Source organism: Eretmochelys imbricata, chromosome 8 (assembly GCF_965152235.1).
Source record: "Eretmochelys imbricata isolate rEreImb1 chromosome 8, rEreImb1.hap1, whole genome shotgun sequence".
Classification (NCBI taxonomy): Eukaryota; Metazoa; Chordata; order Testudines; family Cheloniidae; genus Eretmochelys; species Eretmochelys imbricata.
This window is the reverse complement of record NC_135579.1, coordinates 48,001,579-48,145,757: the sequence shown is the minus strand read 5'-3', so window position 1 is coordinate 48,145,757 and position 144,179 is coordinate 48,001,579.

Sequence of the window (144,179 nt, the reverse complement as noted above, 5' to 3'; positions counted from 1 at the left end):
CCCCACCCTGCCTCTTCCTACCCCCGAGCATGCCCCACGCTTGCTCTGCCTCTTCCCACCTCTGCTCTGCCCCCTCCCCCCAGCGCCTCCTAACCATGGCCGAACAGCTGATCAGCAGGTGGCTGATGGGTGCTCCAGCCCCTGAGCACCCACGGAGCTGGTACCTATGCACCCCACTATGACTGTGCATCACAGTTAGGGTTGCCAACCCTCCACAATTGTTCTGGAGTTTCCAGGAATTAAAGATTAATCTTTAATTAAATATTAGGTCATGTGATGAAACCTCCAGGAATATGTCCAACCAAAACTGGAAACCCCAATCACAATGAGGAGGAAGGGGTGGCCAGCGCCGGTGCCTCTGTTTTCCCTGAAGAAGCAGCACATGCCATGCCCAGGAGGTGGCTATGGTCTGAGGGAGACAGGGCCAGAAGGGTGGCAGAGAAAGGCGTGAGCAAGAGGCAGGAGCTTTGCAAGGACCAGTGACAAAAGAAGGGGTTGAGGGAAGGACCAAGTGGGAGCAAAGAGACATAGGATCGTTAAGAAAAATGGATGGGAGAGAGCTTGATAGTAAGAAAGGCAAAGGGAGGAAAGAACACAGAGCAGGGGCAAATAGGAGAAGGACGATCTTATGGCTAAAGCACAGGATTGGGAGGCAGGACGCCTGGGTTCCCTTTCCAGCTGTGCCACTGCTTTGCTGCCTGTTCCTGTTGCCTCCCTTTGCCTGAGTTGGTCACCTGTAAAATCAGGGTAATAATATTGACTTGGCTTCCAGGTAGGTGAAAGCTCCTTAAGATCTTGAGACGGACATATCAGCATAAATGGATTATTATTACATAGGGAGAGAGGCAAAAGCAGAAGAAAATTGCTCACTTCAGGTGCTCACATCTGCCAAAAATGTCGCCTGAGGAACTACTGAGAAGTTGATAACTGGGTGGCCACATGACAAACAAGTGCCAGATGCAGAGGTCAAACTTACTTGTGCCCAGGGTCCTTGCAGCCTTTCTTTCCATGCCAGTCCTAGAAAACAAGACTCTTGTTCTTAAAAGAAATGTGTGTGAGCATCTAATGGCGCCCCACCATAGGCTAGCATCTGTAGAGCCCAGGGTTCAGAGCACCTACAGGGCTTGCCTCTGAGTCAGTGGTACACAGAATATGCTACCAAACAGATGTCAGAGTGCTCGCAGGCCCAGCTGGCATGGGGTTCCTTAGAATACTTTTCACCTCCATCAGGATCCTTCCTTTGTAGAGCTCTGAGGCTTGCTCGAGGTGAGGAAACTCCTGTATGACAGGTGGCACCAAAGCCAAGAACTTCTCCTTGGAGATAGAGATCTGTCCTATACACAGAGAGATCTCTCATGCAGAAATGGGTGAGGCCACTGCACCATCCAAAGGTGGGTACAGAACCCAGGGACTCATGGCTAGCAATGCTGTGCCCATAGCCGTACACAAAGGGCCTTTGGATAGCAGCAATGCAAGGAGCTGGCCTTTTACCAAGCCTGACGTTTCTGAGGAATATTTGGATGGGGTGATGTAGCTAAGTTAGTCCGACAGCACAGCCCCCCTCCATTCTGAACACTACTAACAAATCCAACCAAATGTATCGGGAATGCTGGAAAGGCATTTTTCAAAGGTTCATAATTCAGCAAATCAAAAGCAAACATATTGAAATCTCTAAGATTCTTATATGGGCCCCACTATTGTAGTACATGAGCACTTTTCAATTGTTCCTGCATTTGTCCTCCCAACACCCCTGTGTGGATAGGCAGGGCTATTGGGGAACTGCCCAAGGTCACACAGAACATCTGTGGCAGAAAAGGGAATCGAACATGGGTCTCAGCCTAGTTCTGTAGTCCTTCTCCTCTATGTGTGGGTGCGTGAAGCTAGGCTCCTCAATCCATTTTAGACTTCCAAGGAAGTGAGCTAGTGTTCAAAAGTAAGCGCATCAATGGAAGTTGTTGGGTGCTTGGCACTTTTAAAAGCAAGCACCTTATTTAGGTACCTAAATGTGGTCTGAGGCTGTTCAGTGTTCAAGCGTAGAAAGAGAGAGAGACAAGACAGTGTAACAATCGGGATTTTTTTTCCTTTTTCCATGTCTGGTGTCCTATCAAGCATGTCCATTCCGAAAGCAGAGTTCTAAGATCCTAGACATTACCCTATACATAAGCATACTGTCATACCATACTGCCCCATATAGGGAAGCTAGTTATCAGAACAGAGGAGACTTAATTTTAGGTTCTTATTTTTTAAAATTTTGGCCTGGTTTTTACTTAAACACTCAAAGCACTTCTCTTAATGAGTGCTAGTTCTCTGCCAATTTTCCCATTTGTCCCTCATCAGTTTTAACACCAGATCTGTTCAAGAAATGTTGCAAGAATTTGTTTTTATAATGAAGAAAGTGCCTCTTCCCCCAACTGTCCTTGTGTTAAAAAAAGGCTGAACTGTTTCTATTCAAATGTTTTTTTAAAATCACCTGGAAAATTTCAGCCAAAATGGGGAAAGTTTTTTAAAATTAATGAGCAATTGAAAATATGTCTAGCCACTATGGTTCAAAAATTACCATTCCATTCGTGAACTGAATGTAAACCGAAGCAGCAATGTATTCCTGAGCCTGTAGACTGCTCTAGCACTTCTGCTGATGCTCAAAGCTTTTACAAGCTGCAGCAGAGTGAAAATTGACCTTGTCTTGTCAGATTAACTGCTGCTATTCAGAACTAAAGCTGTGTATCGAATGGATTTTACAATTTGCTGGTAATTCCAAAAAATGAGAAAAAAACAAATTGGGGTTAATCAGAAAACATAATTTTTCATTTTTTTCAGGATTTAAAAAGTTGAATAAAAATTTGGAGTTGAATGAAATGTTTTGTTCATCCTGAAACAAGCCATTTTGGCTTTGAGCATTTTTTTCAACTTTTTAAAATAAAATTAAAAGGAAATTTCAAAATGAAAAGTCATTTCCAAACGAATTGAAATGTATCATTTGGAAAATGTCAAGATGAAATATTTCCATTTTGTGGGGAGGGAGGCAGATTTTTAAAGTTTTGTTTCTTATTGAAACAGTTTGGTAAAATTGACACTAATTTGTTAAATGTTTTGGTGTCACCAAATATGTATTTTTCACTGAAAAACATATTAATCAAAATTTCACTCCTCTCTGTTCAGAACCCTGTAGGCAGCAGTGAAAGTGGGAAAACTGAGCTGGCATTGGAGTGTCTTGCAGTTTAGGAAGATTCAAAGGATGGGTAAAGTAGGGGAGACTCCCTGGTGACAGCTAAAAACTTGCAGGAAGGGCAGAAACACAACTCTGAGGCTGATGACATTAACAGAGAACCCCCTTCCCAGCTCCCAGATGTTGTGGATAGCAGGAGTGGCTTCAGATTTACCAGACTGGGGCTGGGCTACAATGAAAAGTTAGGTGGACCCAGCTTTGTGGCTCAGGGGGTGAAAAATCCTCACCTGGGAGTGACATAGTTAAGACGACCTAACCTCTCTTATACACAGCGTTAGGGCAATAGAAGAATTCTTCCATTGACCTAGCTCCCGCCTCTCGGGGAGGTGAATTTCCTACAGCAATGGGAGAACCCCCCTGTTGCTGTATTGAGAGTTTACACTGAAGCGCTGTGCCACTGTAGCAAGTTAAGTGTAGACATAGCCCTGCTAGTTAGAGACTGATCTGCAAGATGGAGCCCTGAGCAAACTATGCTATATCTATATATATATATATGGGATATATACTAGAAAAATTGTGTGTGTATTTCTGTCTGGAGTGTGTGCATGTGTATCTTCATGGCTCTAAAATATTTCTAAAACAATTTTGGTAACATACAGGAGACATGAGGGGCCAGATTGATACAAAGGTTTCCTTAGCTCTTATTTGGGATGACCTGTGTAACTTCATACTTGTGCATAATGGAACCATCCCAAACTCATTAACCCTCTACACCACATTACCCCTTTGGGTATTCTGGTTCTCGCTATACATTTTTTTCAAAGCACTTCTGATTGAAAGGGGTTATAGAAACGCAGCGTTGGGTCACACACCCTGCCATCTTTCTTGTTCTGCAGTTCCTCTCTTTGAAATAAACAACTCCTACAGCACTGGCATAGGGGGAAAGTGCACACGCGTGTATGGGTGTGCCCTTCCTCCCCAAAACTAATGCAAATCTCACTTCTTTAAAAATCACTTGTCAAATTTCCACAGTGCTCTCTAGCTGTCCATAAAGCATGAAGAAAGAAAGGGTTTGTTTTTTTAAAAACGGAGAGAGGAAGAAAGTGATCTTGAGCAGAGAGGTGGAGAGTGAGTGTACACTGAGTGCATCCAGCAATTTATAGAGATCTTCAATGTGCATACATCAAAGGAAGGATGTATGCCCACTGGCATTCTCAAAGTTCAAATAGTTAGAATAATTTATGCCTGACCTCGTCCCTCTTTCTCTCTCTTTCTGTTTCCTTCTCCCTTTTGCCAGTTTCCAGTAACCCAATTCCAATAATCTGGTTGTAATAAAATGTGACTGCTGGGGCTATTTTTACGGAGCTGGCATTCATTTGCATGCTGGCTCTGTGTGGGGCCCAGGGCAATCCCTTATCCACCCCCCGCCTCCTCCACCACCACCGCCACTTCTCCCTGCTCCCCCGCTGGCATTGCCCTGATCAGAAGTGACAACACAAACACAGCCGTATTTCCTGGAGATTTACTGAGTTAGATGATAAAAGCTCAGAGGAATGGTAACAATAGAATAAGAGACTTAAAGGAAAGGAGGGGGGGGGAAAGTTCCTAAACTGATCATTTTCAAATGTCAGCTTGGTCCTCGGGGGGCTCCCAGAGCAAACCCATTGCTAACAAATACGCTGAGAGTCATTTGAATCAGAGAAGCCCGAGATGGAAAAGGCCGATTTGGTCACATCTAGTCCATTTCCCGGGGGGGCTAAGCAGGATTGCTCCCTACGGTGGTCTGTTCTACAGGGTTTTGTCCAGCCTAATGTAAAATGAACCAGGCAACTGGGCTTGGGAGGCTATTCTACAGACTAACATATCTTCCTGCCAGGGAGCACTTCTTGACATTCAGCCTACATTCTGTGCTCTGTAATCCTACTGATATGCTCTCCCCTCTCCCTGTGGAGAGCCCTAAAAAACTTCTCTGCTTCCTGAAGGGCCCACTGTTTTTGTTGCTTACACTGGTTTGTAGTCCGGGAGTTATGCACAAGAAGCCATTCCTCACAAGGTCGTGCCCCCACCCCCATGCAAACGTTTTTCATCTTAGAGATCCTCCTCTGTAAACATAACAAATGCATCCAGAAGGAGGAAAAGGATGGAGATGAGGAAGCTCATTATCCCTGCTTTGGTTTCGACAGTGAGGGAATCATCATGTGTGGCTGGTGTAGCTGGTTGAAAGTTTTGCTAAAATTTTGAATTTCCACGAAAAAAAACCCCTCATTAAAACTTATTTGCAATACATTTAAATTTGGGGGTGTTTTTCCAGCAGTCCTAATGTCCACCAAAATGTTTTGACTTTTGAGAAGCAGCTTTCAGGCTACCCCAAAAACGTAGGTGACATTTTCAGAATTCTTTTTTCCCTCCTTTTTTCAACCTGCTCTTGTGTCTGGTGAGGCCCAGAAGCAATGGGAGTGGAGGGCAGACACAGAGGAAAAGAAAGTCTGAGGGACAAAATAAAATATTCTCTGGTAAGTGGTCAGTGCTCTGTGAGGTTTAATGGGCATGTGCCACAGAATGTCATGTTGGCACTTTCCAGTTGCCAAGGAAACCAGTAGGATGCACATTCTAGAAGTTTTCCTATAGAGTAAAGAATATTCCACTTGTTCAATGGTTGGCGCCATTGCTTGGAGTGGAAGCAAAGTCCTAGGTTCATTTGGTGATTCTGTTCTATGACATATAATGGTGTCCCTCCCAGGGAGTGAATAGCACAGCTAGTGGTGGGGTTGGATTTCTGATGCTACAGAGCGGTAGCATCGCCAATCTCAAAATGGAGATTGAGGGTATGAGAAATCTATTGTATGATTATTTTTTAGCTTGGAACATGGTTATTGTTAGAATCAAAGCCCTGTGTCCTATGTGGCATATTAGAAGTAAATCATCTGGCATCTTTGGTCCCTCTATGCCTTACTAATCTGCTGCCCTCTGCCAACCATTTTCCCCACCCACTCACAAAGGTACACTCGGAAGCAAACTCAGTCAAAAATCTGTGGTGAAATCCTGTGGTTTCCACACCCTGTTGGTGTGGCAAAGTGGGAAGCTCATGAACGGAGGGTTTTAGTGAAGTACTCGTGAAAATAGAGAATACAATCAATGCATTGTCAATTGTGTTATATGTTCTGGCATTATACCTGACTGCTCTGACTCTTTTGAGGCACTCTGTGAAGCGGCCATGACCCAATTCCTTTAAGGCTGACTAGATTAGGACCAATATTCCCAATTCTATTCTGAAATGAATGAGGAGCTTGGGGAACTGACAAAGGCTGAATGTAATGTGTTGTGGTAGCTTGTGTTACTGTTGTGTGGTGCATCTACTTCAGCCTACTTGTGGCGACGGCATTCAGCCTCAGGCAGGGAGAGTTAGAGTAGTTTGACCTGGAGGTGGCAAAAGGATGGGTCACAATGGGTACGTTTTTGCCCATATGGGATTTGGTGTCAAAGAGGGATATAAATAAGAATGGCAGCCAAGAGAGCCGAGCCACACTGAAGGCTTGTTTACATGGGGAAGTTATACTGGTATAAGGTAAAGTGTGAATTTAAACTGAAATAGTTAGATCAGGATAACATCCTATGTGGGTGTGATGGCTGCCATCATGGCTGACACACTGGGGATTGATCCGGGGTCCTTCAGAACTAAAAGCCTGCACTATTGTTCTGTAGCTGTGGATCAAGGACTTTTAACAAAAATTCAATGTAGTTCACTCAGGAAGCCTGGAAGGCCCCAGGACTATACTAGTCGATAGATGCTTAGAGGCCTAGGTCAGTGGCTTTCAACCTTGTTTCATTTGTGGACCCCTAAACAATTTCAAATGGAGATGCAGACCCCTTTGAAAATCTTAGACATAATCTGTGGACCCTCAAGTTGAAAATCGCTATTCTATGGTAATGACAACCTATTGTGGACCCCTTAGACAGTCTGCGGACCCCAGGGGTCCATGGACCACAGGTTGAAAACCACTGGCCTAGGTAAACTGAGCTTCTGATCTCTGTCTGGATCTCGTCAGGCAGGAGCCAGAAATGATTACTAACTGGCCCTCTCATTGGTGAGCTCAGCAGAGAGGCCATGGTCTGAATGGGCTGTGGAGGTGAAGCTCCCCTACAGATGAGTTGTCTAGGTCAGAATGAAGGCCCTTTGTGCGTAAGCTTGCCATGGCTGAACCTGTTCCACAGATCAGGGGAGGACCTCAGTCTCCAGGTGCTGTCAATCTGGCAGCTTCCACCCCCCTCCAATCCATTTCGAAGGATGATTTTAATGTTATTAAACACTAAATCAAGTCCCCTCTGTTGTTTTATGTATCAAATACTCAGTGCTAATTACATCCCCTCCAAACCCCATTTCCTCTTTATTCAGGAGAACAGGCACTAAGTGCCAGTGAAATACTCCTGTCTGTGTCTCTCAAGGTACCTGGACAGCTGTGAACTCATGACCTGATTGTTCTAATGGCTTTCCCAAGCTCCCCTGCTCAAGGCTACAGGAATCAGAGCCCTCTGAACCACAAGCCTGTAATTCATGGTACTTAGTCAAACTCCCCCCCACCCCCCCGCCACCACCAATGCTCCCCCCACCCCTCCTCAACACCAGTCTCAAGCAGCTTGATCACCTGCCAGCCAGTATTGATTTTTGCTTCCCAATCTCCAAGCTGGATGGAAGGAAAAGATTAAAAACAGTTTGTCAGTTTGAAGTTGAATAAGAATTCAGCACAGGGGACATCTTAGAAATGTGAGAGTGCTGGGGGAAGGAGGGGGTCAAGGCCAAAGTCAATGTCTGGGAGTTTAACCCTTTTGCTCCATGATCTGCATTGGTGACACAACAGTAGCCCCTTACCAGCCCAGAGCTAGAGGAGGAAAGTAGGAAGGTGCAGAGGGGAAATGGCAATGGGGTCTGGGAGTAGGCAAACCCTGGTTGCTAAGGCGAGGGCCCCTGTGTTGGAGCCTCTAGTAGTGGGCAGGCCTGGGTTCCCCTACAGGCCACTGTGGAAAGTGGCATGTTATTGAATTAGAGGATGGCCTGGAAAGGTGACCAGCCAGTCAATCTGGAGAGACTTGGATACCCCCTGGAAAGGGAAAACACACAGTGACCTGGCTGGAGGGCCAAGCCACGAAGAGGGAGCGTACTAAGTCGCAGAGAGCGAGAGAGGCCCAGGCAGAGCAACTGACAAGAAGAAGGCATCAGACTAGGATGGAGCTAATCCGCTGAGCGGCCAGGAGGAGTCACTCCTAGCGGTGATTTTACCCTGTGACAAGCAGTCCTGTCCCCCGCCCCCCATTATTCCAGTCACACAGCTCTCCTCACACAGCTCTCCTGAGTCCTGACCTGCAGCACGCTCTTTTATACTAACCTGGAGCTCCCCAAACGCATCCCAGCCTTGACCAGGTTATTGGGCTCAGTACGAGGCACCAGGGTGGGGTTTGGTAGACTGCGATGCGAGGAGATCAGAGTTGATGACCTGGTGGTTTCTATGGGCCTTGAACTCTGACTCCATGTGATTCCGGAGCTAGGGTTCTCTCGCTCCTCTGCCATTGCACATCAGTCAGTGCTGACCAGCCGCAGCCCTCATATCTCTATCTGCCCTGTGGCGTCCTAGGGCTCTGCCATTAGCATGCATGTAGTGGGGCCTGCTCCTGTCCTTGTGAAGACTGAATGGGCAGATTGAGGAAATTTGCCCTTCAGAAAATGACTCATTTGACTCAAGAAAGATCTGGTTTCCTTGCCAGTTCGAGAGATGACAAATGATTTACAGTGATCCCTGCTCAATGAAAAGGACCTGAGAGTTGAGAATCAGCATGTAGGCCTCAGAACAGGGGTACCACATTCTGTTCTGTCCCAGGGAATATTGAAAAGCTAACGGGAGGCTCAGAGCTGCCCCTAACTTGCATTAAATAGAGTAAATTACACCCAATACAGATCCCACCATTCAATGCTCCAACTTGATCCACGTGGCCTGTCTGATAAGATCAAGAGGGGGTGTTGCATGCTGGCTCCTGTAGTTCCCAGAGGCCTTACTTCGGTGTGTGGGGTGAAGGTAGAACACAGTTACAGAAATCCTTCAATTGCATTTGGCCTGCGAGACACATTTGACCCTGAGTCTGGGTTTTTGTTGCCACTGAACAGTCTGGAAGAGCAGGATGCCAGCAGAGGTTCAGTGGCTGAGCTGTGAGCTGATCTCAAAACTGCATGAGCAGGGCATACCAGTGGTCAGGACGGAGAGGCACCAGCAAAGCTGTGTGAGAGGCACAGGAGTGAAAGAATGAGGGGTCCTGTAGGTCAGGACTGAGTGCGATTAGAAGAGCTGTATGAGCTTGCCAACTCCCTGACACCACTGCTTCTGAGTGCTCATTTCTCCCACAAACTCAAATCATTGGAGCAATGTAAATGAACGCCACACAGATAGATCAATTTTGAGGCTGCATCCTATTCCAGAGTGGGGATTTTCTTCCAGGCTCACCTCATCTTCCTCCTGTCATAAATATAAAGGGAAGGGTAAACACCTTTAAAATCCCTCCTGGCCAGAGGAAAAACCCTTTCACCTGTAAGGGGTTAAGAAGCTAGGATAACCTCGCTGGCACCTGACCAAAAGGACCAATGAGGAGACATGATACTTTCAAAAGTTGGACGGGGGGAGAAACAAAGGCTCTCTCTGTCTGTGGGATGCTTTTGCCGGGGACAGATCAGGAATGGAGTCTTAGAACCTAGTAAGTAATCTAGCTAGATATGCGTTAGATTCTGATTCCTTTAAATGGCTGAGAAAATAAGCTGTGCTGAATGGAATGTAGATTCCTGTTTTTGTGTCTTTTTGTAACTTAAGGTTTTGCCTAGAGGGATTCTCTATGTTTTGAATCTAATTACCCTGCAGGGTATTTACCATTGTGATTTTACAGAGGTGATTCTTTTTACTTTTTCTTCTATTAAAATTCTTCTTTTAAGAATCTGATTGCTTTTTCATTGTTCTTAAGATCCAAGGGTTTGGGTCTGTGTTCACATATGCAAAGTGGTAAGGATTTTTATCAAGCCTTCCCCAGGAAAGGGGGTGTAAGGGTTGGGAGGATTTTGGGGGGGAAAGACATTTCCAAACGGATTCTTTCCCAGTAATATACCGGTTAGACGTTTGGTGGTGGCAGCAATAAAGTACAAGGGAAAAAGGTAAAATTGTTTGTACCTTGGGGAAGTTTTAACCTAAGCTGATAAAAGTAAGCTTAGGAGGTTTTCATGCAGGTCCCCACATCTGTACCCTAGAGTTCAGAGTGGGGAAGGAACCTTGACACCTCCCTACTGGGGTGACCACACATTTGGATTTTTCCCTTCCCTGGTATTAATGTCCATGGTCCATATCCAGTAAGGAGCTACTAAAATGCACTTGTCTACCTAAAAAGGATGTAGATATATGGGGGGAGCCAGCAATGCACTGTCTCATTGGCCGGTTGGGGAAGGAGAGGGAGTCAGTTTCCCCCCCCACCCCAAGCTTTTAAAGAGACACGATCGTCTTCACTCTGTAACGAATCAATAAACATGAGAAGAGGAGTAAAAGCAGAGGCAGCTTGTTGGATGCAGAGACAAGCCCACTGTGGTGTAGACTTCCCCCAGTTTATAATGTAACCCTTCTGCCAGGTGGAGCCAGCAGCAACAAGGTTCAGTATCTAGGGGTTCCTTTTCAACAATACAACACAAAACTGGCTCAAGCCCCCACCCAGTGACCTGGGACAATTACACACCACCCCCTGGGTGCCTCTGAGAGGCAATACTTCCCCTCTTGCAAGCACCGAGTCTGAGAGTAGCAAAAACTTTTAATAAAAGGAGGGCATTAACTCAGCGTTAATTTGGGACAACACCGCAACTAGGGTTCATAAACACAAAGCATGAGCAAAAGACCCACCCCCAAATAAGTTGGGCAGTGTCTTTTTCCCCTCTGAGTCTTAAGTCCAGCAACCCAAAAGTCCCTTTAACATGCCCATCCCTTGTCTGTACTCCACTCACAGTTGCTGTCCTTGGCCAGTGGAGCCCTAGAGTTCAGGGGTTCATCCACAGAGTTCACCTCCCACACTGTGTGGAAGGCAGTGGCAGGGGAAGTAAGAAGGCACCTTACATGCTACACTGCTTGGGCACTCACTGATTGCCCCAATGGCCAATTACCACGATTCTGCAGGGCTCTGCTCTGGCCCTCTCCACCAGCTTCTCTGCTGGCCGCTTGCCATACTTCTCCACCAGCCCCTCTCCACTAAGCCCCCAGGTTCAAGCCTGCCTGCTAATGACCAGGGTCTGTCAGTGTTATAAGTGGGAGAGCCTCACTGCTGCTACACACTGGACAGTCTTTTTGCAATGCCTAAATAAATTTGTTGGTCTCTAACATACCACAAGCACAACTCATTGCTTTTGTCCCAAAGTAGGTCTAATATTTAGATCAGGGATTTTAGCTCTGCAACTATGTGACAAGACTCTCAATTGAGTCTAAACTAACTCTCTTTCATTACATCATAGAGAGCAAACAGGTCAAATACTGCCTAAAACAGAGCCCACCATCTCTGAACTCACTGGGCTTTGGAACCCAAGTCCCCTGCCTAGTTAGCACTATTCAGTTGAGGGTGAGTCCCTCCATTGGGGTATGCCAGGTACATTTCTGCTGCCCTCAGTTCACACAACAAAGATAACAATTTTTTATTACCCCTGCCCCAATAACACGGAGACTGGGGTTCCAATACCAGTCACAAGGAATCATTTGGGCAAGCAATCCTATCATGCTAAGCACCTAGGCAGGGTGGGTGTGTCCATGCAAACGAGATCAGCTTCTGAAGTCTTTTTCCACAGCTCACCACTAGATGTCAGGGGAGAGCTCATTCAGACTCTGCTTACAATACTATCAACTCTTTGGGGTAGGCGGCATCTCTGATTACACACAGTGCCTAGCCCAACAGGGTTCTGATCTCAGGGTCCCACAGAGAAAGACAAATAATAAAGTTAAGATTTGTCCCATTCTAAGGATAGGCACTGTTGACACAGCACAGATAATACAGTTCAGAATTCCATGCCCCCGTCCCCAGCACAGATATGCTTGGATCCAGGGTTCACTTCGGGTCCAGCTTTAGTTCTGCACTCGCAGTTCTGCCCTGAAACACATACATGCTGAACCCAAAGAGATCAGAGCTCACTGAGCCCTGTGACACGTCGTTTGCTGCTAGAGGGCTGTTTGCATTTCGAGTTTGGGCCGCTTGGTAACATGGCCCCAAATCCTCCCCCGACGACACACACCTAGCTAGGGTTGGCTGAGCACAGCCACTCATGCAGAGCAAGGTTTGTTCTAATGGCTGTGGTATGACGGCTGCTGCTATTGCTGTTGCTGTCTGGGATGGCAGTGTCCCCAGGTGAAGAGTCTTAACTAATGCACTCTGACAGGTAGAGGAATCCCTCAGTCCGCTGACTTGCCTGGAATAATTAATTAGCTAATGGTGCTCTCGTGTGATGAGACGCAGGCAAATCCCACAGCCCTTGGCCACCTCTTCTCTGTTTCACCTGCACAGAACAGAGCCTGGGAAGGCTGCCGAGACGGTTAGGCCAGTTGGCAACTGGAAATGACCACCTGCTGAAGATCAACCCCTGGGTTTGGGGTCAGGAGAGCCTGCTTTATAATAATGCTTCCCCTCCAGGGATTGGAAAGTGCTTGGCAAGCATTAAATAAGACTCTCCACCACACCCCTGTGAGTTACAGAAATGTTGACTTCCACAGATTGAGCAACTGAGGTGCAGAAAGAGGTTAAGGGATCTGCCTATGGATACACAGCAGGTCAGTGGCAGAGGCAGAAAAAGAACCTAAATTCCGTGGCACCCCAATCCATGACTCTTGATCTGAGGATCTCAAAGTGCTTTGCCAGCGTTATGATCCAAACTGTGCCCTGAGACGCATGCATGGAGCAATGGGAGCTTTGGGTGTGTGGCCAGGGGCAGCACTCCTGTGCACTAGGGAAATGCACATAAATTATAATGAGTCTGATATCATATTATGTTCTGTCTAGTGAGTCTCACAACTCCACTGTGTGGAAAGGAAAGGTTATTGTCCCTGTTTTACCAATGGGAAACAGAAGAGCAAATAGGTTAAGGCCCAGGTCTTTAAAGGTATTTAGATACTGCTGCACTCAGCATTGCAACATCTGAGTTAGAAGCCTAAATCCCCTTTTCAAAAGGGATTTAGGCACTTACCAACCAAAATCCCATTAACTATCGATGAGATTTTGGGTCCTAAATGCCTAAATCTCTTTTGAAAATGAGATCTAGGCTTTTAGATCAGTAGCAGATTTATGCAGAACTCAGCAATGCATTAATCCCATTCCAATCTAGGCCTATGTGATTGTCCAAGGTTATACAGTGAGTCGGCGAGAAAATAGGGAATAGAACCCAGGAGTCCTGGCCCTCAGCCCACTCCTCCTAAACGTACGCAGCATTCCTTCAAATAATAATATATCTAGACAGCCATTTTCATCCTGGAGAGTCCCAAAACACTTCACAAACTACATATAGCAGCAGTGCTCAAACTGTGGGCTGGTGGGCCAGAGAGACTGGCTGTTCACATGGTGCCAGCTCCTCCTCCTTGTTCCCAACTGTTACATCACCATAACCACTCCTGTAAACACACAAGACATATGTCCTTGGCACCACTTCCCTGAGCCAAGAATTGCTGAAGCTGCCCAAGGGTGCTGAATTATGAGGGAGGGGACAAGGCCCATGTGATCTTGAATAGGAGAGGAAGTGTTCAGGAGACATCTCTGGACCAAAATGTGGACCATGCCAGGGAAAAGTTTGAGAAGCCCAGATGCCTGTGTAGAGTAATCACATCAATAGAGTGGAGCATAGGGCTCAGACCCTCAGCAGGTACTAGTGAGACAGGCATGGAGGTATGCTGATTTACACCAGCTAAGGCAGTGGCTCTCAAACTTTTTTACTGGTGACCCCTTTCACATAGCAAGCCTCTGAGTGTGACCCCCCTTATAAATTTAAAACACTTTTTAATATATTTAACACCATTATAAATGCTGGAGGCAAAGTGGGGTTTGGGGTGGAGGTTGACAGCTCGCGACCCACCATGTAATAACCTTGCGACCCCCTGAGGGGTCCCGACCCCCAGTTTGAGAACCCCTGAGCTAAGGGGTTGGCCCTGTATGTCCTAACCCCATAATCACTGCCATCTGATAACCCACCAACCAACATGTGCTCTGGCAAGGTACTCCCTCTTCCCTCCAGCCCCCACCCCCGATCTGATATGAGCCCAGAAAAGCTATAGTCCTTTGGATCTGACTGACGGGATGCGGCTGTGTCTTGGTCACGTGACCTCTCTCTCTCTCTCTCTCTCTCTCTAGCTAGTATAAAGGCAAGGTGCTCTCTCGGGGGAGAAAAGAGAAAACGACAGAACAAGTGAAGCAAAAACGGCTCAAATGGAAAGGTCATAAGGAGTTTTAAGTAGAAATGTCATTGTTATTCTGTCAAAAGAATAATAGAGCTAAACTGCATGCAGCAGAGGTGAAGTCTACCGTCTAGGACGGGGAAGAGGGGATAAGCAGAACCCATTTATCCTTGAACTTTGGCTCGTTTTTCAGTCCTTTGGCTTTTTGGGGAAGATCGCTGTTTACCTGTGGTCTTGTCCCCTCTCTGCTCGGGAATGGAAGGGTACATGGTTAGTTGGCTTTACCCGTGTACTTAGTGGGCTGCTCTGACTGCCCCATGAGGTAGAGATGTTGTAGGAAGTCTTTCACATGTTTTGGATTTTCTCTACTTTGGGCTATTAGACTCTGTTATTGACTTGTGAGTAATGGGTCTGATTGGCTACCAGAGAGGAAAGGACAGAGCCTGTGAGCCAGAGGAGCATTAAGCATGTAGGCTGTGCTTCCCCTGCTGCCAGACTTGACATTTCCCAGCCTTGTCTATTAGCATATCTGTGTGTGTGTGTATGTATGTGAGTCAACCAGTCTCACTATCATCCCCTGGTTCTTTCTCGCTCTGTTTCTAGTGTCTCTCACAATCTCTCTTTTCCAATGTCTGTCTTTGAACCAGATCTTCAGCTGGCATCAATCAGAGTAGCTCTGTCAAACACTGCTTTGCACCAGCAGGATCTGCCCCCCGACCACCCCCATTCTCACTCTCTCTGTCTTTTGAGGAAGGATGGTGCTGTGATTAGGGTGCTAGTCTTGTGTTCAGACCTGGGTACCATTCCTTGGTCTGCCACCGATTTTCTGTGTGATCTTTGGCAAATCACTTAAGCCTAGATCCTCAAAGGTATGTCTGTAGCATGATTGCAATGGAAGCTAGTAGCCTAAACACCTTTGTGCATCTGGGCCTTAGTCTCTCTGTGTCTGTTCTCTATCTGTACAATGGGGACAATAGCACTGCCCTACCTTTTAGCATATTTATTCCCACGACACTCCTAAACATTGTGAGGTGCACAGATACTGTGGTTACTGAGAGCCAGACAAGTACAATAGATCTCTACAGAGGGCCTGGCTTGTGTGAAAGAAGGGGCTCGATCTTCTAAGGATTCAAAAGGGCTTAATGCTGCACAAATTGCATGCAGAAGGAGGTGTGCACAGTGTACACCATCCTTCCCTTCACCTGGTAGAAATGAACAGTGAAGCCCCGGGGACCTGTTCCACTTACTAGGAGATATAGCAAGCTAGTGGAGTGAGAATTGGGCCCAAGAGGGAGATCAGTGAAATCCACTGAAGTGTGTGATCAAGGGAAAGGGTTAGAAATACAGTCCCACTGGTTACAGCAGTTAGCAACTGAGCATGGACACAAGGGGCCTGATTCTCCACTGCCTTGCATGGCATAAACAGCTACCAGATTAGAGCCTCCACTCACTCCCATTGGCAGCATTTTACACCCACTTTGCACTAGATAACCACATCAGGGGCAAGGCAGCTTTCATAGCGTGTGGCCCCAGAATGGCCAATATGGTGGTGAGGTTGGAATATGGCCTGTCAGTGAGAGGCTATAGCACAGAGGTGGGCAAACTACGGCCCGCGGGCCACATCCAGCCCATGGGACCGTCCTGCCCGGGCCCTGAGCTCCCCGCCAGGGAGGCTAGTCCCGGCCCTCCAGCCGCGCTGTCCCTCCTCCTCCACAGCCTCAGCGCGCTGCCAGTGCTCTGGGCGGTGGGGCTGCACGCTTCTTCCGGGCAGGGAAGTGGTGTGTCTAGCTCTGCCCTGCAGGAGCGTGCGGCTGCCAGACATGCTGCTCTGAGCAGCATGGTAAGAGGACCGGGGCCGGGGTGTTGGATAAGGGGCAGGGGGTCCTTGGGGGCAGTCAGGCGACAGGGAGCAGGGGGCGGTTGGATGAGGCAGAAGTCCTGGGGGGGGGCAGGGGACAGGGAGCAAGGGGGGTTTAGATAAGGGGTGGGGTCCCGGGGGGTGGTCAGGGGACAAGGAGCAGGGCAGGGGGGTTGGATGGGTGGGGGGGTTCTGAGATGGGCAGTCTGAGGGTGGGAAGTGGGAGGGGTCAGATAGGGGTGGGGGCCAGGCTGTTTGGAGAGGCACAGCCTTCCCTACCCGGCCCTCCATACAGTTTCGCACCCCGATGTGGCCCTCGGGTCAAAAAGTTTGCCCACCCTTGCTGTAGTAACTACCTGTCATGCTGTCTACAGTAGCTCACAACTGTGAGTGTCAATCTCTGGGCAGACTGTCAGAAACCAGAAACTGATGGTGTAGGGGAAGAATTTCTGTATTTCTGTTTTGGCATTAATACCCACACGCCATCTTGAATTCCTGACAACAACAACTAGGAATCCCTCTTGGCTGCTCTTCTTCCCCCTCCTTAGGTATAGTTTCCTGCCCTTTGTACGGAAAGGTGGGAAATCAGGCAACCATGTGACATGTGATCTGCCCAGTAACAGCAGGGCATATAAGGGTTAGCACATCAGAAGGAAGGGGCTGGCCATCTGAGTGGCAGAGTGCTGGATCACAGCACTGTATTCTACCCAGGTGCATAAACCAGAGCACTGTGCCTTAGGGTTGTGGGATGGTTAAACACACTTGCACTCAAGAGTGTGCTGCTAGCTTCCACCCTCTCATCTGGATCTTACTTGCACCCACGATGACGCAGGGGAGGAGAAAGAAGGATCACCAGCATCAATCAGAATTACCACCTACCTGTTGCCTGAGGTCCACTCCTCACCATGCTGAGTCACCTGGTCGGTTCCGGACCCGATCTGCGTCATGAGGGCAGGAGGCTCCAGACACAAGCTGCAAGAAATGGTAGAGACCTTTCAAGTCCTCCATACCCCTTACCTGAGACCCGTCTTGGGAAGGGAGTAAACCACCAAAGAACGCTGGCAGCCAATTACTCTGGTAAACTAACTAAAGGTTTATTAGCTAAGAAAAGGAAATGAGAATTATTGAGAAGTTAAAGCAGGTAAAATACATTAACAGGTGAGTCAAAGTTTGTAACTCCAAAATGTTAGCAGAGTTGTAGTAATCTGCTAACATCCAAAACAGTTCAGAAATACAGGATCGTTCCCTGGATTCATTCTTATAGCTGTCTTGCACGGAAAGAAATCATTATCTGCACAAGTGTTTCCATCACAAATGGACTTTTCCTTTGTTGACTAAACGCAGACAGGATCTGTGGATTTCCCATTCATACTTTGATGTTAGCATGCGTCTTCATTTACAGTTCTAAGGCTCTGGTCCTGTTTTATGGGCAGTCAAATTACAGATACATACACAATGCATTTATTTACAGCAATCTAAACAATCTTTCATTAGTTCTGATGAAGTAAATTCTCAGTAAAACACACTTTTGATCCAGGGTTAAGTACAAGGATATACATAATGTTAGGCAATAACAACCAACAGGTAAATGTAGTGTGAATGTAATTACTGGAGCATATGCCATGTAAATGTAATATGATAACATTTCCCTTTGTTCTATTCTAACAAGTGAATTGGCCTATGCCTATTAGCCCATTTAACATTTCTTTGATATTCATACACAAGTGAACTGGCCTATGGCTTTGATTTGAGCTGGTCTGTCAGCGTCACATGACCCACAGGTGATAACAATAGTGCTACATGGGGCAGCAGGAATACGAGCAACAAGCTGAATAATTTATCTCCAGCAGAACATTAACTGTAACAGGACAGGTGAATTCAAGCCAGTCTGTGACCTAAACAATGGGTCAGATCCAAAGCACAGACAACTCAGAGGGCATAGATCCCCACTGTGCATGAGAGGAGAGCACCACTGACTGATGTCTCTACACTCGAGATGTGGACATGAGTATGGGCCAGTGTTTTGTTACATCCAATCAAGCCACTGACCACTAATTACAGTGATGCCTTCCTTTCTGTGCTGCTCATTTTATGACCTTGCCAGCCTCCCTTCCCTTTTGATGGCATTGCTATCTCTTGAACAGGTTTCTTCAGCCTCTGGCATTTCATTTAAGGATGGATTGCAGCTGCTTTAACTTGTGCATTGGGATATGGGGGAGGGTTTCTTGATGGAGAGGGGTATGCCCTGTTTGGGCATATGCTCCTGGAAGAGGGAACACATGGCACAGCTGTTAAAATTGCAGCCACTCCATAAGTGCATATTCCTCTCCCCTTCCCTCTTTACCCAGGTTCTTTGTGCAGCAGCCAATCAGCCACTATCTGATAGCAGTGTGCCAGGGGCCCATCACAGCACTAATCCTTTTTGGAGGACATGCCTTTTTGATGGACCTTTCCTACCTCCTGCATGGGTAATGCTGTATCTACTTGCAGTATATTATTCAGCCACTAGATGTCTCTGTGCTCTGCATTCAGACAGGAAATGAGTGAGGGTACCATATTCAAAGGAAGTGGTGGGTGAAATTTAAGGAATCAGAATGCAATGGCCTAAACTGGAATGTGGCTGGGAATCTAGGCTGCACCGACAATGACCCACCAGGAGCTCAGATGACACCTCATTTGAGATGAGCGCCCCCTAGCACCATGTTGAGGCTCTGCCTTGACTCAGATGGCAGGGCCTTGTCACTTCTAAAGCATTTTATGTTTCCTTTGGAGGCCTCCTAGCCGAGCACGGACTCAGGCCAGTCCTATTTACCTTGTAAGAGCCAACAGGATTACAGCACCTGGTGCCAAGGCCGCAGGCCGTTTTAGCTGCCATCCAGCAAAAACAACATAACCAGCCCCCACATGAAAGCGTGCCTGTGATTTTTCTAGCCTTAATTACAGAATTTCCATATCATCAACTCCCCCACGAGTCCGTGCTGACAAGGAAAGCTGGGGCTACAGCCCCGACTGCTGCCATCCAAGAAAATCTGCTCTGTCCAGGGGACAGCTCTCAAAACGTTATTTTTAACTCCATCTCATAAAGCCTGTTCTGTATAAATATATTTTAATTAATTAATAAACGGGATGTAATGAATTCTGGCAGGGTGACATTTGAGCACAAAGTGAGGCTTAAACAGATCCTGACATGCATTAGCCGGGAAAACACAACACACGCACGCACACCTCTTCGCTCATTAGAGATGTTACGTAACATGGAGGGGTGTCCTTGGGTTGGAGGAGAGAGGTCATTTTTCATAAGGCTGGGGTGAAAAGCAGGTGCATGAGCTTCATAGAAGAGCCAGTTGGTCAACTACTCATGAGTTATTGCATCCCTACCCTGTTACAGAAAGGAGAGGATTGCTCACTTTAAGAGAGAGAGCTTGAGAATAGAATGCCATCCATAGATACTCTCCCAGTGAATGCAATTCTCTGGAAAGTGCCACAGAAGCCATGCTGAGGAAGCCATGGGAGTTCCTGCAAACAGCCACGGGTCAGAGCCAAGGGCACTTCGTCGGCAGCTCTCTAAAGTTTATGATTTCTTGCAAACTTATGCTTCCATTTTCAGTTCATGCCCTGGCAATTTCACATTCCGTTTCAGTTACGAATGAAGCCCATAGCTCAAAGCCAAGCTCAGCAATAAGGTGCCAAGTTGGCCTGGTGGTGTGAAGACACCACTGAGTTTTGCATGGTTTCTACCTGAAATAATACATCTGAGCACTTTTGCTAAAAATTAGCCCAGGTTTTGTGCCCTTTGACAAGCCAGGTTGGTGTTTTAAGTCTACAACAAAACATGAAATCAGGCAAGACTCCTGAGGTCTGTTCTCCACCCTGCCACTCCCTTGGGCAAGTCACTTTAGCGCTCTGAGACCCAGCAATGTAGAATTCTGTATTCTTAGGGGATTAATACCAGACTCCCAGCAACCTGGAGCACAACAAGAATATGGGCAGACTAGAGACCCCCTTTCTGGCAGCTCTTAGCTAATGTCCCCCAAGGCCGTGAAGGAGGAAGTGTCAGATAGGGACATCTCCCAATTGATCTAAATGGCAGTTTAAGAGCCTTCACTCTTTCTACTAGGAGAGAATAGCAAGTAAGCCTGGTTAAAATACAGAACCCAACACCCAAAAATGAGGGTAGTTTCTAACTGGATGGCTTTACATTTGTTTCCTCCTGCCCTTTTTGGTCCTGTTAGTGATTGTCAGTGGCAAAAATTTCAGGAGAGAGTTTGATCTGACAGCGGGTCCTGGTGCAACCAGAAGCAGGAGTGTGGTGGAACACCCTGTTCGTATGAGATTTCCAGCTAGTTCCCAGAAGCACCTCTGAATGTTTTGAGGTTCTCTCCTCCCAGCTCAGAATTAGAGATGGGCCTAAGCATGTATAATTTGGATTCAGGTTCTGGACCAGATTTTTGAACCCCCATCCAAAGTACAAGACTGTCTAAATATTGGGGTTACTAAAGCCCATTGTAGGGAGAGGAGCCACCAATAACCCTCCTGGCACAGATAGATCCCAGCTATGCTTCTTGCCCCCTTGGGAGAATGATGTGATATGAGCCACTCTGTCCCCATGCTGGAGAATACTCAAGGATCTGAGTTTGCTCATCTTAAATCTGCTCTATATCCATCAGGTTTGGAGCAATTTATTGATCGTGGGGGATTTTCTTGTCAAGTCTCCTTTGCTGAAGGTCTGTTTAGATCATAAATTGAGATGAGAAATACGAGCCTTATCCGCTCTATTACAGTAGCATCTTGAAGTCTCAAAGCAAGATCAGGGCCCGGTTGCACTAGGTGCTGTACATAATCTTAGTGAGAGACTCTCCCTGCTCCAAAGAGCTTACAGTTTAGCAGATCATCAGCACAGAAGCGTTGGCTGTTTGTAAGACCAGCTGCAGATAAATTCCCTCTGGTGCAAAGCAACTTTAAACAGAGCTTCCCAAGCCTCTTTTCCCGGAATGAAGAGGAGGGAGGTGGAAATAGATTTCACTCTCTCCCTAGATGGAATGGCTTGATAGTCCCAGCCTGCCCCTGGGGTGGCCATGGTTTTGCCCTCCTTCACCCAGCAGGGTTATTGTCATCCTTGCTAAGGTTTGACATTTTACACTTTAACTAAGCACAGCCTTAGGCAAGAAGCTGCTGAGAGACAGATTTCCTTATTAAAAGAAGATGTCACCAAAAGAGCAAGCCAACAAATATGCCACTGCTCAGAAACAGCCCTTAGACTGGGAGAAAGGAGGCAAGAAGACGGGGAAGTGAGGAAGAGTCAAAGCTGGAGTGGGTGGTGGGGTGGGGCAAGGCAGACAGGCAGACAGTTCTGTCTGTACAACTTGAGGACACATAGGATGATGCACTCCAGTGTATAGGGCTCCATAATGAGCAACAATCAGAGGGCTGGGTCCTATTTGGTTTTCTAGGATGGTGATATCAGGTGTCAGAATCGGACTCAATATTTGTGACACTTGCTGGCCATCCTCAGTCAATTATCTACAGCTTGTTGGTGTTGGCGTGATGGGCTCTGCGCTCTTGTGTAGACCAGCCACACACAAACAGTGGGGAGGAGCCGCTCACAGTCTGCGCTTGGCTAGCATGACAGCCATAATGCATAAAAAGGCATGTGCTTGACACCCGCCCACCGCAGATACCTGCCCACTTCAGAGGCTGCCGCTGCTGCTTCTTCTACCTTTAGTTCTCCCTCAGGGCAGTTTTGACCCAAAAAGCCAGTGGGATGCAGTGGACTTGGATTCAGGAGAGCTAGGTGCTATTCCTGGCTCTGCTGTTGACCAGTTGCATGACCTTGGGCCAGTCTCTTCATCTCTTTTTGCCTTTGTTTCTCCTTTCACCCCTTGTCTTGTCTACTTAGCTTGTAAGATCTCTGGGGCAGGGACTGTTTCTTATGACGTACAGTGTCTAGCACAGTGGGGCCCTGATCTCAATTGGGGCCTTTCAGCACTGCTGAATCAGTAGCGATGACTCACACCTTTCAGTCACTGACGGGGAACTAGGCCTGTGATGGGTGGAGGATTTGAAAGTACTATTTACCAGACTCAGACAGAAAGCTGCGGGCAGCCGCTCTCTTTTATTGGAGTGAGTTCGATAATGTGCCTTTTCCCCATGTTGCTGACAATGGTATTTTGCTCCCCTTTATGGAGTTTAAGTGTAATACACTTAATAGCAGTTAGTGATGTCAGTGCTCTTTGGTATAGCAAATCTCTGGTGTGAGATAATCCTAGTTAATGATCAGCATAAAACGGATAGAGGTCAGTATTTTAACGTTGCTATAAATTTCACATTCACTGTGATACTGTTGGAAGGAGGTGATCCCATTAGCCTTTTCATTGTATTGATAGTGTGTACCGTACCCCAAGGTCAGTCTCCAATTCGAGAGCTCCTGACACTGCCCTTCTTACCTGGCACATGCGGACCTGCAAAGAGCAGGTTTAACTCCATGGGGAGAGGGTGAACTAACTTCTCAGCACATAGGTCCTGCTCCCATCCCATACTGCAGCCTCACTCAGGCTGATACCCAGTAATGGAAGTGAAAGTTTTGCAAGGCAAGAAGAGAGATGGAAAGATACTGTTGGCTTTCTCCCCACTGCAGTTTACACCTTGTAAAGGCCAGTGCAATATACATGTCACCAGGCACCTTGACCATTGAGTCAACAATGTGATGCATTTGTGAAAGAGGTCAATATAATTCTGGGGTGTATTAACAGGAGACACGGGAGGTAATTGTTCAACTATGCTCAGCGCTGGTGAGGCCTCATCTGGAATATTGAGGGACCACACTCTAGGAAAGATATGGACAAATTGGAGAGAGTCCAGAGGAGAGCAACAAAAATGATCAAAGTTTTAGAATCCCAGCCCCAACGAGGAAGGAGTTAGAAAGTGCCTCTGGGGAGAATTGCCAAACCTGGAGATGGACAGGTCCTGGAGAGGGGGGATAACTCTGAAGGAGCAGGACTTCAGTGCAGAGCTCCCTGGCCATGGGAAGCCGGAGTTCCTGACCAGGGAAATGGCTAGAAAGCCTTGCTCACCCTGGCCCTTTCAGAAAGGAGAAGGGTTGGTACTTTTCCCTTTGGCTTCCTGAAGACCTAACACTCCGCTTTTCATAGGCTGTGGAAACATATTGACTCTCTCTTTGGACTACTTAAACTCCCCGTGTGAGGGAGCAGACCTCCGGCTGTGCTGTTCAGGTTGACTGGGCCCTAGCATCTGAGGGTACGTCTACACTGGAGTAAAAGACCCGGGGCTTGGCCTCAGCTGGCCTTGGTCAGCTGACTCAGGCTCGTGGGGGCCAGTCCGCCCTACCCTCTCGCGGGGCCTCAGACCTGGGCTCCAGCCTGAGCCCAAATGTCTACACTGCACTTTTAAGCTCTGCAGCTGGAGCCCTGCAAGCCTGACTCAATTGAACTGGGCTGTGATACTCAGGGCCATGGGGTTTTTACTGCAGTGTAGATGTAGCCTGAGACAGGAGCAGCACCTGCCCTCTCCCCAAGGGGCATAGCCTGCTACAATGACCTGTGAGGAAAGGTTAAAAACTGACCATGTTTAGTCTTGAGAAAAGACGACTGTGGGGGGACCTGTTACCAGTCTTCATATATGTGAAGGGCTGTTAGACAGAGGATGGGGATCAATTGTTCTCCATGTCCACTGAAGGTAGGACATGAAGTTATGAGCTTGATCTGCAGCAAGGGAGACTTAGCTTAAATATTAGGAAACGCTCTCTAACACTAAGGGTAGTTAAGCTCTGGAACAGGCTTCCAAGGGAAGTTGTGAAATCCCCATCACTGGCAGTTTTTAAGAGCAGGTTGGACAAATCCTGGCAGGGATGGTCTAGGTTTACTTGGCCCTGCCTCAGTGCAGGGGGCTGGATTAGATGACCTTTCAAGGTCCCTTCCAGCCCTACATTTCTATGATTCTGTGATCCTGTTAAATATATACTGTTCTTTTAATATCTACAGTATGAGCAATGTAGCTGTAGTCTGCTCTCTCCTATACCACTGCAAATGTGGAGTAAGTCTGAATTTATCTCAGTGTAGCTGAGAGAACTAGTTCCACCCCCACCCCCAGCCACCAGCCTGTTGTGCAAACGTCAACCTTTGGATTATTGGGGCTGGAGGAGGAGATGGTGCCTTTAGTCGAGTGGTTGGGATGCTCACCTGGGAGGGAGAGACTTGTGTTCAGATCCTTCTTCCCGAGCTAGGATTCAAACCTGGTGCTTCTATATCACAGATGAGTGTCCCAGCCACTGCACTAAACATTATAGAGGATATGTGTGTGATACAGAGACCCCTTGGCAAAGGGTCCCCTGTACTTTGCAAACAACTCTTACCTCAGACATGACAAACTCACTATACCAAAAACCTGTCTTACAGGCTGTTTCTCCATAAAGAGTAATGTGTGTGGTATCTACCAAAAGCTCATAACTTGTCAAGACTCATAGTCATTGCTAGATATACATCCGGCTAAAAGTTAAGGAAGAGTGTATTTATACTGAAAGCATGCTTGATTGACTTGGAGTAGGAACTGGCCACCAGGAGGTAATTGTCTCAGTGATGACCCATTCAAGCGAGAGGGAGTCATCACCCCACCTTAGCCAGCTGGCAAGGCAATGCAAGGTTCTGTTGCTTACCCTGACCACATCCCAGAACAGTCAATGGAAAACCATGAAAGACAATTGCAAATGGTCAAAGCAACTTTGAGGTGGACAGGACCCTTCCAGCAGGCAGGAGATGATCCTGGCTGGGAATAAAGACAGAAGATCATTTCAGAAGAACAGAGTGAAGGCAAAGGCACTGTGTATTTGTTTAGCCATTCACTCAGGAAACCTCTTAAGGAACAAGGGGTTTTCATGAACACAGACTGAATTTTGGGGGAGGGGGGAAACCGACTGTATTAGGTAGGACAGGTACCTATTGATCAGTGTAGAGCCAGGTTTGCATGTTAGGATTTTGTTTTATGTTATAACCAGTTGTTTCCATCACTTTCTCTCACTTATAGTTCAAGCTTTCTTCTCGTTTCCTTTGTTTTATCCGAAGTGCTCAGTAATGCTGTCTGCTTTGCAGGAGTGGTAGTTTAAGATCTGCAGATTTATCTGGGGTACATTGCACCTTTGGGTGCAGAGGGCCTGGAATTTTGGTGAGTGTCAGGCTGGCTATCACAGGGGAGCGATTCCTGGGGACCCGGGGATTGGAGTGCACCGATCGTAAACCTGCAAGGTGAAATTAGGGCTGGCATTGCCCCAAGAAAAGTGCTGGAGCAGCTGAAGGGTTCATGATGTCAGGGTGGGAGCTGACCTCCAGTTTCCACCAGAAAGACTCCTGGACACAGGAGCTGATTAGGTGACTCACAGTCCTGGGTACCCCAAGAACCATCACAGGGGGCTTCTGCTCCAGCCGTTTTGTGAATCTCGCCCTGAAAAAGTGCCTGGAAACAGAAGGTTTTGGGTTGAACAACATGTTTTGTTCAAGCCAAAATGTATTATTTTTTTCACTTACCAAAGTTTTTTGGATTTGGTGCCACCCGAACCAGCCCCCCCCCCCCCCCCAGTTTTTCAGGATGACCAGTGAACCAAAAAAATCAGTTATTCACCCAGCTCTATTTGTAATGCTTCTTTGGGGACTAACACCATCATTCCTATGATGTTTTAGCCCTTAAATTACTGATATGTACTCAACGTCTTCTCCAGTTTAACATGGGTTTTATCTGGGAATAGCAATGAGGATTAAAACCCCAAGAGTTTTGGAAGGGGTATAAACCCTCAGGCTTCAGGGCACAAACCAGCCTTTAACTAGTGAGGATCAGAAAGAAGATTGCCTTAGGGACAGGCTAACTCATCACTGCCACTGCAGGGCTCCTTGCACCTTACCCCAAAGCAGCTGGTCCTGGCCACTGCTAGAGACAGGACACTGGATTAGATGGATCTCGTCTGATCCAGGCGGGCGATTCCTATGTATATATGACAGTTCCTCATTGTACAGATTATAGATGGAACTGATCGTGATGCCTAAAGCTAAGGTTGTCTAACGCTTGATAAGTCCCTGTTTTCAGTGGCTTATAAACTTTGCCAAGCAAAACACCAAGCTACTTGGGCTGGATTTTTCCATATTGGGTGTCTGCTTCAGATTGACATTTGTGTGTGAAGGTTTCCTCAAGAAATGGTTTAGCCATTTGGGAGAATGAAGCAAAGGAAAAAAGGTAGTTTGGTCAATGTTAATAATGTTCCCAACTACTTCTTTGAAGAGCTGTAGTACCTCCTGAATTTGAAGCAGGAAACTGACATTTTGAGAGAGGCCTTTTTGACATGGAGGTGCCTTTCTACTGTCTCCATGAAAATCCAGTCAGATTTAGCCTCTGAAAAATTACCATAGTCACACAGATATTTGTAAAGGCTTGCTGCTAAAATCTCTGAACATTCTATCTGTCTTGTGTATGCGCCAGACCTACTGGCCTCCCTGCATCTCCACAGAGCATGTCCTCAGCCCAACTGACCTCGCAGTGTTACCAGCCCCAAGTGTTCAAAAAAGATCATGAGAAGTTAACAGCCAACTATTGCTGCCCTTAGCTCAAGGGGCAGAGTGCTGTGCTAGGGTACTAAAGATCCTGGTTTCCAACCCTGCTGATGACTTATCAAGTTCTTTTGGTTGCTCTCTCTTTTTCCACCTTTCCTTTTGGGGGAAAAAAGCTAGGAAATTCCATACAAAATAAGTGTGATAGAAAAGATAAAAGCTGCAAATTCATGCACTGAAATGTAAGAAAAGGCAGCATTAACTCCGCCCCATTGTGCGTCTGCATTATGGTATAGTCTTTAATTACATGATTATGTGCTATTTTTACACATCTATTTTTACCCTCCATGCTGCAATGCTTTACACAGAGGGTATCGGGGAGACAGTTCTGAGAGATTCTATACTATGGATAATTTAACACCCCGACAATTCTTCCAGTGTAGTTACCAACTCTACTGCATTAAAAGCCCATCTGGGCACTGAGAAGGCTGGTGATGGGTTACTAGCTTTTGAGAGGACTTTTCCGTAGCCCATCTCTCAGGGGGTAGCACAGAGTTGATTTCGCTGGCAAAGTGAACCTCAGCTCAGGCTGGCCAATCAAAAGGAAGGGGACTCTTTGCGGCATTCCCAGAGGAAGTGAGACAGGTTCAGCCACTGGTGGGGAAGAAGGGGATGTTTGTTATTGTTTGGTTGATGTCATCCTCAACATGGCCTCTGGTCTCCTGCATTCTTATCCCTGATGTCACCGCTTTTTCCAGGCACTCGCACCTCTGAGGAGAGATGGCCTCATACCAACCTTCCTCCCACGGAGGACAAGGGATCCAGCTTGATGGCCTGTGCAAGTGTTCTGGGCAGCAGGTGGGTTCACTGGAGAGGTTCTCCTCCTCCCCCAGAAGGGGTCATGTGCTCTTCATTCATGAGGCCGACCTGGAGCTACTAACTCCCTGTGCATGGCCTGGGGGAATGGAGAGGGCAAACAGAAGGAGTCAGAGCAAGCAGCTCCAACAGAAGAAGGTGCTTCTTCTTTCTCTCATAGGGCCAGCTTTGAGTGAGGTGATGAAGCCTTTTACACGTTATTCTTCTCTTCTCTTCCTTCCACGGCTATGCAAAGCCTCTCTCTCCCTCTTAATTCTCAGCTTCAGTCCCAACCCATCATTAGTATTAGTAGTAAATATTTATATTCTGGTAGCAACCAAAGGGCTAGGGCCGCATTGTGCCAGACACTGTACCAAGCCCACTGATGGGGGGAGGGGAGTGAGGGAGGCAAAGGGGACAAATTGCCCAAGGGCCCGGGCGATTTAAAAGGGAATGGGGGCCCCCAGTTGCTGCCATGAGCCCCGGGCCCTTTTAAATTGCCTGGGCAGGCTGCAGGGCTCCTAGGTGCATGCAGGGTGGTACCGGCAACGGCAAAGGCAGCTGGGAAGGCATGTGGAAGCCCTGGCTATGCCAGTAGAGCGTGCCCAGCAGCACAGCCGGCAGCAAGCTTGCTGGGCCCCAGCAGCGCAGCCGGCAGCAAGTTCGCTGGATACCAGCCAGAGCAGGTGCAGAACCTGCCCTGGGGCCCGGAATTGCTGTCGGCGGGCCTGCACTGTATAAACACACCTTGCCTTGAAATGTCACTTTGGCTGTATGGTATAGCTCCAAAGAACTTGGCTTTAGAAATCATTGTGCTACAGAATTCTTTTTTGTTTTCCTCTCAGCTGGCTGGATAGACAGAGCCGAAATAAAGGCTCCCTCCGGTTCTCATTCACATGTCACAAGAAAATGTATTAATGAACCGTAATCCCAGAGCATGTTTGTTGCTTGTTACCAGCAGTTAATCTTCTACTGTGACCTGTTTGCTACTTGACTGCCCAAGAACAGGGAGACACAAGCCATTGCTAGGCTGTGTTTAGGGTCAAGTGGTGTGGAATGAGGAAGGGGACTGCTTGTTGTGAGCAACTGAACGGGTTTGATTTGCCCCTGCAACCACAGGGGGTACAAATAGCACCTCCTGCACTGATGGGGCAGCTGCACCAGAGAGGGGGCATTAGCTTTTGGGGAAGGCAGCACTGAACCCTGACCCCAAGAATGTTCTCCAGGGGAGGGCTGCTTTAGGTTGTGGCTGGGCACAGGCTGCATGGGAGATAGGCTTATTCAGGGCACCAGCTGGGCACCCTGGCTGTTCTTCCTGCCCAGCATACCACATTCATTTTCTGGGCTGTACCATCCACTCCAAGAGAGGTGGGGTTTGCAGGTGACTTGTGCTGCACCTTGAGCCTGGGTTCTTCCACTAGCAGTGAATCAAGCACAAAGGGCTCAGGCCCCCTAAGCCTCAGTGAAGAGAGCAAGAGGGATGCACAGAGAGAGAGAGGGGGATCTCAGGACAGGACATGCTTGCCAGATCCCTCCCCAGCCCTGATTAGATCTTTGCAATTGCAGTGCAGTTCTGTCTGGCTTACTCAGGTCCTAACAAGGTCACTTGCGCAGTGAAGGCAGACAGGGCGGGAGGGGGGGAATAAAAATGATAAATCTAAGCTATAATAAGCAAGAGGGGGGAAAAAACAAGGGCAGATGCACATCACTGAAACAGAGAGGAAAGAAAAGGTCAAACGTACCTTTTGAAACAGCAAAGGAGTATTCTGACCTTCCAGGCTGGGTGAATGACCAAGGCTGAATCCCAATAAAGTCAGGGCTGTCTGTGTGTGATGCATGTGTCCTTTGCTTTCATTACTTGAGAGGGTAGTGACCTGCCTGTTAAAACCAAAGTAAATATCATCCCCTGCTGGCCCACTCCCTGGTATGAGGGCAATGAACAATAGCACTGCAGAGCTCTTTATACACCGAACGGTGGTCATGTCTTGTCTTAACTCCCAGTGCATATGTTGAGAGAAGTAAAGTCCTATCACTTTTTCAGTCTCTCTCCCTTTAATTCAAAAGCATAATCCCATCCAAGGATCCCTCTCATACCAATATTCCCTTTCTTCATGTAGCTTCTCTCCAACACCTACACACATCCCCAGCCTTGATGGGAGTTTTGGCTGTATCACAATGAGCCTCTTGTTGTAGGTATTTATATGTAACAGTCATCACCATCTCTCGCTGTCTGATAATGGAGCTGTACTGGGACAAACATCTGTCTTCTACTGGTGGTCATCTACTTGGTCATTCCTCTGACCTGGCTGCTAGTGGAGTTCTCCCTTTCTGGTGTCCTTCAGAATCTTCTGTCTGATGGTCAATGAGCCTCTTCTCCTTTTCACAATGTACTTCTTCATACGGTGATGATACATTTCATCTGGCTACTTTGGGTCACTCCATAAGACTGATGGGGATTGGCCCTGATGGCTCCTTTTTGGGTTGTGATGTGTTCGCTTCATTCCAAAGAGCCAGTTTCTAATCCCAGGCAGATTAAGTGGTGGTCCCAGAAGAGAAGCCACCTGGATTGGCAATATTTTATGTGCCCTCCTTCCTTGTTGTGAACTCAAGGACTTTTGCCTGCAGTCTTATTTTGAGGGGAAGGATGGTCTCATGATTAAGGTACTGGACTGGAACTCAGGAGAACTGAAGTCATTCCCAGCTCTGCCACAGACTGTGTGTGACCTGAGTGAGTCACTTAATCACTTTGTCTCCGTTCCCCATCTGCAACATAGAGATAAGAACACATCCTCTCTCCCACCCTTAGTCTGGGCTATTAGACGGTAAGACCTTCAGGACAGAGCTGGTCTGTGACTTTGTGTATGGCACCGTCAAGCCCAATTGGGCCTTGCAGATGCAACTGCTATACAATAATAAGTCCCTGCTGGTGGAAGGGAGTGTGCATTCAGTGCTATGGATTTGCACTTGTACGTATAGTGAAGATAATGAACATCTTACAGGGCTTTTAGTAAGACACAAGTGGAATGATGCAGAGGAGATGCAAGGTGTTAAATGCAGAGGCTCAGAGTTTGGCATGTGAATTCATGTTTTATGAGCATTTTCTCCATGCGGACCATTTCAATAGCAATGACTGTACAGTCCAAAAAAGTCATTAGAATCCAGCAAATACAGGCCCCCTTATTTATTGGAAAGTTTCTCTGTATTAATTTCTCATGGAAGAGGGTTTCATTAGGCCCTCTAGGCTGGTATAAAGAGGGGGGAGTCCTCCCCTCGAAAGTTAATTTCTTACCCTGTTGTTTTGTTCCTGTTGCTCAGACACAGGGGCTGCTTATTGCAGCGAGAGAGAAGCCTGTACTCAAGTCAGATTTTTTTTTTTATTTCCTGCATTTGAGCAGGCCAGAATTTATATCACTCGGGTCTCCTTAAATTAGTCCAAGAGGATTTCATTTTACAGGCTTGCTTGACTGGGATCCTTTTGGCACGATGGGCTCAGCTTTGTATACAACTGAGATTCATATTTTATGTGTGTATAAAAATCCCGGTCATGAATCTAGCAGCTTAAAGCTTCACCTTCCTTCTGTATGGCTCAATCAGAGCTCACCATGCGTTTCCAAAGGGGGGTTCTCACAGGCAGCTGAGCTTCCAGGGAAAACAGCAGGAAAGAAGGGAATGACTATCAAGGGCTACTTAGCTCTTCCTGTCATCCACAGGTGGCTTTTGAGGCCCACAAAAACTGGCTAGTGGAGTACCTTGATTCATGATGGGCCATATTTTGGAACCTGTCCTGAATCTAACAGAAGGGTGTTACTGATGGGGGTTGTGGCTACCGCACTAGAATAGGGATCTGCATTCAATTTCCAGCTCTTCCACAGATTCCCTTGTGCCCTTGGGTGAGTCTCTTAATTTTCCTGGCCCTCAGTTTTCCATCTATAGAAGGTAACACCTCCTCTGTCTGACCTGTCTATTGCGGCTAAGCTCTTTGGGGCAGGGAATATCTCTTGATATTCAGTCTTGATCAGCACCTCACGCAACAGTGCCGTTAAGCACTACCAAGATACAAATCCTAATGAATAATGCCAAACAGCAGTGACCAGGGAGGGTATGGAAACAGATTAAAGAGTTAAATGGAAGTAAAGACATTAGAGACCCTCTCAGTGCTGGCCTCACCGGGCTCCCCAAGAATTCTAGCCCTGCCTTTACCACCCAACACCCCAAAACATAACTCAGGTCATTTTAGTTCACAGAGCTTACAAGGAGAAATGAGAGCCCTGCTTGCCCCTCTGCTTTGGTGCCAGTTAACGTCTGGTCAGAGTGGACAGACACCACAAAGGCTCCCCTGATTATCCGGGACTGTTGCTGTTCTTCTAGGAAAGTCTATTTAGATGAAAATGTAGGGCATTTATTACTGCAGTATAACCAAGTTGGACACATGGGTGCCTAGCAAGATGCTCAATGATTCCCCATGAATGTTGGGTATCAGAGTCTCTGGTCAGCTGTTTACTGGAAATGGAATTGATTCATTTACCAGTCTCTCTTGAATAGTTTTTTTATGACTTACATCCTGAATCAATGTCAGACATGGAGACACCCTCATCTTCTCCCATCACTGTCAGAAGTCTGTCCTTTTTCTAAACAGCTCAGTATGTCCAGGAGCACTGATTGTTTCAAGGAGCCTGCATCCAAGGTGAAGTGATGGTTCTTTCCAAGTTGAGAAATCATGCCTGCTAGCTGCATCACTGCTTGCCTGTGCGCTTTTCCCAAATCCAGAATGAATGAGCCTGCTGCCCTTCTATACCTTTCACAGACATATCCATCCACTTCCAAAACCATCACATCTTAACATGATGAACGTGAGTGACACTGACAGCATTTACCCTAACTTCCCCTTGCACCACACCAGGAATAGACGGAGAACTTTATGGTTCAATGTTCTCAGCTGAGGTTTCTAGCAAACCTGTTCCCATGGACCGTTTCCTATCAAAACTAGAGATGGGCCAGAACCGCAAAGTTTAGATCTGGATTCCAAATGTCCCCAGAGTTTGAGGGTGATTTTGGTTTGGCCCATTGGAGAGCTAAGGGCCAGCCACAAAATTCAGATATGGCTCCACATTGGAATCCAGACCTCACAGTTGGATTTGGTTTGGGTCCCTCTCTAATAAGACACAGGTGTGACTCATGGCTTTACATAGACTTCAAGATGAAAGTTTGGTGGCTCAGTTTGATTTTTCACTTTGAGGTTTTTCTAATTCTTGAAGTTCAGCTAAAAGGGATCTGAATTACAGAAAGGGTTCATATGAACCCCTCCGTCCAGAGCAATGTCACAGAGACCCAGTAATAACTGTGGGCATGTGTGTGCAAAATACTAGAAATGTTATATCCTGGGACAGCATTCAGGATCTGGGATCCGTTCCTCTACCATTCTGGGGTGGGAGGAGAATACTGACAAGCACAGCAGGTGGAATTGAGTGAAATTGTGTACAATATGGGACAAAGAGCACAGGGAGTCAATCAACACTGTCACAGTTTCTGAGCAGTCAGGAATAGAAGGACACGGATGTGGGATGCGAGAGGAATGAGTAGACACAGACGCAGAATGCTGGATTCCTGGGCTGGTTTTTCCCTCCATTAATTATGCTGTCAACTGGGGGATTTTGATGGCAAAATAGCAGCAAAGATTGGGATCCCAGGTGCAAGCCCCACAGCCAGCAGCAGTTTCTCTCTGATGTTCCTCCGCAGACTGCAGGGTCTGTCCTCTATGTGAGGGATTTCACTCCAGCTTTGACTGCATTGGGGATTTGCCCCAGTTCCAGCTGCTCTGGCACAAACCCCAATTCAACTACACAGGACTTGCCATACTGGATCAGACCTGTGGTCCATCTAGCTCAGTATCCTGTGTCTGACCCTCACAGCATCCCAATGCACGAGGGCCTAGGGCTCACTGGGATCTGGTAGTGAGTTTCAGCTAGCCTGACTGACTAAGTGTACCTCAACTCACTAATGTCATAACCTGTATCTAGAAGGTGTCACGTAAGATATCAATAGAAAGCTAATATCATTCTGATCATTAATATTAGTGCGTGATGTATGTATGGAGGGGAAACTCAAACTTGCAACCATATTGGGGTTTACGTTATCGAAGTGTGACTACCAAGCAGGGCTAAAGTTACCCCATCCTAGGCAAAGAAATATGGTTCTACCATCTTGAAGGTAAGAGACATGGGAACGTAATTTACACAGAAGGTAAACAGGGCCAACAAGGGGAGAAGACAACCACTCAGAATCACAGCAGGGGAAGAGATTGAGGGAACTGATCAATTTGCATTTTAGCAAAGACCAGCATGGAACTGCCTTCACCAGGAGACTCCATATCACCTTCCTCACTGCTAGAATGAACTTTACTTCACTTCAGAAGACTGGACTATAGAAGAAAGGGGCAAAGAATCCCAAGTTATCTTTCACCCACGGCAAAGGAACTGAGCACTTTGGACTTTGTGGGAGGGCCTGACCACAGGGCGGTCAGACATCTTGCTGGAAGGTAGATTGGTAAGGAAACTACCTTGAACAAAGGCTGTCGCTTGTTGTGTTGTCCTAGCCATGGACAGCATTATTTGCTTGCAACCATTTTTAATTCTATCCTTCATACTTGAACTCACTTAGAATTCTATTAGAGAGACAAGATGGATGAGGTAATATCTTCTTTAGCTTTGCGTAAGCTCAAAAACTTGTCATTCTCATCAACAGAAGTTAGCCCAAAAAAAGATATGACCTTCCCCACCTTGTCTCTCTAATATCCTGGGACAGACACAGCTACAACAACCGTGCCTAGAATTAGAATTCTATCTCCCTTTGTTAACACACTTGTGATACTTTTCATCTGAACCCATCCACCGCTGTGTTTGAATTGAAGTGCTAGCTAACTCCAGTTCCAGTGATGAGCTGTGCGCTTGGTCTCTGGAGGAGCACATGAACCTTAGTATTCCTCCGTATGGTCCAGGAGAGGGCTGGCCATCACAGAGCACACCGTTTGGGGAAGGTTTGGGACAGGGGTGTTATAACCTGTTATACCCCTGCATAAGGTAACTGGAGACTAGAGTGGGGCTGTTGTATTATAGGCAGGCTGCTGGAATCAGAGCTGCTTAATACACAGCCGCTCAGTGCGGGCTTGTCTGCAGACTGTGAACCACAGGTGCCCAGGTTTACAGGTCAGGTGGTGACACAGCCCCTTGCTGGTTTGGATTGCACCCCAGCATATGACACTGTCTGTGTGTGGGCGGGGGGGAAACAATGTGATCATGTCATCAAAGGCATTGTTATGCATACGCACAAAGGAGCCAAATTAAGCTCGCACAGCCCCAGTCTCCTTGTCCAATGAGTCCCAGCCACACCCATCTCCCACTCACTCAGCACAGGATGTTTCAACCCAAACAACTGAAGTTCATCAAAGTGATAAGCAACTGAAAACAGGGTCTGATAATTGTTAGCATCAGGCTACCTTAATAATAAGCAGTACTGCTGGGCCCCCCATAACAACTCGGGATATTCTTGCTATCCATATTAACCATCCAATCCCTCTTTGAATCTTACTAAATTCTTGGCCTCAACAACAAAGGCAAAGCTGCTATTTACGTACATGCAGCTTAGACCTGATTCAAGCAGGGCATAGCTCTTTTGGGGAACATCATGGGTTGTCTTGCTTATACTGGTCCAGCTGCTGTAAGCAAGGCAAACCATCAGTGCAGACAAGCCCTCACTCACCATGGCCCCAAACCAAATCCACACGTTGCCTCCTTGGCCCGCGTTTGATTTTCTAGTAGTGGGGTTTACAGAGCAGTGCTCTGCTGGATTTATCATGCCAGTTGTTAAAGCTTCCAGCTGCTTAAATTTACTTTCTTGTTTTCTCATTTTCTCATCTGTCTTTTCAGTGTTCTTTACAACAAAATCCACACGGTCCTCTATATCATTAACTCTACGGGTGAGTTAATCAAATTTAGTGTCAGGCCCAGCTATCGCTGTTTGAATGTTTCTAATCCCTTTGGAGGGGGATACAGGCCAGGTGCATACTCAGCCAGTCCTTCCACTTGTGTTTTGGTGGTAGGCCCTGGTGTGACTGGGATTCTGAGAGTCAGCGCTATTGGTTATGGACTTGTTTGGGAAGCTGGCTTCACTTAAGAGAAAAGTTGTTCCATTCTCTACCTGTTTTTTATCCATTTCTGTTCAGGTCTTAGTTTGTTTCTATCACTGTCTGAACAGTTACGGACTTGGGAGGCCAAATGGTCTAGTGAGTAGAGTACTGATCCAGGAGTCAGGACACCTGCCTTCTATTCCCAACTCTGCTGAGTGACTTTGAACATGTCCTCCTGCCCTGTGCCTCTATTTTCCCTCTTACTCTTTGTCTTGTCTATTTAGATTGTAAACTCTTAGTAGCATGTCCTGTTTCTTGCTGTATATACAGCACCTAGCACAACTGAGCCCTTACCTCCGTTGGGACCTCTAGGTGTAATACAAATAATTACAGAGAGGACTACAGTAAGTGATGAAGATTTTTAACTCTTTCTTCCAAGGATCTCACCATGCTTTGCAAGTATTTGTTAATCCTGCAAAGTACGGAAAAGATCTCAGAGGCAATTCACCCAGGAATGAAATGCAGCCCACTGTGAGGTAGAGCACAACTACATATAACAGCACACAGCAATTTTATAAAGATTTAGGACAGGAAGTGTTGCACTGAACCTGGAAGGTTATAACTTAATGGTTCAGCTTTAGTGGCCGAAAGAAGTGAAGACAGGTGGCCGTAGATTTGTTCTGATCTTGTAAGATAGCAAAATCTGTCACTTCTGTTACCACCAGGGGATAAATTCTTTGGAATATCTCAACCACCTTTCTAACTCTGGATGTCTTTGGTGGTGGAGGGTTGTCATCTCACCAGACTTCCACATTCGTTTGTATTGGGTGTTGCTGGCAATGTCCCGATACATGGTGGGATGTGACCACATGAGACAACATCATATGGCCATGACTAAGAACTCCCCCACATCAGAAACCATCACAGAGTGACACTGCGTTTGATGGCTGAACAGGTGGAACTCTCACTGGTCCAGACGTTCTCAGCAAATGATCACTCAAGTGTGTCTGAGGCCCTTGGCTTGCGGCACCCTTAATTTTTTAAACACCAGCCTTTCCCCTGCAGCTCTCAGCCTTTCTTCCTGGCTGCTCCAAGCAGAAAAAGGCTCCCCTGGCCAAACTACCTGGGAGTCATGTGTGAATTGCATTCTCTTGTTCTTCAGCAGAGTCATGTCACTAAAGTTACTTGCTTCCCACAACAGTCAGCTGCTGAGGCAGCTTGGCCCTCTAACTGAGCCCCAAAAGTCCACCCCTTCCAGGGTAATCAGGTCCAGAGGAAAATCCCATCCTCCTGTCCCAGGCACAGAACAGTCTCTTCTTCCTCCCTTTAATATCAGGGGGTCACTGCTTCATCTCACCAGGTGGCAGTACAGGGTAATTGTTCTTTTCTATGGGCTCCTGACACAGGGAACCTGATGAGTTGGACAGTCTGCTCCAATAGCCTAACCAAGAAGAGGACTCTCTCTTTCCCAAGGGCTGTTCTCCCATCCTGCCTGGCTGGTCTCCTGCTCTTTGAAGAGGCCCAATACCACGGTTCCTCTCAATAGAGTGTCTCTGTGCTTGGCTGTTCCTCTCCAGAGACTCGCCACGCTTCCCCCCACCCTCCTTCAACAGCCTTGCAGCGTCTCTTCTCCAGCCAGCCTCCTTTCCTCTCCCAGGCCTGCTCTTTTATCCCCCAGCACACCCAGCTCCTAATCATCTGCTTCCTTGTCAGGTGACTTTGCTCATTGCCTCCACGTGGGGAGGCAGTCCAAATTTCGCACATGTGCATCTGTGCCCTTCACCCTCTGAAACGACCAGCTCACTCTGTGACAATGGCTCCAAGCCCAGGTCATGAAAATCAGATGAAGATCTCAACCTGAATCTGGGTTGTCCTGTGTTGAAGGATCGTCGTGAGCCACCAAGTTCAAATTCAGATCTGGATGTGAGCTTCCCCTGAAAATGGGGGTGGAAGGGCAGTGTCTTTTTAAACCCATCTGCTTTGCCAATAATTTTCTATTTGCTTCTCTTCTGTTATTGGTGCATATGTGTGTCTGTGCATGTAAATGATCCATACTAAAGCCAGAATTTTCAATAGGTGCTCAGATACCATGGCAATGGGCGTGGTATAAGAAACTAAATAGACAGTATCTTCCATTATAGTCACCTCTTGGGTCAGGCAGGAAATATAACCTCTTTAGTCATTCCAAGGGCTTTTGGAGCAGCTGAATTGTGTAAAGCCCTCCCAAAGTGTTGGCTGCATGATATCAAAGTGTTGTTCAAAATAATGCATTTCCTTACAGATGAATCATCTAATAACCGACTTTGCAGGTATGTTGTGGAATCCCCTAGATTGCAAAGATGGGGACTGTGTGTTTCATAGACTTGAATAGAATAGACTTGACTGGTGCATGCACAAATCTCTGTCTTGCTGGGTATGTGTTGTGCAGATGCACTTTTGCACATGGAGCTAGAAAATGTGAGCCTTTAGCCATTGCCGCAGTTTCCCTTTCTGAATAATACGGATATTAATACCTTCTTCATAGGGGTGTTGTGAGACTTAGATTGTGTTTGGAGATCCTTGGATGAAAAGCAATATGTGCTTGCAAAATAATACCTCATGCTTTTCAAGGGCAAATTGCTTGGTGAATGCTATACAGTTAATTCTCATGACGTCGCTGTGAGCTAGGCCGTAGTATTGCCTCCATGCAGTAGCTGGGGCAAAGACGTAGGGGGGCTGCCCATGAGATGCAGCACGCCAGGAGTCAATGGCACAACAGGGACTAAACCTGAAGCTGCTGTTCCAACAGCTTGTCTGTGCCTCCCTCTATAAGTAGCTGTGTCCTGTAGCAGGATCTCCAAGGTTCCAGTCATTTGACAGTGTATGGGGTGAGCTAAGGTCCTGTCTGCTCTGCAAGTATGATGATGCAGATGTCACTGGTAAGGGGGGTGTGTGAAGCTTGGAAATCAAAGTTGGAGACACATGCTGTAGGGAGACGTTCGAGGGACCAGGGATCGAAATTGGGGTCACAGGGGTTCCAGAGTCATTAGAGTTGGGATAGAGGTGACATCCAGGATGTTCACCCTTATTTTGCTATAGGGCAGTAGACCAGTTATTCAGCTGGTGTAGATCAGAGTAGATCTGTTGGCTTCAGTGGAAACGCACTGATTCACACCAGCTGAAGATCTGGTCCCTGATGGGAGATTGTGGAGCATATGGAGCAGGGACTGTACCCTTGGCCTAAACTCCAGCCAGTGCAGAAGTTTCCCCTTCTCTTGCCCCAAATTTGTCTCCTAATCAAAGGATCATATGGTGTCCCCACTGAAGAGCATCTCAATTATTGAGAAGCACAGCCTGTCACCTTGTGCATTAGATTTTGTGCATCCCCATTCCTAAAAGAGACTGGAGCTCAGTAATCTGCCTTATGGGGTGAAACATGCAGGTAGGGGCTTATGGGGGCTTTTGTTTGGTTGCTGCTATTATGAGGCATTATAAATTGAGGGGCTTAGCAGCATTACAGGGGTGCTGCTCTGACACAGAGCCCTGCAGCTCAGAGCCAAGGGAACAGGGTCGTGTAATAAGGTGTGTGTGAGAGAGAGAGAGAGTAGATGTTTGAGGTGTGAGATTTTTTGTGTGTCTGATGTTCTGTGTGTATGTGTGAATGCGAGGTGTGAGATGGTGTGTGTGTGTATTAAAGAAATGATGCTGCAGGCTTTGATTCTGGATAACTGCCTGCAGGTGAGTGAAGAGAGAGAATGGAAGAAAATGGGGAAGCGACTGGAGGGAATAGCAGCAGCAGCAGAAAATGGGGAGAGGGACAGAGGAAAAATAAGACTGGGTGAAAGAATTGGAGGGAGGGGGGAGAGAGAGCAGGACGGGGAGTAAGTGAGAGAGAGAATGGGAGGGGGAAGGAAGAGAGGTAAACAGGGGTGAAATTGCAGGTAAAAATAAAGCCGAAGAAGCCCAGGTGGAATTCAGGCAAACTCTTCTCATCAACACCGCTCCCCCCGCCTGTCATGGGAACTGTCACACGGGCTCGGCTCATAATGAAAGGAAAAATATTTTATTCAGATTTATTAATTTGAAAATGAAGCCCGCCTGTCGAGAGGGGGGCAGTTCTTCTCAATCTGTCATCGTTGAACCACACGCTCCTGACACCGGGATTCATTTGTCTTGTCGGCTCTGACAGTCGGATTCTCCCAGAGCTCTTCCTGGTGGAGCGCCCTGGGATTTTAAACGGGATGAAACACATTCCGACAAGGAACAGCCTCTTTATTAATGCAAATTACACGGCGAGGCAAGAGAGAGGGAGGGAGGGAGGGCGAGTGACGCCAGCCGACCCTCTGGTACCTCTCCTTGTAGCAGTCATTTGTTATTTACATTTATTCACGTTTTTCAGTTTTAATAAAAGAAGACCTGGATTTTCAGTGACATTTATGGACAGTTTATTTCCAAAAAAATGATGCTATCACCGCAAATGTATGCAACAATATCTGTCTGTCTCCGGGCCCGCCCTCCTGCCGGCGCTGGAAAAAGCCAGCTAGCAAATGGGCTTTAAACGGCACATGGGGGCTAGGACACGCACTTGGCAGCACAATGGGTAGGGGTGAGAGGTGGATGTTTTATCTCTTGGCAGGAGCTGGCCTATGAGAGCCTCAAGCACCTATGTGAGGTCCCAGCCGAGGCTCAGCAACGGGCAGCCTAATGCCCTCCTCTGGCAATGGGGTAGACCATGGGTCTGCGTGCCTTCTGGCAGCAGGCCAGACCAGAGAGTAGAAGGCAAATCCCAGCCACATCCCCCGCTGGCTCTAGGAGCAACTCCAAGTGGAAAGGTTGCTCCCAGGCCAGTCTCCCCAGCCCAGCAGCTGGACTGGCTGAAGGAGGAGTGTCTTTTCTGGGCCATCTCTCCTGATCAAAGAGCGGAGGCTGACTCAAGGCCAGAGTCCCCTAGTGGCAGCTTGAGACCCAGAAATGGGCCTGGCGAGCAGGGAGTACCGTCTGGGAGCTGGAAAAGGGGCAGATGAACGCTCGTCCGCCCTCTTCCCTCCATTGCACCAGCACAACGCAAGACGCTGAGGCTGTCCTGGCAGAAAGAACGATGCCCTCCCTCCATGATAAGCAGATGGCAAGGAGGGTGCTAGGGAAACACAAGGAGCTGGCAAGGGCACAGGTGGAACATGGGTAATAACCTCTGTGCAGGCACCAGCACGACCAAACCAGCCTTCGAACCAGGGCTCCATCTGCTGGTAGGGCTAGTTGGAGAATGTTTCCCTTGATTGCTAGCAGCTCCTCCTGGCTAGTGTGGTGGTTGTCAGGTCTCCCTTGGCTGGTGTTGTGTGGCACAGGACTCCCCCAGGCTGGGACTGAGCAGGCGGACGCTGCTTGGGGGGGATGCTCGCTCACTGCAGCAGCAATGTGCCTCTGCTCCCTGCAAAGTGTTGGAGAAGCCAGCATGACCCATGGCCACTCCCGCTGGAGTTCTGTCCCCCTATAGTGGTGGCTGGACCATAAATAGAGGGTGCTGAGTTTGCTCCAGCCTGGGCTAGCATTGCTGGGTTGTTTAGCTCAGCTAATAGCTGCTCAGATGTCCCTACTTCAATCCCACCTGCTAAAGGCCCAGCCAAGGAGGCAGCGTACTGCCAGCAGAGACTACGGGAAGCACCTGAGAGATGCAGGAGAGGCGCTTCTACTCATAGCAGCTTCTGTGGCTGCAGCAATGGAGAGGGAAGCCCTGGCCTTGATCTCAGCCTAGCGCAGATGATAATAGGGCAGCTGTAGTCTTAGGATTTCCAGGTGAGCCTGCAGCACCGTCTCCCCGGATCCCTGGCCCGAGCCATACCTGGTCCCTATTCCTGTAAGGATTGGTGGGACTTGGAACATGGGCCAGCAGGGTACCAGCTAGCTAACACACCCACACTGCCACCGGACGGCAGCTGCAACCTGGCTGCTCCCTGCGATCCACAATCCACAGAGGTTGCATGCCACAGGAAGTGATCTGACTGACAGTTGTCTTCAGGATCCCTGATTGGCTCCATGATCCTACATAAACCCAGGGGGCGTACCACGAAGTGTCCAGGCAACAACGTGGATCCCTAGCTAGCCTCATGACCACCCTACTTCTGAGCTCCCAGTATTGACCTCCGCTGTGCCTTGGATTCTGGTTCTTGCTCAACCCCAGAACCCCATCCCAGGCCCGGATAGCTGGTATTGTCCCTCGGCCTCATTCCTGGCTCATCTCTGACCCTCAGCTTGGCTCCTGACCCTGGCTTCATGCTCAACTTGACGCTCTGACCCCAGACTGGCTCCCAAGCTCCCCTCACTAGCCCTGCCTGCCTTCACCCAGGATCCCGACAATCCCCCATTCTCCCAGGACTAGAGCTTGGAGAAAGGTCAGTGAGGTGACTGTTTGGAATACCCCTCAGCCCAGGGCTCAGAGTGGTGATATTTCCGTGCCAGCCATGCTGCTGTGGGAGCGCTATGTACTCAAGACAGGGAGAGGAGGGCAGCTGTCTCCCCCACATCCTCCTTATTTTAAACACTGCTTCAAAGTTAACTGCTATATTGACATAATATGGGAGTGGGGAAAGTCTCTCACTGCCTCCCACTGCTAAACGGGACCCCAACTGCTTTCAACCTTAGCCATGGGGTCACACCACATTACATCTCCCAGGATATCAGCAGAAGATAATCCATTCGAGATAATGCAACTCTCACCTCTGACACAGCCTCCCTGGATGGCTTTTGGCAAGTCTCTTAATCCCTCTGTGCCTCAGTTGCCCATCTGTGTAATGAGGATAATAATACGCCCTGTCTGTTGAGACTGTAAACTCCTCAGGGCAGAGATGGTCCCCTGCTGTGTGTTTGCGCAGTGCCTAGCACTATGAGGCCTCTTGGTAGTGCTGTTAATAATGGTAAAAGGCTAGAAATGGTCTTTTTAAAAAGAATAAAAAAGCAAGCTGCAATTCCCTTCTATGGGGTCCAGAAGCCGGTTCTGTTAACAAGGGGACTGCTCAAGCTCCTGTGAGGCCCTGTTAGCTCATCAGTGCTGTGTAAAACAAATGCATATGCAGAGACTGAGCGTATGTGTCTAATGATGTCTCCACAGTGTAGAGAATGAATATTTAATAGTGCTTGTCAGCAAGATCTTATTCTGGGATTTCTTTTCTAAAATGCTTGTTAGCTCTTGTGATCTCCATGGCCACCCTGGTTTTAATATTTGAGTTTCTGGCTGCATTTTTTTCTCCCTACTAAAAGGTTGGCTTGTCTTTGTTCTTCTTGCCTTGAGATGGCCAAAGTAAGGTGTGGTGGGGATCACACAAATCCAGGGCTTCCTCTCGGTTCCCTCTGCCTCTCTCTTCTTCTCATCAAACAATAGTGGGATGAGTCCCTCAATTATAGTCATTGGCAACCCCATCGGCTGGAAAATCAGGGCAAGGAGATTTTTTCCTTGGGTTCTTTGGAGGGGCCTGATCCAAAGTGAATTGGAGATGATCCAAAGTGAATTGGAGAAAGTGGGAGTCTTTCTGTTGACTTGGATCAGGCCCCAAATGTAGAAGAAACAAGTTCTGAACTGTATTGTATGTGGGTCGCCCAAGCACCCCCTTGTGGCTCTGTTTCCCCTCACCAGGGTTTTCTGCCTCGGGGATTCACAGGGCTCAGCCCTCCAGCTGGGTCACTCTTGGACTTCAACCCCTGTTCGGGGTAACAAAAGTCCAAACAAACAACAGGGCTCTTCCCGCTTAGCCTGCCTTCTGGGCTCAGTTCTCCACCACCTTTATGTCTCTCAGCTCTGGGATACAGGCTGTTTCCCTGGTACCCTCTCCTATTTCAGGGCCTTCTGTAGAAGCGCAGCTTCCTCCCTCCCCCAACCTCTGCCCTTTTATGAGGCCCAGTTGTTTATCAGGCTGTCACCTGACTGCAATGAGTCCTGCCCTCTTAGGCTGAAGGCAGCTAATTATGGCCCAGGCAGAGCTGGCCGGATTTCTCCTTAGAAGGGCCAGTCGCCCTGTGAGGTGGACATACCAGTATGTCTATGGCATTTAGGGGCGGTGCTAACAACATTCTCGGGTTCACCCGGTTACGTGCTAAGGCACAACCCATGTAATCAACTCAGCACTGACTGGCACTCAGCTACGTCCCAGATTGAACAGCGGAGGAAATAGAGCATTTAGAAAAGGGTGGGAAGAAATTCTCTAAGGGCCTGTTTCTCTACCTGGTACAACTGCATGACTCTCATTATCTTTAGCTGATATTTCCATGCAATATTTAACCATGTGTGACTAGGCCGTGCATTGTAGAAGGGTAGCTAGCACTTCACAATCTGCCTGCAGTAGCCACTCTGTTGTTCTCCCTTTGGGCCCATGATGCCCCTATATTGTCCCTATTTTTGTCCTTTCACCCACAGATACGGTAACCCATTATTGCAATGGGTAAAGTGAGAAGTGTAGCAAAAGGGTGGAAGAGGATTGAACCAGAGTTAAGGAGTTCATCTCAGGAATCGTAGCCAATTCTAGGTTCAGGGGTGTTTGCATTGAGGGCTCAGAGTGAGCTTCGAGCTCAAACGGTCCATTGTCACCTATAGAGCACATTTGCCTTAAACGATGAGCTTAGCCCTGGTGTGAAATGCTTTGGTAACCAAGCCTCCAGCCAGATGGAAACTCTCTTGGCTTCAGCTTTCATGACAACTCCAAGCTATGGGTTGAGTTTGCTGAGGTTCACAGTCCTTGCAGTGAACCTGGGGAGGCATGGCTAGGGCCTGAATCCTGAGCAAGGCTGGTGCACTTTGTGATCCGGGGCTAAAACTAGGTCAGATGTGGTAGGTTTGGCTAAGTTTCACTCTGAGCTTTTGGGATTCCTTCAACCCGGAACCTCTTTCTAACATTTATGGGGCATGAACTCTGTGTCAGCTGAAACAAAGAAATAAAGGCTTGGTATGAATCACTCCATGTCCCTAACAAATTCCTATAATGTCCAGCTCACGTTATGCCCCAAACTAGACCATAGCTATGGTGCTGTTAAGCTAATGTTTGCAAACAGCGCTCTCCTGCACGCTATGCCCTTGGGCAATTTATGAAGTGACTGGTATATCCAGTTTATTTGCCCATTCGCTGATACCTGTGTGGAGCCATTCATCAGCTCAGAGCAACACCTTAGCCTTCTCCCTCCTCGTGAAACACCTGAGGGCATGACTTTCCTCACATATACTGATTTTTCACCAGTGAAACATCATTGGCTTCACGGGAGTTATTCCCACTATGAACTAGCTGGACTGTGGCAATCAATTCCTGCAGTAATAACATCAAACAAAAATGTGTAAGGATCTCTGTTGCATGCTTGCTTTGTCTAAAAAATTTTTTTTTACGTGTGTCGACATGCTAACCTTTCCCCTGCAATGGAGAAACCCAGACACAGCAACGTTGGGCTAGAGGTCTAGAAAATTAGTGCTGTCCCAGAAATGGGGAGGCGGAGGAATCATTTTTGAATGTTTAAGAAACTTTGCATAACAGAAGGTATGAAATAAAACCGGTTAGGTGGGTCAACTTTGACATGAAAAGGAAATACAGGATAAGTATGTAACTATAAGTATATAAATACAGAATATAAATATAAGTATATAAATAGAGATGTAAATACATATCTATATAGAAATACATGTATATAAATAAATAAATACATGTATATAAATACAGAATATGTTCTACATGCTGAAAATAAATAAAAGGCACGTAATCAGTATGTGGCTGTTTGTAACAGGCATCCAACAGTAGCAGTTGGAAATTGCTACCTGCCTGGTCTAGATTTGAACCATTGACCAAGTGGTTAAAGCTTGAAAATGTCCTTTGAAGTACAGCAGCAGTCAGGGCTCCCAAAAGTCAGTGGGAGTCTTTACGCTGACTTCGTTGGGCTTTGGATCAGGCCCTGGGGACGTTCCTAAAAAGCCACTTTTGCCCTTGAATTCCCATTTAATTGCAAAGCCATGGACAGGGCTCAGCACTGATAGACGAGGCTCACGATTCTTGATAATGTGTTTCCTGTCTGCAAGCTCCCCATCCCTAGACCTACTTATAAAATAATGTACATTGCTCCAGTTTTATCAGCTGCATGGTAAAAAAAAAAAAATCCATTACAAGAAATAAAGGCAGGTGCAGTTAGGTGCAGCGGGCACTTGCTCACTTTCTTTCATTCTCTCTCTCTCTCTCTCCTTCACTCCTGGTGTTTGCTAGTTTGTATGATTAATTTTATCAATTTTCCTGACCTGCTTTGCCACTGAAATAAATATGACAGCTGCAGTGCTGCCTCAATTCGTTCTCTTGCCAAGTGAGCTGCTGAGATGTGTTTTCTTGTTGATCTCAGACTTTGGTAAATATCAAGTAAATAGACTGAAGAGGATTCATTTCAGCAGCTTGGTGCATCAGGACTTCAGACTGAGGGCAAATCCTCCAACAGGAAAATGAAAAAAAGACAAATTTCTTGCCATCCCCCCACGCCAAAATTTCCAAAGCCAGTTATGGCCCCTGGCACTAATTAATCCCTTTGCTGGATGTCTCAGCAGAGGCTAACACCATATCTACACTACAAAATTAAGTCAAGCTAACTTATGTCGGCATGCAGCTGCCGCAGTAATTACATCGCTTGTGTGTGTTTACATTTTGTTCCTTGTGTTGGAGGTTTGCGACCTCGCCAGGAGCACTTTTATCTATTGTATTGTCGGTGTGGAGCCTTTGTGGGAAAGCCAGTAACAGTCAACATAAGCAACACAGTGTCTACACTGACAGTACAGCAACTTAACTACATCGATCTGGACTCTATGCCACTGGTGGAAGTGGAGTTTTGAAGTTGGCATAGCTGGGCAGTTACATTGGCAGGAGAGATATTTAAGTGTAGACACTTCCACAGTTAGGTTGATGGAAGCTGCCTTGCTTTGATCTAACTCTGTAGCGTAGACCAGGGCTAAAGACTTGAATGGGTCATGGAGAATGAACATCCTTATCAACCTTTGATTTGGTGCTTCCAGGTCAGAACTGGGAATCTTGCTGAAATTGCCCTTTTCCATGGACCAACAGAGGACTCCATTCAGAAGGCTGGTCAATCTGGTACCTTTCACCAGACCTTCCACCCCATCCCTCTGTTTTCATTTGTCCCTATGTAATCAGTTGGCCTCGTTTTTCTCCCCCCGCCCCTTCCAAGGGGGAAAACACTATTGCCTTGTGGTGGGACTCTTTCGGGGCAGGAGGGGGTGTCTCTCCATTACCAGCTGGGGTGGGGGTGGGGGGTCAGGCCTCTGGTACCAGAACCCAATTCACTTTAGAAAGAACCAAAACAGCTCCCAAGATGAATGTGCCTGACCACTGCAACCCTTCATCAGCACACATGATTACAGCTGGCTGATATTTTCCAGAGGATTAGTTTGCATAAAAAATGCAGTTTCAGGTCAACTGAAACTTTTGTGAATTTGGGTCAAAAAAAGGTCTAAATGTTTCTTTTCAACCTTTTCTGTACAAAACAGTTTGACTTTTGTTTTAAAACGTTGTTTTGTTTAGAAATTAGGCTAGCTTTAGTATAAAAAACAAACAAAAAAGGTTTTTTAAAAAGCCTACCCCAAAATGAAACAAACGAAAAAAACAGGAACAAATATTGTTTCAGGTTTAACAAAACATTTCAGTCTCCCTGAAGGAACTTTTTTTTTTTCATTTTTAATTCCAGGAAGAATTTATTTTTCCATTTTTCCATTTGGCCATTTGGCCATCAAACTGAAAAATCAATTATTTGCTCAGCTCTACTAATAATAATTAGCACTCAACAAACCTGGTTCTGAGACCTCACTCAGAGGAATAGCCGAGGCTAGAGATGAGTGAAAACTGGTGGTGTTTGCACAAAAACATTCATGAATCTGTTTGGGTTTATTTTTTAATTGAAATTCAACATCTTGATGAACAATTGTATTGAAACGTCAGATGTTAAAAAGTTTTGCCCAGCTGCAGCCACAAATGTTTTATCTTTTATTTCCCCTGTTGAAATTAAACGTTTTGAAGAAAAACAAGTGGCAACATTTTTCCAGAGTCTACCCGTGACTGCTTAGCCCCATTTTGAGGTTACTCCCTTAAATAAGGACTGTTCTCACGAGATGTGATCTAGTACTCTGTGTGCTTGCTTTCCATGGAAATCAGTGTGATTTAAGTATGTGCTTCAAGTTAAGAACGTGCTATAGTACTTTGCTGAATTGGAGTCTACTGAATTCTGGCTCTGTTGAAGACAATGGGAGCTTTGTCTTTGTTTTCAGCGATGCCAGGATTTTACCCTATGGGTGTGTCTTCATTGCACAGGGGACTCAGTCTCTTACCACGATGCTGCCTCTAACCCACCCTCACCTCCATCCACACACGAAACCCCGTTTCCTAGGTTTTGTGGTGTTTTCAACCTGAGCTAGCTGGCACAGCTGGGGGTTAGGGTAGAGGTTGGGTGCCACTTTCACTCGGGCTGGTAACCCGTGTACATTGCAGTGAGGATGCAGGTTAAATCACTTGAGCGCTAATAGTCCTCCAATGCCTTCCCATAATCTCCCCCCCCCCACACACACACACCCCAGGTACCCAGGACACATAAGTTCTCCCACAAGTCAGCTCAGGTTACTGCAGCACAAAGAACCACGGGGTATGCTACGACCCTAAGAGCATCCCAGTGCCAGCGTTATGATTACCGAAAAGGTGGCATGTAATATACCAGTAGAAAACTAATAACTCAGTGATCATTAATATTCTTTCATGATGTATGTAAAGCAAACCCACAAAGGATTTAATAGATATATGCTAGAAATATGTGGCTGCAATGTTTTTACACCAGGCAGGTCAGGGGAATTGTTAAACAGGTTCTCTCCAAGCAAAGGAAAGAGGCCAACACCTCAGACCAGGTGTGGCCAAATTCATTTGTATCAGGGGTTGCAGGAGGAGATCATTTACATAGTAGAAATCAGCAGCGGGGGAGATGACAGCCTGGAGTCTACACCAAACAGCAGGGCATCCCCACCCTGCAGGGAAAAGGAAACTTATCTGGGGCTATGTTTCAGAAGAATATGTTTCCAAAGTTTTCTGGAATATAAATGTGGGGGAGGATGTGAAGCCCTAAAAGTTATCCTACACCTGGGGGGACAAAGAAGCCCAGTGCTTTGAGCTCCGTGTGTTGGGTCCTGGCCAGAAGATCTGGTCAGCCAGGCTGAAAGAGACTTGGTGAGAAATACTTCTTTGAACTCTAATTTGTTAAAGCAGGTTTTAGTTTTAGACACGTATTTTGACTTCTTGATGCTTGTGACCCTTTCTCTCTTTACTCCTCATCCTTGGTATCACTTAACTCTATGGCTTTTGGTTTAGTAACCTTGCTTTCCTTTTATTATAAACCAGCTCAGTACTGTGATTGAAATAAGAATGTTTGTCAAACCTCCATTAAATTAATGAACTGCAGCTCATTGTCTCTTTAAAGCAGCACCAAACTTAATAACTTCTGTAAGTGGTCAGTGTGAGGGATGGACACTGCAGGGAGAGGGTTTGGGGGGAATTTGGGACTGGGAGGGTGTTGGAGTCAAGCTGCAAAGATAACTCAGTGGTGGAAGCCAGGGGGTGGCCTGCATGCTGGCTGTTGGTGCCATAGGTGCTGGAACTAGGGGTGCTGGGGGTGCTGCTGTACCCCCTGGCTATACAGGGTTTACAGTTTGGTTCAATGGCTCTCAGCACCCCCACTATACAAATTGTTCCAGCACCCCTGCTGTGAGCCATAGCAGTTTAGCATTTAAGGCACTCAGAGTTCCATGGCAGGCAATGACACAATCCCTTACTGGTCTGGGTGCCAGAAATCCTAGCAACACATATGAAGGAGCACAGCACCACAGAAGGCACAGCCACCTACCTATTTAGTTAGGTGCCTAAATACCTTAAAGGATCCAGGCCTAAATCATTGTGTTATGATTACTATTTATGATTAGTATTACAGCAGTTGTCAATTGCCCCAGTCAGAACCAGGCCCCATTTTACTGGGGAGATGGTTCAACTATTGCTAACCCCAAATCATGAGCCTGGTCACCAAAATCATGAGATTTAAAAAAAAATACATTTTAGATTCTTTTTATTTTCTGAGCTGTGGGGTGCACAGGCTTCACTTTTTCAAGCTTCTTTCAGTAACCACAAGGGATAGAAACTTGCTTTAAAAAAAAAGAAAAGAAAGAAAGCTGCGGTTCTCATGCAATCTCTTGATTCCTGCAGCTGGAGCTTTAAGAAAAGCTCCAGATATATAGCAAGTCACATTGCAGGAGTTGGAGAAACTTTCTGATTAATCTAATTTCAGACATGTGTTTGTATTAGTTATCTAGTTAATTAGCAAGCACTTGTGTTTAGAGTAATGCTAAGGCATAATCCTCTGTATTCCAAGATTCCTTAACAGTGAAGTTTCTGCAGAACTTGCTCTTCGCTAGAGAATGGTGCTATAGAATCTCATCTTCCATTTAAAAGAAAAACGCTTCCAGCTTCCAGATTTGCAAATAAATTTTGAAAATGTGGACCAAATGTAATTGATGTAGTGTTACCTTCTTGAGTTCGCAGACATATGAAATCACTAGCTCCAAGGGGTATGAGCTGTCCCCTTTATTGCTCCCTGTTTGAAACCAGTTTAGGGATGATCACAGATGTCTTGTTTCAGAGTAGCAGCCGTGTTAGTCTGTCTCCGCAAAAAGAAAAGGAGTACTTGTGGCACCTTAGAGACTAACAAATTTATTTGAGCATAAGCTTTCGTGAGCTACATCTCACTTCATCGGATGCATACCGTGGAAAATACAGTGGGGAGATTTTATATACACAGAGAACATGAAACAATGGGTGTTACCATACAGACTGTAACAAGAGTGATCAGGTAAGGTGAGCTATTACCAGCAGGAGAGTGGGAGGGTGTGTGTGTGTGTGAAACCTTTTGTAGTGATAATCAAGGTGGGCCATTTCCAACAGTTGACAAGAACATGTGAGGTGGGGTGGGGGAAATAACATGGGAGTCTGTTTTTGAAGTTTTTTGTTGAAGAATTGCCACTTTTAGGTCTGTAATCGAGTGACCAAAGAGACTGAAGTGTTCTCCGACTGGTTTTTGAATGTTATAATTCTCGACGTCTGATTTGTGTCCATTTATTCTTTTATGTAGAGACTGTCCAGTTTGGCCAATGTACATGACAGAGGGGCATTGCTGGCACATGATGGCATATATCACATTGGTAGATGTGCAGGTGAACGAGCCTCTGATGGTGTGGCTGATGTGATTAGGCCCTATGATGGTGTCCCCCCTGAATAGATATGTGGACACAGCTGGCAACGGGCTTTGTTGCAAGGATAGGTTCCTGGGTTAGTGTTTTTCTCGTGTGGTGTGTAGTTGATGGTGAGTATTTGCTTCAGGTTGGGGGGCTGTCTGTAAGAAAGGACTGGCCTGTCTCCCAAGATCTGTGAGAGTGATGGGTCGTCCTTCAGGATAGGTTGTAGATCCTTGATGATGCGTTGGAGAGGTTTTAGTTGGGGGCTGAAGGTGATGGCAGATGTCTTGGCAGGTCAAACCTGGTGAGCAGATGGTTGGATTGGTGACGAGAGAGGGATTAACGACTGTTGTCACTGGCCACTTGTTATGCCAAGAAGATTTCACTGTCATGTCCTGTGGTGGCACAAGTGACCATAAAAGGTGTCTAGAAGATAGGCAAACTGGGAGGTGGTTGTAGAGGTTTGAGTACAGAGGCAAGTTGCTGTTCCCTCAGATCTTGGCCAGGAGCATGGTGGAGGCTCCCTTGTGGTGAATATGGGGCAGTACTATTTTACTAAGTATTGGAAACCATGGCCTCAGAGTTGCACGTAAAGTCCCAGTAACAATGTGCATAGCTTTGTTAAGCTCTACATGGACCAGCTTCGTGTGAGATGAGTGACACCAGACAGGAGCACAGTACAATGGTGTTTAATAGCAGAGAGCAATGGCTGAAGTTCTAAGCGTCCGGGTGCTCACACCCCGCGTTGAGCCAGCCAGTTTTCTGAGCAAGTTGTTCCAAGTGCTGACTTTGGCTGCTATCTTCTTCAAGTGGTTGTGGTACATCAATGACCTATCCAATGTTACATTGAGGTAAACCAGTTTGGGTTGTGCTGCAGGCATGGGCCATTTAATAAAATATTTAATTTGTGGTGTGTGTTTGCATTATGCAGATGAAATATGCTAGAAACAGTCTTTGGAAAAGCTTGGCTGAAGACAGTAGCCTGCGATAAGCTTCATACCATCATTCAGGACCATGTCAATTTCTGAGAAGGACTGATCTTGATAGCTGCCGCATATGTTGTCGGCATAGATAAACTTGTGCGAGAGTGTTGCTGGCACGTTGATCTACACATTGAACAGTATTGGTGAAAGAAATGAACCTTGAGGAGGACCGTTAATCTGACACTTCCAGGAACTGCAATGGTCACTCATGTATATACTGAACTGCCTAGTTTGGAAGAAGAGCTCTATTATTTCGATCACCCAATGTAGGGCAACTTGAGAGAGTTTACAAAGAAGGCCTCTGTGCCAAACCATGTCATAAGCGGTGGTCAAATCCAGGAAAATGGCACCTGTCTTTAGATTTTGTTGATTTTTGATAAAGATGGTCAAAGCAAAGATTTGATCACATGTGCTAGGTCCATTCCTGAAGCCTGCCTGCTCAACCTGCAAGACATCGTTCAACTCCAGAGCAATTTGTTGGAGGAACAATCAGTCAAACACCTTAAAACACACTGACAGCAAGGATATTGGGTGGTAATTCACCACATTGTGGGGGTCCTTGCTTGACATGAGAATGGCAATAGTCTTTGCTTGATGGCAAGTGTGTGGTAGCTTCTTTGCATTAATGACCTGTAGTTGTGGTTAAGGCAGGACTTATCTACATGGGAAATTATAGTGGTGTAATTAAACAGCTATAGTTATACTGATAGAGCACCTTATTGGGACACTTACTGCGGTATAAGAGGGCCGCCTTCTGGTTTAGATTATGCTGTTTTGGAAGCATTTTAAGCTAAACCAGAAAAAGCCATTCTTTTTATAACTATAGGGGTTTAATTATATCAGTATAGCTTCCTGTGTAGACAAGCCCCTAAGCAAGGTGGATGAAGTTACTGTCCCTGCCACAGCCTCCCTGGGTGGCCTTGGGAAAGTCACTCAGAGAACATCTACACGTGGAGCTGAGGGTGGGATGCCCAGCTTGAGGATACATACCCACGCTAGCTGTCATCGAGCTTCGCTAGTGCACTAAAAATAGGGTGCAGCCCCAGCAGCGGGGGCAGTGTGAGGAGCTCACCACCTGGAGTATGTATCTATTGTCTCTGACAGGCACATACTAGGGGCAGCTTGCCCCTCCTTCTGCAGGTGCAAGCTACCTTCATGAGAACTAGTGTGGGGTGTCTCCTCAAGCTGGGGATCATGCCCTTAGCTGGACATGGAGATGTACCCTTATTCTCTCTATGCCTCAGTTCCCCATGGGATCGTAAGCTTTCATTTTCAGTCCAGATGATTTTGATTAAGTTCTTTGGGGCACGGACTGTCTCTTGCTATGTGTGTGTGTGTACAAAGCCAACCACCATCAATCTTGGTTGGGACCTCGAGGCGCTACAATCAATACATAATAAACTGGGATCTTTCTGAGGTAGGAGCTGACCCCACACCCCCCTGAGTCAATGGAAAGACTCTCATTGACATCACTGCATTTTGGCTTAGGTTCCTCAGCTTGGGTAACCTGATTATTGGTTCAATCTAAAACAGACTCTTATAATGAGAATTGTGGGCTCATCCCAGCACGGATCCATTATGCCTCCAGAATGCTATTAATTATTAGGATGATCCCTCTTATTTCGCAGGATGCATGGAGGCTGTCCTGAGAGTATCAAAATACCCAGGCCAATAAAGCAGGACTATGTTTTTCATACCAGTCAAGGTTGTCAGAAATCCCCACTCTGTTGGCTGGGCTTGTGTTGTTTTTTTTATTGACGCAAATCACCTTGGTCTGGGATGCAACAAACACGGCAGCAGATTCCCATCAATTCAGATATCCCCCTGATTTTCAAGGACTTCCGAGAGCAAAAGGCTTGTGGCTACAAAGATTTACATCCTTTTCACAAGGGTTAAACTCATCTCACGGCCACTGTTGTCTCAGGACAAGTTGTCAGTCTGGGAGAACGTGCCGTAATGGATTTGAAGAGGATTGCTCAGCCCATGGAGAGGGAGCTGCTGTATTTATTGAATAGACATTAAAAGGAACATTTCTCAGTTTCTCAGGACTGAACTCAGGGTCAATGGATCTTCTTGGCACTGACATGCTGAGTCAACTCCTAGCTTAAAGCTTTTAGAAGGCCCACAGTTAGATTAAAGGATTAGACTCTGTCGTTAACGTTTCCCTGGCAAAATCATTGCGTCTTAAATCATTTAGGTTGCCTTGCAGTGCTTTGCGTGGCATTTCCCTGCTACCTTTGAAAGCTGTGTGCATGCCTGCGTACACATACACGCACATACAAACACAGAAAAAAGGCTTCCTTCTTGTTTTTTCAGATTTAAATGACAGAAGTTCATCATTTCCACCACTCTCTGCCAAGCTGACATGGATATAAAGAGCTTTTGGACTTCTACTGCACATGCTGTGCTGGGCTTGAAAAAAATGGAAAAGTGGGAGCTAGAGAGAGTCTGCTGGTTCCCACACAAATGGAAACAGCACAACAAATATGTGACGGAATGCACCCCTGAATTCACACCCTGCACACCGTTCCTATGGGGAGGGGACCTGGGGCTAAGGTTAGGGTTCCTATGGGAAGAAACACAGAAACCCTATGGGCATTGTATCACTAGGGTGGTGTGCCCTTCCCATAGGAACCCTAACCCCAGCCCCAAGTCCCCTATCCATTGGAACCCTAACCCTAGGGCGGAGCTCCCTTCCCATTGGAACCCTAAACCTAGCCCCAAGTCCCCTCCCCTTAGGAACCCTAACCCTAGGGTGGGATGCCCTCCTCATGGGAATTCTAACCCCAGCCCCAAGTCCCCATAGAAACCCTAACCCTGGGGTGGGGCAAGAACTTTATCTAGGAGTCTCTCTCAGGAAAATGCATTTCAAAGGGTGACTGAACTATAAAAGTGAGGGGCAAAAACACCCCACATTATCTCTCCCTATCCATCTCTCTTGAACCTAAGAAAACAAAAGAATACAGCTCTTTGACTTTGGGAGGGATCCTGACCTGAAGGTTGGTCAATAATGCTGTTTGGAGCATGTGGTAAAAATTTTACCTGAACCAAGCCAAGGTTGTAAAGTTTTAATACAAGAAGCATTTTATCTTTATTTTTCTTGTAACCATTTCTTACTTTAATACTTGTACTCATGCAAAATCTATCTCTCTGTAATTAAAGAAACTTTTTTTCTTCTTTAATCAAAATTAATCCAGTGGCAAGTTGCATATTGTTCCCTTATAGGGACAACAGACCTTTAAAATCTGAACTGTCCAGGAAAAGGCTGCACAGTACAGAACACACACGTTTTGGGGGCAAAATTCAGCACTGGGAGTGTGTTGGGGTCACCCTGAAAGTAATAACCCAGGCTGGTGGGAGCCAGAGTGTAGCTGGCATTTGCTCACAGGCTTCTGGGATCAGAATTGCTGACCAGAACTGTGGACTTACACAGACACTTGGGGTGTGGATTACATGCAGGCAGGCTGTTTGTTAGGGCCCAGGTGGGTATTACAGTAACAAAGCATTAGAAGGCACCTCAGGTTGCGGGGTAGGGGTGATACAGCCCCTTAATGGTCTGGATTCCATCCTGAAAACAGACAGCAGGAGATCGTCTACTTTTGGGTTAATAAATTTGTTGTGTTTTAATAAGACAGGTGTATCATAATAAAATACCAATAGATTACAAAAATCTTGACTGAGGTTTCCAATTCTATTGTCAGTATGTGGAATTAGGCCTCAAGAAGCTGAAATACATAACTCACCATTTCATTATCTATTAGAGGGGGCTCTCTGCAACATTCCTTATTTGCTTTCAATGGGAGTTTGTCTGAGTAATGAGCACTAAATAGGGGCCATAGGTATTAAACCTCAATTAGTGTGTTGGCATCATTAATTAATAGGGGTCAAATTCTGCTCTCTGTGCTGGCATAAATCTGGAGTAACTCCATTGACTGTGGATTTATGCTGGTGTAACTGAGAGCAGATTCCCTAAGGGTATGTCAACACTACGAAATTAGGTCAAATTTATAGAAGTCGATTTTTTAGAAAGCAATTTTATACAGTCGATTGTGTGTGTCCCCACTAAGCGCATTAAGTCAGTGGAGTGCGTCCATAGTACTGAGGCTAGTGTCGACTTTCGGAGCGTTGCACTGTGGATAGCTATCCCACAGTTCCCGCAGTCTCCGCCGCCTATTGGAATTCTGGGTTGAGCTCCCAATGCCTGAAGGGGCAAAAACATTGTTGCGGGTGGTTTTGGGTACATGTCGTCAGTCACCCCTCCCTCCGTGAGAGCAACGGCAGACAATCGTTTCGCGCCTTTTTTCTGTGCAGGTGCCATACTGCTTTCAGCAGATGGTGCAGTAGGGCTGCAAACCATCATCATCAAACAACCGCTTCTGCTGCCACTCTGCTCTCCTGGTGCTATGAATCCACCTCATAGGTACTCTATATGACCGTCGTCATCCACTGCTTCCACTGCCACTCTGCTCGGCTGCTCTTGTCTTGCCATACCACGGCAAGCGTGCAGCTCGCTCAGCTATTGTGCCGTGGCAGCAGATGGTGCAGTAGGTCTGCAAAATTGGTCATCCAACCACTGCTTCCCCTGCAACTCTGCTCTCCTGCAGACGCCATACCACGGCAAGCATGGAGCCCGCTCAAAGCACCGCGGCAGTTATGAGCATTGTAAACACCTCGCGCATTATCATGCAGTATATGCAGATCCAGAACCTGAAAAAGCAGGTGAGGAGGTAACAGCAGCGTGGTGATGAGAGTGATGAGGACATGGACACAGACTTCTCTCAAAGCACGGGCCCCGGCAATTTGGCAATCCTGGTGGCAATGGGGCAGGCTCATGCCATGGAACGCCGATTCTGGGCCAGGGAAACAAGCACAGACTGGTGGGACCGCATAATGTTGCAGGTCAAGGATGATTCCCAGTGGCTGCAAAACTTTCGCATGCGTAAGGGCACTTTCATGGAACTTTGTGACTTGCTTTCCCCTGCCCTGAAGCGCAAGAATACCAAAATGAGAGCAGACCTCACAGTTCACAAGCGAGTGGTGATAGCCCTCTGGAAGCTTGCAAAGCCAGACAGCTATCAGTCAGTCGGGAATCAATTTGGAGTGGGCAAATCTACTGTGGGGGCTGCTGTGATCCAAGTAGCCAACACAATCACTGAGCTGCTGCTATCAAGGGTAGTGACTCTGGGAAATGTGCAGGTCATAGTGGATGGCTTTGCTGCAATGGGATTCCCTTAACTGTGGTGGGGCGGTAGATGGAACGCATATCCCTATCTTGGGACTGGAGCACCAAGGCAGCCAGTACATTAACCACAAGGGGTACTTTTCAATGGTGCTGCAAGCACTGGTGGATCACAAGGGACATTTCACCAACATCAACGTGGGATGGCCAGGAAAGGTACATGACGCTCGCATTTTCAGGAACTCTGGTCTGTATGAACAGCTGCAGCAAAGGACTTACTTTCCAGACCAGAAAATAACCATTGAGGATGTTGAAATGCCTATAGTTATCCTTGGGGACCCAGCCTACCCCTTAATGCCATGGCTTATGAAGCCATACACAGGCAGCCTGCACAGTAGTCAGGAGCTGTTCAACTACAGGCTGAGCAAGTGCAGAATGGTGGTAGAATGTGCATTTGGACGTTTAAAAGCATGCTGGCGCAGTTTATTGACTCGGTTAGACCTCAGCGAAACCAATATTCCCCTTGTTATTACTGCTTGCTGTGTGCTCCACAATATCTGTGAGAGTAAGGGGGAGATGTTTATGGCAGGGTGCCAAGTTGAGGCAAATCGCCTGGCAGCTGATTATGCGCAAATAGACACCAGGGCGATTAGAAGAGCACAGCATGGTGCCCTGCTCATCAGAGAAGCTTTGAAAACCAGTTTCATGGTTGACCAGGCTACGGTGTGATAGTTCTGTTTGTTTCTCCTTGATGAAAACCACCCCCCTCTCCTCCCTCCTTTGATCACTGCTTGTAGAGGCAATAAAGTCATTGTTCTTTCAAATTCATGCATTCTTTATTAATTCGTCACACAAATAGGGGGATAACTGCCAAGGTAGCCCAGGAGGGGAGGAGGGAAGGACAAGGCCCCACTGCACTTCAAAACTTATTGAATGTCAGCCTTCTGTTGCTTGGGCAGTCCTCTGGGGTGGGGTGTTTGGGTGCTCGGAGGGCCCTCCCCCCGCATTCTTGGGAGTCTGGGTGAGGAGGCTATGGAACTTGGGGAGGAGGGTGGTTGATTACACAGGGGCTGCAGTGGTGGTCTGTGCCTTTCCTGCACCTCAACCATACGCCTGAGCATATCAGTTTTATCCTCCAGCAGCCTCAGCATTGCATCCTGCCTCCTCTCATCACGCTGCCACCACCTCTCCTGTTGCTCCAGCTATCTATGCTTTCATGCGTCCCTCCTGTCCTCACGTTCATTTTGTGTTTTTCTGGACTCTGCCGTTGTCTGCCTCCACGCATTCTGCTGGGCTCTTTCACTGCGGGAGGACTGCATGAGCTCAGAGAACATTTCATCGCGAGTGCGTTTTTTTTTTCGCCTTCTTATCTGCGCTAGCCTCTGGGACAGAGATGCTAGTGGCAGTGGTGAAACATTTGCAGCTGCGGGAGGAAAAAAAGGGAGAGTAAAATTGAAAAAGACACATTGGCCATTTAAAAGGAGGGGCTGTGCAGCACAAACCAAACTAACCCCCTCCCTACCCAATTCTCTGGGATGATCACTTCACCCCTCCCCCCACTGCATGGCTAACAGCGGGGATGATTTCTTTTAAGCCACAGGCAAACAGCCCAGCAGGAACGGCCACCTCTGAATGTCCCCTTAATAAAATTCCCCTATTTCAACCAGGTGACAATGAATGATATCGCTCTCCTGAGGATAACACAGAGAGATAAAGAACAGATGTTGCTTGAATGCCAGCAAACACGGGGACCACACGCTGCCATGCTTTCTTATGCAATGATTCCAGACTACGTGCTACTGGCCTGGCATGGTAAAGTGTCCTACCATTGAGGACGCAATAAGGCTGCCCTCCCCAGAAACCTTTTGCAAAGGCTTTGGGAGTACCTCCAAGAGAGCTTGATTGAGATGCCCCTGGAGGATTTCCGTTCCATCTCCAGACACGTTAACAGACTTTTCCAGTAGTTGTACTGGTTGCGAATGCATCCCAAGTCTTCAGGGCAAATTAATCATTAAACATGCTTGCTTTTAAACCATGTATTATATTTTCAAAGGGACACTCACCAGAGGTGCCTTCTCCACCTTCAAGGTCCGGGAGCCTGGGTTGGGAGGGTATTGGCTCCAGGGTGATAAACAGTTCCTGGCTGTAGGGGAGAACGGTTTCTCCACTTGCCTGGTGTGCGCTATCATCTTCCTCGTCCCTGTTGTGTGAGACTCCCTTGCAGGAGTCCATGTACAGGTTTGGGGTAGTTGTAGGGGCACCACCTAGAATTGCATGCAGCTCATCATAGAAGTGGCATGTCTGGGGCTCTGACCCCGAGTGGGCATTTGCCTCTTTGGTTTTTTGGTAGGCTTGCCTGAGCTCCTTAAGTTTCACGCAGCACTGCTGGGGGTCCCTGTTATAGCCTCTGTCCTTCATGCCCTTGGAGATTCTTGCAAATATTTTGGCATTTTGTTTTTTGGAATGGAATTCTGATAGCACAGATTCATCTCCCCATACAGCGATCAGATCCAGTACCTCCCGTTCAGTCCATGCTGGAGCTCTTTTGCGATTCTGGGACTCCATGGTCACCTCTGCTGATGAGATCTGCGTGGTCACCTGTGCTGATCAGCTTGCCATGGTGGCCAAACAGGAAATGAAATTCAAAAGTTTGCGGGGCTTTTCCTGTCTATCTGACCAGTGCATCCGAGTTAAGAGTGCTGTCCAGAGCGGTCACAATGGAGCCCTCTGGGATAGCTCCCGGAGGCCAATACCATTGAATTGCGTCCACGCTACCCCAAATTTGACCCAGCAATGTCGATTTCAGCGCTAATCCCCTCTTCGGGGAGGAGTACAGAAATTGATTTTAAGAGCCCATTAAGTTGACAAAAATGGCTTCGTTGTGTGGACGGGTGCAGGGTTAAATCGATCTAACGCAGCTAAATTCGACCTAAACTCGTAGTGTAGATGAGGGCTAAGAGTGTATTTTTATGTGGCATCTGGCAATCCTGTAATAAGATACAGTATTTTTATGCCAGGGATTGAGTAAAACCTCGTTGATGCGGATGGGTAGAATAGCCACCCTTCGTTCTAGATAAATGTAGAAAGCACTTAAGCTCCTTCATCCAATAGATAGCTGAAACAACAGAAGTTACCACCCAAAACATAGGCCTTATGCAAGGCGGGAGTAGAAGTTAAGTCACGTGGGCTGAGGGGTATTGTCTGATGTCTGAACGCAAATGGAGGGGGAAGCATTTTTTTGGGGGGACCTGTGTGGATGTGAGAGACTAGGAACTGAAATGCCACCAAAGCACACAGAGAAGGCAGCAAGGAAGACCCAGAGAAGCACTTCTAGTGTGACCCTGAAAAAAAGCAAAGAGAGAGAACTTTTGGGTAGAGTGCTGGCTAGAAAGAGGCTTGGGATGTGAGCAAAGATGCTATCTCCTGCTGTGTTCAGGGAAGCAACACTTCATGTACATTCTGTGTAAATAAACAGAATTGCATCTAAGAAATACCAGATTCCATCACCAATTTCTTCCCCCAACAGCTCACAAGACTCCAAATAGTGGCTGACCACTCAGGTCAAAAGGGGTAACACTATTTCTGATGATAACCTATACAGCTAGATGATAACTTTGGGTCAGAAAAATTCGATCCCTTTACTCACATGTAGTACCTGACTCCTGGAGAAATCCCATTGAAAACAATGTGTTACTCAGTGTGAGTATGGGCATCACTGTCTGTCCCTTTTTTGGCAAATGTAAATCTACACAATGTGTGTTCAGGCCTGCAGTCCATACTGAGACAAAACTCTCAGTGGAGCCAGCATTTTGCCTGAGAAAGGTCTGCAGCTTCAGGCCTTCTGGCAGCAATACGACAAATAAAGTGCAATCCACACTTACCATAAAATCCAATAAGAATGAAACTGAACAACCCCTTTAAAGGCAGCAAGTACATTGTAAATTTATGAGCTCATATCTTGCGCAAGACAGAATAGTTAAGGGGTGGGGGGAATAAGGGGCTAGTGAGGAAGAGAGAGAGAGTACAAGGGATAGTAAATATGTTTTCAGTAATGAAGAGACCCGATAACCCTCGTTCCCATAAAAACATGCAGAAGAAAAAGATGCTATAAAAATTATTCTCAAATAGACTAGTGTGTCTGCCCTTTGCAGATCCATGCAAATTTGCCATCTGAGTAGCAGCCAGTGTGTTTAGGTTCAGTGAGGATGGCTGGGCTGTGTGAGTAAAAGGCAATATTTACTTATATGCTGAAAAGCACCTTCCTTTACGGCTTCCTGACCCCCAGGACACAATGGTTTGCCTGCGACCGTAGCAACCAGCTCATCGATGAAAGATCTGTATTGTGCATAGCACAGAGTCACAGGCAGCTGATGGCATCTGTGGACACAGGTAGACAGACAGTACAAGAGTGAATGATGGGTGGATAACAAGAACGTAGTCCTGAATAACTCAGAGTTACTGAGTTAAATGAAAGGTGTATGAGGAGAAATGCTCAGCTGACTGTCATGTGAATGTGCACAGCATTACAATGTACCATGTCCGCTACTGTTGCACATACAGTGTTATTCCTGCTGTACCCAGGCAGGCCTGTCTGCTCTCCTCGCTGATGCTCACATTGTTGGAGATTGGTGCATGGTTGCATTTGATAAAAAAGAAAAAGCAACAACACATTAACTAGGGCAGGGACTGCATGTAACCAGCCACCTGACCCATTCTGGTATATAAACAGAGATTGTGCCTCAGTCCAATATACCTGAATGCCAGCCAGCCCCCACTCCAATACCCACAGGTTGAATAATGCATATTGTAAGCATGCTCTCAATCTGAAAACCTTAGCAGTCCTCATTTATGGGAATCAACCTACAGAAGACCCCACACCAGCACCAGTACCCACTGCAGTCCCATGTGCAGGTTGATAAAGGTGCAGGTCCATGGCTATCTTTCTCCAATCCCATTTTTTACACGGCTCCTGAAATGCATCATTGTAACAAGGCAGCCTTTCCCTTGAAGGGCCAGGCAGCCCTGTTCAATTAGCCCCAATATGTTACACCTGTTCTGGGGATTGGACTTAAGAAGAAGGAAGCCCAGCCATGGAAAGAAAAGCAGAAGGCTGTGAAAAGTCAGACGAAACACAAGGCAGGAAGAGAGCTGAGGAAACTCCAGGTAGGCAGGCTGGGGAGTAGTTGCTAGAGGCAGATCAGGGAACCCACCCCAAAGGAGGCCGGGAGGGGAGCTATGGAAAGGAGCCTGGGAAGGGTGAAAGCGGAGCCCAAGACAGGTGTGCAGAATTAGAGGAGAGAAGACAGACCCTTTGGGAAGGAGGGGCTGGGCCCGGTTGGAGAATGGAGCAAAACCTTTGTGTTGTGTTTGCTTTGGACTTGCATACCCTGGCAGGGATGAGCTTCTGTTTGTGACCTAGCTGGATGGCCAAGACACTGCAGCAAGCCCCTTGTCAGGGATTTCCCTGCCCCATCCCCACATCCACCCATTAGTGGTCAAGTAGTTACACTGCTTTTTGGAAGGCCACGCCCACTTTCCCCAGGGTGCCACTAAAAAGTGAGAGAGCCCAGTGTACCTTCTTATGCTAGATTGACAAGCCCTCTATTATCAAACTTCTGGGTATTTATAGACTGTGATCAAGTCACCCCTTAACCTTCTCTTTGATAAGCTAAATAGATTGAGCTCCTTGAGTCTCACTATAAAGCACATCTTCCAGTCCTTCTCATGGCTCTTCTCTGGATCCTCTCCAATTTTTCAACCTCTTTCTTGAATTGTGGCAGCAGAACTAGACACAGGATTCCAGCAGTGGTCACACCAGTGCTGAATACAGAGGTAATATAACCTCTCTACTCCTACCTGATATTCCCCTGTTTACACATGGTCACTGCATTGCACTGCAAATTTGTGTTCATGACTCCAGAATCTTTTTCAGAGTCACCACTTCCCAGGATAGAGTCCCCCATCCTGTAAGTATGGCCTGCATTCTTTGTTCTTGGATGTGTGACCTTACACTTGGCCATATTGAAACACACTTACTTCAACTTAGCTTACAGAGCAATCCTGATTTCTTGGTATCAGTAACCTGTCCTCTTCATTATTTACCACTCCCCCAACCTTTTGTGTCGTTCTGTACACCAGTGCAAAGTGTCTGTAAAACACTACTGAATCAAAATGGCTATTATGTGTATTGTGATTGCAACTAGGGGACCTGGCCACATGTAACAAAGGCAGTGCCATCCCAATAGAGCTTCCAATCTGAGTACTGATTTACACCCATTGATGCTAATGACTCCTTGAGCTGCAGGGCAATGGGGAATCTGACTGGGGGTAGGGAGAAGATGATGTTTCCAAAGTTTCTTTCTTCAAGACTCCTGCTGTCACACCATCTTGTACCACCTTTATATTTAGTAGAACTAGATTGTTGGGCCAGGAGGAATGGAAGGGAGCAAATGTTTTACTGAGCATTAAAAGACGCATGAGGGGGTGATCCTGGTAAATTACAGACTAATAGGTCTTACCCCCCATAACAGAAAACTGGATGAAATGAAAGTTAAACAGATGATCATGAGATGGTAGGGGGGAAACTGGAAAAAGGAGGTAAAGTGACTTAAATTCTAAATTGGTCAGATCTAGGGAAAGTGATGAGGAAGGTCCAAGGAGCCTAACAAAACTAAACTATTGACTGGCAGGACAGCCAATGAAACTTTGGAAGGAATAATTTGAACTAGTCATACACCTTCACTGGTTTCTAAATTAACCATAATAATTCAGGGAAAAGACCTGGGCATCACTGAAGACAGCTCAGTGAAGACTTCTGCTCAACATGCAGAGAAGGTCAAGATAGCTAAGGGAATGTTAGGATGTGTATAATATTTAGTCATGGTAGAATTCAACTCTTTTTTATAAGTAATGGATAATATTGATTGTTTTAAGTGGTTTTTAAAAAAATTGTATTACAATTTTCACAGTTGCAGGAAATTACAGTGGGGTCAAACAATACAGCGGGTCAGACAATTATTATTTAAAGACAGTCGCTGTTAAGTTTCAAAAAGTTAAAACTTTATAACCATTAAAACACACATTGTCAACATCACATGTAAATTATACAAAGTAAATATCCTTAAACCAAACGCTAAGTTCTCAAGTAGTGTTTGTCTTACTTTACCTATCTGTAAATTTCAGTTATCAATGGAAATCTTTTTTTGTCCCTGTGTGTGCGTACAGTGAAATCAACACTTACTGACATTTACCAATAAAAATCTAATCCTTCCAAGCCTAATAACATTATAATGCCATTCTATAAATCAATGAGAAGGCATCACCTGGAATACTGTGTTCTTTTCTAGTCACATCGTCTCCAGGAGATAGAACAGCAATTGAAAGGGTGCAGAGATGGGCAATGAAAATGATTAGAAGCCTGGAAAGAAGAGAGACTGAAAAGGTTAGAAGAGTGTAATTTAGAGTGGAGATGAATGAAAGGGGACATGACAGAGCTACACAGATTAATGAATGGAACAGAGTAGGTAAATCAGGAGCTCCCAACTTTCTCTCTCTCTCTCTCTCTGATTACATAAGAACCGGGGGTTGCAACAGAGTTTAAAAGGTAAAATACCTAAAACTGGGGTAAGGATTTTTTTTTTTTTTTTTTTGCACAATGCATATCGAACCTGTGAAGTTCATTGATCCAAGAGCTTAGTATTCAAAACAAGGATTAGACTTTTGTAAGGATAATGAATCTGATTTTCCTCCCACATTGCCAATGTAAACCAGGAATAAATGCACTGAACTCAGTATAAAACATGAGTAGGTCAGAGAAGAATCATGCACAATGAGAAATCCACTGTTACCCTCATACTTCAGGGCAAAAACCAACTGCTAGATGATAGAGGTTGGAAGGAAACTTCCCCAGCTGGAAACCTCCCTGGCTGAAGACAGGCTACCAACCTGAATTGGCTACTGATCCAATCAGGATGACAATTCCTGTGTTCCTCTTCTGGCCCATCCAAAAGCACAAAACTCAAAATCTCCTGAAATAGCCTATTCTTGGCAGACCTAAGATACTAAAAGTTTGGCTAACCTATGGATGCACACGCTTTTGGAAATTGATTTGAACAGAGGGAAACCTCCAAGTCTTTTGGATACTCCCCTGAAGCTAATGTGCAATAAAATGAATGAGGTCTGCTGTACAATATTTACATTAATGGAATTTCTTCTGGCTCCATTGCTAAAGAGCTCCTTTTTACCACCCCTGCCCTCTTTCTTCACAGTAGCTGCAGTTGGCTCATAGCTTTTGGGAGCAGTTTGTGTTCAGTGCAACTTTATTTTCTATACCTCTTTCATAGGAATCCCCAAAATACTTCCTAGAATAATAAGAGAAACTTAGAATTAAAGGGAAGGAAGAAAATAGATGCTTTCAGATGAGACTGAAATAAGAGTGTGCTACTGAAATGCTATTCTGTAAACTTCAGAGACAGTTCTCATACTGACAAGGACCAGCCTGCATCAAGGGACAGCGAGAAAGCCAATGCTAAATGCGTGACGTTGAGAGCAGGGACAAAGCCCTGCAAGAATACCTGGGAAAAGTCCTTAATATGCTTTGAAAACAAGGAGGGAAATTCCTAGCAGGATCCTGGAAGGGGTGAATAAGTGGAGGTGACTGAAGAGGAAGGTGATATGTTCCTGTGTGTGTAGACCTCCAAGAGGGAAGCATGGCCTTGTGGTTGAAGCACTCTTGGCTGTCAGGCGGGCTGGGTTCAATTCCTTATTCTCATGCAGATTCCCTTGGTGACCTCTCCATCGGAATAATGATGCTTCCTTTAGCTATTTTGCTTGTAAATTCTTTGAAGCAAGGACTGCCTCTTGCTATGTGTCTGTACAGTACCTATCACAAGGGGGACCCGATCTCAGCTGGGGTGGGTAGATGCTAAAGAAGGAAAGAGAGCAATAGAAATCCAGCATATGTTAGCACATGGAAAACTGAGTTGTGGAGACCCTATAGAAGGCAATTTCATTCAGATGCAGCACTGTGTTGCAGGGAGAATATTTTCTTTTTTTAAAAACCTCTTAGATCAAATGCAGCTGTGGGGTGGAAAGTGTAGCCATCTCTTGCCTTGTCTAGAAGTTTGAACAGCAGAACCAATGATCACTTATTTATTTTTATATCCAGGAGGTATAAAATGGAGATAATCTACAATTCTCCCTGAATTAATTGTAACTCCCTGCACCTCAACACAATCTCCTGGCAGAAAAACTGCCTTCCATCTTTCCAGCTCTCTTCCTTTTGCTTTGAGAAGCAGCACACAGACCGGCTGCCTTCACAGCTGCCTGTTGAGTCCTGAGATTAGAGTTTTCCCTGAGGCAATAACTTAATATGGAGATATACCTATCTCATAGAACCAGAAGAGATCTTGAAAGGTCATTGAGTCCAATCCCCTGCCTTCACAGCAGAACCAAGTACCATCCCTTATTTTTGCCCCAGATCCCTAAACAGCCCCCTTAAAGATTGAACTCACAACCCTGGGGTTAGCAGGCCAATACTCAAACCACTGAGCTATCCCTCCCACCCTGTTTCCTGGGATGCTAATTGGGTTGGCCAGTATTGAAGTGGTAGAACATTCCACTGCCAACCTGGGGGGAGAAGAGAGTTCAGGCATGCTGGGACCCAGGGCCGGCCCTAGACCAAATAGTGCTCCAGGCAAGGGTGTGTGTCTTCGGTGGCCCCCTCCACTTGTTAAACTTTTGAACACCTTATTTTTTATTGCATTTGTAGCCCATTTCCTACATGATTTGCATGCAGGATTTATCCCTGTCATATAAAAAATAAATGTGCACACTAGGATCTTCAAATCTGTATTTATTCATGCCATAGATAAGAAAATAAAAATATATGTTTCCTCTAAGCTGATAGAAACTTTTTAATTTTAAGAATAACTGAAATGTACTAATATCAAGAAACTGAACTGTGCACCAACATTGGGTGGACCAGTATTAAATAGTCTTACAGTAAGTGACAGCCTTAGAATGTTAACCCTAGTCCTTTAGTTCAAAAGGTCACTTTTCTTGCCTCTGTCCTCCTGAACTGAAGCACAGTGTCAGAGAGATCCAAAGACTGGCCAATGGCATTTTCAAGTGATAAAATAGCAAGCAATATCAGTCTCTCATCAGCCATTGTTGATCAAAGATATGTTTTAATGAGCCTGAGATTTGAAAAGCTGTGCTCCCCACTCGCGACTGTGATCGGCAGCATGAGCAGAATCCTCAAAGCATCCACACATTAGGAAAAGTGTCCTTCAGCTCTGCACCATGAATGAATTGGAGAACTCGGAGTGGAGTGGAACTCGGAGTGGAGAGTGCTTCCCATGTTGCAAAATGTGACAGATGTTGTCCAATTTGACATAGAGGTCTTTATCATTGACGTCATGTGTCACCATGGTGAAGGTCCGTACAATTATTCAATGTGTTTTCCTGGCCGCCTGCAGCTTACTAAGGTCATACAAAGCCCCCTGGGTCTTTTCATGATTCTTCATTTGTCTGAACCTTTCTTCAGTGAACACTCGAGCAGTGTCAATGAGCGAGTAAAAAAACTCCCTCTTGAATTTTTCTTCCAAGCTTCCCATCACCTCATCTCTGCTCTCATAACCAAACTGTCTCTTCTTCTGAATAAGAGTTTCCTTGAGGACAGGCTCAACTCCTGAGTTTTCCTCCATTTCTTTGGCAGCAGTGATGGCATCTACAAATCCGTTGTTCCTGTAGGCCACAAAGAAATCAAGGCAGCTTCTCATCAAAGTAATAGTGGTCATGATGTCCATCGACTGAGTTTGTTTACAACATTTACTTGGAACAGGATATAATGCCAAACCAAAATTGAGACCAGAAATTTGAAGTCAGTGATCTGCTTTTCCAGGCTTTGTGCCTTATGTCAGATTCCAGCCTTGGGTTTACTTGACTGCACCAGTTCCATCAGGGCATTGTAAACTTCAGTCACTTGATACTTTACTGGCCTTATGCTGTCAGTGTGGCTCTCCCAGCGAGTGTCACTTAGCGGCTTCATGGTCAGATTTGTAACATTGTCCATGAAGATCTTTCACCTGATAGTTGATGCTGAAAACAGGATGTATTTCTCCAAAGAGAAATACTGAATCTAAAGAAGATGACACTGCATCTGACACAACCAGGTAGAGGGAATGGCAACCACAAGGCATGAAGAAAGCTTTTGGATTCAGTTCAAGGATCCTTGCCTGGACATCACTGTTTTTTCCCTTCATGTTCGCACCATTGTGGTAGCCTTGGCTGTGGCAGTCCTGAAGTTTTATCTTATTCTCATTCAAAGTGTTCATGAGCAGTTCTATTAGGCCTTTCCCAGTAGTGTCATCCATAGACCGGAAGCAGATAAAGTGTTCCTTTACTTGGAAACAGCCATCCCCGTCATCAACAAATCTCACTGTAAATGACATCTTTTCACTGTGACTAATGTCGGGAGTGCAGTCCATTATTACGGTGTAGTACTTTGCTTTGCAGAGCCATATCAATATGTTATCAAGCACTGTCTTTGCCATAAGGTCAATCAATTCCTTTTGAATTGTTTTGCTGCAGTAATGGTCCATAGCTTCTTTACGAACTACTCAACGTAGGTGTTCACACATGGCATCGTCGTATTTCCCAAGGAGCTCTACCAAATCGAGGAAATTACCATTATGTTCAGTGAACAACTTATCTAACGAGCCTGGGAAAGTCAAATTATTCTTTGCAAGAAAGAGGGTAATTGAGATCAGACGCTGGAGCACATTCCTCCAGTGTTGGGTTTCTCTATTAAAAATGCACTGGTTTTCTACATCTATGCATTTATTTAGCTTGAGCCTGGATTCGACTTCCATCCATTTGGAATAGGCCATAAAATGGCCAGCTGTCTCATTAAATATGTCCCTTATTAGTCACAACTTACACTCTTCAAGTCTTAAAACACAAGTACACTTTCACAATTACACAATAGAACAATATTCACAGTATCACAGCTGGGTTCTCACTTCACTTCAGCTAGTTCTTATATCTCACTGGTGATGCCCTGCTCTTTATATACCTGCAAGGGCATGGCTGACAACATTTTAGACGGTTTGAAGAAAATGTAGTTCTCAGACAGTGTGGAAGGTTCCACGTGATTCTACAAAGAACATTCTAGGAGGTTAGTGAAAAATGAATCCACATACAGAATACCTGAAACATTTTACTTTCAAACATTCTATTTTCCCTTTTGTCACTAATAACAATAACAGCCCAAGCCTGGGCCCCCCAAGCTAGGTACCCCAGGCAGTCACCTGGGTCGCCTGCCCCTAAATCCGGCCCTGCTGGGACTCATGTAGCCTGGCCTAAAGGAGAATGGGGATACTGCAGAGAGACAGAGGTGAGATCTAAACAGATCTAGGGATCTTGACCCAGATCCTCAAAGGTATCTGGGCATCTACCTCCAATTAACTTCAAAGTATCTTTAAGGATCTGGACCCTTGTTACCAGGAAAACTATTCTTTATTCATTTGAAAGATTGCTCTGGGGTTGCATGCTTCAAATCCAAGATGGCAGCCAATTGTTGTCTCATCAAAAAGCTTTTTATCAGCAACAGAGCTGGAGCTATGGTTGGTGGGGAAAATGGTATTTACCCCAGAAATGTTCATTTTTGTCATCAAAACAAACTTAATTTTCTTTTCAGTTTGAATCTAATTGAATTAAAAAATGTTCAGTTTTCTGGGGGGAGCTGTTTCCTTCCCACTATTCTTTTTTTCCCTACAAAATTCTCTTTTCTATTCAAAATAAAACTTTTTAAAATTAGCTTTGAGGAAAACTTGAAAATTTTCAAAAATATTTTTTATTTTGCCTAAATTTTTGATGGAAAAATTCTCGATTGGTGTAATGTGGATCATAGGCAAGGCCTCCCTCTTGAAATCATCTAGGGGAATGTTGCTCTGCTAAATTTTTTAACTTTATATGTCAATGTAAAGAATACTACAGGAAACCTGTAAATAAGGCCATATAGAAGAGCTATGCGTTTGACAAAAATGAATCAGTGCTTACAGAGCACTGTTGCGAGCACTTACAAAATACCCAAGATATAGAGAGACTAGAGATGCTTGAAATATTTCAGATGACATTTTTGATAGAAAATTGGTGTTTTATCAAACAATTTGTATGAAGATCTCATTTTCAACTTAAATATTTGAAAACTGAATTTCAAAATTTTGTTTTCCATTTTTAGCATCCTATAACCCAACGTTTTCATTTTAAAATGGAAACACTCTAATTTTCTGGGTTGTTTTCAACAAAAATACACTTTTTTGTGTACAGAAATTGTCAGTGAAAAGCTTTTTTTGTGTCAAACTTCTCGCCAAAAAATGACACTTCATTGACTTCAATGGAATTCTAGCAGAGTACCACCAGTATAACTACAGTTGAGATCCACATCAATCTGGCTATTAGAACTGGTTGGATTTTTCTTTTCTTTTTTCTTTCTGAAAAATGTTAGTGCACATAAAAAACTTCTCATTTTCAAATTTTTTCTAGGAAAAAACAATCTTGACTACCAGTAATAGCAAGATCGAGCCTCATTCAGATGTCAGTTACACCAAGTAACTCTGATGTAATGCCATTCACGTCAATGAGGTTAGCCCAGATCTGGTATAAGAAGAGAGTCAGTCCCATGGACTCCATCAGATAACACAGGGATTGACCCTGGCTGTTTGTCATGGAGACTTGGGATCACCTAAAACTTGAACCTCTGTTGACCTGTGCCACTTCCCCCACCACCTCTGTCCTCCCAGGCCTCTGACCCCACCACACACATCATTATTAGATAACTTACTGTCCTGGTAACCAAGTGATCCTCTGCACTGCTCTCTTTCTGTTAGCCACCACTTCAGGAGCTGCCAGTCAGAGCCACTGCCTCTCCTGATCCCATTAGGACAGTGGCTTTCCTGTTACAGTGGCTGTGTAACTGACCACGGGGCAACCATGCATTGATTGGGATGTCACCATAATGTTCACTGACATGTGGTTACTGGGGAACCCCAGGGAGTTCACAGTTGCACAAAGGATTCTGGGGAGCTACCTATTCGTATTCAGTAACACAGCTGTTGCAGCAGCAGCTCCCACAGTCCTTTGGAGAATGAGACCACCTCGTGACCCCCTGGGTGATCTTGCTCAACATTAGGAGAGAGAGATCATATAAATGTAATGCTGGAAGGGACCTCAAGAGGTCACCTAGTGTCCATCCCTCCAGGGAACGACTGAGATAAGAATAAATATATCTAGACCATCCCTGACAGGTATTTGTCTAACCTGTTCTTAGAAAGCACCAGTGATTGGCATTCCACAACCTCCCCAGTAACCTATTTTAGTACTTAACTTTCCAACTATAAGGATAGGTTTTTTTCCTAATATCTAGGATTGGCAGAACTAGATTTTTTTTATAATTGTGCTGATAATATCAGTGGTTATTTTTAAGCATTTTTTTCTATTTTTATCTGTTCAAATTTTCATGGTTGTGGGAAATTATGGGGGAGTCATACAATGGGTGGGGGGGTCAGACAATTATTTGACTGTAGACACTGAGATTTAAAAAATTAAACTATCAACATCACATGTCAAAATATACAAAATAGATATCCTTAAATCAAACTCTAAGTTCTCAAGCAGCATTTTTCTTACCATGGCTATTTGGAAATTTCTGTTATTATCAATGCAAATATTTTTTCATCTGTGAGTGTGGGAGGTGGGTGAAATCGACACTTACCGACATCTACAAATAAAAATCGAATCCTTCCAAGCCTCCTAATGTCCAACCTAAATCTCCCTTGCTGCTGATTAAAACTATTACTCATTGCCCTACCCTTGGTAGACATGAAGAACAATTGATCAGCATCCTCTTTATAACAGCCCTTCAGATATTTGAAGATTATCAGGTCCCCCTCAGTCTTCTGTTCTCAAGACTAAACATGCCGAGTTTTTTAACCTTTCCTCAGAGACCAGGTTTTCTAAACCTTTTATGATTTTTGTTGCTCTCTGCTGGACCCTCTCCAATTTCTCCACCTCTTTCCTCAAGGACGGCGCCCAGAATTGGACACAGTACTCCAGCTGAGGCATTATAAGAGCAAAGTAGAGCAGGACATTTACCTCTTGTGTCTTACATACGATACTGCTGTTAACACATCCCAAAGTGACACTTGCCTTTTTCCCAACTACATCACATTCATAGAATCATAGAATAAAAGAGTTGGAAGGGACCTCTGGAGGCCATCTAGTCCAACCCCCTGCCCAGAGCAGGACCAATCCCAACTAAATCATCCCAGCCAGGGCTTTGTCAAGCCTGACCTTAAAAACTTCTAAGGAAGGGGATTCCACCACCTCCCTAGCTAACGCATTCCAGTGTTTCATCACCCTCCTAGTAAAAAGTTTTTCCTAATATCCAACCTAAACCTCCTCCACTGCAACTTGAGACCATTACTCCTTGTCCTGTCATCTGCTATCACTGAGAATAGTCTAGATCCACCCTCTTTGGATCCACCTTTTAGGTAGTTAAAAGCAGCTATCAAATCCCCCCTCATTCTTCTCTTCTGTAGACTAAACAATCCCAGTTCCCTCAGCCTCTCCTCATAACTCATGTGTTCCAGTCCCCTAATCATTTTTCTTGCCCTGCGCTGGACTCTCTCCAATTTTTCCACATCCTTATTGTAGTGTGGGGCCCAAAACTGGACACAGTACTCCAGATGTGGCCTCACCAATGTCGAATAGAGGGGAATGATCACGTCCCTCGATCTGCTGGCAATGCCCCTACTTATACACCCTAAAATGCCATTGGCCTTCTTGGCAACAAGGGCACACTGTTGACTCATATTCAGCTTCTCGTCCACTGTCACCCCTAGGTCCTTCTCTGCAGAACTGCTGCCTAGCCATTCGGTCCCTAGTCTGTAGCAGTGCATGGGATTCTTCTGTCCTAAGTGCAGGACTCTGCACTTGTCCTTGTTGAACCTCATCAGATTTCTTTTGGCCCAATCCTCCAATTTGTCTAGGTCCCTCTGTATCCTAGCCCTACCCTCCAGCGTATCTACCACTCCTCCCAGTTTAGTGTCATCCACAAACTTGCTGAGGGTGCAATCCACACCATCCTCCAGATCATTAATGAAGATATTGAACAAAACCGGCCCCAGGACCGACCCTTGGGGCACTCCACTAGATACCGGCTGCCAACTAGACATGGAGCCATTGATCACTACCCGTTGAGCCCGACAGTCTAGCCAACTTTCTACCCACCTTGTAGTGCATCCATCCAGCCCATACTTCTTTAACTTGCTGACAAGAATACTGTGGGAGACCGTGTCAAAAGCTTTGCTAAAGTCGAGGAATAACACGTCCACTGCTTTCCCTTCATCCACAGAACCAGTTATCTCATCATAGAAGGCAATTAGATTAGTCAGGCATGACTTTCCCTTGGTTTGTCCATTGTCAACACATATTCAATTTCTCGTCTTTCTTTCTTTCTTTCTGCCACTTTTCCTAGTGAGGGTCATGGTGGCAGCATGGAGAGTAGGGAGGACAAGACCTTCTTTTCCTCTGCAGCAGGTTCCAGCTCCTCCTGGAGGATTCTGCAGCATTCCCAGGCCAGTTGGGAGATATAATCCCTCCAGTATGTCGCGGGTCGGCCTCGGGGCCTCTGCCCAGTGGGACATGCCTGGCAGAGTTCCAATGGAAGTGTCCCAGGGGGCATCCTTATCAGGTGCCCCGAACCACCTCACCTAGCTCCTCTCGATCTGGAGAAGAAGTGGCTCTATTCCAAGGCCCTCCCGAACAGCTGAGCTCCTCACCCTGTCTCATAGAGTAAGCCCCGCCACCCTGCGGAGAAACCTAATTTCTGCCCTTGTACCTGCGATCTCATCGTTTTGGTCATGATCATAGGTGAGGATGGTGACGCAGAGTGACCTGTAAACCAAGGGTGATCCACTATAACCCACAGATCCTCTTCTGTCCTATCTGATGTCTTCCTATAGAATCTAGAGCACTTGAGCCCCAAAAATACGGGTGGGGGGTGGGCGTGGGAGAGCTCTGGTGTCCTGGAGAGATCTCTATAAGTGAGAGGTGAGACTGTCCTAGACTAATGCTTGAATTCAGATCAGAACCAGGAAGCCTCCCTGATTTGGGGTGGGTTGTGAGCTCTATGTGAACACTTCACTAAGCTTTATCTTGAGGGAATCACAGACAACTCGTGTCAGCCGTCTGCGGGTCCCACAACACGAGCGGAACGCCTGGAGGTGCGGGGTTGCTCAATCTCCGGGATGTCAGGTAGTAGTATAGTGAGCAGAAACCTTTGGTGTGTAACAAACAAGCCTGTCAGCAAACACCAGCCATGTTCTGGCTTCCAGCAGCCTTGGTTATTACTTGTAGGGTGACCCAAATGCACTCTCAGTCCTGGATTTTCCCAAAAGAACATATTCTACACTGTCCGGCCCTCTCCTGGATAGTCCAGATATACTAGATCCATTGCCCCTCTAAGGGAATCAATATACAACAGTCTGCTCCCTTAAATGGAGTTAACCAAACAATTCAGAATACTGGATTAGTTTTCATTAAAGAATAAAACAAGTTTATTTTAACTACAAAGAGATAGGTTTTAAGTGAGTACAGGTATAAGGCATTCAAGTCAGAAATGGTTACAAGAGAAAATAAAGATAAAACACTTCCTAGTACTAAACTTAACAAATTAGACTGGGTTCACAGTGAAGTCCCTAACCACATGTTTCCAGTAACATTGCCGACCAAACTGTCAGGCCAAGATCTACTCCCAACGTTCAAATGCTGTTTTTTTTTCTTAGGTGAAAAAGAGAGAGTTATAGGGAGAGAGAACTTGAGGTATTTTTGGCCCTCACTTTTACAGTTCAGTCATCCTTTGAAGTGTATTTTCCTGAGGGCTACCCTGAGTTAAAGTTAATTTAAACAGTAAAGAAGGTGTCTGGTGGTGAAAGAAGTTGCCTGTTGTTTCTTCTCACTTCTAGAAAAGGAGTACCTGTGGCACCTTAGAGACTAACAAATTTATTTGAACGAAAGCTTATGCTCAAATAAATTTGTGAGTCTCTAAGGTGCCACAAGTACTCCTTTTCTTTTTGCGGATACAGACTAACACGGCTGCTACTCTGAAACTTCTCACTTCTGTTTGCTGAAATGCAGATTTTGCTTGTCTCTTGTCTTCCCCTTCTCCCTGTCTGAGAACCCAGTTTACAGCTTAGATGTAAATTGAGGTAAACACACATTCCTTTGTTTAAGACCTGCTTGATCAGTCCTGCCTAATCGGGGTGCATGGGTTTGAACATGTGCTACCAACATTACTTAGGGGAAATTCATAACTTTACATATAATGTTGCTACAGGCATGTCTTCATGATATTATTGACCACTGAGTTATTAGTTTTCACATGATATCTCCTAAGGCATATTTTGGGCAAAGATTATTACAGTTGTGTGTAGGGTGTGACTACAGGGGTGCATTCCATCACAAAATGATAATAAAAAAAATAACATTGCTATTCCAAAAAGTGCTATGAGATCTTGAATGTGTACAGGGGAGCCGATGTAAGGAGAGCCACCTTGTTTCACTGCTATGGGAGTGACTCTATTAGCATTGGTGCTGACTCCATGGGTGCTCCATGGCTGGAGCACCCACAGAAAAAAATTATTGGGTGCATAGCACCCACTGGCAGCCAGCTTCCCCCACCCCCCAGCACCTCCCCCACACCAGCAGCCCTGCTGATCAACTTCTCCCCCTCCCTCTCAGTGCCTCCCGCCCGCTGCAGATCAGCTGGTCCTTGGCATGCAGGAGGCGCTGGGAGGGAGTGGGAGGAGCAGGGACAGGGCGTGCTCCAGGGAGGGGTGGAAAGAGGCAGGGAAGAGGTGGGGCAGGGCAGGGCAGGCGGGCGTGCGGGCTTGGGGGAAGGGGTGGAGTGTGGGCAGGGCTTGGGGTGGAGGGGCGGTTGAGCACCCCCTGGGTAGAGAGGAAGTCAGCACCTATATCTACAAGTAACTAGCTAGGAAAGTTCAGGACCAGTCAGAGTCAGGGAGGAAACCTATGGTCTATGGGTCTATGTCACCAGCTGGCCTGGCATAAAGAAAGCAGCATGCTGCACAATCTTAACAGTGGGGTCTCAGGGGTATACTCCCCTGCTTGCCGAACTTCTTGGAGGAGAATCATGCCTTTCTGTGGCACAACCTCTTTCAGAGCCACAAGGAGGCAGCATGGCTTTGCACTGCCCCCAGAAGAAAGCTATACCCAATAGTTCTATAGGGTCTTCCCCCGCCCTTTGACAGTTTTTGAGAAAATGGTTGGTTAGTGTCACTGAGACTGTGCTTTCAGCAACGGGCCCTGAACACAGCTCGGGGCCTGGGATTTGGGAGTATCGGTAGTGAGAAAGATTGTAAGGGTTTGTCTACACCAGACAAACCGTGTACTCTGGATGAAGGAGTGCCTAGTTTTAGTTAGAAACCCTAACACTCAGATTCGCCCAAATGAAGTGTCTAACAACTAAGTTATGTGAATGCCACTCACTTAAACTGTAAGACTGTTACTAGCCATGAACGTCAACTGCACTGATTGAATTTGCTTGTTTTGCACATTCTGCCTGTGCCACTCATAAATTAGGAGGATGGGAATTGGGGAGGGGAGATGCACTCCCTTTTCCATAGGGCCTCAGGGAGAACGGGCGGTGCAGGGGTCGGGGTCATAGTTTGGGCACTGGTGCCCCCCCCCCCGGCGCTTTTAGGGAATTTACACCGCTCCTGGAGGTGGTAGTGGTGGGAGAGGTAGCATCTGAGAGCCTGCGGGGTTTAGTGGGTGGAGCACTGGGTTCTATTCTGAGCTCTACTACTAATCTGCTGGGCAAGTCACTTCATGCCTCTTTCTCTTGTCTATGTAGACTTTAAGAACTAACTTTAAATGGTAGTTAGGTGGCTAATTCCCATAGAAATCGAAGGGATATAGGGCCAGACTTTTGAGTATTTGGGTGCCTAAGTTATTTGGGGCAGGGACTGTCTCATGAGGTGTACATACAGCTTCTAGTACAATGCAGTCTGATCTCAGCAGGACAGCCACAGGAAGGGAAATCAGTAATGCTCTCCACCATGGAAATGAAGATGTTGAGATGATGAAATGGCTGGATGCTCTGGGATAGGAAATGCAGTGAGGTTGTGCTGGGCCTAGTGCGGGTTTCCCCCAGTTGAAGACAAGTTGAGGGAGATGAGGCTACATTGGTATGGACATGTCTCATGGATACCCAAGAGTTCTAGTGGTAGGATAACACCTCTAATGATCGTAGATGGAAGATGAACAAGGGGGAGACCAAAGACTCAATACGCGGCCTGGATATCAGTAGGCCTCAGACAGACCAATTTGCACAACAGCTAGGTGTTCAATCATGAGTTTTGGAAGAAGGTTAAAAAAGTCACTGACCCCAAATAGGGAAATGGCAAGAAAGAAGTGGAGATGGCATTACCAGCCCCTTCCAGGAGCAGCGTGGAGCCAGGGCAGGTAGGGAGCCTGCCTTAGCCCCTCTGTGCTGATGACCAGAAGTCGCCTGAGATAAGTCTGGTTGAGGGCGCAGTGGGGCTAAGGTAAGTACCACGCGGACGGCATGTCCGACCCCTAGGCAGAGGCACGCTCCACGCGCTGCCTCCGCCCTGAGCCAATAGGAGCTGCAAGGGTGGTGCCTGCAGGCAAGGGCGGTGAAGCACCATGTAGAGCCGGCTGCTGCGCCTCCGCCTAGGGGCCGGACATGCCGGCCTCTTCCGGGAGCAGTGCAGAGCCAGGGCAGGCACGGAGTCTGCCTTAGCCCCGTTGTGCTGCCAAGTGGGAGCCGCCTGAAGTAAGTGCCGTCCGGACAGAGCCCACATCCCGAACCCACTGCCCCAGGTCAGAATCCCCTTCCACACCCTAACTCCCTCTCAGAGCCTGCACCTTTCATGCATCCCAACCCCATACCTCCTGATCCCCCTCTCGCACTCCAAACTACTTGGCCCCAGCCCAGAGCCCCCTCCTGCACCCAAACCCCTCATCCCCGGCCCTACCCCAGAGCCCACATCCTGAGGCAGAGCCCATACCCCCTCCCACACACCTGCCCCAGACCTGAACTCACTCCTGCATTCCAAACCCCTTGGTCCCAGCCTGGAGCCCTCTCCTTCACCCCAAAACTCCCCATCCCCAGCCTCACCCCAGAGCCCACACCCACAGCTGGAGCCCTCACCCTCTCCTACACCACAGCCCCCTGCCCCAGCACAGTGAAATGAGTGAGGGTGGGGTACAGCGAGCGATGGAGGGAGGGGGGCTGGAGTGAGTGGGGGCAGGGCCTTGGTAAGGGGTGGGGCAAAGGTGTGTGGTTTTGTGCAGTTAGAAAGTTGGCAACCCTATCTAGGAATGGGGGGCAGCTAGGCTAGATTTGAGTGGCACTGCAGCCCTGTGCACCGGGGCAAGTGGCCAACTGGCAGGGCTCTGCAAAGTGAAGTGCCGGAGCATCACTCCTGGGTTTCAGGTGCTGGAGTGACACTGGCAGCACTGCACCCCGGGGTGAAATCTGGGCTAACAGGAGCTCTGTACTGACTTAGTATGGGGCAGGGAATCTTTTTATTTAAATAAGGGATGCCCCCTAACACATGACTGGCAACCATAGAGCACCGGGACTATGGATGAAGCTCACCAATCATTTTCCAGGTGAAACCTGGTCTCCAAAGCCAAGAGCCCCACCCCTCGCCCATTTCTCCCTAAATGTGGCCTTCAAATATAGCTCCCACCCAGCGACCCTCCCTCCTGCCAGCACTGCAAAGGAGCTGAACACCACTGACTGTGGTTCTAGGTGTGACTAACCCAGGACTGCCCAGAGAGTGGGAGATGGCCTATTATATGGTGTGGAAGTTCCATGGAGAGAAAGGAGACCACTCATCTTTTATTCTCTATAGGTTCTTATACCATGCTTATCACTGTAGTAACTAAGCGCCTTCCAGCTGTGCATTAAACAACGTTACCTGACGTCTCTCATGTGCCTGTTCTCTCATTCTCTCTCTAGGGAGAGTAGTGTGTGTCGTGGAGTGTCTTGTTTTGGTAGGTTTATTTTGAGGGTAAGAGTGGGTGTTTGCTTTGGGTGGTGGTTTTTAAATATGCCTGTTGCTATGTATTAGCTAGAGAAATCACAGTCAAAGAAATGTACATGGCATTTGGAGCAGAAGGTGGGGAGGTTTGTGATAGTCCTTAGCTTCTGGGGGAGTTCATTCCACAGGGTGGGGCCAGTCCCTGAGAAAGCTCTGTCTCCTGCACAGATGAGCTCTGTTGAGAGTTCCTTGGGCCAGAAGAGCGGAGTTGTTGACATCCTGGCCTTTCAGCTGTCCTTGCCCTTGCTGTACGTTTTGGAGGTAGATGTTGCTCATTCAGCTCCACGAGTAGTAGATTTAAGGCAGAGGGCACACCAGTATTCCATACCTACCACTTCTCTTCCAAAACAAACAGCTGATCCTTGCTAGCAATAGGTGATCCTGCTCCTTAGCTTTTCATCTCATCCCAAAGTCAGCACCTCCTAGTTCTCTAGGCAAGAGCATTAACGGATGGGGGAAGGAACAGATGGGATATCTTGATTTTTATTAAGGCTTTTGACAGTCCCACATGGCATCCTCCTAAGTCAACTAGGGAAATGTGGTCTACATGAAATTACTAAAGAGCAGATGCACAACTGGTTGGAAGACCGTACTCAAAGAGTAGTTAGCAATGGCTTGCTGTATCTAGTCGGGTCCAGCAGGGGTCAGTCCTGGGTCTGCTAATAGTCAATTTTTCATTAATGGCTTGGATAATGGAGTGGAGCATGCTTGTAAAATTTGTGGATGACACCATACTGAGGGAGGAGGTGTGGGTTTACAAGCACTTTGGAGGACAGGATTAGGATTCAAAAGGACCTTGATAAATTGGAAGATTGGTCTGAATTCAACAAGATGAAATTTAATACAGACAAATGCAAAGTACTTAACTTAGGAAGGAAAAATCAAACGCACAGTTACACAATGGTAAACAACTAGCTAGTTGGTAGCACTGTTGAAAAGGGTCTGAAGTGAGAGTGGATCACAAATATAAGTCAACTTGTGATGCAGTTGCGAAACAGGCTATCATCAATCTGCGGTGTATTAACAGGAGCGTCGTGTGTAAGACATGAGAGGTATTTGTCCTGCTCTACTTGGCACTGGTGAGGCCTCCGCTGCAGTACTGTGTCCAGTTCTGGGCACAGACTTTAGAAAAATGTGCACAAATTGGAAAGAGTCCAGAGGAGAGCAACAAAATGATAAAAGGTTTAGAAAACCTCACCTGTGAGGAAAAGTAAAAAAAAAAAATTGGGCATGTTTAATTTTGCAGAAAAGAAAACTGAGGGGGGGACCTGATGAGTCTTCAGATATGTGAAGGGCTGTTATAAAGAGGGCGGAGATCAATTATTCTCCATGCCCACTGAAGGTGGAACAAGAAGTAATGGGCTTAATCTGTAGCATGGGAGATTCAGGTTAGATATTAGTAAACCCCTTTGTCAGGGTTCCTTCCCCACTCTGAACTCTAGGGTACAGCTGTGGGGACCTGCATGAAAGCCCCCCTAAGCTTATTTCTATCAGCTTATGTTAAAACCTGGTACGCCGCCACCACCAAGCGATTTAACAAAGAATCTGGGAAAAGCCCACTTGGAGACGTCTTCCCCCAAAATATCCCCCCAAGCCTTACACACACCCTTTCCCGGGGAGGCTTGAGAATAAACAAGATGAGCACAAACCAGCCTTGGATTTTAAGACCCAAAAAACCCACTCAGAGTCTTAAAAAACAGAACTTTACTAGAAGAACAAAAAAAATAAGAGAACAACTCTGTAAGATCAGAATGGAAGATAATCTTACAGAGTAATCAAATTCAAAACACAGAGAATCCCTCTAGGCAAAACCTTAAGTTACAAAAAGACACCAAAACAGGAATACACATTCCCTCCAGCACAGCGAATTTCACAAGCCAAAACAAAGAAAACCTAATGCATTTTCTAGATAGATTACTTACTAACTTTACAGGAGCTGGAGGGTTGCATCCTTGATCTGTTCCCAGCAAAGGTATCACACAGACAGCCAAAAGCCTTTTCTGCCCCTCCAGATTTGAAAGTATCTTGTCCCCTCATTGGTCATTTTGGGTCAGGTGCCAGCCAGGTTACTTGAGCTTCTTAACCCTTTACAGGTGAAAGGGTTTTGCCTCTGGCCAGGAGGGATTTTATAGCACTGTATACAGAAAGGTGGTTACCTTTCCCTTTATATTTATGACACCCTTCATTTTCAGTTTAACCCAATTTTTACTGAAAAATTCCCAGGTTTTACAAAAACTATTCATTTTTTTTCCAATTTTCACCCTACTTTTGTATCATTCAAATATATAAAAATAACTTATTTTAGTAAGAAAATACAATACATTGCATGAGATATATGTACTACGATAATACATTAGTCAATGTGTATATGCAAAGCTGCCTGTTGAAGTAAGGTTATGTATCAGTCTAGAAGATTCATACAATAAACACGCATGCAAGCTCTGAAGCGTGTGTGCATCTGAACATACTGATGAATCTCACGCCACCACATACCCATTTCAAGCTGTTAGCAGATAACGGTTTAAAGATTTGACATGCTAAAATGGGAAGAAAATAAAAATCTGTTTCAGAATACATTTCAGAACACAAGGCAGTATTCCAAAGTTTTAAAAAACTAAAAACAGGAGAAAAGGATGAAGTTGAGTGTGTGCGCTGCCCAATTATTATATGTAAATATTTATAGGCTAATAGTTCTAAGTCTACAACAGCAAACTGTTTATTCAAATGAAAAGTTTTACTGGGGAATTAGAGATATGTTATTTTCTTAAACTCAGATGTGGCACTGTGTTTTGAGTTGTTTTAGTTCTGCAGCAAACCACACTGATGAACAGAATTCAAAGCTTTAATCTACTGAATACTTTTCCCCCCCATCTTTCTGTCCACCAAAATAAACCCCGATATTTACCCACAAAAATTATTAATAGTTTTTTGCACAGATTTTCACCTGTTTTTGTTGTTGTGGTAATAAACACTGATAAATTCCTGGGAAAAATCAAATAAAATAAAAACTGAAAACCAAGGGCCCTGGATATTAGGTACCAGGTTTCTGTCTCAGGGGAGTTAAGCTCTGAAACGGGCTTCCAAGGGAGGCTGTGGAATCCCCATTGCGAGAGGTTTTCAAGAGCAGATTGGACAAACACCTGTCAGGGATGGTCTAGGTTTACGTGGGCCTGCCTCAGCTCTGAAGGCTGGATTGGATGACTTCTCGATTAACACTACTTCTCCTAGCACCTAAGGGTCCGTCTACACTGCAGTTGGGAGTGAGTCTCAGCTTAGCCTGGGTAGACAGACACACACTAGCTTGGCTCAAGCTAGAGCGCTAAACGCAGCAGTGTGGCCGTTGCAGGACAAGCTGGCTGCCCGAGTACAATCCAGTCCAGCCCTCTGGCTCTGCACTCAGGTGGCTAACCCCTGTCGCTCACTGTGCTGCTAACGCCACACTGCTAGCATGCTACCTTGAGCAGAGCTCGCGTGTGTGTCTATCCCAAGCTGAGGTGTATGTTCCCAGTTGCAGTGTAAACACTCTAAGTGTTCCAGGGAGGCTTCGCTTCTCCCCTGCCCGTAGGCCGGCTGTTGCTTAGTTTGCTAAGTGATGAAATAACAGTCCTTTGGTGCAAGTTCAGTACAGGCACAGCAGTGAGGGGTTCCTTGCTGTGCGATCAGTGGGCTGCCTCCTTCTTTTCCAGCCTGTTCTCTCACATTCAGAGCCTTCTATTGCGAATGTTTGCAATGCAATTGTCACAGAAGTTTTGCTGCCGCAGCTCGGCCTGTGCTCTCATTCCTTCTGGAATGCGCCTCTGATCAAACCTTTCCCCCACGTGCTTTTGCCACCGTGTCCGTTTCCAAAGTCAGGCTGGATTGAGGCAGCTGCAGCCGCTGCTGTCCTCCCTGCAGTTTGTCCAAAATGTAAATACATTTTATTCATAGGTTTGTGCATTTCCTGGGGTTATGGATTCCTTCAGTTCTCCAGGGAGCTGCTATCTAGCCATTAATATTACACTCTGGATTGCTTTGGGCTCTGTTGTGTGGCATTACAACTTTCCCTATTGACATCTGTTTCTAAAAGGGTGGAGGAGCAGCTTCATGCTAAATGGCCCGATAAAAATTGAATTTGCCATGAACCACTCTCTGTTGGTGTGAAAAGCCAGGCAGTGCTAGAACAAAGCATGGAGCATATGCTGAGCAGAATGGTCTCGGGGAATTGACTAGATGGGATCTTTAATGTCTAGAATCTCAAACTACACTAGCGATGGGCAAAGCTGAAAAGGTGCCATCTGGGGCAAGTAAGTACCCCAGATTTGGCTGCTTAGCCAAATGTTTCCTAGACCATCTGAAAAGCCTGAACGTGCCAAATTTTCTGCTTGGGGTATCTCACAACAATAGGCTGTCTTAATATTATTTGTTAGAGCTGGTAGGAAAATGGAATTTCCAGTCTGTGTAAAATTTCAACACTTTGAAATTTGTATTTTAACCCAATATGGGGCGGGGAGACACAATTCTTGAAATATGTAAGAGGGTGACTTGCCCTTGGGTGGGAGAGCCTGCAGTGACCCCAGTGCTCAGAGGAAGCAGAGGATACAAATATAAAAGGCTGCAGGAAGGGGTAGGAGTTGAGAAAAGTGGCTGTGATTTCCAGAGGCAGAAGCTTAGTGGTGAGCTAGGGAAACCCAGAACAGGAGACTGGATGGAGCTGGGACTGATGAAAGACTTTGTGTTTGGTCTGGGACTTCTTTGAGTTGTGTTTTGGACAGGATTTGAGGATTTTGGGCTGAGAAGGCATCGGGAAACTTTGTGAGTTCTTCAAGGGGCCCTGGTGAAGGGGAAATAGAAGCAGGTGGTGGCCAGGGCACTACAAAATAGTTTACAGAGTGGAAGCTGTGAAATATTTTGACTTGGAAACACTGAAACAACGTCATTGAAATGTTCCATAATGTGGAAATGTTTCAATTTGATAATGTCCAAACATCATAATATATTTCTGTATAAATATAGTATAATACAATACAATTAAAAGTTTAAAAAATTATATCAAAACAAAGCAATGATTAAGTTGGAATAAAATGTGCCATTTTGACTTCAAATCGTTTTGAGGGTTTTTTTTTTTGACAAACTTAATCAAAATTGACACATTTAGATGAAACAGTATTTACTGATAGAAAACTCTTCCATCAAATTTGCTTGACCTGCTCTACTAAAATGCAAATAATAGTGCCTTGAGCCCCCAACCAAGATAAGCACCCTCTTGTCCAAGGTGCTGTACAAACACTCAGAAAGACACAGGCCCAGATCCGTGAAGGCACTTTAGGCTTCTAACTTCCATTGCAATCAATGGAGACACCGTTGTGGATGTAGGCCAGAGGCCCTGTTTTGAAGAGTTCCATTGCATGGCTGAGGAACTGATGCCAAGAGAGATGAAACTACTTGCTCATGGACACACAGGAGTCTGTGGCAAAGCCAGGAGTGGAACCCAGGTCTCCTTAGTCGCATTCTAGTATCTGTTTCCACAGATAAGTGTAGAGGTAACCATGTTGGTCCCAGGAAATTAGAGACACAAGGTGGGTGAGGTAATATCTTATATTGGACCAACTTCTGTTGGTGAGAGAGACAAGCTTTCGAGCCCCATGGTGCTCGTCTCTCTCATCAAAAGAAATTGGTCCAATGAAAGAGATTACCCTCACCCACCTTGTCTCCACAGATAAGGGCATTTTCAAGTGCAGTGGAGAACTCACCAAGGATCTAATCCAGCTGCCATTCAAGTCTTTAGGAGTCTTTCTTTGGCTTTCCACTGGTAATTGGATCAGGTCTCAAAAGAATTTAGAACCAGAAGCAATAAGGCAAGTTTCTGGAGAAAAAATTCTTCTTTGGGGGAGACAATCACTCCTTTTCCCTAGCAGTACACCAATGGGGAGGAAAGGTTTGGTTTCCTAAGAGAGAAAGCTGAGGCCTTAAGAAGCTCAGGAGCTGGGAAATCCCTGGCTGAGTGACGTTTCTGAGGGTACCGTTGCAGTGAAATCCCTGGCGAAGCGAATTTTAGAACTGCTAAACTTGGAAATATGCAATAACATTAACATCCTCGCAGGCCCTCACATAGCCCATCAGCAAGAGCTAGTTTGTTTCCCAATGCCTTTGTGATAGAGATATGCAGCTGGTTCTGCAGGCCTTGAGGAAATTAGGAAATGCTGAAATGAAAGATCATAAAGTTCTGCTTGTCCAGGACTGCTCTGCACATGCAATTAATAAGAGCAGTGTTCAGCAAGATATGCAGGAATGCATGAGCATTCATTATACCCAGCAATACTAAGAGTCTTCAAAGCTTAATCAAACTTTTACTGCCAGTGAGGGAGCTGAGAACTACTTGGCAGAGAACGAATCTGCGTGCTCTGTGCATTAAATCCCATAGCACTTGCCTTTTCTAACTATTCAGCCTTAGTGCAACTTTCCTAGGCTCCCAGGGCCAGGGCCTTGCCTCTTGTGTCATGCTTACTGGAGTTCAGGAGAATGTGTATGTTAAGAATGTCTCTGTTTCCTTCCCTCTCTGAGATGCTCAAAATGAATGGTATGAAATGCTCTGGCTTGGGTTAGCATGGCATGTGTTTTGCCATGGGTCAGCAAGCTTTGTTTATGAACTCATTGATTATGAAGTCCACGTGAAAGGTTAATAGTTCATGTAGAGTGAGTAGTACCTTTGGCATACATTGTGGTGCATACGCACCATCACATCCATGACAATAAACATGTTAAATCAATGCCAGACACAGAATGTGATGGTCAGGACGTGGAGGGCCAAAAAACCTAAGCTCTAAAAGAGAGAAAAGTCCATCTCCCCAGCTGCAATAAGTTTGCAGAGCTCTGGTAGCTTCAGTGAAGCTATGCTGGCTTACATCAGTGGGGGATGTGCCTCAGAAGGTTCTGCCTGTTAGGCTAGAGCATGAGTGATCTTCATTCAAGATTCCCAAGAAGAACAGGATATACTCTCACAAATAACTGACCCATCAAGGTGGTATCGGTGCCTTCCTCTGCTCCCAGGGAGTAAGGCTGCATCCCCCTTGTGCCTCATCTGCACCGTGGCCCAGCACCCATGACCCCACTGTGACGCTTCCCATGGTACCCAGGGCTGTGAGGCACCTTGCGACCACCTGACCTCAGTGTGAAGAAGCCTTGGCTGGGCCTGACGGGGTCAGCTCTCCAACTCCTCTTGCCATGGGCAACACAAGCAACCCCTTTCAGCCTACCCAGGCTCTGTTGTTACTCTGTCAGTTAGCAAAAGGCACACTCCAGCCCTCTGAGCATCTCCCTGGAGCGTCTAGCCCCTGGTCCACTGCACTCTCACAGTATTCACTGCTTCCAAAGATACAGAATACCCCAGTTTCACCTCAGATCACTGCTCGGCTTAGTACACAGCACTTAGACTCATAAGAGTTGCCATAATGGGTCAGACCAATGATCCATCTAGCCTAGTATCCTGTCTTCTGACTACGGCCAGTGCCAGATGCTTCAGAGGGAAAGAATAGACCAGGGCAATTATCAAGTGATCGAGCCCCTGTCGTCCAGTCCTAGCTTTTGGCAGTCAGAGGCTTAGAGACACCCAGAGTATGCGGTTGCATCCCTGATCACACTGGCTAGTAGTCATTGATGGACCGAACCTCCAGGAACTTATCTAGTTCTTTTTTGAACCCAGTTATACTTTCAGGCTTCACAGCATCCCCTGGCAATGATTTCCACAGGTTGACTGTGTTGTATGAAGAAAGACTTATTATTATTATTCTTATTATTTATCTGTTTTCTAATGGTTCCTAACATTGATGGCTTCTTTTTTTATTACTGCTGCTGTACATTGAGCAGATATTATTTTCAGAGAACTGTCCACAATGACTCCAATAGCTCTTTCTTGAGAGGTAACAGCTAATTTAGACCCCATCACTTTGTATGTATAGTTGGGATTATGTTTTCCAATGTGCATTACTTTGTATTTATCAACTTTAAATTTCATCTGCCATTTTGTTGTTCAGTCACCCAGTTTTGTGAGATCCCTTTGTAACTCTTCACAGTCTGCTTTGGACTTAACTATCTTGAGTAATTTAGTATCATCTGCAAACTTTGCCACCTCACTGTTTATCCCTTTTTCCAGATCACGTATGAATACATTGAACAGCACTGGTCCTTGTACAGACCCCTAGGGGACCCTGCTATTTACCTTTCTCCATTCTGAAAACTGACTATTCCTACCCTTTGTTTTCTGTCTTTTAATAAGTTACTGATCCAGGAGACGACCTTCCTTCTGATCCCATGACTGCTTATTTCACTTAAGAGCCTTTTGTGTTGGACCTTGTCAAAGGCTTTCTGAAAGTTCAGGTACACTATATCCATTGGATCCCCCTTGTCCACATGTTTGTTGACCCACTTGAAGAATTCTAATAGATTGGTGAGGCATGATTTCCCTTTACAAAAGCCATGTTGACTCTTCCCCAACACATTGTGTTCATCTATGTGTCTGATAACTTTGTTCTTTACTATAGTTTCAACCAATTCTCCTGGTACTGAAGTCAGCCTGTAATTGCTAGACTAGACTCTGGAGCCTTTTAGGAAAGCTGGCATTACATTGACCATCCTCCAGTCATCTGGTACAGCAGCTGATTTAAGTGATAAGTTAGTTCTGCAATTTCATATTTGAGTTCCTTCAGAACTCTTGGGTGAATACCATCTGATCCTAGTGACTTATTACTTTTTAATTGATCACTTTGTTTCAAAACCTCCTCTTCTGACACCTCAATCTGGGATAGTTCCTCCGATTTGTCACCTAACAAGAATGGCTCAGGTATGGGAATCTCCCCCACATCCTTTTTAGTGAAGACCGATGCAAAGAATTCATTTAGCCTCTCTGCAATGGCCTTGTCTTCTTTGAGTGCTCCTATTGCACCTTGATGTCCAATGGCCCCATGAATGTTTAGCAGGCTTCCTGCTTCTAATATACTTAAATTTTTATTTTGCTGTTAGTTTTTGTCTTTTGTTAGCTACTCTTGAAATCTTTTTTGGCCTGCCTAATTATACTTTTACACTTGACTTGCCAGAGTTTATGCTCCTTTCTATTGTCCTCTGTAAGATTTAACTTCCCATTTTTAAAGGATGACTTTTTGCCTTTAACTGCCTCTAACTCAGCTATAATGAAATCAAATAACAAAATACACCAATTCAAATAGTAGCCAGTAGAAATATTGAAAAAAATGGCTACCTATAAAATAAAATCATAACATGAGTTCTAGAACGTACATGTCATTAACAGGATACTCTCATGTCTAAAAGTATTGCTTACCCCCAGATCCCTGCAGTGCTTTGCAGCCAGGCTGGCTTTGATGATTCTTTCATGAGACATGCATGCAGTCTGTTTTTCTCCTAGGCACAGAACTCAGTGTGTCCCTTTGCACTCCAGGATATGCCAGAACAATCCTTTGACTTTATTCGTAAGCCGGACACTCCCCTGCTGTTTGTTTCGTCCTTGTAGATTTTGCAATCTCTTAATTTGCATTTGGCTCAGTGTGCAAATAGGCCTGCAATGGGAGTCGCACACAATACACAGATGGCCAGTCACGGACACAGGTGTCTGTCACCTCCTGCCTGAAAGGTACATGTTGAGGTTTGTCACCTTCTGCTGATCTGCCTTAAGAGCATAATTCTCAGGATAGATACATATCTCCTTAAATATTATCCACACATACATTTTGCAATGATTATGATGAGCGGTGGGCTACTGGCTTGTGGTAAAGACTATTGTGCAGATTGCTGTAAAACCTTGTTGAGAGTTGAGGGGTCCCTTGGCCACATCTCCCACCTTCTTTCTTCCTCTGGGGTGCCCGGGGGAGCACAGGCTCCCTCTGTTGGCCCCCAGAAGCACTCATTGCACAGTCTTGTCACCCAGAGTTAGCCACGGACAGTGCACAGAATGTAGAGAGGCTCCACCTCTGGAGCTTATGTTGCTGCTGGCATATGGGACAGGAAGGGGGATGCTTCACTTGTCCTCTTTAGCCCTTGTCCGCATGCTGGTTCAAGGACGCAGGGTGGATGGTGCTGCAGAAGCAGTGCACGCTCCTGCCACATGGCTGGAGAAGATGGATGGCTCCTGGCAGCATGGGTGGCTCCTTCTGCATGCCGCTCTATGGGACACCGCATAGCCCTTTGTCTGAGGATGTTCATTTAGACTAGGCTGAAATATCTCCAGCCCCCGAGCGTTCCTTATGAGGCCATTATTGTTATGTGCCTTGCAGCACTCGCTGGGGCTCGCAACTGAGATCAGGGCTGTATTGTGCTTGGTGCTGTATGAACACTGAGTGAGAGACAGTCCTGCCCCTGAGTTACAATCTAAATAGTCAAAGGGTGGGAGAAAGGAAGGATAATGATGGGGCGGGGCAATTGCCACAGTGCGCGGGCCCCAGAGTTCTTTAATCCAGCCCAAATGTTCAAAAATCATGAACCAGGCCCTAAAAACCTGACCTCTCAAAGTTTTCTCTGCCACCAGGAGGGCCAGAATGTATTTTATATTTTTTTAAAAAGAAAGCTAATGAAATCATTTGACTCCAGATACTGACCTTTAAGGAAAATACCAAAAATTGTGAGCATTGGCAACACTCTTTTAGGTGAAAGCTCAGTGGAGACAAGGCATTAGGGCAGCAGTTCTCAAACTGTGGGTCAGGAACCCAAAGTGGGTCGCAACCCCATTTTAATGGGGTTGCCAGGGCTGGTTGAGACTTGCTGGGGCCCATGGCCAAAGCTGAAGCCTGAGCTCCACTGCCTGGGGCCGAAGCTGAAGCCTGAATGCTCCAACCCTGGGCAGCGGAGCTCAGGTTACAGGCCTCCTGCCTGGGACGGAAGACCTTGGGCTTTGGCTTTGGCCTCCCTGCCGGAGGCAATGGGACTCAGGCTTGGGCTTTGGCCCCCCTCCTGGGGTCCATGTAGTAATTTTTGTTGTCAGAAGGGGGTTGCGGTGCAATAAAGTTTGAGAACCCCTGCCTTACAGTGTGTAAGACCGCGCCCATGGGTGTGTGTGAAAGAGTTACATTCTTAGCTGATGTAAAATGTCATAGCTCTATTGACTTCAGCTTGCCCCAGCTGGGAATCTGCTGCAGAGGTTCCAGATGCGTGTGTGTGTGTTGCTGTTTACAGTAGGGTTGCACTAGTCAAGGTTTGACTGGGCAGGTAAACCTTTCCTGATAATTTTGCAAAGCTGATTTACGTATTATTGTCATAACATAAACTCAAAGAGGAAATATAGGACAGATAACACAATATAGAGATCCATATGTTTCCCCATTGAGTAAAATATTGTGCAATTTTGTCTAGTTACTATTAAAACAGCTTATTTCTGAGGGGGAGCGGGGGGCAGCAGGTTAACCACAAGCACATTTCACTTTATTTGCTGACAGGTTAAGGAGGAAATATATATTCGTTGCACTTAATATTTCAAACCAAACATACTAAAAAGGGAAAATTAGCAATTAACTAAAAAGCCCCGCAATGTAATAGTGGCATCCCTTCCCTCTGGATTCAGCTACCATGAGCCCTTCTTACCATAGACTTACTTAATTGCAGTCATGTTAAATCCTTTTATTAATAACTTTGCAAACCTGCCAGGAGCACAGTGAAATTACTGTGTTCACCTTTCAAACCTCAGCAAACCTTTGATACAGGGCCCACATCCGAGGCAATAATTTACATTTATGCAGCACCAAAACCTGATATGCTCACCCATCATATTAAAAGTCTATTTAGAAGTATTTTGTAAAGGGTTAATGCTTGATTAGCAGATGTTTTAGCAAATGGTTAATTGATTGTTATAAAGTCCCACAGGTCAGTGGATTGCTTGTAACCATCTAGAACACCTTGAAGCCGTGTAACACAGATTGCTGATGTGTATAACATCTGTCAGTTGTCTGTTAAACCCTTTAGAAATAGAACGTTGATCTGTAGAGTGGCCCACTTCACAAACTGTGCACCAGATCCCCAGCATAGCTCTACTGATTTCGGTGGAACTATGCTGATTTGGACCAGCTGAGCATCTTGCCCATTACCAGCCTAATCTTAAAGTCCTAAAGGCAAAAATCCCATAGCCATCAAGAGAACTTTTGCCTGAATAAGGACTTCAAGGTTGGGTCCCAGACCAACAGAGCACCACTGAAAGGCAGCCAGTTCTGGGACAAGGGGCAGCAACTGCCCAGAGAACTTTAGGCCAAACCACTAGCCATAAAAATTAAAATGGGACAAACCTCTCACTCCTGCACCGTCAGCCCCCCTCCCCCCACTTGCCTGCCTAGTTACCAAGGCAAGGTGATTCATGTGCATACGCTTTGCTACTGTCACTGGTTAAAATGGGCAGTTTGGGGTCTTTTTATCATCAATGGGAAATTGTGAGAAGTTCTTGGCTTTTCACCCAAACTGGAATTCCCAAACCATTGCTGAAGAGTGCAGATCTCCAAAAACCCATCTCCAATGCCTTGAGCACAAGCCCATTCCTCTTCACATGGTGGATGCTCCTCTTTAGATTTTTAAGATGAGGGACAAGCTAAGAAAACTTGGCTCCTTCCTCACTCCTCTCACTCCCCAGCCCCTGGCACCCTCCCTGTTACCTCTCCATGCCCTTCCCAAGTGCCTGTAGAGGTGCATGTGACCCAGCCTACATGGGAAAGAAACCTCATGCTCCTCACTTACCCTACTGATGCCACTGGCTGTGTCTTTAGCATGCAGCAGCATTCTGGCTGGGTGCCATGAAATCCCTCTCTCCCAGCCACTCTCCTGGCTGCGAGCTACCCATCTTCTGCTTCATCCCTGCACCAGACAAGGGAGCAGGTGGTAAGGGGGAAGCTGGACAGTTGACATCAGCCCTGCTTGGTTAAACAGCTTATGGTTAAAGGCAGGTTAGAAAACGCATCACTGTGCAAGTGCGGGTCATTTCCCCAGGGACCGTGAATATATGCTAGTGCCCCAGCCCTGGGAAGAAGGTGTGTTTTACAGATTTTTTTTTTTTGCAGATCAAGAACCTCAGGCACTCAGGCTGAGGTCTAGGCCAAGGTTTCAGACTACATCAGTGGTGGACGCAAGACCGTGAACAAGAGCCCTAGCTCCCTCTGTGACTCCCAGAGTCCCATGTTTCTATAAATAGTTTCCCAATAAGGGGACTCTATGTATAAGGTAATATCTAGAAGTTTGGTACTCTGCTTTCAGGAAGTGCATGGTGAGAGAGGACCGTGCACGTGGAGGAACAAAAAAAAAGGCTGATTGTTGCCCTGCCTGGGCTCTCTCTCTTACTGGGCTTGAACTCTGAGTGTGCGGCATCGCTCTTTGTTCTTCTGCTGCTGCTGCTTGATCGGCCTGTTTGCTCTTGTGCTTATAGTCCACCACACCACTTTAGTGCTCTTGCCATTTGGGTAGCCCTTGTGGACAAAGCCAAAGCACATGAGGATGGTGCTCAGAAGCTGTGTTGAGAATCTAGGCCCATACTTAGGCTAGAGCATCGGGCTTCTAGCATCCAAACTGAGCCAATTAGAATCTGTCTTGAGCCACAATCCAGTCTGAACCATGCCTCGAACAGTATCTGGACTAGTGTAGACAGCTCCACCCTCCTTAACAAATAGCAGTTTCAGGCACTGTGCAATATACTTCAACACCTCAGAAACAGACAGATTTCCTTGTGCTTCTCCCCTCTGTGAACCCAGAGCCCCTAAAATTGGCATCAGTCTCCCCCGGATGCCTGTGCAATCCCCAAACTGTCTTGCTAGCTTTCAGGCCAATCTTCTAGAGCCTAGCTCATAGCAGAGATTGGAGCCATAAGCAGAGCTGGGCAAATTTTTTTGTCCAGAACATTTTTTTTGGTGAAAATGCAATTTTTGGCAACGCTGAAATGTTTTGTGATTTTGTGTCACTTTCACCGAGTTATTCGTGTTTAAAAAAAACATCAACCAAAACTTAAATTATTAAAAAACCCAGTTTTTCAATTCCAAATGACTTTATTTCAAAGATTCTTTCAATGTTATTTTTAAAGATAAAACATTTACTTTTAGATTTGAGAAAAATTTTGAGGAAAAGATTGGTTTTGGGTTGATCCAGAACTAATTTTTTTTAAGTGTAGTGACCCAAAAGAATCAGTTATTTGCACAGCTCTAGGTGTGAGGCATCTTCACTACATCGCCCATGAGGCACCATGAAACCTTACACAGATGTCGTTCATTGTCCACCTGTCTCAACATCAAAATGATTTGGTTCAGTTCAACAAACCAGAATGTTTCAATTTGGATCAAACTAACCCAAAGCGGAATATTTCCTTTTGGTTTTCATGATGAGTGGGGAGGGAATAAAAACAGTTGAGCAAAATCAAAATTTTACAAGGGAAAATTTTGATGGAAAGGGAACTCTTAATCAGCTCAATAATCCTCTATTTGATTTTTTCAGCATAGTCCAAAGCCAAGCATCAACCTGAACTTTACATTTCTTATGTTTGGTCAGCTGGTGCCACACAACTTCTCTGTTGCAGGGATTTTATGGGAGAAGGGGTTATGTGGAATATTACATACATATATGGACTAATCCAAACACCTTCAAGTCAGTGAAAGACTGTAAGGGGTGTAGATTATGTCTATGTATTTTAAACTATATACCATGGTTGATATAAAACTTAGCTATACATGCAATGCACATGTGTAGCATGTGTGTATATTTTTGCACTAGTCAGCTGCAATCTCTGCTTTCTGTGTAGAATGTCAAATTTGCTGTGAACATTTAATGGTGCAAGCTAGGAAGTACGGATGGGAGAGGGTGGGGATGAAAAATGCATTTTCCACTTCATTGGAAACTTTGAAATTTTGGGGGGGGAAAATCAGTTTGGTTTGTACCAATATTGAAAATTTTCAGCAAATTGAAAACTTGGGGAAAAAAATTGTTTCAGGCTGAACAAAATGTTTTTGTTTTGACCAAATCAAAACATTTTGCTTTGATGTTAGCTTTTTTTTTTACATGACTCTTTAAAATTAAACAATGTGTTAAAATTTTCTTTCAGATTGAACAATTGAAATGTTTTGTTTTGAAAATGTCCAAAGTGGCTGTTGCAAACTTTTTGAAATTTAAAAAAAAAAAAAGGTTTGAAGTGAACAATTTGGTGAAATAGCCCCAAATTCACAAAATGTTTGTGTTGCCAAATGTGTGTTTTTGCCAAAAAAACTTGAGCGAAAAATTTCGCCTAGCTCACCTGTGCAGAGAGCATGAAATACTCAATAGGTGTTTTGATTTCAGGTTTGACAGTGTACATCCAGATCACCCATCATTGTGCATATTAGAAAGGAAGGGAGTTTAGCAAGTACAATATGGGCTAAGATGGAGTGGGACTGTAGGTTCCCAGGGGGTGAGAATGCGGGTTCTATAAAAGGTAGCACTGGGGTCTCTCCAGAGTGAATCAGCATTCAGCTCTAACACCGCCGCCGTCTCACCGCTCTTCTCCTAGGATTCCCCTCTCAAAGCCGCCTCAACCTGCTGTGGTGCCTTCTGTCAAATGCTTCACACGTTTGTCACCAAAATGTTTTGGCAGCAGCATCATCTCTCGGTTTTGACATAATCCCGAAGAGAGACTTTCTCAATTATTACTAATGGAACATTACGCTCCTCTTTGGGAACTTCTGCATGAATAAAAAGGGTCATTAATGACATCTACTCACAGCCCGGAAATTATTAGTCAATGCTAATCCTTTTTTTTTTTTTTTTTTTTTAAAGCTCCTGGTAATTTCCCATCTCACCTCCCCACCCCCTTCTCCAAAGTCTCTAGTCAAAGTCTGCACTGAGCGGAGTTATTGTTGGCATCGCTGATTTTGTGCAAGTATATGCTATTCCCCTCTCGCCCAGGTTTCCCATTTATTCTCTCCTATATTGTTTAATAATATTGCGTGTTTCTAGAGCACCTGCCAGCCCAAAGGATCCTGTAGCACCTTCCAGTGCGGTGCAATCACACTCCCAGTGAATTTGGGACGTGGAGTCAGTGGGACCATGGGAAGGTGACAGTTACCCTTCACCTACCTGGATAGCAGTGGGGGTGAAAGCATGAAAGAAAAGGAACGGCGCCTCCATGTTCTCTCTTCCTTGGGAGCTATCAGAGCTTTCTACCCTGACATGCTGTGGGGCAGAGGCTTCAGGACTCAGGAGAAGAGATGCATGCCCTAGGCCAGAGAGGGTGGCGCTCAGAAGGATGGATACCCAGGCAGGTGTTAACTCCGCTCCACGGCTGTGCCTCTCATTAGAGGATGGGGGTATTGTGGAGGTCCTGATGGGCGAGCCGACACTATTCAGCCAGGTCCCCGAGAGGCAGATTCATCTTGGGGCTGGTGTTTCTTTGTGCTGGGGACCACCGGCGTCTGCAGTGTGGAGACCACACACACTGTGTTCATGAGACTCCCAGACCACCCTTGCCTCCCTGATCCTCCCTGAGTTTCCCAAACAGTCCTTCCCACTTCCACCAGCATTGCCCGCCCCCCCCAGGGTGTTTACTGCAAGAGGACGTATTTGGAGATTGACAGAGAAGACACAATGGGGTGAGGTGGTTTGAAGGGTTTGATCAGAATCAGAAGGGTTTGGGGTGGTCCCGTCACTTACAAGTGGCACAAAAATAAGCGAGTTACCCTGGTCATCCCAAGTGACTGCTAATAAACCCTTTATGCCATCCAGCCCTTCTCCATGTACCATGTATATTACAGGAAACTTAGGCTCAGATGGTTTGAGAGTTTTTAAAAAACAAATTAATACTGTGGTTTCCCCCATCCGTCTGCCTTGTAAAACTGAGTGTGTCAGTCCCATGAGCCCACCAGTGCAGGGCCTAGACCAGGGATGGGCAAACTTTTTGGCCCAGGGCCACATCTGGATATGGAAATTGTATGGTGGGCCATGAATGCTCATGAAATTGGGGGCTGGGGTGCAGGAGGGGGTGAGGGCTCTGGGGTGGAGCCAGAAATGAGGAGTTCAGGGTGTGGGAGGGGACTCCGGGCTGGGGCAGGGGGTTGGGGTGCAGGGGAGTGGTGAAGACTCTGGTTGGGGATACAGGCTCTGGGGTGGGCCTGGGGATGAGGGGTTGGGGTGCAGGAGGGTGCTCCGGGCTGGGACCAAGGGATTTGGAGGGCGGGAGGGGGCATGGGAGGGGGCCAGGGGTACAGGCTCCTGGTAGGGCTTTCCTCAAGGAGCTCCCAGAAACAGCGGCATGTCCCCCCCTCCGGCTCCTACATGGAGGCACAGCCAGGCGGCTCGGCATGTTGCCCCATCCACAGGCACTGCCATGGCATGGTTCCCAGCCAATAGGAGTTGCGGGGGTGGCACTTGGGGCGGGGGCAGCATGTGGAGCCCCCTGGTGGCCCCTTCTTGTAGGAGCCAGACATGCCGCTGCTTCCAGGAGCCACGTGGAGCGGGGCAAGCCCTGGACCCCACTCCCCAGTGGGAGCTTAAGGGCCGGATTCAAACATCTGAAGGGCTGGATGCGGCCCCCCAGACCATAGTTTGCCCACCTCTGACCTAGAAGGAGAGGGAAATTCTAATAAGAAACCTCTACAGATGGCCTAACGTTGGTTTTCTTTGCATAATAATGCAGTATTTTAGAGTCTGAGATGCCTTGCAACCTCCCAGGATTAAGGAGAATATCCTTATCCTGCTGGAAAGGGGGTTTCCTGAGAAGACTGCTGTTTCCTCTAATGCTATGTTGTGCTGTCAGCTGTTTAACTCTCTACTCTGATTGCAGACTTGGCTCTGGGAGTCTGTGAGCAGCGGAGGTTCATTGGGATTGGTCAGACAAGCCCACATCTGGACTAGTTTCCGTTCCCTGGCTGGAGGAGTGGAGACCCTATGGTGGAAAAGTGACTGAAAACTCGCTTTCAAAGGTGAGTGAAGATTCCCAGGAAGGAAATGTTTTGCACTCTCCGCCCAACGTTTCTAACTTCTTAGCTCCGATGGCGGTCAGGTGGGTCTCCCTCTGACATTGGCCACATGGTCAAAATGTAATTCTAAAATGTACAAGCTGATTTACTAATTATGATTGCAGTAGCGCTTAAAGGCCACAAACAGGGAGGGGGGCACCATTGTGCTGGCACTGTACAGCCCCCAACAAGAAAACAGTTACTGCTCCGAAGGGCTTACAATGGATTTGAGAGGCCTCATTCTTTCCTCTGTAGCGATGACATCAACAAATGGAAAAGGACATGCTCTAATACAGGCCGGCTGTGATACGGTTTTTGTCATGGATGGTGAGAATAATTCCTTCAGCCAGGAACCAGATCTTAAATGTGGTGCCTTTGGCTGCTAGGTGGCACCTGTGGGCCTGTCAGGCCCTGCGCTTGGGCCAGGTATAGGCGGGGAGGGGGGTTAGGTGGCCTCCATTGCACTTCCCATGGCCCTGTTGGGAAGAAGAGAAGCGTTGTCGTAAGATGCCCTCTGGCCATGCCCTGACATGCCACCAGTGCCAGTGTTGAAGCATTAGCCCAGCTCGACCCTGCTCAGGGTAACCCCTTACCCAGAGGCTAGTCTGAGGGTCCATTTCTACTCCTTTTAAGGCCGTTTTATGCTGCCAGAGTGACCTAAAGGGGTCTTAGGACAACTGAGAATCAGGCCCTTTGTTTTGATTAACCAAAAGGGCTCTAGCTCCCAGACACCTCAACAGCTGTATGGCTACATAGCACACTACAGATGTGTGGCAATATACATCTCCCTCCCCCTCCCCCACCCCCCGTTTCTTCTCTGGTCTTTTTCTATCTCTCTACATCCTAGCTCAATTTTCACTTGTCCCAGCTCCATTTCTGGCTTCATTTTCACCTGTCCTTTTTAAATAATCCAAATCCTCACCTCTCTTTCTCTTTAAAAACATTTTATTCCTGGCTGGAGTCCTGCCTGTGTGTGAAAATTACAATATAGAAGTGCGGTAAGAGCCAGGGAAAGGTGACACTGACGTTGGGGTGTGCTCACCAACTTAGTTCAATTTCCTTGGTAGGAGACATACTCACATTGGGCCCCAGTCATAAGAGGGATGCTGTATAAATACTCCACTGAGCTTACATAGTTATTCTCTCTCAGTGAATTCCGATCCAGATCGCTCCATTTACAAGTCAAAACATGATTTGTTCTAATGGGGAGCTGATCTGAAAAGCAGCCATACGTTTTCTGCCTTTGCATATGGTTAGTTGTTGTTATATTACTGTAGCGCTCTAGAGGCCACATACTGAGATCAGGAACCTGTTGTGCATGGTGCTGTACATATACAGTGAGATGATTCCTCCCCAAAGAGCCTACAACCTGACTAGACAAGAGCAATGGGGAGGGGGGGAATGAACACAGAGAGGGGAAGTGACTGGCCCAAGGTTATACAGCAAGTCAGTAGCAGATATAGGAACAGAATGTAGCTCTCCTAACACCCAGACCGTTCCCCTATCTACTAGGCAATACTTTCTCCCAATATGTGATTGACAGAGAGGGGAAAAATAGATTCAGCATTTGGGTTTTAGCTGATAATGCACCTGGCAGAATAATATCCAAATGCCTCTCCTGCCTCTGTGTCAGCAGATGTGACTCAGACACATGGGTCAAAATTTCTGAAAGCAGCCAGTGATTTTTGGGGTGCTCAACACAAGGCATTTAAAGGTGTTTCCAGTTGGACACCCAGAAATGGAGACCCCTGAAATCACTGGCCACTTGGGAAAACTTTCACCCAGGGGTCTCACTGCACGGGGCTCAGAACAAGAGAACTTAAAAGTAATCACAAATAAAACTCCTGCAAACCTCACTTAAAATAGCTTTTTCTAAATCTAAAAATGTTGCCAGTTGGGGGCAGAAATGAGAGCAGCAAAGGAAAGGAGGTAGAAATCTTTAAAGCCATAGTGGTTTTTATTTCTGAAACTTTCCTGTCTTGGCTTCAGGGTGGTCTGATCTGGGGGCAGAGAGAAATTCCATATATGGGGAATTGAAATTGTTTACCAACCCTAACTAGTGGGTGCCACTGACCAGCTGCAGTAATGTGTTATAGTTAGTTTGAGAAGTTATAGGCCTGGTTTTCAAAAGTGCTAAGCACCCCTTCCTCTAGCCAACATCAAAAGGAAGTGCAAGTGCTCAGGGCTTCTGAAGAATGGGGTTGTGTTGGCCAGCTTTTCAGAACAGCTCAGTACCCACTATGATTCATGTCCCAGTGGGAGCTGCCGGTGCTGAGCTCTTGAAAATCTAGCCCTGGGCTCTTCGGAAAAATCTGTCCTTCTGTTCCCCAGGGGGACTGGATGCAAAATAGCACATGGAGTCTTTCATTGCTCAGTGTCCACTTGGAATCCACCCCAAAGGGTTCAAAGGTCATTCCTATCTGGTGGTTGCATAATGGCTGAAAATGACTTGGCGGATCCCAGTCTAGTGAAAATGTGGCCATCTCATCAAGCCACTGGAACTAGTTGGCCACCTGCTGCCCTTCCAGACCTGGATCGAAGCTTGTATACGAGAGAGTAGGACACATCTTTATGGTATGCTTGTATAAAATTAAAACGTCCCCAATTCTAAATGTGAGCATTGGTTGGCCAAGTACTAAGCACCTTGGATTTTCAAGCCAGATGAGAGGAATTAGCCAGATAGGAAGTTTACTTCTCTATCTTGCCCATCAGCCAGGGGCCGGTGCAGTATTGTCCCTTGATTCGAGCACTTACAATCTTTGTCTTATTCTCCTGTGAAAAAGAAATCTAGAAGAAGCCACTCTCAATTCCACTGGCCTCTGGGAGGCAGAAGAGAAATTAATAATCAACTCCTCTGTTAAGCCTACTCAGCTGAGCAGGGACTCATGCCCTCTGAGGAGCAGATAGAAGAACTTGCCAGGGCCAGCCACGATGGTCCACCCCCCAACCCCCCAGTCTGTCACTGCGATCAGTCCTGACCTGCAGCACCCCCTGCTATTCCAGTCTGGAGTCCCCCACTGCCACCAGCTCTACTGATACTCCTCAGTCTTGATGTACAGCACGCCCTGCTGACTACTGACTCCTGGTTCCCTGCTGGCTGGAAGCTTTGGAAATCAGACCCAGTCATGCTGTGGTTTGTGATGTGCCCAGTTGCTCAATGGGAGCCTAACAAACATTTCACAGGTGACGTCAGTGCAGGATCCCCAGATACGCTCAGAAGGGCTGGCACTCTAATCCACCTTCCCACACAGTTCCCTTCCTATCTTTCCAGCAGCTGTTGCTTTCCTGGCTCTTCCCTGCAAGCCCCACATTTGACCTCATTCTTTCCTGAGGCCAAGAGTGTGGTTGTAAAATAACGTTAAACATAAATACACTGATTCACCAATGTACTATTCGGATGTGAGCACACAGTAAATTAGCAGGACTTTAATGGAATTTAATGTCCCATTAATGGTTAGTAAATGACGTGTGTTCGTATCCTGCTGGAATGCAAAGCTCAGCCACATAAATGGGCCTCTATGTCTTCTATTCATCGGATGCTTCATTATGCTGGCTGATTCCGAGTGAGTGCACCCTACAGATGGAGCCCTTCCCTCTGAGTCCATGCTGAACCAATACCCAAGCCAAAGCCTAGGGCTCCCAGCCAAGGAAGCAATCTCCAACCAGAGACTTGTGGTTCTCAAGCTATGAGGCACAGACCATTGATGGTCCATGGAGGTCTGGCTGATCACATAGTGCTGGCTCCTCCTGCTTGATTCCAGCTGTTTACACTGCCTCAAAGATAGCTATAAATGCATGACATGCTTCCCTGATATTGCTTTCCCAAGACACATCCACAGGGATGTTACGTGGTTGGGAGAGGAGAGGTGGCCAGTGGATAACAAATGGGAGGGAAGGTGGGTCCGTGACATGATCTCCTTAGTCAAATGTGCTCCATTCAGTGGAATAACCTGAGAGCCCCTGCTCCAGGTTCTGGATTGCTGCTGGAGGTGCAGCCTTCCAGAGGAAATGTAAAACGGAAGTCGTTAGAGCCACCTGTGGTCACATGAATGTGTATAGGCCCCAGTGGATGTCACCTGTTCTCCACCCCCTGCTTGTTCCCTCCATCCCCTGACCCCACAGAGAGGCCTCTGTAATGTTTTGCGGGAAATACAACAGAATCCCCCCAACAAGAGCTTGGGGCTTATCAGGCTCAGTGTCCTACTTTTGGCAACACACAGCTCAAATCAGCCCTTCAGCCGCCTGAGGGAGGCAAATTGAGTCCTGTGCTGTTTACTCAGAGTTTGGGGTATTTAAAACCAAGGGCCTACTCATGGTGTGTTACAGGAGGTGCTATAACTGAGGTATACAGGGATAACACTGTACATTATTGGCCAGGGTGGTAGAACTGTCTATTATTAAGATTGCCCAGCACTTTCTGTTATAAGACCCTTTTTCAGTTGCTTATAACTTTGCAAAACTAGATGATCTGGCAGTCCCTTCTGGCAATAAACTCTATGAAACTTTAACCTTTTGGGCTGAAATTTTCCATGCCTGGTGCCTGCCGCAGGCAGAACTTGTCTGGGAAATTTGTGTCAAGACAGTTTGGCTGTTTCTTAGAACAAGGTTAGGAAAAAATACCTTGTTTTGCCCATGTTAAAAAAAATTCTTGAGACCTTTTCTTTGAAATGCTTTAGTGCTCAAATGCTTTGGAGCAAGGACTTGAAATTTGGCAGGGATGTGGCCTTTGTGTCAGGGATGTTCCTTTTGCTGTCTTTGTGTAAGTCTTGGCAAAGTTAGAAGCCATTGAAAAATCTCAGTTCACACATGCTCAGTAGAGACTTCTTCAATTTTATCAGCTACAGTCTTTGAAGATTCTGTCTTCACTGAGCATGCTCGAGCCTCTCTCATCTCCTAGCGCTGATCGGAGTCAGCATGCGCCATTCCCACAGGGTGACTAATGCATATGCACAAGGGAGCTGAATTAAGATTGCCCACCCAGGCACCCTTAATTCTGGCATTTCCTATCTCTTGAGTGCTTGACTTTGCAATGTTAATCATGTTTTTTTTAACATAGATTCTTTGCTTAATGTGTAAATAGTTAGGAGACAAGGTGCCAGTAGATGATGCTCAAGAATATGTAGCATTTGTCCTGTGCTTTGTAGGACCAATGAAACTTGTTATTTTGCCCTGCAAATGTCTTCCTCTTTATGTGGGGCGTCTAGTATGGTGTTGCTTAATTGGCTGTCAGTTTGTTATGCTTCTAAGGGGGAAAGTTCAGCAGTCTGATGTGAAGGCCGGCAGTGTACTGCCTCGGAATATGAATGGGCCTGGCAGAACCCTGCAGTGTTATATGTGATCAATTGTTTTCAGTAAAGGAGTATTAAGGCTACCGGTTCCTCCGGCTACCCTAGCAGGGTTAGTCCCCAGAACAGTTACACAAAGGCTAGGGGAAGCCTCTCTAAATAGTCTCACAGCTGGTTCCTTAGAGGGAAAAGAATCTTCTGAAGAATCGGATCTCCAGAACGGCCGTAACTCATGCCTGGAAAAAGCTGGTCCCTGGAAGATTGCTGTACCTGGAAAGTGCTTCTAGATCCTTACACATCAAAGGGGCTAAAGAAATAGCACGGATCGGTGCGATGTGCAAAAATCAGTCTATTACACACACCCATTACTTTCTCCTGGAACCTTGGCATAACGCCTAGCGAGTTGTGCACATACATGGGATTGCCCTGGGTACAGAGATCATTTTATACTGAGGATGGGAAGGGCAGAAGTGCCAAGGGGGAATGGAAAGGAATCCATGTTGGGTTTTGGCATGAAAAGGAGAGCCCTGAGAAACTGGCTGGTTTTGGCTCCCGGGGCTTTTGATGGACTTTGGGGTCAGCCCCAGAATAGTGAAGGTGAAAATCAAAATGAAACAACGTTAAGTTATGCTCTACTCATGGCTAGTGAAGAATAAGAGTTTGTTCCAAGTAAATGACCTCCCATGTGACTAACCTTCACAGACTTTGGGCCCACGTGTGTCCCTCTGATCTGCATGTTGTGGGTGCATCTATCTATGAAATGGCAAATATGGTGAGCAGGGAACAAGAGTTTAAGTTGGATCACCTCCTATTTGTGTATCTTCCTGTGACCTAATGGCTGACAGACTGTCATCACTCAAGTGCTACTAAGGCCACCAGTATCTGTCAATAGCAACGCCTGCTATTTCTGTTAGAGATGGGTCAGAACAAAAAACCTGGATCCAAACATGCTTGATCTCTGGGGAAGTTTGGCTCTGGTACCAACCTTCACAACTGGCCCCTATCCCTATAAAGGGACAAACCAAAACCTAGGTCCAAACATCTCTGAAATTTGGTGAAGTTTAACTCTGGACCTAAACTTCGATGTTCACAAGCATCTCTAATTCAATGTCTTCTTCCATCCACAAGGATCCCGACACACTACACAAACTGTTCATACAGAATCACTGAAATGCAGCCACCTCTGGGATACGACACGTCAGCTGTTTAACAGCACACAACACTGTACAGAAGTTAGAGACAAGAAATAAGGAAGAATGCTCTCTTTAATTAAAACCGTACCACTCATTAAGGGTGGCAGGTTTAATTGCCTCAGTTTGCTTAGTGTGCTCTTGAGAACAGTGCAGTAGAGACGACCTCCATTTTACAACCCATCTGGAAGACAGCAGTACCTCCAGCAGTGGAGGCAGGGTTCCACTACTTACTCAAGAAGAAGATGGCCACTTCCCACAGCACCGCTGCTTTTCTTTAGAGGTCTCCCATCCACGGACTGAGCAGGTAATGCTACTTAGCTTCCCACATGAGACCTACCACGATCAGTCTGTGATGGCGTGCGCTCAGGAAACATGGCTGCAGTTGCATCAGTCTGATTGTACGGGATACTTGCAAAGAAAAATACACACCTGCGTTCAGGTTAAAAATACCAATTCTGGTTTGAGGTTAAAGTGTTCTGCCAACGAGACCATCCTACCCCAAATGTGTACTTGGATTTTGCAAAGTGGATGAATGGCCCGGGGGGCCAAATGGAGATCACCAGGCATATTTTGAACCAGAACTGGGAGGTGAAAGGTCAATGCACTTACTCTAAAAAGAAAACTGCTAAACAAGAAATAGACTCCTTTTAAAAAGTCCCTCAGAGAAGAGATTGCAAAACCTTTTTGATTTATGACCTACTAAAGAATATTGAGACATTATTTACAATCGATATATGCGCCTGCAAGCCTCCCACTGGAGCCATAGACCTGGCCTGTTAGAGGGGAGGCTGGTCAGCGTGAGCCAATGGAAGTGCTAGCAATGTCCTACTGGAACGGGCAATAAAGCCAGACGTGGCTGTATATCTTCCAGAAAATGGACCTGGTTACACATGTCTTTGGGCAGCTGACACAGGGATATAGTTTAGGACTAAGCCAGCAGTTTAGTAGCAGAACTCTGTATTCCTTAACTTTACCAATAATGAAATCTCTTGTACCACGCATCATGGGTATATCCTCAACTGGTGTAAATTAGCATATCTCTATTGACTGCAATGGAATCGGGTCAGCTGTGGATTTTACTCCAGCATTTTCCTTTTAAAAGGGGATTTGCAAATACTTTCGGGGCAAAACTTCATTATTGTAGAATTGCATCCTGGCCAAATTCCAGGGTACTTAATTGCAGTCTCTTCTATAGGTGGCCACAGGATAAAGGACTGTTCATCCCATTCTAAATTCTGCAGTGTGCTCCTGTGCTCCACTGCAGAGGAGGCTGCATTTCAGTGGTGGCTAAAATGATTACTTGATATCGAATCATGTGCACAAGAAGGTAGGAAAGTTTGGGAAGTGCTTTGAATGAGAGAGAGAAGTGCAAGAAGAACGGCATCATTATGTGTTGAATGTTCCAAATAGCCAGAGTCAGAGGAGCACTTTGCAAAAGAGATTGCTTTAACCTGACCTATGCTTTCCTCTTCAGATCCCCTGAAGTCACAGCTCACCAGCTTCTGCTTTGTGAGGCACCCCTTGTACTGCTGCCGTACCAGCCACCATGGAAACCTTGATGGAGCATGATTTTATAACCCAGAGGGGGCCCAGGCTTCCTTCAAGGAATAGCAAATCTCCAAGCAAACCATTTCAGCAAATGGTTAAGTCATTGACTTCAGTGGGACATAAGCACATGCTTAAAGTAAAGTGTATGCTTATGTGCTTTGCTGGATCAGGGCCTAGCAGATGGAATCTTACAAAATTTGGCCTGGAAATAAGGTGTAAATTTTTAACAGTGAGAATAATTAACCAGTGGAACAATTTACCAAGGGTCGTGGTGGACTGCCCATCAGTGACAATATTTACATCTAGATTGGGTGTTTTTTTCTAAAATATACACTGGAATTCAACCAGGAATTATTCCAGCGAAGTTCTCTGGCCTTGTTCTGCTGGAGGTCAGATTAGATGATCACAATGGTCCCTTCTGGCCTTGGAATCTATGAAAAATGCAGTCTTTTGGGAGGGCTGAGGGTAGAGGAGATAAGCAATCACCAAAACGACACAAAACACAAGCCAGGGGGACTGTGACTGAGGTTCCTCACCCTGGGAGTTCAGATGATATCCCCAACCATTATCATGAGAGCTGCTTCACATCTGTGTCTACCGCCTTTTAATTCCTGGTTTCCTGAGGATGGCTTTAATTATTACAACCGTGCAGAATGTTTGCAGTGCAAATTGAAGCCACCCTTGGTCTTGTATCTCATTTGAAACTCGGAGCTCAGCCAGAGTTGCTGAAAGGTTCATTAAGGTGTGGGAAGTGTATCCCAGCAGACAGCAACATTGATGAGATCTTAAGGGAGGAAGCAAAAATACTGAATCCAATTGAAACAATGGGGAATTTTAGGGGAGCAGAACAAACACCCAAACTGGGATTTGACCAATGTGTGAAGTTATCACCTCTGTCCACCTCATTGTCTGCCTTCAAATCCTTCCTTACAAACTCGCCTCTGCTGTGATGCCAACAGCCTTGACAATGATTCGGCAATGGTTCACTCTGCCTTCTGGTTGGTGTCACATCTAATTCTTACCTTGTGCTCCCTCATCTATCTGTTGTCTCCAGCTCTTGTCTCTTCTATTTAGATTGTAAGCTCGTGGGGGGAAAAGATTCTTTTTTGTTTGCACGGCGCTTAGCACAATGGGGCTGGGCCTTTAGCTGCTACTGCAAAGCAAATAACCGACTCTTGTGCAAAATGCCCCAAATCTTTTATGACCCCACCATTGAGCAGGAGCTTGGTTTTATGTCTCACCCCAAAGGTGGCACTTATAGCAGCAAAACCTGGCTGCTAGTGTTATGCTGGGCTATTGCTTCTGCAGGAGCGGCAAGGAAAGGGCACCACCTACTTACCCAGCAACATTGCTTTCCGCAGCACCTTGGGTTTTTCCTTTGTCGATTTCCAATCCAAGCCTTGAGCGGCTCAAGGCCTGCTTAGCTGATCCAATCACAGCTGCAGATGGTGCTGCTGCTGATTGGGTAGAGGCTGCAGTAGAGTAGGGCAGATATGGATGGAGAGGGGGATGGATGAGTGGGAGGCAGGAATTGAAGAGAATGGATGCTTGTGACCAGTAATGTGACCTGCCTGTGAAAATCCTTGACCTACCAGCCTTGGTTGTGTCCCTTTAAAACAATTTGTAGATGGTTATCCTGTGTCATTAACCTAATTAGTGTAATTGCCACCATTTACTTAATGAGTATAAATACAGGAGGAATCCTGTAATTAGAAGATGTAATTAGGTAATTAATAGATGACATGGTAAAAATCCATAGAAAAGTTTGTGAAATAGACATGATGCAGAGGTATGTGGGCAGCAAGCTCTTCACAAACATTGGCCTCTCCAACATCCATGTGCAAGAGACACCCTGAGGTTGAGTCTCAGCCACACTGTGGCCCTGTTATTTTTATTTTGGAAAAGTAAAGGGGCCTTAAAGTGAGCAGGAATGACCCCTGAGAATACCCCCTGTTCAGACCGCCTCTCTGGTCTCTGTGGAGACTCTGTGTCAGCCCTGCTCCCTGATCTTTCAGGAGGGGGCATGTCAGCCACTAATTCTGACTATTCTTCTTTCAGGCCCCAGAAGAAACAAAGCATAAGTTAGAGGAGTAGCCCTAAGGCCACCTCTTCATGGTCCAGAATACAGGGGGCACAGAGGTGGCATAAAACTACATTTTCTACCAGCCCCTCCATCTCTGCCACAAGTGCAGGAATGGACTGAGGATCAGGCCCCTTCTGTATAGGTGGGGCCTGTGTGATGGAGATTCAGTAGCTGCTCCATAGCTAACGCTGCAACCAGCTTCTAAGAGAAAGCCGTGCTTAATCCATCCTTTGAATTTGACTGGGGGAATTGATTGAGTCTAGAAATTGCCAGTTTTACACTGAAGACAAGCAAGAAGGTTTCCATGTGGTTTGAAGGGAATTCGTCTAACAGTTTTGAAGTTACAGGTCTTAAACATTTCCCCTCTCCTGAAACGTTGATTTTTGCCTAATGTTTCTTTGTCTCCCTGGCTTGTTAAGGCCCCTTCTTGCTTTCCAGGGAGTTAAATGGCCATATGTGTCTGAAAGAAATAGGTTGAAATTATGCAACGACATGAAGGATTTTTGTTGTGGATAGTCTGGACTCCAAATCGGCTTCCATTGACATCAAAGGCAACTCGTTTTTTAACTCCAGTTTGTAGCTCCAGTTAAAAGCTCTAGGGGGCCTGCATTTGAACTCAAGCTGCTAACCCGAGCCAATAGCCTAATTGTTGTGTCTTCACTGCTATTTTAACCATCTTAACCTGGATTAAGAACACACTTTTTTATTTTTATTGAAAACATACCCAGTGCAAGGGTGGGTTGCAACTGATTTCAGTAGAAACAGGACTAGGGTGTGTGAGAGAGAGAGACAACACGTTTTCTGCTCTGTGGCTGGTTGCAGAAAACATAAGGCCACGATTTCTTTTAAAAAACCTGTCTCTAAAGTTAGGCTTCTAAATACATATTTAGGCACAGATGGGGGTAAAGCTCCCTTAAAGGGCCACATCACACAGCATATAACAGCTCCCAGTCTCAGATCTGTAAGCATGTGTTGCTTTCTTATGGAGAGCTCCATAGATAAGGCTGCCATCACAGACAGCATAGTCATCAGCAGTGATTGAACCCATGACCTTCACCACCAAGAGCACAAGCTCTCATGCCTTTGAACTAAAGGAGAGCTGGCTTACGTATTGAATAGTAGCAGGCCAGCTAGTCCCTAGAGCTAGCAGCTAGAGGGAGATAGGACCCACATTCAAGCACAAGGCCAGTGTTTCATACCCAGTGGCTTTATAAGCCTGATTTTGATTTATCTTGTAACCCTGGATAAAAGAAAGAAATGCTCTCACTTTCAAATGCTTTGAGTTAACGTAATCGACAAATAGAATGTCTGGCACAAATTTCTTTAAATGGAATAAGCATCTTTTGAAATTGAAAGCCTTTCAAATGGACCCTGTTGGAATTTTTGCCAAGTCTTCCTTAGGCCTTGTCTACATGGGGAAATCGTACCAGTTGTACTGAGAGAGCTGTACCGGTTATAGTTCTACTGGCTGAGCCCTCAGGCGGACACTCTTATTTTGGTATAAGAGGCTTTTTAGCTTAAACCCTTCACAATCGATGTATGCTAAATCAGAAAAAGGCCCTCCTATACCAGAGTAAGAGTGTCCACACAGAGGTGACACCAGTATAACCAGATTCATTTAAATTCACACTTTGGGTTATCCTGGGTTTTTTCCTGTGTAGACGCGGCCTTGCTGCCCCTCAGTCAGAACAAGTGTCAGAGCTGGAGCCTGGTCAGTTTCTGCCCCCACGTTTGCTTTGATTAATATATGGATGGGAGGGATTTCCAGCGTTGGGCCTCTTACATTATTCATACATGCTGTGGTTTTGGTGTGCCTCCGTTCAGGGCGGAACCCAGGCCATTTCCCTCCCCCTCTGCCCCTGACACCACATGGGATTCAAAAGGGACAGTGTGAAAAGAGGAAGTTAAACAAGCGGATGCCATGCACTTTTTGCTAGCTGTCTGCCAATTGTTATAAGTCTAGGTTGAGGGCTCCACAGTTAGTAGCCTCATGTACCTCTCCCATGTAATACAGCGTACCTACTAAATCAGGCACCTTTGCATGTCCCCGACCGAGTGTGAACTGAATCCCAAAAAACCAGGCAGTTCTGAGTCCAAACAAAACCAGGGTGAGGATTTGGTCCATTGAGGGTTTTACTGCATAAGTCCAACTTACCACGGGGGGGGGGAGGGGGGGGTCTGTCTGTGTTAGCCGGCACCATGATCAGTGAGGGGGCTCCGTACATGGACACGGATTGCTTGTAAGGATTCTGTGCTGCGTCTCCAGGCTCAATCAGCATCTTGTTGATTTTACCAAGAATTTTCATCCATTGCTGGCTGGTGGAGAAAGCGAACTTCTCAGAGAGTAGGAACTCCAGCCAGTCGGTTATGCTCTGAGACAGGGCATACTTGTTAGAGCTGCCTCTGTCGCTCATAGGCCCCCTCTATTCCAAGATGTGCTGGTCAGTCACTAGATGCCTAAATATCTCATTAGCACACACAGATGGCTGTCCTCTGTTGGCCTGGACCAGAAGTTCATGCTTACGCTCATACACTTCCAGAAACCTGTCAGAATATCAGTGTTCTCCAGAGGTTGCCGTCCCTGACAGGACAGAGAAACCACAGCTAGTAGCTATTCTACTTAGAAGTTCTCCATGCCACCTCCAGAAAAAACAAATGAAGGGGATATAGAAATAATTTCAAATGAATTTTTTAGGTAGGTCTTTCTATGATGCGTGATGGTGTCAGTGCTGCCCCAAAGGACGTCTGCCGTGTGAATAAAACACAGCCCCTTGATAAAAAGTAGCATCTTTTGACCTGGAATTAAAGCAGCCCTTTTCACAAAGCGGGAAATGTAATTTTTTATCATGCTCAGACTGTGCTCTGAGTTCTGCCATTCAAGGCTCTTCCACTTCCACAGGGCAAGCGGGTGCAGGCCAGCCTGCGGTGAGTAAAGAGAAAGAGTCCAAGATGATGGGAGAGCCACTAGATAAAACTAATTGTCAGATAGAATTCCAGAAGGACCAAATGGGGTATCAAAAGGACAAGAATGCAAGAAGGGTGGAAAGAGAAACCAAATCTGCAGAGCGCAAGGAGAGATGAGTGGACAGATCCATGGAGCATGACCACAGGAGGAAAACAGAGCACAGTAGAAGAAGCTGTTCAAATGGTGACTTGTGCTCATGGCTACCAGTCTCCACTGCCATCTTCAGGTTCTGCCACATAGCCTGAGTCCCCTCCATGCTATTCTGCCCTGCAGATAATGCAGCCTTTAGACAATTCAGGGGTGGGCTGGACCCCTGGCACAGGCAATGAACACTAACACATGGAACAGATGCAAGTACTTTAGGCTTTCATCCACTCCAGTCCAGTCATGGCCTGCACATACAAAATGCTCCTGAAAGGCCAGAGAGAGCACTGTCTACAAGGGACCCCCAGGAGTAGTTGGATATGTCATTTAGGCACATGGACAGTTGACTGTTTTGACACAGTTTGTTTATTGCTCTGTATGCTTTGATGGCCACTGATCTGCCTTTCTGGTTCTTGCAGTGGATGAAAATACCTGAGTGCAATAAAGTGTTGACTTTACAGACAAGCCTACAATAGTAAGTTTTATTATATATAATGGGAAAAGTAGCACAAACTAATGAATGTCATCACATGCCCATTCTCAATAACTTCCATAATAAAAATCTGTCATCACGTTAATCCATAAACTGTGAGTTGCAGTACCTGGCCAGTTCTGATAAAATGCATAACACATCTCCATACATTTCATGAACATGTTTACAAAAGTCATAATACACAATGCCAACAGCTTTGCAAAAATTTTCCCACAACTGGCCCCACACCCTTGTGCAGAACAACCTAAAATACCATTTCATTCCCACTCCTGCAGGGAACTGTGCAAACACATTACGTGGGTGCTGAATGCATCCCTGCTTTCCATTGTGTGTGTGTGTGTGTGTGTATCCAGAAACATAGATCCAGCACTAGTCATGACAGGCACACTCTCTGGCTATGTGTACTGGTTCAGAAATCCAACTGTGTCTTGAGTCTACTTCTGGAAAAAAGGTTCCCCCTTCTCCTTGTAAACATTATGCAGAACACAGTGGGCAGAAGGCATTGATGACACCGGAATCCAAATGGTTTTGAAGGGAGCGTCAACGGGATTTCAATCTGCCAAATGCACATTCCACCACTTCCCTACAGGAACTGCGTATGTAGCTGAACCTTCCTTTGCCAGGTCCTCTGAAATCAGGGTACAGTTTCATAAGCAATGACAATAGGGGGTCCCCTAGAATAACAGTGGGGACAGGGATTCCATTTATAAGCATGTCATTTGGTGGTGATAATGCCCCCAGTTTGTCCATGAAGGCAAAGTCCCAAGCTCCAGAATACTCTGGCATGATGCCCCCTGCCAGTCCATCCCTGTGGTCATTGAGAGCCTGCATACAATGGTGTAGTACCCTTTGCGGTACATGTGCTCCATTTGGAGGGCAAACGATAGGCATATGAGTCCCGTCACAGCCCCAGCACCGTTTGGAAAACCCATTCTCAGAAAGCCAACAATTATTTCAAGAACATTTCTTATGCCCACCACCTTTGGGTACATTACAGCTCTGAATGCCTTAAAATCTCTGCCACAACAGCCCCCATAGCTGATTTGCCAACTCCAAACTGGTTAGCCATGGACCTGCAGCAGTCTGGGGTAGCCAGTTTCCAGATGGCTATAGCAACCTGCAGCTGGATGGGCATGGCCTCCCTCATGTGGGTGTCCCGGCACTACAGAATAGGAGCAAGCTGATCACAAACCTCCAGGAAAATCTTCTTCATGCAAAAGTTCTGGACCCATTGTTTGTTGTCCCTGTCCGCAGGAAGATGTAATTCCACCAGTCTGTGCTTGTGGCCATGCTCCAGAAGTGCCTCTGTACATGTGGGTGGGGGGGGGATCTCTGGCTATGACAACTGGCATGAGAAGCATCAGTAGGATCACTGTTAGCATGTCAGTGTCCCCCTCCAGATGGTGCCTTCAGCCATTCAAAAGCTGCCGCTGAAACGTCCACCGGTCTCTCCTAGATGCTCTGTTGTGTCCTGAAATAGGACTGAGAGCATAAGGCGGTGAAGTTCTTCCACTGTGTGGAAGAACCTACTCACCACCCCAGGCTTCAGAACCTGAGCTCCAGCCCAAGCTGCAACTTCAAAGCACTGTCTACAGGGCTATTTTTAGAGCACTAGTGAGAGCTGTGCTAGCGTGAGTCTGTCAACCTGGGCTGGGAGGCTGGCTGCCATGGGCTGTGTAGATGTACCCCGAGATCACTTGCTAAGCAGCTCTCACCTGCTGCTCTGATGTCACAGGCCAGGCCTTGGAGGCGAACCACCAGTGGCATAAGAGGTAGGTACTGGTGTTATATGGCAAAGTGATATTGTATCATCTTGCAATATGGAAGGAGGCATGGAGGAGGGCAAGGAATAAATGCATCTGAAAAGGCACCTATTTTGAAAAAAATCTTGGTCTAAATACACACTAATGGTACATCCTGGCCAGCTTCAACAACAAATCCACATCCATGCATAGTTCCACCATAAACTGGTATAACGGGACAGCTTGTTCCTGGGCTGGAGAGCCTGGAGCTAAGCCAGCCCTGATTACAAGGTGATCTCCACCTGAGGGGAATCTGGAGAGTCCAATATAAAAGGCAGCAGGAAGGGTTGTGGAGGAGACTTGGCAGTGACTTAGGGAAACCCTGGGCTGGTGACTGGCTGGAGCTGGCACTGAAGAACGACACTGTGTTTGTTTTGAGAGTTCTTGAATTCTGTTTTGGACAAGCTCTGTTGCCAGCTTGATGAAGTGTGAATCATAGAATCATAGAATATCAGGGTTGGAAGGGACCTCAGGAGGTCATCTAGTCCAACCCCCTGCTCAAAGCAGGACCAATCCCCAACTAAATCATCCCAGACAGGGCTTTGTCAAGCCTGACCTTAAAAACTTCTAAGGAAGGAGATTCCACCACCTCCTTAGGTAACGCATTCCAGTGTTTCACCACCCTCCTGGTGAAAAAGTTTTTCCTAATATCCAACCTAAATCTCCCCCACTGCAACTTGAGACCATTACTCCTTGTTCTGTCATCTGCTACCACTGAGAAAAGTCTAGATCCACCCTCTTTGGAACCCCCTTTCAGGTAGTTGAAAGCAGCTATCAAATCCCCCCTCATTCTTCTCTTCTGTAGACTAAACATCCCCAGTTCCCTCAGCCTCTCCTCATAACTCTTGTGTTCCAGTCCCCTAATCATTTTTGTTGCCCTGCGCTGGACTCTTTCCAATTTTTCCACATCCTTCTTGTAATGTGGGGCCCAAAACTGGACACAGTACTCCAGATGAGGCCTCACCAATGTCTAATAGAGAGGAACGATCACGTCCCTCGATCTGCTGGCAATGCCCCTACTTATACATCCCAAAATGCCATTGGCCTTCTTGGCAACAAGGGCACACTGTTGACTCATATCCAGCTTCTCGTCTGCTGTAACCCCTAGGTCCTTTTCTGCAGAACTGCTGCAGAGCCATTCGGTCCCTAGTCTGTAGAGGTGCATGGGATTCTTCTGTCCTAAGTGCAGGACTCTGCACTTGTCCTTGTTGAACCTCATCAGATTTCTTTCGGCCCAATCCTCCAATTTGTCTAGGTCCCTCTGTATCCTAGCCCTACCCTCCAGCGTTTCTACCTCTCCTCCCAGTTTAGTGCAAACTTGCTGAGGGTGCAATCCACACCATCCTCCAGATCATTTATGAAGATATTAAACAAAACCGGCCCCAGGACCAACCCTTGGGGCACTCCACTTGATACCGGCTGCCAACTAGACATGGAGCCATTGATCACTACCCGTTGAGCCCAACAATCTAGCCAGCTTTCTATCCACCTTATAGTCCATTCATCCAGCCCATACTTCTTTAACTTGCTGGCAAGAATACTGTGGGAGACAGCGTCAAAAGCTTTGCTAAAGTCAAGGAACAACACGTCCACTGCTTTCCCTTCATCCACAGAACCAGTTATCTCGTCATAGAAAGCAATTAGATTAGTCAGGCATGACTTGCCCTTGGTGAATCCATGCTGACTGTTCCTGATCACTTTCCTCTCCTCTAAGTGCTTCAGGATTGATTCCTTGAGGACCTACTCCATGATTTTTTCAGGGACTGAGGTGAGGCTGACTGGCCTGTAGTTCCCAGGATCCTCCTTCTTCCCTTTTTTAAAGATTGGCACTACATTAGCCTTTTTCCAGTCGTCCGGGACTTCCCCCGGTCGCCATGAGTTTTCAAAGAATCAAAGGATGTTGGACTGAGAAGGAGACTGGAAACTTCATAAATGGGAAATACAGGTGGGTGGTGGCCACAGTATTACAGTTGGTAATGTACAAACTCTTCTATCAAACTGTATGCACAATGTTGTTCTGGAGGAACTGTGTTTATAAGTACTTTACAAAAAATGTCCTATCAAGTGATAACTAAGTTAACTGATACTACTTTCCACATAACAATAACTTTTAGAAGGAAGTATTTAGATAATGAAATCATGATAACAAAACCACGTAAACTGGCCATGGGTATGGGTCAGAGTTAAGGTTTTGTGTTGTAATGAAATATGCACATCCTCCTACTTCATTAGAAAAATGAGTTTGTTCATTACGGAGGCAGTGTAAGAACTATGATGTCCTTAATTATTAATTTCCTTGCTTGCAAAATGTTTGGGTTTCATAAATGATGTGATGGGTAATTACACTGCCACATAGTCACCTTAACTCATTTTTGAGATTAAATGTTTTAGTTTTGAAATATTATTTATATCTGTAGATAGGAGTGAATTTTTTTTTCAACAGAACTATGCACGAAAGTTAATAGAGACTAGAGAATAAACTAACAAATGCCATTGTTCATACATCTACACCCTGATTTACCTGGGTATGTGGGCATTCATACAGGGTAAAATTCATACCATGGAGAGAGCAGGTAGAAAGCCTATGCAATGTTTATATTCCAGTTAAGCCTGCAGTATCCCCATATTCTTATGCAAACAAGGGAACTCATGCACAAGTCAGATTTCCTTATTCATTGCAGTATAGCCCAGGGCAGAGGCAGTGTGGCCTCCTAGATCAAACATTGGAGGTGGGACCTGAGTTCTATTCTAGGCTCTGCCATTAGCCAGCTGGGTGACCTTGAGTAAGTCACTTGACTGCTCTGTGGCTCAGTTTCCCCATCTGTAAAATAGGGTAATGATACTGACCTCCTTTGTAAAATGCATTGATATCTGCTAGTGAAAAGAGTTATTACTTGTTGTTCATTATTCACCTTTTTAAAGATGCCCTACAATGGAAAAAATAAGTGGGCTTATGACATCTTTTGCTTCTTTCTGGAGAATAAAGAGGGCCTGAAAGGTTGTGGTTCTTTAAAAAGAGAAAAATTTCCAATGCTTGGTTTATTTATTTTTTTTTATTATTATTATTTTTTAACACTAGAAATTCAAGTCCTGTCTAGGCTTTAGGGTGATGAGAAAACTGACATCACCAGTGAAAGTTGGGTGATTGGGAAAGAATTGTTATGCATCATAAAAAGCAGAAATCTGACTTTTTAAAAGATTCCTTTGCTAGTGGTCTTTAAGAAGTTTTAGGCCAGGACTAGACTCAAAACTTTTGCTGATATAGCAATGCTGATTCAGAGTATGATTTATTTACAAGATTTTGGTACTGGCAAAAGCTCTAATGTAGACAAATTATGCTGGCAAATAAAGTGCTTTTGCCAGAGTGACTTATTGTGTTAGGGAACTGGTATGAGCTATACTGGCAAAATCAATATAAACTGCATCTGTACCAGGATGGTTTGCTGATGCAGCTATACTGGCAAACTTTTTCTAGTATAGACTAGGCCTTAGTCATCTGCGGGCCTGATTCAAAGCCCACTGAATCACTGAAAGATTACCATTGACCTCAGTGGGCTTTGGATCAGGCCCCTAAATGAATTGCAGTACCAGTGCCATGCAACTTAGGTGACCAATAACAAATCACAAAGCAACCCATAGGCTAAAATTTGTTCATATAAATGGTCCATCAAACCGTTATTACTAGCAAACACAACTGTAAAAAATCAGTCTGTCCGTGAAAGATCCACAAAAGAAAAAAGGACTAAATTCAGTGGACAATTTATTTACAATGAATAACTGAGAACTCCACACTTGTGAGATGTTTGTCATTATAATGACAATAGCACCTAGGGGCCCTCAGTGAGATCCAAGCACCATGGTGCTAGGTGCTGTACATACATGTAGTGAGAGGCCCTGCTTTAAAGCATTTACAATATAAATAGACTCTGTCACAGTTGTCTGTCAGGCCTTTTCTGCCTCCTGATGAAGACCTCAATGCCTTGCCACTCCCCGCCCAAGGAAAAGTCACTCAGATAGTGTTACCAAAGAGATAACCCTCCCAGAGGCCTAGTAGGAAATACTGAACAGTCCCGAACCAGCAGGCCAGTTAAGGCTTCCCTGCTTTTGCTCAGGGGCAAAGCTGGGTGACACTGGGACACAGGAATCATTCCTCAGGGCTAACCCAGGGCAAGGCCTTTCCCTAAGCGCCTGCATTGTGAAGGGTTTTTTTTTCTTTGTTTAAAGGCAGAGACAGCTGAGTCCTGAGTTGCTACTAGATTGATTAGAGACTGACGCTAAGCGTATGACACAGGCAGCCCTGCCCCAAGTGGGGCTAGGCCAGGGAGTACCTGCAGAACCACGCATGGCCCTGAAGGGGCTGCTGCACAGCAGCCCCCCCCCCCCCCCTCACCACCACTGTGGAAAGGCGTATTTCCATTTAATAAATGTGGAACTGGGGAGTGGAGATGAAGTGACTTGCCCAAGATCCCACAGGAAGTCTGTAGCAGAGCCAGGAAAGGCACCCACATCCGCCTAAATCCTGGTCCAGTATCTAAACCACAAGATCATCCTGCATTTCTGCACCTGTTGAACAAAAACCCCGAATGTTAACCATGAGAAAAAAACCTTAAAGGGACACCGTTAAAATTAAAGACTTTCAGAATGCTAAAAGTTGAGGTTATTAAAACAGAACCAATGTTTTAAACCGTGGCGAGTTTTCACTTCTGATTGTTGAATTACAGCATGTCACACAGCTTTGGTAATGAATGCGGAATGAGCCTTATTCTTTTATGTATTTCTAGTAGGGCTTAGAATGTGCTAGGCCATTTCCGATCGGGATGCTGCGTTTTCACTTTCTGTGTAGCTGTTCTATATTCAAGGCAGTTGTGTTTGCTTTGCCCACGGTGCAGGGGAAAGTTTAAGTCCAAAACACCTCCTGACTTCTCTCTCTGTCTCTTTTTAATTCCATGAAAACATTTTTACTTCCATTCAGTTTTGTTAAAGCTCTTTGTCTACAAAACCTAAACTTGAGGCTACAAAACAATGTAGCAGGGTCCCTGCAAAGCTCACATAGCATTTTTCTCAAGAGTAGGGGTGTTAACCTCACTGTCCTGGCCAGATTCCAAAGGAGGTAATTACATTCTGTCTCAATAAACTAGCCCTGCAGTTTCTGCAGGAGAATTTATTTTTCACTTCTCCAAGCACTGTTGTGCAGTGCTACAGAATGGCTACTGTGCTCCACCACAGAGGTGACTGCATTTCAGGGGTGGGGGCAGGGTATCAGTGATCCATATGTACACCATACCTCAATATGCAGGCTTCAAACAGCTTTGGGTTCCTATTGGGCTCCTCTTTAGATATGATGGGCTTGATTCTCAATACCTCCATTCCTGTGCTTGACTTAGGGATGGCTTGGGGAAGGGCAAAGCCACCCTTAAGACACCTTTGTGCTTCCCAGGCCAAATTCTCTGCTGTCTGAAACTTGTTTGGTTTGGATTGACTGAAATGTTTCATTTTGATAAATATTTGTTTTAATTTCAACCTTTTTTCAAATAAAGCCCTCTTTTTAGTCTACATTTACAAAAATAGTTAATGATGGAAAGCCAATTACAACTTTAAAGCCAGGTATGTGGGATAACTCACATGACTGGAGTACTGTCATGGATGGTTATAAACTGTTCAGGAAGGACAGGCAGGGCAGAAAAGGTGGGGGAGTAGCACTGTATGTAAGGGGGCAGTATGACTGCTCAGAGCTCCAGTATGAAACTGCAGAAAAACCTGAGTGTCTCTGGATTAAGTTTAGAAGTGTGTGCAACAAGAGTGATGTAGTGGTGGGAGTCTGCTATAGACCACCGGACCAGGGGGATGAGGTGGACGAGGCTTTCTTCCGGCAACTCGCAGAAGCTACTAGATCGCACGCCCTGGTTCTCATGGGCGACTTTAATCATCCTGATATCTGCTGGGAGAGCACTACAGCGGTGCATAGACAATCCAGGAAGTTTTTGGAAAATGTAGGGGAGAATTTCCTGGTGCAAGTGCTGGAGGAGCCAACTAGGGGGAGAACTTTTCTTGACCTGCTGCTCACAAACCGGGAAGAATTAGTAGGGGAAGCAAAAGTGGATGGGAATCTGGGAGGCAGTGACCATGAGTTGGTCGAGTTCAGGATCCTGACACAGGGAAGAAAGGTAAGCAGCAGAATACGGACCCTGGACTTCAGGAAAGCAGACTTCGACTCCTCAGAGAACTGATGGGTAGGATCCCCTGGGGGAATAACATGAGGGGGAAAGGAGTCCAGGAGAGCTGGCTGTACTTCAAGGAATCCCTATTGAGGTTACAGGGACAAACCATCCCGATGTGTCAAAAGAATAGTAAATATGGCAGGCGACCAGCTTGGCTTAACGGTGAAATCCTAGTGGATCTTAAACATAAAAAAGAAGCTTACAAGAAGTGGAAGATTGGACAAATGACCAGGGAAGAGTATAAAAATATTGCTCGGGCATGTAGGAATGAAATCAGGACGGCCAAATCGCACCTGGAGCTGCAGCTAGCAAGAGATGTTAAGAGTAACAAGAAGGGTTTCTTCAGGTATGTTGGCAACAAGAAGAAAGCCAAGGAAAGTGTGGGCCCCTTACTGAATGAGGGAGGCAGCCTAGTGACAGAGGATGTGGAAAAAGCTAATGTACTCAATGCTTTTTTTGCCTCTGTCTTCACTAACAAGGTCAGCTCCCAGACTGCTGCGCTGGGCAACACAGCATGGGGAGTAGGTGGCCAGCCCTCTGTGGAGAAAGAAGTGGTTAGGGACTATTTAGAAAAGCTGGACGTGCACAAGTCCATGGGGCCGGATGCGTTGCATCCGAGAGTGCTAAAGGAGTTGGCGGCTGTGATTGCAGAGCCATTGGCCATTATCTTCGAAAACTCGTGGCGAACGGGGGAAGTCCCGGACGACTGGAAAAAGGCTAATGTAGTGCCAATCTTTAAAAAAGGGAAGAAGGAGGATCCTGGGAACTACAGGCCACTCAGCCTCACCTCAGTCCCCGGAAAAATCATGGAGCAGGTCCTCAAAGAATCAATCCTGAAGCACTTACACAAGAGGAAAGTGATCAGGAATAGTCAGCATGGATTCACCAAGGGAAGGTCATGCCTGACTAATCTAATCGCCTTCTATGATGAGATTACTGGTTCTGTGGATGAAGGGAAAGCAGTGGATGTATTGTTTCTTGACTTTAGCAAAGCTTTTGACACGGTCTCCCACAGTATTCTTGTCAGCAAGTTAAAGAAGTATGGGCTGGATGAATGCACTAAAAGGTGGGTAGAAAGTTGGCTAGATTGTCGGGCTCAATGGGTAGTGATCAATGGCTCCATGTCTAGTTGGCAGCCGGTATCAAGTGGAGTGCCCCAAGGGTCAGTCCTGGGGCCGGTTTTGTTCAATATCTTCATAAATGATCTGGAGGATGGTGTGGATTGCACTCTCAGCAAATTTGCGGATGATACTAAACTAGGAGGAGTGGTAGATACGGTGGCAGGTAGGGATAGGATACAGAGGGACCTAGACAAATTGGAGGATTGGGCCAAAAGAAATCTGATGAGGTTTAACAAAGATAAGTGCATGGTCCTACACTTAGGACGGAAGACTCCAATGCACCGCTACAGACTAGGGACCGAATGACTAGGCAGCAGTTCTGCGGAAAAGGACCTAGGGGTGACAGTGGACGAGAAGCTGGATATGAGTCAACAGTGTGCCCTTGTTGCCAAGAAGGCCAATGGCATTTTGGGTTGTATAAGTAGGGGCATAGCCAGCATATCGAGGGACGTGATCGTTCCCCTCTATTTGACATTGGTGAGGCCTCATCTGGAGTACTGTGTCCAGTTTTGGGCCCCACACTACAAGAAGGATGTGGAAAAATTGGAGAGAGTCCAGCGAAGGGCAACAAAAATGATTAGGGGTCTGGAACACATGAGTTATGAGGAGAGGCTGAGGGAACTGGGATTGTTTAGTCTGCAGAAGAGAAGAATGAGGGGGGATTTGATAGCTGCTTTCAACTACCTGAGAGGTGATTCCAAAGAGGATGGTTCTAGACTATTCTCAGTGGTAGAAGATGACAGGACAAGGAGTAATGGTCTCAAGTTGCAGTGGGGGAGGTTTGGATTGGATATTAGGAAAAAATTTTTCACTAGGAGGGTGGTGAAACACTGGAAAGCGTTACCTAGGGAGATGGTAGAATCTCCTTTCTTAGAAGTTTTCAAGGTCAAGCTTGACAAAGCCCTGGCTGGGATGATTTAATTGGGGATTGGTCCTGCTTTGAGCAGGGGGTTGGACTAGATGACCTCCTGAGGTCCCTTCCAACCCTGATATTCTATGATTCTATGATTCTATGATTCAGGTCAACACACACAGATGTAGAAGTTTAACAAAAGACGGGATTTTAAACCAGTTTAGTTAAATTGGTGCAACTGTGCGAGTGGACACTTAAACCAATATAAACCATGTATAGTTTGCCTATATAAACTAAGGGTGTGGTTACACTCAAAGTGGTTGATTACATTTAAGTATCATTGAGGTCCATTGTATTAAATGAATGGTGTATATGTTATTGTGGGCCAGGATTGTATATAAATGAGGCTATGATTTAGTCACGGGTATTTCTAGTAAAAGTCATGGACAGGTCATGGGCAATGAACAAAAATTCACAGCCCCGTGACCTGTCCATGACTTATATTAAAAATACCTCTGATTCAATCTTAGGGGTGGCACTGGGGCCACTGCTGGGGGTGTGTGTCTCAGCGGGTGCTGCTGGGGGGAGGGGCACCTGGGGCCAGTGGCACCGGCGGCTGGTGTGGCTGTCTCCTGGGCCATTCCAGCAGTGGCTGGTGTGGCTGTCCCGGGGGCCACTTGAGCAGCTGGCTCCAGAGCCAGCTGCTTGGGTGGCCCTGGGGTCAGCCATACTGACCCCTACAGAAGTCACAGAGCTCACGGAAAGTCATGGAATCCGTGACTTCTGCGACCTCCGTGACAGACACAGAGCCCTATATATAACCTCTTGAGGTGGGAGATATGGCAGATGTGAGAACTGGAGGTTCAAAGGACGATGTTGAATAATGTGTCAGAAAACAATGGATTTCTGGAACAAAAAGTGTTAAGTGGTTTTCTTGGGGAATACCTATGGGTAGGTGAGTGCAAATTCCCCATTTCTGGTAGTGCAAAAACCCAGCCTTTTGAGGCTATGCCCTGAGGAGGGGCCATTGTCTGCTGATCACCTGAGGCCAAGATCAAAGACCCAAGTTGTATAAAGCAAAAACTGAATTATTCCTGGTGGTTCTGATTCTGAATCTGAGACAGTTAGGAACTTGGAACCATGGGGCAAACCTAATTGTGGGTTTTGAAGGACTAACGCCTCCCAGAGGCTGAGGTTGGAGCTCTGGTAAGTTTTTTAGCATGCATGCAGATTATTTTATTGGTTTGCTTTCACCTTTAGAATACATGTGCTTGCTTAGAAAGAATTGTATGGTAACTTATAATTGTGGATAATTACAGCTGTTCATAACCTCTGGAGAGAAAGCAAAACACAGAGGCTAGCCTGTCTAGGGAACTATGTAGCCTGGATAGACCCCAGTCAGGAGGAAGAGAGATGCAGGTCTCTGCCCAAGAAGGTGACAGCTGAAGAGCTGGGAGCCTAGATCTGGTGCCCTTGGTGGACCAGGGAGGGTAAATACAGGTGCAGTTGCCCTGAACTGACAGTTGAGTGAGTTAACACAGTGTAGCTCAATGGTACTCAGCCAGGGGTACGTGTACCCCTGGGGGTACGCAGAGGTCTTCCAGGGGGTACATCAACTCATCTAGATATTTGCCTACGTTTTACAACAGGTTACATAAAAAGCACTAGTGAGGTCAGTACAAACTAAAATTTCATACAGAAATTTTCATACTTGTTTATACTGCTCTATATTCTATATACTGAAATGTAAGCACGATATTTAGATTCCAATTGATTTATTTTATAATTGTATGGTAAAAATGAAAAAGTCAGCAACTATTCAGTAATAGTGTGCTGTGACACTTTTGTATTTTTATGTCTGATTTTGTAAACAAGTGAGGTGAAACTTGGGGGTACGCAAGACAAATCAGACTCCTGAAAGGAGTACAGTAATCTGGAAAGGTTGAGAGCCACTGGTGTAGCTAACTTTGACTTCACCTCGACCTTTTCCCTAGCATATATGCTGGGTAACACCTTTTACCTTGATTTAAGAAATAGGTTCTCTGACCTCAACCAGCTAAATCAAAGTTAATTATGTTAATCTGTCCATATGCTAGTTTACTATCTAAACTCCCAAATTCTCATAAACTGTCACCTTAGAGAAATCATCAGTATCAGGGGGCTGGAAAAATACCTCAAAGAACTCTGGAGGAGGACAAAACAGAAACCTAGAGGACAGGAAAGCACGGAACAAAAATGGAGATGCATGGAGGAAAGATCCAAACAACATAACAAGACAGGCATTGGATTGGAACTTCGAGAGAAAGAGAGGACAAGGTAGACCACTTTTCCTTGTGTAGACAAACCCCTTTGAGGGGCAAGCTAAACTGATATATAAGCAAGTTTTAACCAGTATATAAGTGTTTCCACATGGAGGGTTACATCCATTCAGCTAATCTAGTTTAATCAAACCAGTGCAAGTTGGTGGCAAACACATCCCAACTGTGAAGAGGCAAGGCCTCTCCATAATGTATTAGTCTATTTTGTCTTCATCCCTTCAAAAAGTTTGTGGTGAGTTCACGCTATCACATATGTCTTTGCAAAGCAACCGAAGGAAGTTGCCGTTGCAGTCAGCAGAATTCAGTGTGGGATTTTCAAAAGCGCCTCGAGTGATTAGGTAGCACAAATCCCGCTTGTTCTCCTAAATCTTAGCCGCTTTTGCAAATCTTCCCCTAAAGCGGGATGTGTGCTCTTGAATCCCTTCAGGCACTCTTGAAAATCCCACACTGAATTCCGCCGACTGAAATGGCAACCTTGTTTGGTTGCTTCCCCTTTGATCTGGAAAAAAGGCTCATGCGAAAGCAGAGACAATCCTTCATTTGTTTCTTGTAGACTGAGAGCCCTGCCCCTGGGCAGAGATGTACCTCTGTGTGGGTTCGCCCATTGCGCAGCTCAGTGTGGCCCTGATCTGGGTTGGGGCTCTTGAGTATTATTATCATCATCATCATCACCGAGTGGCTATCTTCTAAATATCACTGCACCTACAGGTCCAGATCCTCAGTTCGGGCAAAACAGCATAGCTCCGTGGAAATCAATGGGCCAGATCCCCAGCTCATGGAACTGCACTGATTTATACCAGCTGAGGATCTGGTCCACAGATGCTGAAGCTGGGCTAATTCAGTTACCCCTCTCTTTGGGCTGTTGGCAATCACTACAATGAGTGACTGATGGGGTTCCTTCTGTGCGTGAGCTCTTGGTTTAGCAAGCAGCGGAACGACTCCACATTCACCTTACTGTGCTGCGTGTGGGACAGGGTTTCAAGAAACAATTGACCAAATGAAACCTAGGTAATGCTCCTAAATACTCCAACGAATTAGACATGCCTTCCTGGCTGGGAGATAAATTAGAGTTATTATCACTAGTGCGCAGGCAAACAAACGGAGGGCCCTCTGCAAACAAGCCATTCACTCCAGACTAGATTTGTGAGGCTCAGGGAAGTAGTTTGAGTGTCACACACGTGCCTTCCTCTGAAACCTCCATAGATCCGCCATATTTACTGGCTGCAAAAAAGGAAAGGGTCTCGCAGTGCATCCCTGAAACATAGCTCTCTAATCCAGAATCCCCAAATGGCTTTTTGGGGGGTCTCTGCCTCGTATTACCTAATGCTCTTGTGTGATTCATCGCACTGTTAAATAATAATAGAATACCATTTATTTAAATATTTTGGATATTTTCTACCTTTTCAAATATATTGATTTCAATGACAACACAGACTACAAACTGCACAGTGTTCACTTTGTATTTTTTTAATTAGAAATATTTGCATGGTAAAAAACAAAAGAAATAGTATTTTTCAGTTTACCTAATACAAGTACTATAGTGCAATCTCTTTATCATTAAAGTTGAATTTACAAATGTAGAATTATGTACAAAAAAATCCATGCATTCAAAAATAAAACAATGTAAAATTTTACAGCCTGCAAGTCCACTCAGTCCTACTTCTTGTTCAGCCAATCGCTCAATCAAGTTTGTTTACATTTGCAGGAGATGATGCTGCCTGCTTCTTGTTTACAATGTTACCTGAAAGTGAGAACAGGTGTTCTCATGGCACTGTTGTAGCCAGCGTTGCAAGATATTTATGTGCCAGATGTGCTAAAGATTGTTCACCCGCCTTGATATGTGTAGGTAAGCCAACCTCCATCTCTGTATAGACACTGCTAGGTGGAAAAAAGAATTCTTCCGTTGATGTAGCTGCTGTCTTTCAAAGGGGAGGGGTTAACTGCCAAGATGGAACAAACTTGAGGGGGAGGGATAGCTCAGTGGTTTGAGCATTGGCCTGCTAAATGTAGGGTTGTGAGTTAAAACCTTAAGGGGGCCATTTAGGGATCTGGGGCAAAAATTGGGGATTGGTCCTGCTTTGAGCAGGGGTTTGGACTAGATGACCTCCTGAGGTCCCATCCAACCCTGATATTCTATGATTCTATGAAACCCTTCAGTTCTTGTAGCAAGTGTCTACACAACAGTGGCACAGCGGCAGTGTAGACATAGCCTTAGTTTTTATCTGCTAACTTGTATTACAGCAGCACATGGAGGTGCATTGTGTTAGGCACTGCATAGACACATGGTAAGAGACAGGGTATGTCTACACTGCAGTAAGAGGTGTGCCTGAATAACCAGCCAACATGCAAACAACCCCCCTGAGAAAGCAGGATTCCAAACCACTAAGGGTATCTCTACACTGCAGATGGGAGGTGTGATTGCATCTTTGGTCTAGCTAGCTCAAATAACAATAGCTGTGAAGCCGCAGTTGCATGAGCTAGCTGCTGGAGTACATACCAGGATCCCAGGTAGACTTGTACAGCCCCTGCTGTCCAAGCTTCACTGCCACTGTTTGAGCTAGCTAGGGTTGCAATGTAGACACACCCTGCATCCGCCCCAAACAGCTCACAAGCTGAACAGGCTGGACAGAAATATGATCCCAGTTTTCCAGCTGGGCACAAAGACATGAAATGGCTTTCTTATCATCACACAGGAAATCTGCGATTGCCCCATGCCAGGCCCTGCAACACAACAACCACGTTTCTTCCCAGAGTGACTGCCAAAGAGAGCCAGTACAGAATTGTTTAGTGCTCCAGGCTGACTCACTGAGAAAAGATCTGCAGCAACATTTGGAGCAGGGCTGTGATTAATCCGAGTTTCAGCATTTGGCTGAATATCAAATAGGCAGCCTTGGTACCCAGTGACTATTGAATACAAGTACAAATAGCGGTGGGAGTAAACCAAGCAAGCAGGAGCAGGATTCTACATAGCAAGGAGGATGCTGGGCTCAATGGTGGGAGATTTGGAGCTGGGCTGGGTTTGGAAACAGGAGTGGAAGGGGACCAAGCCCTGCTGCAGAGCTAATGTAGCAGGTGTGATTTGGAAGCAGCCATTTAAGGGTATGTCTACACTCCAATTGGGAGGTGTGACTACAGCACAGGTAGGCATAAATGAGCTTGCTCATGGCTACACTGAGATTTTTAGCAGCTCAGGTACATCTATGTGTGCTGCAATCACACCTCCTGACTGCAGCGTAGACGTGCCCTTAGTGGCTTGAAGTCCTGCTTTCTCAGGAGGGGGAGGGGAAGAGGAGTGTTTGCATGGCAGTTGGTTTACTCAACAGAATATAAATACCTGCCAAATAACTGCATAGTACACAAACAGAGACTGAATCAGACTCATCACAGCCCTAGCAGTGGGGGAGCTGCCAAGGCTTGAAGGCCAGCTGAGACCACTGTGAGCAACTCATCTGACCTGCATAACACAGCCAGAGCATTTCTCCTGGTAATTCCTGTAATGGAGGGAATTATTCTTCCCTGCCATATAAGCAACACTACCAAGCCCAATGACTTGAAGCAAAATCAAAGCATCTCTTTTAGAAAGACACCCCATCTCGATTTAAAAATCCTAGGTGATGAGGAATTGACCATTTCTCCTGGTAATCTCATTCAATGGTTATTTACCCTCACTGTTAAAAGGTTGTATTTTATTTTAATTTGATTCAACTCAATTCTCACAGTTTTTACCACGTCTTGTGATATTTGATGCTTTCTTCAAATCCCCAGCTCCTGGAGTCATATGAGAATCTCACATTTCTAGTCTTCATGGTTGCAGAGAAAAGCTTGGAAATGTGTTCGTAGTGTGAGCTAAAGGCTCAAAAACCAGAAGGCAAATAAAAAGAACCCCTGGGTTTTTTTCTCATGACTTTTTAAGCCAATCTCTTGTTCTGTTTTGTGTGGAGTGGAGCTGACTCATGATTTCCGAACACTTGGGATGGCAATAATACTTGTGTACCTAGGTCCCAGGATGTCACAGATTTTAAGCCAGGCATATGGTGGACTGTCCATCACAGTAAGTCTTTAAATCAAGAGACGCTCTAGCTCAAACAAAAGCTATGGGCTTGTTGGCAGAAATTATTGGATGATGTTCTCCGGCCTGTGTTACATAGGAGGTCAGACTAGGTCATTATAATGGTCCCTTTTGGCCTCTATGAACTTCAACTTCATTGCATCTTCTTGTGCCTTTGCCTGCTAGATGAAAGGGCTTCCCTAATGTCCGATAGCTTCACCTTCTGTAGGTAGATGATGATCTGGTGATTCAATTTATGAACTGTTTGATATTGGAGGATAATGGAGATGGCAAACTCCATTTTGACTGTGAGGCTGGACTTTGCCTTCCTGCTGTCTTTTAACCTCCATCTTGGGCTAAAATTCCAATGGGTGGCGGTAGCATTGGGCTAACAATGAATGGTCGTTAAACTTTGATGATCATCCATTCAAATGGAGCAGACTTGGACAAAGATGGCTGCCATCCTGCGCACACCAGCTTTTCAGGTCTGAACTCTGGAGCGGGAGGTAACTAAGCAATGAATCAATTGGTAGGGGATTTTCATCACCTGGCAAGGCTGATCCGGGAGTCACCAGACAAAAGGGGCTGGAGTTTATAAAAGAGAAGATCTGTCATCAGCCATTTTACAAGAAGCTGTGGCAGGAGAGAGAGGGAAGAGTCCAGAGACTCCATGTTTTGGAGAAGCCAGGTGGGGAGAGGAAGGTTCCTGGAAACTTTGGAGAATTCTGTCCTAAGACCAAAGAATGCTCAATAGTGGTGAGGAGACCGACGCAGGGAAATGCATATAGGGCTTTAGGAATACCTGAAGAGGTGAACTGTAAACCCCAGGGCCCACAGGGTTGGAGCTGTGGGAAAGACTGTGCATAAGCTACTGGGCAGTCTGGGGGAGGAGGAAATGGGTCAGCACTGGTCCAGTGGGGGCCATTTCCATGAAGGAGTAACCAACAGCCTGTACCCAGGAAGTATGCCAGAGAGGCCAAGGGCTAAAGACAGTACTGGAGCCTACTGAGACCCAGAAACGGTTCAGAGCACATGAGTCTGGTGTATTGGCACCCAAACGCATCAGGCTGGAGGGACCTCTCTGTGCATGTCGGAGATTGTCCCCTTTTGTAGCTGCCCTATAGATGGTGATCAAGCTGCCAGTTAGATTTCTCTTTGATAAGCTGAATAGGCTCAGCTCCTTAGGTCTCTTGCAGGCTGAAGCACACGCATAATACAACATGTGTTAAAACAAGAAGCAATGTACGTGAAACATCCTCTCCACCCTTGCTCCTTGCATGACGTAGTGCTCCTTTTTATAGAAAACTAAGCTGTAGGAGGCATCCGAGTTAAATGATCTGACCAGTTGCTGGAGGCGACTTTAATTGCCCGATGGATGGTGTATTGAACACATCAACAAACTCGCCATTCAGCCTTAAGGAAGATAGTGAAATGCTCCAAAATGTAATTAAAGCCCTGGGACCGCTAAAAGCAGGGAGTCATCAGCATCCCACTTAGTTAAAAACAAATGCTCAGTTTGACTGTACATAATTCATTCTCGGAAACTGATTTTCCTTCAACTCCTGAATTAGTTTATTATGTAATAGACATGGATCAGCATCCCAGGACCTGCACTGTCCACTTGCCTTTATACATGGGCCATAATACTTTGCACCTGAATGGTTCTTTTCAGCCAACAATCTCCACACATTTTGCAAACTCTCATTCGTACGACACTGTGTGCGGTAGGTGATTATCCACATTTTACAAAGAGGTAAACTGAGGCAAAATGAGGCTGAGTAACGAGCTCAAAGTCACAGAGCAAAACCATGCTATAGCTGAGACAAGAACTCAGAAATCCTGTCTCCCAGGCCTGTGCCTTAATGCCTTCTCAACAGGATGGAGCTGGCTTGCTCTGTCCTGTGAAGGATGAAATGCCAAAGACTGCAGGCTAGAGACCTCAGGAAGACTTAGCCTGGGCAGGACGCTGCTTCATACTGGAGCTAGGGAAAGGCAGTGGATCTCCAGGAAAGGATTGAGCACAGGGCCCAGAAGATTCTTTGGGACTGTAGACTACTTTGGACATTTAGTTACCCCAGAAGAGGTTAGAACAGAGATGGGCAAGCTTTTTGGCCTGAGGACCACATCGGGGTTCTGAAACTGTGTGAAGGGCTGGGTAGGGAAGGCTGTGCCTCCTCAAACAGCCTGGCCCCCGCTCCCTCCCACTTCCCGCCCCCTGACTGTCCCTCCTCAGAACCCCGACCCATCCAACTCCCCCTGCTCCTTGTTCCCTGGCCACCCCATCCCAGGACCCCCCGCCCCTAACCGCCCCCTGGGTCCCCCTGCCCCTTATCCAATCCCCCCCTGCTCCCCGCCCCCTTACCATGCCGCTCAGAGCACTAGGACTGGCAACTGCATCGCCCGGCCGGAGCCAGCCATGCTGCCACATAGTCTAGAGCACCAGGACAGGCCGGCGTCTCTCACAGAGCACCGGCAGCATGGTGAGCTGAGGCTGCAGAGGAGGGGGGACAAAGGAGCTCAAGGGCCGGGCAGGAGAGTCCCGTGGGCCGGATGTGGCCCGCGGGCCACAGTGTGCCTACCTCTGAGTTAGAACTTGCTGCTTCCCAGCCAGCGGGCTGAGTAGTGCATGAAGACAGATAGCCAGGAGGGGGTGCTGGAGATATAACCCCCTGCAACGTCCCACCCTGGGACACACAAGGGTGCTCTGGTGGTGTGTGTGCGTACTACAGCACTCAGTCAATCCCAAGAATCCGGCAGTGGATGCACCATTGTGCCTGGCTGGTGAATAGGCAATCCCAGGCTTACTTGCAAAGACAAATTAATGAATATGTCAAGTGTTTTGCTCACAAAGACCCATCGCGTGCTGAGAAGAGAGAGCGATCATGCTGGTATGGAACTAAAAATGAACTGGGTTCATGAGTAGCTATAGGACATTGTTACCATGCAGTTCTTAGTGGACAAGCATCCACCTCATAGCTGACCCTGTCTGATTTCCTTACTGGTATTCTGAGGAGAGGCCTAGAGAACATACTCTTACCAGTAGAAATAACCACCTCCAGGACAAAGGTGAGACCCGCTGATGGGCCAGCATGCATATGACGTGTGTATTGCTGCTAGCCTGCTCTGTAGATAGAGGCTTGTAAGTCACATGGGCTGTCAGCAAAAGAGCTTTAGTTTAAATGACTATTTGACAAAGAGAATTAGGGTCACAGACAGACAACCCAGAGCTGCAACAACAGCACGGACCAGATCCCTTCTCAAACACCAGGAGCAAAGCAGACCTGCAGACACAGGGACTGTAGTATAATAGCTCTGCTCAAAAGGTGAGCGGAGAAGTACGATGTGATCATGGTCTGTTATACGTGGGAAGCAACATGCATGGATGCTGAGACAAGAGGCACTTTCTTGAGCCATTCCTGTTATTATTTTAACTCTGTGATCTGATCCTATACACTGGAATTGACCCTTGAAGCTACTTGCAGCTAATTATATGTGTATTGGCAACAGCCAAAAGCGATCGTCAGAATTAAGCAATGTGGCTAAACAAAGTCAATTTGCATGAAAACTTTTACATTCATCCTCTGGCAAGGGGATTGTCTGACCACTAATGATGCAGTCACAGCCCAGGTAGTTTGAAATCAGGCCCATTTTGGAAACTGGTTACTGTCCAGAGAAGTGGCCACAACTGAGAATCCAGCACTTGAAATCTTGCTCTCTAATCCTGGTTTCTTGGATGGATTTGAGCAGCAACCGTTAATGTGTTGTTTTGCCCACTTGTAATTTACCTACATCCCAGAGTTTATTATTTTTTGGGGGGAAGATTCTTTAAGTAAGTGGCCCACAACTGCTCCCCTTACCCACCTATGCTGTCCCACCGACTTCAGAGGGATTAGTCATAAGTGGCACAACCTTGCATAGACCAGTGCAAAGAGTAGGCCTCACTTAAGACCTAGTCTGCGTGTTGCCCTCTCTGCCCAGGGATGAAATCCACCCTGTGTGAATAAAGTAAACAGGATTTGGTCTAATCTGCAGAATGTCACACACTATAAGTGCTGAATACTCTCTGTTCTCAGAACTGCTGGCTGACCCACCGATTGGCAATGTATAACTATGCTGACCATGAGGGAGAACAGAACTCCCTTATATGGTACAGTGAACAAAGCTACAGTTTACACTCTTTTGTAAGCCTAATAAAGAATCGCTTAGTTATGACCAGGGGGATGTCTGCACTACGCAAAGAGCCATGAACAAGCAGGGGTATGAATCTTAGCAGCTAGGGGAATCTATGATCTAGCAGGATTTCTCTCACTGCCAGTGTAAACTGTAGCCTAGTTAAGTAAAAATTAGGCTTTGAACTAAGTTACTCTAAGTGTAGAGGAGGATGGGAAATTGAGGTTGCTAGTGTGAGAAAGTTAGAGATGGGAAAAATGAAGTTAGCAAGGACACAGCCCAAGGTTGCGTTGTGACTATGTTTTTGGTTATAACTGGTTTAAGCAGGGTTTTTAATGAGTGTTAAGAATTGTGAATGTTTTATTAAAATGCTATCTGTACTGACAGTGTGGGAAGGACGTTTGTGCAGATGTTTGTTTACATAATCTTTATTAAAAGAACCAATAAGGAGGTGGCAGAAATATAATATATAATGGTGAGGGGCAGTATAATGTTATTATAAAAGGAGGAGTTTTGAGCGTAAGTATAACTGTAGCATTGTGTAAGAGGTAATTGCATGCCTATTTGTTTAACTAATCATTTTCCTTTTGAATAAAGTTTTAGTTTTTCATTCAAAGCGTCACCTAGTGGTGCTCTACTGAACTTTCTGTAACTGACCCAGAGGCTCAAACCTGAAAATGAAGTTGGCTTTTATTGCATGCTTATTTTTAACACCTTCCTATTAATTGGGAACACTTCAACATAAAGGTTACAAAATGACAAACCAGTTCTAGAACTGTTAGGGAACAGTGGTATGACTTACATGGCTCTCGACCATGTCGTCCGGGTATCCTAGCAATAAAAATTAATGGTAGAAGTCAGATGTCCTTAATCACCACAGACAAATGTTCTACCACATGGATCATGATTCTGGGTGCTACAAAAATAACAGCCATGCTCGAGTACACTGCTAAGTTAAGACCTCAGGTCCTAGCCCCAGATTCTGGTTCATAGGATGAAGCAGCTAATCACTGCTGTTGTGCACAAAGATTGTCTTCGGGACGACCAATCAGGCTGTAATCCTGGGAAAGACACAATGGAATTTCATAGAGGCCTCATTAGTGGTCCCCAAGGGTGTGACAATCTAGCATATAGCTTAATCCTAGTGCTAGTACACCCCTCATCTCCATAGAATGGCACAACCTGTCTTCTGAAATGTAAACCAGGGTCAACATCTTTTGTAAAGTGGACTAAGCTTTCGTATGATTGCTCCAGACTACTCAATCATGACAAATTACTTGCTTTAACAAGGGGCTGGGTCAGATGCTCCTGAGCCTTTTGCTGTTAGGTTGCGGGGTTCCAATCCCGCATGTGTCAAGAGTGACTGACTGAGAGATGCTCCCATCTGCCTGCTCTTTGGCTGCCTATGTGGTGTGGCACTGACGTCTCATAGTTTATAAAGGCCAGAAGGGATACTGTGATCATGTAGTCTGACCTACATAACCCAGGCCACAGAACTTCCCCCAGATAATTCCTGTTTGATCTACAGTGCGTCTGCATATATAAAATCAAATCTTCCAGTGACAGAGAATCCACCACAGCCCTTGGTAAGTTGTTCTCATGGTGAATGACCCTTGCTGTTTAAAATGTGTCCCTTATCTCCAATTTGAATGTGTCTAGCTTCAGCTTCCAGCCAGTGGAGCTCTTGTTACATGAATCATGTTCCTATTGGACAGGTGTTGTAACTGGCCCAATCTGCATCCCTGGTGAGGTGTTATCAGCAGAGAGGCCAAGAACTGTATGGGAAATGGGATGGAACTCCTAGAGGTGGGTGCTGCTGATCAGCATGGAGAAAGATGTGGAAAATTGGCCTGGTTCTCTCTCTGCTGTTCCTTCCCTTTTGTTATATAGAGGACTGTAATTTCTAGGTTCATTGGGCTGGCTGACCATTAGACCAGCACTTTTGTAAGCATTTACTACCTATCAACCTACATAAGCTATTTTTATAGCATTTCTCTCTATAGTATCAGCAAGAAATTATACTATAGTCAGGGCTGATGACACAATCAGTTAAGATTGCTTGACACTTCCCAGTATAAGGCCCTTTCTCAGGTGCTTATAACTTTGTCAAACTTTAACCATCTGGGTGGAAATTTTCCATTCTGGGTGCTTGCCTCAGGCTGGACTTTTTTTTTTTTTTTTTTTTTTTTGAAAACTGCAGCCAGAATGGTTTAGTTGTTTCTGAGACTGAGGCGTGGGAGGAGTGGAGAATACATTGTTTTGCCTCTGTTTAAAAAAGAAATTCTGGCAGCCTTTTCTGTGGAAAGTTCTAGTGCCCCCATGCTTTGGAACAGGGACTTGACATCTGACTGGGGAGTGGTCTGTGTGTCAGGGATGTGCCTTTTGCTATGCCTCTGAAAATCTTCCCACACTGAACAAAGTTACAAGCCTTTGAAAAATAACAGTTTGCACACGCTCAGTAGAGACTTAGATTTTTAGCAGCTAAATTCCCTAAAGATTCTGCCTGCATTGGGATATGCTCCAGCTCTGAACCAAGTAGGATTTTCCCTGCAATTCCAGTTCTGGGCTGCTGTGGGCCATGCCAGGTCCAGGTAGCTGAACTGAGAGCAGAGAGACTGTCTCCCCTGAACTCTCTCTACTGCTTGCTGTGCCCAGGCAGCTTGAAGGAGAAGACTGCCTGATTTGAATGCTGACGGGATGAGAGCTGGACCTGTGGAAGGAATAGTCTGAGACAAGGTGCAGAGGGAAAATTGGGACTTGGAAACTGGCAGGGAGGGTGAAAGGAAGAGTGGAAGCTGTGGTGGAGCCTGGGACTGGAGGGGAAAGGAGACTGGGACTGAGAGCTGGCGGGGCACTACAACAGGCTAGATAAGGAGATTGGAACTGGAGGAAGGGAATGGTGGGACCAGGAGGCAGTAGGCTGGGAGAAGATTGAAATTGGATGAAGAACTGGGGAAGACTGGGCTGGGCAAGGAGTTTGGGACTGACAACCAGAAGGGCAGGGGAGAAGGAACTGAGGGCAGGATGGGGGACTGAGGTGGAACAAAGAGTCCAGGGAGGGAAACTGGGACCGGGAAACATTGAGGGAAGAGAATCTGGGTGGTGGAGGGAAATAGACAGGATAAGACAGGACTGGAGAACTGGGACTGACTCGGCAAAGGGATTGAGACAGAGTCAAGGGGGATTTGACTAGGACATGATGGGCAAGGAGACAGGGGCTGGGATGAAAAGCCTGGGGAGTGGAAACTGGCTAAGTGAGGAGAATGAGAGGAGGAGCCAGGGTGGGGAAGAGACAGGCTGGAGCTGTGATGCTGTATAAAAGAAAAGTGACCATGTTTACACTAAAGATTGGTTGCAGTGCAGTATTTGGTGAGATCCTGACATTACATGTTAACCTGGGGGTGAGTGTCTGATCCTTTGGGACTGGAAGAACCTACTATGTGGTGAATTTTGGTTTTATAACCTTTCATCATTAAGTTCAGTTGTGTGGGTGGTACCCAAGGCTGGAGTGCCTAGGGGACTGTTGTGTGGCTCTCTGTAAACTAGTGTACTGATAGTAGACATTTGTTACTGTCTTGGTGAAATCTTACGATAGAATATGCCACCAGTTTGGAGTACATGCCCTGTATTTTGACAGTGTGACGTGAAATTAGCTCTCTTAGCTGTGTCCCATACCAGGCAGCGTGACAGAACGGTGTGGGGCAGAAGGGGTCATGCTTGTGGGGGGAATGGGCAGAAGAGTCTATGCCCACTAGAGATCACTCCCTTCTAGAGCCTGCAGTGGAACCCATGATCCATTCCTCTGCTGTCAGCAAATATCTGTGAAGCCCAGTGACAAGTGTCCCATCCCCTCTAGTGCATCCACAAAGAGGATGACAATCTACTACAGCTATCAGTTACTTTATTAGCTCCAGTAGCAGAGGTCTGTGGTATGGATCGAAAGGGTCCTACACTGATGGTGACCCCTGTCAGTGTCAACATGATGGAATTGTCTTGCGGAGTGGGGGGGGTGGTTGTTTCATTTCATTTAGTTTTTTTTAAAAAGCAAACATCTAAAAACTATATTAAGAGGTTAAAAGGCACTCAGGTTAGGAAATGCCAGAGTTAAGATTGCCTCTGTGACCTTAATTCAGCTTTTTTGTACATATCCATTGTGATACAGTCTTTGGGCTTGTCTATGTGAATACTTAGTTTGTGGCAAGCTGCCACATTCAGTGCCCAGGATGGATCTGCTCTGGGAATGCACAGAAAATCATAATTCTGACATTCCTCACTTTTGAGTGCTTTCATAGGCACTGACTCCATGGGCGCTCCGGGGCTGGAGCACCCACAGGAAAAAAATGGTGCGTGCTGAGCAGGCCCATCTGGAAGTGAGTGCAGGGCATAGTCATCAAGTTGCTAATCTGCCAGGGGGGTGCTCTCCACAGCTCCGCCCAAGCCCCGCTTCCCTCTGCCCCCACCCTGCCTCTTCTCACCCCACCTCTTCGCCACCCAGTTCTGCCCCCTCCCCTGAGCGCGATGCACCCTCGCTCCTCTCCCCTCCCCCCCCAGCACCTCCAGATGCCGCGGGTGAAACATCTGATCCCCAGTAGGCGCTGGGAGGGAGAGGGAGGCACTGATCGCCCTCCCTCCCACCCGCCTGCCTGCCTGCCTGCCTGTTGCTCACTTTCCCGTTTACCTCCTCACCCTGCTTGCCTGCCTCTTGCCTCACCTCCCTGCCCGCCTTCTGTGGGGCCCCCCAAAGGGCCCAGAGTGGTCACCCTGATTCGCCATACCCTAGGGATGGCTGTGGTGCTGAGCACCCACTGGCAGCTCCCCTATCAATGGCTCTCCTCCCCACAGTGCCTTCTGCCCCCATGGTGGGCCCTGCTGATCAGTGCCTCCCCCTCCCTCCCAGCGCCTACTGCCCGCTGCAAAACAGCTGTTTTGCAGTATCAGGAGGCGCTGGGGGGAAGAGGGGAGGAGTGAGGGGGCAGCAGGTTTGGGAGAGGGGGCAGGGTGGGGCAGTGGTGGTGCGGGGGTGGGAAGAAGCATGGTGGGGGCATTGGAGGAAGGGGTGGAGTGGGGGCGGGGCCTGGGTGGGGCCGGGGAGGAGCACCCCCTAGAGGATTAGAAACTCAGCACCTATGAGTGCTTCTTTTTGCAACCTCAATAATTTTCTTTTAATTTAGTTTTCTGGTGTGTAAAATACATGCACAACTCTCTCTCTCTTCTCTTATGCCTGTCTATTCTATGTGGAACACAGGGCTTTCATCTTTGCTGATCTCTAGCTGCAGTTTTCCCATGTCATTTTGATAGCTTTCAGTTCTGCTTCTATTGTGCATTTCCATGTTATCTTTGGTCTACACACACAATACACTAAATTAAATCAAATCACTGGATGAGAACATAACCCCCCCACACCTTGCACTCTCTCACACTTTTCTTTTCAATCCTCTTTTGCTATCACAGAAATCTTGATAGCCCCTTTAAGTTCAAAGCCATCAAAAGCCCCAATATAGGTGAAATCACAGAATGCCCTCTCCCTTTACATAAATGGTTTACAACAAAGCACAAATAGCCTTGCCACAGAGCTGAATGCAAAGATTCAGAGACATTTCAGGGATAGCATTGAGTCAGGACTTGAGAACACACTTTAATTGAGCAGTGCGTGTGGTGATGTTCTCAGATCAAGAACACTGACACACTTAAGGGTCTTGCTACATAATAAATAATACAAAAACAAGGAAAAACTCCCTGACCACAATTCTACCTCCCTCCTGCTCAGACTACAGAAGAATTTAAATAAATTCAGGGCTATGGGCTCCCACAGCATGCAGGAAGGAACAGTCTGAAACGCACTCTCTCTGCACGCTACATGCTGTGCGATCCAGGTAGTGGATGGAGCTAAGTCACGATCTCCATATGATTTTATTTTCTGTGTACTAAGCTTTGAATTGCTAGGAGTCAGCTTTCTGCAGCTTTCAGGTTGTTGCGGGGTATATCAGAGGAGAGACACGCTGCTCTCGCCTGGAAACTTTACTTCAGTTCATTCTTGTTAGGTTCCTGTGCCTCCTGAAAGAATGTGACTTGCTCTTTGTGTATGAAAAAATAACAGCAGGACACATGATAGTCAGGAAGGATGGTTCAGTTCACTCAGTGGAGACCTGGGCTGAATTTCCTGCTCTGCCACAGACTTATTGTGTAACTTTGGGCAGCAAACTTAGCTTCTCTGTGCCTCAGTTCCCCATCTGCCCTGCCTCACAAGAGTATTGTGAGGATAAATCCATTAGAGTGTGGTGTGCATTACTAAGTACCTTGTAGGTAGGACTAGGGTGTGGCCTGAATAGCTCAGTAGATGCTGGTTCAGCTGTGCATGGTGAAGCGAGCAGCAGCTCTGCAATCTGCTGCAGTTCCCATGTGTTACTGCCTGGCTCTGCAGAGGACAGCCACTGGATGCGAGCTAACACCCCCCTACCCCCACCCCTAAGCAGCATTAACTTCTTGATCTTCTTTTTTTCCTGAAGTCACTAGGGTTGCTCCAGATTTACACCAGCATAACTGAGAACAGAATCTGGCCCATTCTCTCTAGTTGACCAGACATATTTCTGCGATTTTTCAGGAGCTCTTCTTGAGATGCGTGAGCAAAAAGGAGCTGTTGTCTTCCCAGTGAAGAAGGGAATTATGTGACCAGGGACCAGTGCATATTACATGTCCAGTGCACATATGGACTTGTTATAGCCCTCTAGTTACAGAACCTGGTTCTTCAGCTCAAGCTGTAGACACTTACAGTCGAAGTTCTCGGCTCAGCCACTGGTGTTGGCCAACCTGGCAGCTATTGCAACAGTGGGGCTGGATCTTCTTCAACAGTACAGATATAAAAACTAGCCTCCTGAAGACACAATGTGAAAAGGCCTGGGTGCTAGTGGATCTGCCCATTCGTTTTAGGCATGCAAGTGCTTTTCCAGAGTAGCTATGCTGATGTGAGTGGATTTGCACATTTCCTATATGATGGATTTGCACATTTAAGGGATTTTTGTATTGTAAGTGCTCCTTTGAACTGGTTTGCTTTCCATTTCCAACCACCAGTTTCACCTAGCAGACAAAGGCATAACAAGACCCGAGAGCTGGAAGCTGAAGCTAGACAAATTCAGACTAGAAACAAAGCACCATTTTTAACAGTGAGGGTAACTCACCATAGGAACAACTTACCTAGGGACATGGTAGATTCTCCATCACTTGCAGTCTTTATGGCAAGTCTTTCTAAAAGAGACGCTATAGATCAAACAGCGTTTATGGGCTTGATACAGGGATTACTGGGTGCTGGTCTTTGGTCTGTGAGATGCAGGAAGTTAGACGTGATCATAGTGGTTCCTTCCTCCCTTAAAATCTATTAGAGATGGAGGAATTCAGTTGCCCACATGATTAGAATAAACTGCCCACCCTAAATGAAGAAGAAAAAATTTATTCGTTCTCATTTATTTGTTGTGGGAATTTAATGCTCATAAAAACTTCTTTATTTCTTCCTCCCCTCTAGGGCCAGTTGTGTTAAGATAACTCAACTGAGCTGCCATTCTTTCCTGTTTCATCTACCCACATGGCAGAATAAAGACCTGGGGTGAAATCTTGACCCAGTGAAGGGGAAGTTTGGTATGGAGCCAGACTTTGCAGCTTGTGGTTCTCTCTGCTAAGGCTGGCTGGAATACCCAGGGAGTAGTGCTTGTGAATCAGCATGTGAGCCTCTTTGCTGTGGATCAACACTGACCCAAAACCTCAGTGTACAATGAAGAGCACAGTGCTGTTAGTGATGCCGTATTTCAGGTACAACACAAGGCCGAGGTCCTGACTGCATGTAACAATTCTCATGGGTAAGCCCACCGTCCTGACCAGTTTCCAAACTGGTTAATTACGTTCTGCCTCCCTGTATTCCTTCTGCCCTTTCAGGTGGATATGATATCGCTTTTAATTTCCTGTCCTACACCGTTGTGTGCTGGTATTCTACTCTTGAAACCAGTGTAGTGGCTGGTGGGTTGACTCCTTTATTCTCTCTGTGTGGAATATGCATGTTATATATATTTAGTTTGGGATCTGATATGATGAAAGGCACTATGTAAATATATCCTATTGTTACTTACTATATATGTACTTTACTTACTATATATGGGCTTATATATGTTGATATGATCTATTACAATAGAGAAGGGAGGAAGAATGGTCTTCTGTTTAAAAGTCCAAAGATCCTTGCCTCTGCCAGACACTTCCTTGGGTAGGTAACTTGGGCCCAGATTTTCAAACTTGGATAATTTAAAGTTAGCATCCTCAATCCCACATCTGGTACCTAAACATGTGGCTTGGTTAACTGAGCAGCTGAGCACACGCAAGGTCTCCTGAGGTCAATGGGACTTGTGAATTCTCAATACCTTTGAAAATCAGTTCACTTACTTACGGCCTAAATTTGGATTTAAATTCCTAACGTTAGGCATGAAAGTATGAAAAGGTTAGCTTTAATCTGTCCCTCCATTCTCTCATCTGTAAAACAGGCATCATAATGTCTTACAGTAGCAATTGAGACCCCATCTGAAATTAGGGCTGTGTCTAGTCCAGCACTGTACAGACACAGAGTAAGAGACAGTCCTTGCAGTTTGAGAAGACAAGACAAAGAGCAAGAGTGGAAAGAGGCTGCCTAAAGTCACAGAGAAGGCAGGTACATAACTGGGGCTAGAACCTCTGGGGCTCCTGACTCCCAGTCCAATGTGTGATCTATTTGACTGTGCTGCCTTATCAGACACCCATTCTATCATTACCCATGAATGCATATGCTTGTAAGCCTGCGTTCATTACTGATTGAAGAGCTCTTTGCGATCCCCACATAGGAGGTGCAATAGAAAGGCAACATATCATTTGAATATGGTTATTTGTATGTCTTTTGCCCTAGACAAGCTAAATGTCCCTAACCCGTGTTCTCTGTGCTTATGTCTTAAATAAGATGAGTCCTATAATCATAGAAATTACAGATGGACAAAGAAATATGGCAACTAGTACATCTAGCTCAGACATAGTTGTTTCCTACAATGTATCTTCTGATGCTTTTTCCATCACTTCCTTTTGAGAGGACGCTTTTAATACTTTGACACCCTAATACTTCATTTATAGAATCATAGAATATCATGGTTGGAAGGGACCTCAGGAGGTCATCTGGTCCAACCCCCTGCTCAAAGCAGGACCAATCCCCAACTAAATCATCCCAGCCAGGGCTTTGTCAAGAGAGAGGATTTTTTTTTCTTCAATATTCGTCAGACAGTTCCCTTTCTTGATTCACCCCATTAACCAGCTATACCTCCTCATCTTTCCCTATGTAGTAATCCTTCTCATTCATGAGAGAGATCACTGAACCACAATCAGACAGGAGAGGCAGGAGATAGTTTTGTGGTTAGGGTATGGGACTGGGAGTAGGGGAGTAATCTTCTGTTCTCAGTTCTGCTATAGACTTCCTGTGTGACTTAGGGTGGCAAATGCCTCTAAGAGACTTAGTCCCTCTGGGCCTCATCTTTAAAATGGGTGTCATAATACCCCATTTTTGTACTTAGTCCCTGCACTGAAGAGCATTTATGCTCTCTCTCTTATCATGTGTCTGTACAGTGCCTCGCACAATGGGGCTGGAGTCTCGGGTGCTACAAATACAAATAACAATAATTTTGGGAATGTCTGGATCTGAACTCTGCAGCTCTTTCTCTCGCTCTAGGACTCCAAGCCAAAAGAGTAGATGCCTACACCCTCCAAACTCTGACATCGAGAGCCAAACTGCCCCGGCTTTTGAATTCAGGTACTAAACAATGTGGTGTTCATTGAATTAGAAATTGCTCCTGTGGCAAACTGGGAAAGAATGAGGAGATGGTACTAGACAATTTCCAAATCTGTGTTTATTTGAATTTTCAGTATTTATTCTCTCTAAAAAGGGGGGTGGGGGTGGGAGAGAAAGCACTTTGAATCTTGCAATCATTAAAACCAATTCCACTTTTCCTGTCCCTGCCCACCTCCTGATATGTGTGTGAAGCAATCTTTATAGCTACACAGCCATCAGATGGTATTGATCCAGATGTGGAAATTGGTATTGACTGCTGCTCTGTGTATTTCCGAGGCTTTTAAAGATACACCATGCAGGTGATTTCACTTTTCACATGACGCAGTTTGGGAAGCATTCCCTGTAACGGACATAAAAGTATGTGCACATGTAATATAGAAAGTTTTGCTTCCTTCACTCCTATCTATCCAAGGAAAAAGATATAGGAATGTTACAGCTGCTGGGGAGGGATGCTAAGACACCAGAAACCACTTATCTAATGGGAGGAATTAAGAAGTTGTACATGTCTCTATTCTGCAGTGGTTGTTTCTCTCTATCCAGCAGACATTTTCTTTTCAGAGCCAATGATTAAATCTTGCAAATCCACAAACCAACTGGGACTAATCCTGCATCCTTATTAGGGCAAAGGCCCATTGAACTCCTCAGTACGAGCAGTGTCCCTGTCTGGGACTGCAGGATTGGGCCCACTGATATTTTTTTTAAGGGACACCTCTGATTAGGAATTCTCAGTCTCTCTTCTGTGGTGAAATGGAGAAAGCAGGAAGTAACATTTGACTTTTAATATAACTTGTGTGTTGCTTCAAATATTTCCTTCATCATGAGGTCTGAGAGCAGAGTGCCAAGAAGACCATAAAATACACATTTGTTTTCTTTAGGGTGGCTTATTCTATGCTGCCTACATGTTCAAGTGTCTGGGACAGGGCAAGCCAAAAGGGAAGGGACAGTCAGAAAAATATCGGGCTCGATTCTGGTCTCATTTACATTGCGTAAATCCAGAGTAACTTCACTGGATTCACTTTGGGTTTACGCTGGTGTAACTGAAAAGAGGAATCTGCCAAATGAAGTCTAAAGGTACGACTTCCTCTAACTATTGCTGCTGCTGCAATAGAAATTACTCCGATACTTGATTCAGTTACTTGAATTCAAAACTCACATGTCTTCATCTCCATTAACTGAAGGCTGCTTTACAATGAAGGTCTCTTCCATGCTGTTCACGTCAATCCGTCCACATAGACCAGAGGGGTTCAATACGTTTGCCACTAGCCACATGTGGCTAATAGGCTATTGAATTGTGGCTAATGCATGTGGCTTTTTTATAATGTGGCTAATAAGAAAAATTCAAAACCACAAGTGTGGTAGCAGTGTGTACCTAGCATCGAATTTCTATTGGACACCGCTGACGTAGACCGTTCCCAGAACACCGCAGAGTGAGGGCACCTGTCTATTACGCTGAATGGTTGTCTAGAGATAGGCACCACATGCAACCAGTGAAGCTGACGTAGACCGTTCCCAGAACACCGCAGAGTGAGGGCACCTGTCTATTACGCTGAATGGTTGTCTAGAGATAGGCACCACATGCAACCAGTGAAGTCAGCTGAGGATTTCACATGGCCGGCCAAGACCTCCTCCTCCATTCCTCAGCATGAAGCCTGCCAGGAATTGCCTCCAGTGGTATTGCTCAGAGATTCTCTGGCTGACTTATGGCCAGTCACCCAACTCAGAACTAAAGTCTCCAATTTGTAGGGTCAGATGCTGTCATTAGAAAACTCTTAAATGACTTACTCCCCTCACAGATTTTGTCTAGGAGGTCAGAGACGTCACAAGCTCTGCATCTGTTTCCAAGCCAGATGCCTGCTGAGACCTCGCTTAATAGGTTGGCCATATATGCAGACACTCTGGTCATCATTAGCTAACAAGAGGCCTACGGTCATGTAGGCAGCCTAGGGGAATGGGCTTAGCAAATTCTGTTCTAAAGAGCCCTGATTTGCAAGGAAGAAGGGTGACTGCATTTTGCATCATTGAAAATGAGAGGAGGGAGGAGGAATATGGTTTTTTTTATTGTGGAAAATTTCCCTCAAAACTGTGAATTTTAAAAAATTATAACAGTCACTTGTGTGAATCCTGGAAAGCAAAGGCAATTTCATTTTTTCCCATGAAGTTTCCCCTACCTCTTTTATTAACCAGTTCTAAATATTATGAGGCTGGTATACTTTATTTTTAACCAACCTACTGTTTCTTTATATATTAAAAATATAAGACATTAACTGGTATTACAAAAAGAAGTCAGACTTAATCTAGTTGGGAGTGTTCCTTTAGGACAATTTGGTAAATATTTAACAAAATATAATCTGAAAGCAAACATTTGTTTTTACATGAAAGAAAAACTGCAAGGCCTAGGAATGCGAAGTGTCACAAATGTCCTCCTGGGGGCGCCAATAAAGGTCATAGAAACTTCAGCAGGGGGGCCTGGAAGAGAGAGGGCTAGAAGGGGCTTCCTCCCAACGATGGCATCGGTTGCTGCACACCAGCAGCACCACAGCTCAATAAATAAATGATATACCAATAAAGGTAATTGACTTTGTGCTTTTTTTTTTTTTTTTGCAAACTTTCTGCTTAAAGACGGCCCCATG